General features: G+C 45.1%; 1 protein-coding gene across 1 annotated transcript; it reads right to left on the bottom strand.

Moving 5' to 3' along the window:
• Positions 1 to 62,872: 62,872 nt before the first annotated feature.
• LOC147729128 (BCL2/adenovirus E1B 19 kDa protein-interacting protein 2-like) lies at positions 62,873 to 119,485 on the bottom strand. Its single transcript, XM_086959798.1, has 6 exons — positions 119,196 to 119,485; positions 113,132 to 113,263; positions 93,784 to 93,870; positions 93,556 to 93,654; positions 77,360 to 77,395; positions 62,873 to 64,403 (listed from the first exon to the last, which is right to left on the bottom strand). Exons 1-6 carry the CDS (start codon positions 119,483 to 119,485, stop codon positions 64,349 to 64,351), a joined length of 699 nt encoding a protein of 232 aa, XP_086815924.1. The 3' UTR covers positions 62,873 to 64,348.
• Positions 119,486 to 144,179: the final 24,694 nt, after the last annotated feature.

The raw sequence follows: 144,179 nt of genomic DNA, 5'->3' as shown, positions 1-144,179 counted from the left end.
CGATGGAGCCGCCTTCGTCACCGAAGGGGTGAGAAAAAGGGCCATAGCCGGTTCTTCTAGGCCCGGCACCAGAGGCAGGAGAGGACGAGACAGGTGTTTTTGATGCAATGTCTCAAAAAATACTGAAGTTTTAGGAGTAGGCACCGTCAAGGATATGCCCAACTTCGCAGCGCCCCTTAAAAGGACATCATAGAACGCCACCAGGTCATCAATCGGGGACACCCTCGTGTCCGGTGACTCCGACAAGGTTGGAGAATAGTCTCTGGTACCAGAGGACCTTGTGTGGGAGCGAGATTCGCGCCTCCTATGGCGGCGTCTCGACCTCGTGGACGATCTGTGTCACGATCTCTCCCTTCTCCCAGAGCGAGAGCGAGACCTGCCAGCCCGTGGCCGCTCCACCGGTTTCAGTGGTGGGGTCTTCCTTGGCTCCTCTCGGGGTTTCGGTTTAGGGGTCCCCTTAGGAGGTACAGGCAAAGATGGCAGCAAAGTGGACCTCGGCGGAGGAACCCTCGGCTGCGGGGCGGGCCCATGCGGAGGGACTGGTGGTGGGTCGCCTGACGGAAGTGGAGGATCCTCTTTAGGAACAGGAGGATGAGTTGGCGACCGAGGCCGAGATGGCGTGTACACCTCTGAGTACACCGAGCCCTGTGACCCCTTAGGCGAAGGGGGCTGAGATCCAGCCCCTTCAGCAGGTGATAGCTTCCTCTTGCGCCCTCCACTAGAAGCATTCTGACTTCTGGGACCAGAATCCTTCTTGCGCCGTTTTGGAGAGGCAGAACGACTCCCAGACGCCGACCTCTTTCTTCTCGACGCCGAGCGTCGCTTTTCTGGCGTGGAACGTCGCCTCCGCGACTCCGGCGTCGAACGCCGCCTCCGCGACGTCGACCTCCTCTTCCTCGATGTCGAACACCGACCCCTCGACGTCGACCTCTTCCTCCGTGACGTCGTACGCCGCCTCCGCGACGTCGAACGTTCCTTCCTCATCGATGAGCGTCGATTCCTCCGTCTAGACGCTCTCGACGTCGAGGAGCCCCTCGACGTCGACGGCGGTGTCGCCTCGACGGCGAGCGCCGATGCTTGTCACTTCGTCTCCGACGTCGATAGGAAGACCTCGACGTCGACGATGACGTCGACGGTGGCTTCGACGGCGACCTCTCTAGGCCCTTCGACATCGAGCCGTCACGCCGTCTCGACCCGGAGCCCCGGGGAGAAGGGGAGCACACCGCCGTCATCCCTCTCGACGTCGTCGTCGATGCAATTGACGTCGATGGAGACCGGGACCGTTTGCTGGACTTCCTGCCTCTGGGGAGCCCCCCAGAGGCCTCAGCAGAGGCAGAGGGAACCTTCCCAGCCTGCCCAGACCCACCTGCAGCCTGCAGACGTCTCTCCTCAAGGCCAGAAAGCCTGATCTTCATCCTGTCCCTCAGAGTCCGAGCAGTAAACTGCTTGCAGATGACACAGTCCTCAGGGACATGATCTTCAGGTAGGCAGACGATGCAGACATCGTGGGGATCACTCTTGGCCTTCTTCCTCCCACATGCTGGACACTTATCAAAAAGGCCAGGCATTTTAGAGCCCTAAAACGCCTGAATCAGCACACAAAAGAGAAAGAGAACACCAAGAAAGTAAACTGAAACACTTTAAAAACACAAAAGTGCCAAAATATTCAATAAACCCTTGAAACAAGGGAGAGCTCAATGCCAGGGTCCTGTAAGCAGGAGCCGGAAAAAAGAACTGAAAGTAGAGGGACCTGCTATGCATTCTGGGATACTGGGAGAAGTTCTGGAAAGTTCTCTTAAAGGCACAGTATCCTATTTAAGCCACTTAATGGCAGCCTATGGGGCTTGTCTGTCCCTACCTTCCTCTCTATCATTCCAGAGTCTTTTACTGGGGGAGGCAAGTTTCTCTATGGTAGAAACTGGGCAGGCTGGATTATGTGTGGTGTTTTTTGGTGGAATTTCTAGTTGAAGTACTGGACAGTGTAGCCTGTGGATATAGGCTGCATTATTTGTCTTTAAATTCTCTCTTAAGTGTCTTTGCAGTTTCTGCATTATTTTGACAACTTAAGAGATTATTTTTGATTGCCGGGGTCCACGCACATGGGCGGGACTATTCACTAGATTATGACTATACACAGAGATCCCCTACTACAGAATCTCCCCTTTCCAATGATAACTCCCCTGTCATTCGACTGAGATAGCCCCCTAAGCACGTAGAAAGAGAAACTGAAATGAGCCTATCGGTTCATTACAGTTCACGATGTGCACGCTGATTGTCATTTCAGGGAAACCAACTAAACAGCCTCGGGAGCTGGGGAAAGGGAATTCCCCTGACAAACCTCTGGCACTACCCTTGCAAATCCTTTCCTAGTAGATCACTAAAGTAGTGGCAGGAATGCTAAACTGAGCTTTCCTGAGCGTTTTATCTTTTAACTCGCAGCCAACATTAACCCCTTAGGTGCTGCGCACGTTAAGCTGCAGACGGCACCACTACCTCCGTAGTGCTGCCGTCGGCCGTTGAACGTTCGAACCTCACCTGTGCAATGGAACGTCCAGCACTGGAGCTGGACGTTCCATAGCAGCTATGAGGTTAACATGTTGCCAGCAGTAAAAAAAAAAACATTCAACTACACTGGCCTGAAACAGAATATTACCATTTGTGGCCCTTGGTACATGGGCTGAGCTACTTTGGCAGCGTGCATCTCCAGCAAGAACCTAGCACAGTGATAAACAGAAAATAACAAAACTTTGCAACATAATTTACTGTTGCTGAATGAGAAGGCCGGCAAAAGACGCCTCCAAGTCTCTTGCTGTTTCTGGACATGTCAAAAAAGAGAGGCAGTACAGTAGAGAGAAAAGAAGTGTTAAGAGAGGAACGAGGGACCAGAGGGAAAGCAGTAGACGCAACTGATAGGTGAAATTCAGAAGCAAATGCGTGTGTGAGAAAGAATAATAAAGAAAACTGTGAGAGATGGAAAGATAAAGAGATATATGTTGAGAAATAGAGACTGAAAAGTGTGAGAGAAGAAAGAAGTTTAAGACACGGGGAAAAAAGAGACAGCTGACAGAGGGAAAGACATGTGACCAAAAGATGAGAAAATACTATAGAGGCGAAGAGATATGTTTGAGAGAGAGAGAGGGGTAAGAGGAAGAGAGAGGGGTAAGAGGAAGAGAGACAAGAGAGAAGTTTAAAGACAGAGTGGCAAAAGAGAGACAGCTGACAGACAATGGGAAAAACAAAGATGTGACAGGCATGTAAATGAGAAAGGCGCTATAGAGAGGAGACAAGTAAGAAAAGGGCTAAAAAAAAGAGACGGGCCAGAATAATACTGCAGAGAAGGTACATGGTGAAAAAGAGGCATCTAAGAGATAGGTGAGTAGGATGCAGTTTAAAGAGATGGAGAGTAAGAGACGGGTGTAAGAGAGGTGATCTAGAAAGACTTGTTGCAGAGCTCAGAGAGAAAAAGATGGTACAGGTGAAAAAGAATAGAAACTACTAAGCGGAGAGGTAATATACAGGTGAGAAATAATTCATAAAGAGACTACTGAGAGGGGGAAATAATCTAGAGATGTGATAGATGGGCAACAGACATATCTGAGAGAGGTGGGTAAAGGGACTGGTGCAGGGTAGATGATATAGAGAGGCGAGAGAGATGGGAGAGGGGGTATGAGGTGGAAGAAAGGCAGACGAATCAATAAGGGGTCAAGTGAAAGACAGCTGAAAAAGACAATTCAGACAAGTGATGAAAGGGGAGAGACAGGTGGGTAAGAAGTTGTTAAGAGAGATAGTATGAGATAGGTGAAATGGAACAAAGAAACCAATGAATACCTTGGAGAGAGGCATGTGAGAGGGAGGGTGAATAAAGAGATAGCAGCGTAGTTACAGCTAGCGGAGAGGGATAGGGAGGATTGACAGGTGAGACAGACAGCTGGAAGAGAGGGGAGAGCAGAAACAGAAATGGAAAAAATTTAGGGCGAGTTGAGGGCAAGACATGGGTGCCTTGATAAAGAGGCAGGTGGGTGAGAAATAAACAGCTGGGTAAGAGGGAGATTATTAAGACATTTTCTAACTTCTTTATCAGCTTTGCGCTTATTGCATGATTTATAACTGCAATGATGTCCCGTCTCATGGTGTCATCAGAGTAAAATGTCATGTGACATCACTTACTAGGATAATGTTGGGTGGCAGTTAGCATGATGTCACTTCCTGTGATGTAACTGGGGTGCTCAAAGGGCAAGTCCTGTCACATCCACTACCTCTGGGATTTTGATGAATTTAATTACAGGACGAAAACACATTTATTAAATGCCTGCTGTGTGCCCCACCGTCGGCTTCAACTAAAATAATACACCAGGAAGTGGGTTTAAAATAGATTTCAGTCCTGGCAGGACTTCGTCCCCTCTTATTATGGCGCTTTATTTGGCCAAAACCCGAAACTGCATTTACACAAACTATAATAAAAGATTGTCTTAAGCTCGACCACAACTCACGTATCCCGTGGCTGAGCTATATTCAACATTGGTACAGTCTTTTATTTAACTGTGACATCTTTACCGAACCGGAGTATGCAGCTTCAATCGCTAAAAAAAGATCTTAAAGGAGCATTTTTGGCCCATAAAAACGAGACAAGAGGAAATTTAATTGAGTCTCAGCCTACTGTTGTGTTTTACAAAGAATTAAATCTTACAACAGACTTTTAGCCATATATGGACGAAGTAACTATATCTTCCCATCGCTTTGTTTTAACACGCTTACGGTTAGGGATCGCACACCATCTAGTGGCTTTCCCGGTTATGAAGAGAAGTACAAGCTTAGTATGTCCATGTGACAATACATCCATGCAAAGTTCCTGTCATTTTTTATTGTTCTGCAAATTTTATTATTTTGAAGGAAATATCATCTGTAGCCATTGTTCTTAAAATATAATGTTCTATCCACTAAAAACGCTTTAACGTTGTTATTCCTATTGGAAAGTTCTGATGTCTGCTTCTTTGTGGCATCCTACATTCTAATAAGTATTGCCGCTAGGAAATCGATTGTATTTTAAAAGTTATATATTTGGGAAGATAACTTGCACTTTATTTGGACTAAAGGAAATTAAGAGAATATATGGCAATTAGTAATGTACCTGGTATATTTATATATATTAAGCCACCAATTGCAATCATAAACTGTATGCACTATCCACTTTATACATGACACTTAAGCAGATTTTATACGTTTCATAATCTAATAATCGCTACCCGTGGTTTACCAACTTGACACTTTATAATAACCAAATGTTTTATTCTGTCAGTTGGATATTTTTGACAAGGACCAATTATCTGTATATATGATTGTCATAGACTAGGCATATTGTATGTTGTACACACAAGTCACTTTATTGCGTAACCTGCACATATTGAAATTGTCATCTTGCAATTTTATTTGTTTTAGCTGCTCCGCCCACTCTATTATACAATATGTAATGGAAGTTGCAATTCATGTTTTTATGTATGCTTATATGGTTGTTATTATACACCGAATAGAGCTTTGAAATTGAATTGAATGAACCAAGGACACATCCTGTCTTTTCCACCCACTCAAGCTAGTAAGCTGGTTCAAACCCATGCTTACCTAATTGCAAAGGAAAATCTACAGGGCTGTATTTGCAGGTGGATCTGTAAATCCCCACTGCTGGAACACTAGCCTTATCTATACCTTAGAGCTGGCAGCTTTAGCGTTCAGACAATTTTCCATGGTAAAGATAGGCTGGATGAGATGGTCATCTATGGTGCAGTCTGTCTAAATACCTGCCTTATCCTATGTTTTCAAGACACTGCATTATGTAGGAAAGCAACCCCATTTGATGAATGTTTTTTGTCACAAAGTTTCACCCAGGGAGGTTGGACCTGCCTTGTTAGACTCCAATGCATATTTTAATAAAATGGAAGACTTTTTTGTGGGAACACCGCAACTATTCGCAAAACAAATCTAATATTCTTCAAGATACTGAAGGGAGGCCTCTTCCGGGAAGCAGTTGTACACCATGACAATCTCGGACAGGAAAAATACTCGGAGGCCTCCCACAGGCTGTCCAAAAATTCCCCAGTGTGTCAGGGACATACATTTTTCTTCCCCGAAGACAGAACCTTGAAGGGCAGACAGACTCCCTGCTACTCCGTGGCAAAGCAGAGTGGCTGTTTACATTCACTTTTTTCACCAAAGTGGCTTCCATCAACACTTACCTGCAATGGAAAACACACACACACACAATAGCTAGAATATCTTTATATAGCAGGTCAACTACAGCTGTACACAACCATTTGCTGATTGGCCTGCCATGCTTTAGAGAAGGCAGTCAGGGTGGGAACCGCTTTCCAGCAAAAGACTGCATTCTACTTTGACTTGCCCTGAATTTTGAACGCCATAGGGTTCTCCTAGCCCCCAGAAGGTTCTTCACCCACTTGGGCATTTTGAGCAGAGGTCGACATTACTGGGCTGGCAAAAATAAGTGAGTTTCCTAACTTTGGCCTAGAATGCTGTGATGCCGGTCTGTATACGCTGAATGGAAGAATGCATGTGGTGAACCTCGTTACCAGAGGGGCAGCTGGATGCTTAACAGTTTTTTCACCTGCTCAAATCTACACCAATGTTATGATTACACTGAGGGAAAATGAGCAGGCAGTTGAGGGTGGCAGGGCTATAGGGAGAGGACTATGGGATTAATTAAACTGGCTTGCCCATTCAGAAATCTGGTCTCTGTGTTGGTCATAGGAGATAGTTTAGTTTATAGCACAGAATTATAAACAAAAGAACTCTGTAAACAGAAATGTACTCCTTACGGCACATATCTGAACTCGGTGTAGAATTTAATTGTATTTATTTCTAAAGTTTTGTATAGCACGAACATGAGCCTTGTGGGTATCGGCGCGCTTTACATCACACATGTAGGGTATCGATTAGACTGGTAAACAAAAGACGTGTGAATGACACACATATAAAAGTACATGGTGTAAAAAATAAATAAAAACTTATTCTCAATTATAATTGGTAATAAGATGATCAATCGTCATAGGGAAGTTAGAATGGTTTCACTTCCATGGGAAGAGATATATTGTCTTAGTGTAAAAACTTAGTCAGCAGTGACCTGTAATTATCTTTCCCACTATTCGTTCATCTGATGACCCAGCTATTTAGGTCAAGAATATCACAGTGCAAGTTGTCTGTGTGCGAAGGTGTATTTGCCATGCCACTACACCTGAAGGCCCATATATCTGCTCCCTGGACTACTACAGAAGACTAAATGGCTAAATCCTCTGGAAAGTAAATTAGGCGTTGGCAAGCATTTCTTTTTACTTTTCGACACATTCTTTTTTTAAATTCTGTTTTTTTTTGTCAGCAAAATGCATTGCACAAAGAAACCATGGCAATTATAAAGATTGAAAACATTGAATTTAGTGTTATGTTTTGAGATACCATAAGATATGTTTGGTTCTTTTTAGAATACTTTACAAACACTCGCTAAGCCAACAGTTCATTTCTTCCATCAAAAAGGTGTGACTTTTCCAGTGCTTGTTAGTGAAGTCTCAACTGTAACATTAATTTAGGCTTCAGAATGTTGATTTCATCTGCATGCTTGAACATATGTAAATTTATAGAATGCATGAGTGCACACAAACTCACACCCGACATTATGGCACTTCAAGTTTGTGACCAAGAACTCCACTGAGTATGTGCTTAAAACTAGGGCCATGGAAAAGAGATTTATTCCTAGATAATAGAAGTCAGAATGGTCCATGATATTTTGAAGCAAAACAGGTTCTTCCTTCTAAAAGACGTGATGGAGAATCCATGCAACAAAGTAGATTTGCTGCTTGACTGGGAGCCAGTGCAATGAAAACCTAGCAGCTGAAATATGCTCATATTTCTTCAAATTAGAAGCTGGTGAAAGAATACTATTTTGTAGACATCAGGTCTTGACAGAAAAAAAATCAAGTTGTCTATAGGGACTAGGTTTAGCAAAGAGCCCATCGCATCAGGACAGACATTTAGTGTCCAATAGGTTTATTACCTCTGTAGTCCTTAACCAGAACCTCCATATTGTCAGCATTCATTTTTAATAAGTTCAAACAGATCCAGTCTAGCATAGACCTTGGACAGTCTTTAACTTGCCTAATGGAGGTGGATGAATGCAGATTAACTCTAATACGCAGCCTTTAATTGTCAAAGCGTAAGAGTGACTGAAAGTTCTAAGAGGGGTGTACCAATGGTTTCAGATACATATTGAAAAGAGACACACAATCCCTGATGGAGACTGCAAGGAACCTAATATGTGGAAAAAAGGAAGAACCATCCCCCAAGATTGTTTACCTAAGTTTGTTTGGTTCAAGAATGAGATGCCAGCCATCAAGATATGGCTGACTAAAATAGAATGATGGATTTTATCGCAAACAGAAGAGATCGAGGTGCATCTGAACATGCTGCCAATAGTCAGCAATCATATGAAGTTCATCAAAGCTTCTACAAAAATGATCTTGATCCTACGCAAAAGATGGAAACCGACCTGGGACTAGTCCAAAAGCTTTATTGGTTTCCAAATAGCTAAATGTAACATCCCAAAAAGATGTTTCCCATAATCTTGGTTACAGTGGGTAAAAGAGTTATGGCTGATGATTAGGTGTACCAGATAGATCCAGGCAAGTTTTATTGAGAAAGGGCTTGCTCATACTTTTTTTGGGATGGAAAAGTCACCTTGCATAGTAAAGGATGTGAGCCTGTGCAGTAAGTAACCAAACTGCAAGAGTATCTGGTGTACCAACTGTATTTTGGCCTGGCATAGAGTAGCACTGGGTGAAGTGTAGTGTTGTAGAGTGGCATGGAGTATAGTGGTGTTCCACTGAGTGGCTTAGAACAGAGTGGCATAGGGTGGAGCAGAGTGGCAAAAAGTGGAATTGCTTTTAGTGGTACAGTTATGAGTGTAAGTAACTAAGCCACAGAGATAGCAGATAGGGTGAAAGTAGTATAAATAAGAAGCTGTATGCCCATATTAAAAGTAGAAAGAACATTGCTTGTCTAGGAACAATAACGAAATGCATATAAAAAGTTGTGTGCTGCAAAAAGACTAGCAAAAACACATGAATTTGGTCCATGCTCCAGAGAGGTGCTAAAACAAGAAAGAGAGGGAATCCTATGGGAGCTAAGCAATCGAAAGATTGCAAATAAGCATGAAAGTGAACAAATATTGGTAGGCTGTGGGCGGCTTGTAAGCCCGCTAAACTGTAAGCAATACATCTCGCAGCACAGCAAGCAAGACATACAAATGTATACAGGCTAATTTATTTCAGACCGCACCAATTAACGTGTGTGGTTTGTCAACGACATTTCCAACTAGTTTCGAATTCCAGACATCTGGAAAAACAGGAGTTATGAGGCCACAAAGCCCACGATGGTCTCAGGGGAACCAGTCCCTCATAGAGGACGCCACTGTAAGGAAGGAATAACAAGATTTACTCACTCGGATGGAAGAGTACCTTCCAAGCTGTATTTAAGGTGCATTTGTCATGTTCCACATCTATAGATAGAATCAATCCTCCTGTATTGGTCCAGAGTGCAATTTCAATATGGCAGGTACTGTTTGTGCCTGTACCAGCTCCCTGGAGTGGAACAAGAAACCAGTGCACATTTGCGGCTCTTGCCAGCCGCAACAGTCCTGCGCTCAGTATAGCCAGTCAGTGCTCGCAGTATAGGATGTGCAGCATATGGTCACTGTCTGCCCGCACAGATCCTCGAGCTAACTCTAGAGGCTGCCAGCAACGGTTTGTGGCACAGTACACCTCACCAGAGAGGTGTAGTGCAGCGGCCATGGCAGCTGACTTCGAAGCACAGGGCTCAGGGTTCGCTCCCCAGCTCTGGTGGCAGCTCAGCTCAGTACCATGTGTCTCTGGGCAATAGCTCACTTAATTTCCACAATGGCCCCCAGCGCCTTGAGACCCGTGAGGGCGAGTAGTTCACACTTTACAAATACGGATTAACATGTTTTTACATTTACCATCTATACTACGTGCAGCTGCAGCTGGCAGGTTGGTTCTTAGGGGTAGACAAGTGAATAGTGTTCCAATTTGATAAGCACAAAGCTCCATTGTAGAAAGGCAGAACTAACTTTTAATAATAACATCCTTTGAATTAGGATGCACTTTGAAAACGTAACCTTACCTTGATACAACTGGTAAATGTATAGGACATTCCTAGCAAATTGTGACTAAATAGTAATATTTTGACTTGATACCAGGTAGTTATTGCCCGGGGGGTTGGGGGCGGGGAATCCTCCCAATCCAAAGAGAGCAACTACTTCACCCCAAGTCAATAACTACAGTGCTCCACAGAGATCCTAGCAGTTCGGGCTGACTGTTCCTTTTAGTGGTGGGCCAGGGGTGATTTGCATACAGCTGCCTCCTGTGTGATGCGGCATTTTGGGCAAAAAAGCAATGAATCGGATTGTGATCCAGAGTACTTATCAGTGGATAAAGAAAACAGTGGAGTTGATGAACAAGTTACTTACCTTCGGGAACACCTTATCTGGGAGAGACTATGTAGCCACAAATTATTTAACTTATAATTATCCCCAGGCGTCGGACTGGATCAAGAAATGTTTTGTGAGCAGTACACCTGCGCTCCAGTGGGTCCCTAAAAATACGTCCGCAGAACAGGGAGGATAGGTGGGTCAGTAAGGAATCTGCAGCTAGATAGAGTCTCTACCAGATAAGAAGCTACTGAAGGTAAATAACTTGTTCATCTGATAGAGACTTCTAGCCACAGATTCCTTACCCTAGAATAGATACCCAAGCTATACCTCCATGGCGATGGGTCTGCAAACCAGTTCCACAAGAGAAAGTCCTGCTGGACCGAACAAACAAAGTGACTATCCCTATAGACCGGACTGTCCAGGTATTAATGTTTGGTAAATGTATCCAAGGAAGCACATGTTGTTGGAATGACTTTTAGTAGTATTCTAGGACTGGAACTCCGTGAACCAACACAGTGGTTGCAGCTTTAGCTCTAGTTGAATGAAGAAGCAAACCCTCAGGGGGGTCGTTTCTTAGCCAATGAGTAGCATCTAGAGATGGTCTGCTTCTGTACGGCCCCTCCCTTCTTTGCTCAGACATACCCACGAAGAGTTGGTCTTCCACTCAAAGCTCTTTTGTGCGGTCGAGTTAAAACAACAATGCTCTTTTTGGGTCCAGTCAATGGAGTTTAAACTAGGCAGTGATGGATTAACCTACGTGAAATGTAGTGACCACTTTTGGAAGAAAATAAGCTCTTGTATGAAGCACCAGTTTTTCTAGGCAGATGTTAAGATTAAGGCTAGGAGGAGAAGGCCTGAAGCTCACTTACCCTCCAGGCAGATATCATTGCCACAAGAATTGCCATCTTGATGGTAAGGCGTCTGAGAGGACAGTTACACAAGGGCTCAAATGGAGCACATATCAGGAATGGCAGGACCAGATTAGGAGCCCAATGAGGCATAATGAAAGGAGAGAGAAGAACCATATATTGCAAACCCTTCAAAAACCTATTTACAATAGGGGATTGAAAAAGCGAAGGTTGGTCAGGCAACCGAAGAAAAGCAGAAAGATGTCCCTTATCAGTGCCCATAGCAGAGCCCTGCTGGGCAAGGGAAAGGATTAACAGGAGATCCTGAGAAATGGTGGGGAGGCGGGCAGATAGGGGGGTCAATCAACGTGTCTTTCTGTACACCATGCCACAAATTTTGCCCAACGGCAGGCGTACACCATCTTGGTGGAGGGATGCCTGGCTGTCAAGATAACGTTAGACTTCGGAAGGAAGGTCAAAAGCGGTCACAAGAAGGTGGATCGTTGACTCGATCAGGTGGAGAACTCTTCCCCACTCCTACAACAGAAGATCCTTCTGAAGGGGTCGCCCGATGGGAGGACCGATGGCTATGCTCAACAGCTTAGGATACCAGACTCTCCGTGCCTAATCCGAAGCCACAAGGATGGCTTGGGCCCATTCGTTCCTGATCTTCCTGAGTACTGGGCCAGTGTGGTATGGTTGGAAAGGCATACAGGAAGCCTGAGCAACACTTGAGATGAAATGAGTCTCTGAGCGAGAGCCACCTTGGAGACTCCAGGACGCGGAACTGCGGACACTGCATGCTCTCATCAGTTGTGAACAGATCTGACCAATGCTGTCCTCACTGCTAAAAGAGACATTGCACCACTTCTGGATGAAGAAGCCATTGTGATCCGAGAGCATTCTGCAGCTGAGCTTGTCCGCTCTGGCAATTAGAGAACCCGCCAGGTGTTGAACCACCAGGGATATGCCCTGCTGTTCCAGCCATGTCCAGAGATGTAGGGCCTCTAAACAAAGTGTCCACGACCCCACCCTGCCATTTTTTTTATTTCTTTTTATTTTAAAGAACATGATACAGCAATACTGTGAAAAACAGCAATACACCAGAGTAACAGATACGTCAGCAGGTATTACAGCACACATATGAGAAGAAACAGTCTGCACCTCGCACATTTTATAACAGGTTGACAGGGTTGTCACGCCCCACAATCCAACATTGGCAGCTAGAAGTTACTCACTCATAGAAGATTGATCAAGGTCATACTTTGTCATTGGACAAGGGGGCCCCAAATGTCCTTTGGTCTGGAAGTAACAGGTAGCTCCTCAGCATACGTAGCTAGAGTCTCCTTACAGTAGACCAGATCCTTCACCCAGCAATCTACTTTTGGAGACGCCCCACTGTCCCAAGTGAAAAGCACACGGCACTTAGCCAACAACAGCGCAATTCTGACAAACCTGCCGTTCACCCCCTTGACTTGTGGAGTGTAGTGCGACAGATCAGAGGTGTGCAAGGAAGCTGCAGATCCGTCATGGTGGTCAATCGACCCAATACATCCTTCCAGTATTGATGAACCAAACAGCAGCTCCAGGCCAGATGTAGGAAATCTGCACAGGGAAGTTTACAGCGCTTGCAGCTATCAGTATCCCTGAGACACATCTTATATAACTTTGCGGGGCTGTGATAGGTCTGGTGCAAAAATTTGAAATGAATGATCCCCAAGTTACCGTTGGGGGTGAGGCGGCCCGTCAGTGAACATATCTTCTCCCACTCCTCCCCAGTAATATGCGGATCGAGGATAGTATTCCATTTATGCAAACTATTGTCTGTCCCCCTACACGTCTCTTCCTGCATGGCCTATAAAATTTAGTGATTAGTTTCTTTCTGGTGGGCAGTAGTGAGACCAGCTGCAGGGCTTGGAGTGGCCCGCTTAAGGCAGAAACAAGTGAATTGAAAACAGAGGAAATGGACTCTGTATATAGTCTAAGTCGCTATCCGTAATGTACTGGCCTGTGGGATATATATCCCCCATCTGGGCAAGTCCTGCCTCCCCCCGAGAGCGCAAAGGTCCCGTCTCTTGCATAACTGACAACGCTGCGTGATGAGCCAAGGGAAGTGCCGGAGCGTATAAGGGCAGCTTATTAGCCCTCCTGCCAATCGCCTGCCATGCTGCAATTGTGGTGTCAAATGTGTTGATTTCTCCTTTGGGGGTATGTCTATTCGCGTGCGTTAATACACTCCCCAGAGGGGTGGGATGTGCATCCCCATCCTCCATCCGTCGCCGCAAAGCCCCCCTTGTCATATGGGAGAGTCATTGTCAACCAGTCAACTCTAGGTGGACCCGAACCCCACACCAGACGTAACAGCGACCTCAGTGTTTTAAAATAATGTTGAGTCAGTTTAATGGGAATATTAGCAAACAAATAGAGGAAGCGGGGGAGCACTACCATCTTGATCACTGTGAATCGATCGGCCAGGGAAAGAGGCAACCATGTCCATCTGTCCACTTGTTACTCCATAATATCGTGTGCACGACCATAGTTTTTCCGGACCACAATTTCAGGGTCACTGTGTACCCAAACTCCCAAATACTTGACCGGTTCGGACGACCACTCTAGCGGATATTCCAGTGACGAACGGGACGTGACCGATGTAAGCGGTATGATAACCGACTTATCCCAATTAATCGTAAGGCCGGAAAAAAGGCCAAACTTTATATATTCACGCAGAATGGGGGACAAGTGTTGGTGGGGCTCCCTAACAAACAGCACCATATCGTCTACGTATAGCGATATGCCCACTGGTCGTTGCTTAAAATTGAGGGCTGCTGCTCTATGGGTCTGGCGGATCTTACAAGCTAGCGGCTCGAGGACCAGGGCAAAAAGAAGGGGGGATAGGGGACAACCCTGCCGAGTGCCCCTTTGGATCTGTAATGGCTCAGAGGTGTGTCCACCAACTCGCACCCTAGCAGTCGTGTCCGCGTATAAGCTCTTGATCCACTGCAATATAACACTGGGAAATCCCATCTTCCGCAGTACATGAAACATATATCCACACTCAATGGAATCAAATGCCTTGGCCGCGTCCAGAAGGACAGCGACGGCTGGCAGATCGGGGTTAAGTACATGAAACATGGAAAAAATGGTGCGCAAGTTGTGGGAGGTGGATCGGTCGGGTATGAAACCGGCCTGATCCGGGAGCACAAGAAGAGGCATCAAAGGTTGTAATTTAGTAGCAAGTATTTTCGCCAATATTTTTGCATCTATGTTAATCAACGAAAGGGGGCGATACGACTCGACCAATGTGGGAGGTTTGTCCTTCTTGAGAAGTGTGACAATCAAGCCTGTCGTAGGGAGGGTGGGAAGACACCCAGTTTCATGCGCTTCCGCATACATTTCTAATATATGGGGTACAAGAATGTCAGCATATGCTTTAAAAAATTACGCCGTTAGATCATCAGGTCCAGGGGCCTTGCCGTTAGGGAGGGAGAGAATGGCATCTTTGATATTGGTTTCGTCTATGGGGAGGGACAGGTACTTTCTGTGTACAGGCGATGTCTGATAAATACTCCGTCATGACGTCATCCTCCGCGCACCCCCGCTCGGCATATAATGCTGCATAAAATTTTCTAAACTGCTCAGTCACCTCTTGTGGGGAAAAGTGCTCCGTGCCATCATTATCTACGATTTTTTCTACATGTTGATGTTGCTCCCGGAACAGCAGCTTGGCAGCGAGGACCCTCCCCGGTCTACCGGCGAGGGTCCTCATATGCTCTAGCCACGTGCCTCCTACCCCTATAACGCGCCTCTGACTTAGCCAATTCCTCGTATTCTTTAAGCCTTTCCCTGATATTGGCCAGGAGCGCGTCAGATGGCGCCGCACAATACTCCTTTTCAAGCTTCCCTAGTTCTGCTTCCTTTTTGTCGATTTGCCCCCTTATGTCTTTTAGTGTACCCGCTGAGGTGCCCATGATTGTCACCTTAAACGCCTCCCAGAGGGTTCCCTGGCTATCGACTGACCCCGTGTTCTCACTAAAGTAATTCACAATGGCATTCCTGACTGTGTCTGCGAAAATGGGATCTAGCAGAGCCCCCGCCCGGAAGCGCCACGTGAAAGGGTGGTGGAAATTAGTGGGGATGTGCAGCCGCACCACCACAGGATTAAGATCCAACAATGTGCTAGGAAGTACATGTATATTCGTGACCCAGCCATGCGCACCCTGATCTAGTAAACAATAATCCAATCTGGACCAACTGTTGTGAGCAGGAGTGATCTGTGTACCCTCCAGAGCGTGTTCATTCCGCAGCCTCCAGACATCCACCAACCCCATTTCTGACATGGCCTCACGTATACATTGGGCGACCTTGAGTGTGCGAGCCCCCGCCGGATTGGACTTGTCCACCAGTGTGTTAAGGTGCGTGTTCAAGTCCCCACCCCAGATACCCACCGCTTCCGGCCATGAGCGTAAAATTGTGAGAATTTGTATGAAAGGAGTAGGATCATCCACCACCGGCCCGTATATGTTAATGATAATGAGGTCCGACAACCCCAGCTTGCCCCGCACCATCGCGCATCTCCCCTCAGCATCTGTATGTGTGTGAGTGGGACTGAAATTGACGCCCTTCTTAAGTAGAATGAGCACCCCACGTGCATAGGACGAGTAGGATGATGTAAGCCTAAAGCCCGACCACCTGCTTGCAACCTTGGTGTCCATGTATTTGGTCAAGTGAGTCTCCTGAAATAATGCTATCTGTATCTTCTGTCTATCTAGATACGACAACACCTGTCTGATCTTTTTCGGCATGTTGAGGCCGCGCACATTCCATGTCATGCACTGATGCTCCTCACCCATTATCCAGCTTGAAACAGACACCCATAGAATGATTATGCAACCTGTAACACCCCACGCCTCGTAGCATCCTGTGCAACTGTGTGTTTCAAGCCGCTGCATCTCCTGACATACTCCGCACCCCAGACCCTCCCCCCACCCACTCCAGTAACCCAATCTTGCCGAAACCAATACCCCTAAACATCCCAAAAGTGAAGCACAACACAGTAACAGTGGGGAACACCCAAGTAGGGGACGCAGAGGCGCTCTACACTCCTCCCGGCTAGCCAGAGGGAGGGGCCGCCTCAGGCGATATATCGGCCCCGCATATCCACCCAACACAACCTTGCATTCAGAATACAAATAGACAAATATCTTGAAAACTCGTGCAATAACTAGCAACTGATCACTAATCCCAGACGTTGTGCGCATGCACTACCACTTACCTTGTGGGAACCCCATGGAGCAGCCCCACACAATTCACCTGCGTGTATAGCTGAACTCTGCAAAAAGTGGGGAGATAGGGTCTGCGGCATCTCCAGGGCCCAGCCACCCGCAATTATCACACAAGCAGTGATGATGATGTCCCCATCCCAGACAACTCACAAGCAAAGAACACATTAAACTGAGGCACCCTCGCCCTACAGGTTAAAGATGGCACAGTAAGTAGATATGGCAGTCAGAGATGATACCCTCATATGGCAGAGCCGGACGCTGCCCTATTATTCGTCTACATCCGAAGTGCGTTGTGCTGCCCGCTTCTTTCTACATAGTTGCTTGGCAGGATTCGTGAAGATTTTTGCATCTCGGTCCACTCCTATGCGGAGCCGTGCGGGATACAGCATGGCGTACGGAACCTGCTCTTTCATAAGGAGTTGTTTGACTCCCTGTAACTCCTTCCTAGCCGCCTGCACTGTTGCAGTGAAATCGGGAAAGAAGGGTAATGGAGCCCTTCTGGCGGGTGACACGCAAGACAGTGTCACGGTCCCTAAAATTCAGCAGCCTTGCGATGATGGGCCGGGGCGGAGCCCCCGGTTTTGGACGAGGTGCTAGAGACCTGTGCGCACGTTCAGTGGCAAACATGAGAGAAAAGCATTCAGACTCACATATTTCCTTAAGCAGTGTCTCCACGAAGTCTTCCAGATGACCCACATTTGTAGATTCCCACAAGCCTAAAATGCGCACATTATTGCGTCTCGAGCGAGCTTCGATGTCATCGTTCTTGGCCTGTATGACCACCAATAACTGCGTTATATCGTTGGTTTTAGACGCCACCTGTTGCAGACCATCCTCTGTGTCCGAAATTCTTTGTTACGCTTCGCCAAGCCTCGCCGCATGTTTGTCCAACTTAGCGGACATGTGATCCATACGGCCACTCAGAGCTTCTATCTTTCCATCAATGGACTGTAGGCTGGCCTGCATGGCTGAGAGCGACTTCTCTAAAGCAGATGGGCTGAGGAAGCAGACTCCACCTCAAAGTCCGAAGAGTTCTGCTGCGTCCTACCTCCCTTCCGCAGCTCGAACGTGAGCTTTGACTGGTTCCTCTCCGGCTTTCCCATGATTGCACGTGATGCACCTCCAAGGATCTGAGCGAAGGCACACCGTGCGCCCTAATCTAGGGCAAGTGTTCTGAACGGACCCAAGCTAATTGACAATATGTACCTCCTCCCCGGCAAGCGGGGTAGGAACCCAGAGTGTAGCGTCTGTCCACGTGGGGATCCAGTAGTGTAGCAGTGTCCCAATAGCGCTGGTCTAATGATGTGGGTCTCCCATAAGCGTCAGAGTGCGGCCCTGCAATGTATGTGCGCTAAGATGGCCGCCGCTTGGGGTGAGATCAACAGTCGGGCGTAATGGCAGCGTAACAAGCCCGGGCCCTCAGCACCTGATATCCGCCCTGCGCGGCCTGTGCCCCTGGATTGTCCCTAGCGCCAGTGAGAGCGCGAAACAGGCTTCCTTCCTCCCCTTCTGCCAAGCCCACCATCAACAATAGGCCATGCTCAGCTCACCCAGTCCAGAAGCCTGCAGCCATCGGGAGGATCTGCCAGACAGCAATGTAAGGCCACTCAATATCCAACGCTCGAGGCCGGGAAGAGGGGGCCCCTATTCCGTTAAGGCGCCCCGCCGACTGCAGAGCAGCAGACACAGGTCCACTTGTCAGGGGAGGCCGCTGGCCACGCTCGCGGTAGGCCACTCTCGCGGTAGGCCCCGCTCCAACCGCCGAGGCGCCTCCTCGCAGCAGCGGCCCGGCACTGATGCCGCCGCTCTCGCCGTCCACACCACTCTCTGCAGGGCACTTTGAGGCACGCGAGCGGGAGCGCAGCTAAGGGTCTCGGCGGGTCTCTCTTACCGGCCCGCTGCGCAGAACCGTCCCCTTCGATGCAGTGGCGCCGGCAGCCGTCCCCGGGTCACAGGAGCTCCCTCGCCCAGCGCCGACAGCAAATTCCGGCTGCGCCCAGGTCTGGCAGATATCGCCTGAGAGTATTCAGGTCGTCGAGCCCACGGGGCTCAGGATAGTTTAAAGGATGTTTGAGGCGGCCAGCAGAGCAGCACAGTTATGCGGCCATCTTGCCTCGCGCCAGGCCACGCCCCCCCCACCGTGCCATTTTTATTGCAGTACCACATGGCAGTGGTGGTATCCATGAGCACCTGCACCAGTTTTCCCTGGATGCAGGGTAGTAAAACTTTCAATGCCAACCGGATTGCTTGGAGCTCCAGCAGATTGATGTGGAGCCCGGATTCTGCCAAAGGCCAGAGTCCTCTGATCGCCACCTCTCCCAGATGAAAGCCTAGTCCCGACTCATCTGTCACTGCTGTGAGATCTGGTTGGGTAAGGGAGAGGGGTCTGCCTATGACCCAATCGCAGTTTGTTAAACACCACTGCAGATCTTTTGAAGTTCCCGCTGAGATCTGGACCATGTTGGAGAGATTCCCCTGATGCTGCACCCACTGGAACTTTAGGTCCCAATGAAGAGCCGGCATATGCCACCGGGCGTAAGTCACCAGCAAGATGCAGGAGACCATGACGCCCAGCAGCCTCAGAGTCTGTCTCACCAAAATTCAGGATAAAGGCTGAAATATTGTTATTATAGACTCAGCTTTCAGGAGGATAGGCCATAACTGTACTGTGTCCAGAAGTAGTCCGAAGAAAGGGAGCGTCTGAGAAGGAGTCAGGTGGGACTTTGGCATGTGGCTATAGAACCCCAGCAAATGCCAGCCATAGTCTGGAGGTGGTAGAAGACAGGCTGGGGCGAGCCTGCCTTCAACACCCAGCTGTTGAGATAGGGGAAGACTGCCACCACTGATCTCTGCAGATGAGCTGCAACCACCGCCTTCACCTTGGTGAACCCACTAGGGGAGCTTGTGAAGCCAGTGAGGAGCACAGTGAACTGAAAGTGCTCTTGGCCCACCGTGAACCGTAAGTAACACCTGTGAACAGACAGTACTGGAATGTGGAAATAAGCATCCCACAAGTCCAACGCTATCATGCTGGTCTCTTGGGTCTAGGGTATAAAGGACCTGAGCAAGAGTGAGCGTTTTGAATTTCTCCTTGAGGAAGAAGTTGAGAGCGCGCAGGTAGAGGATAGGACAAAGGCCACTGTCCTTCTTGAGCACCAGAATGTAGCTGGAATAACAACCATGACCACTTCTGGTACAGACACTCTCTCTATGGCTCCTTGGGACAAAGAGCAATCACTTCCTGGTGGATACGAAATAGGTGGTCCTCCATCACCCTGTCGTAAGTAGGAGGCATGGAGGGCGGGGTAGTCTAAAAGGGGAGTGAGTAGCCCCTTCAGACATTCTGCAAAATCCACCTGTCAGATGTTATGGACTGCCAGTGGAGTAGGTGGTGGAGACTCCTGCCGCCCACTGGGTTCTCATGATGGTAAAGAGGCAGACTAGGGGGGGTTGGGAGGTGGACTGACCTGACCGCTGGCCTTCGGACCACAGGGCCAGTAGAAACTGTGTCGATAGCTACGCAAAGGCTGGAAAGCTTGTGCGCCGCAGTGGCTGGGTAAGGACACAGCTGTACGCCCCTTCCATGGCCGCGAAAGGCAGATTGAGAGGGACGATGCCCGATAGAAAGGCCCAAGGACCTTTCTGTAGCCCTACTGTCCTTAAAGGGTTCTCCAGTGCCGAATCCGCCTAATCTCCGAAGTGACAAGAGCCATCACAGAGCATGTCCCTGAGTGATGCCAGGACATCCCCAGAAAAAAACAGTACTCCTCAACCAGGCATGGCGACGCAGGGCCACTGTCATTGAAACTGCTCTGCCTAGTGAGTTGATGGTTTCTAGTCCAGATCTAATGGGGAACTTAGCCACATCCCTTCCGTCGGCAAAAGCCTGTGAGAGTACGGCCCAAGCATCCTCCGGGACTGTTGGCAGCACCTGTGCAACCCTATCACACAGGATGTGAAAATTGCAGCCCAAAAGGCAAGTGGTGTTCACTGACCGCAATGCCAGGCTCGTGGTAGACACATTTTCTTGCCTAAATTGTACAGCCTCTTGGATTCCAGATACGCTAGGATTTACATGAAAATTCTAGGGCTGGGCCACAAACTCTCCCGGGAAGGGTTTTTCGTGAGGAATTAGGGGTCCACAGGAGTGGGGCAATGGTGGCAGGCAATCGTCCTGTTCACTGGAGAACCTGTGCTGGGCTTGGACCAGGTCCAAGCAGGACATTAGTAAGTGCTTTATTAAATGGGAGAAGCGGTTAGGATGGGGACACTCCCAGCTGAAGCACTTCTGTCAATACATTAGTCTTGGCTGCCAATGAGGGCAAGCAAAGGTCCAGGATTTCTGCCGCCCTCTGCACCAGCATGGCAAATGATGCATCCTCATCCGTAGCCACTATATGGGGAGAAAGCATGCCAGTATCTGGAGAAGTATCCAGTTTGCTGGCTTCACCCAGATCCTCACACCAGTTTAAGGAGTCATAAGGCTGGTATTCTTCACGGTCCTACGGCCACTCCCAATCTTCCCTGCTCTGGCTTGGAAGGCATGACTACAGTCAGCGCTGGAGCTGGCGTCAGACCATGCCCCTCCTGCTCAGTGTCAGAGTCATGGATGAGAATGAGATTTTCTCTGCCGGTGGTTGCAGTGCCACAGAACAGTCATATTTTCTATGAGTACCAAAAACAGCCTCATTTTGATAGATGACAGGAAGGACTTCAGAGCCAGACTAATTGCCCACAGCAACAGCACATTGATGCGGAGTTCGTCCTCCGATGGAGACCAAATATCTTGAATACTCATCTCCCACATATCACCTCTCTAGCCCACCAGTGCTGTATCTGTCACCACTGTATCCTCTGGGTGGGGAAGGTAGAGGGTGCTGCTGGACCAAATGTGTTCAATCAACGACCACTGTAGATCTCAAGTTGTCATCCACATACAGTTCCTTTGACGCTGGGCAGACTGGTACTTTAAGTTCCATTGCAGGACACTCAAGTGCCACTTGGATTAGCTGGAAATAAGGACGGATGAATCCAAGTGGCTCAGAGCCACTCTCACTGTGATTGAGGACCAATCTGGGAACATCGGGATACAAGCCCGAATGTCCTTGACTTACTGCTACGTTCGAAAAGCCTTAACTCCGTTGTGTCTAGAATAACCACAATGAATGAATGGCTTTGTGAGGGAATGAGGTAGAACTTTGGCTTGTTTACAGTGAACCCCAACATTGTTAACAGTTCTGCCATCATCTAGATGAGGTCCAAGACTGACTTCAGCGAGCCAGACTTCAGCAGACAATCGTAGAGATATGGGAATAAACGGACTCCTATTGCTATCACTTTCGTGAACACTTGAGCTCTGTTGAGGCTGAAGAGGAGCTTTACACTCTGAAAATGTTCGTGGCCCACATTGAACCACTTATAAAGTCTGTAGGATGGAATATGAAAATCCGCCTGCTGAAAGTCCAATCATGCTATCCAATCACCTGGCCCAACATGATCTTTTTGAATTTGTCTTTCCGCAAGAAGGAATTCAAAGGTTGAAGTTCCAGGCCTGCGGCTCCCGTTCTTTTTTGAGACCAGAAAATGGAGAGAACAACAACCCTCAACATTTTCCAGATCTGGTACCCTCTTGATAGCAACACTGTAGGGCAAAAAACATATTTCTTCTATCAGTATGAACCGATGCTCCTCTCAACTTCGTTCTGGTGTGGGAAAGATAGTAGGTGGGAAGGAGAGAAAAGGCCCATCTGTAAAACATGATGGATCATAATCCTTGGAGGGAAAGATTGCCTTTACTGGTTGACCAAGTGCCACAAAAGGTAAACTAAAGTAGTTTGTTGGTCATTGTAGTCCTCATCGAGGCACGTCTATAAAGAACAACATTGTACCAACTGCCTTCCCAAGCAATCTGTGTTATCAAGACACGTAGATAACATATTTTGAAATGTACTGGCCATCATGTATTGTCTAGGCTAAAGAGGCCCCAAGGTCATCCGGGATCACCAGCAAGATCTCACTGACCATGTCCAAGCGGCTTCGAAGCAGAATGTGTTTAAAAATCCCAGTGCAATGCTGGTGTAAGAAAACATGAGTTTGTCAGAAGCTTCAATCTTCTTGGGAGCTTGGTGAGAAAATCCAGGTCACTGGTCTATGACGTCTGGTCACCTGCCTTTTCGCAGGCATGCATGAAACATGGTTTAGACCAAGTAACCATCATAGTATTTGTAAGGGCATCATTAAGTGGAAGTAGGGGCTCCAATGTTGCTGGCAAACTGTAAAATTTTTGTCAATAAATTCGTTTTGGTCTCAATGAAGGCCAGCTGCAATTCTAGTGCCTACGCTACCCAGAACTCAGTTCCAGTGGTGGCCCATAAGAGGAGACAAGCTCAGGCTTAGAAAACATGTGAAGATCACTAGCATTCTGCCAATCAGGGTATAAGGCTGTTGCAGGTATTTTGCTTAGGAACAGAACTATGCTTTGGATCATAAACCATAGGCATGTAGAGACTGAGTCCTCATACCACCTCAGTGTATCTCTGAGCCGGAGTCAGACTATCTATAGTGCTGACTTGCCCTCCTGACCGGACCCTACAACCTTAAAAAAGTGGGAAAGACCGGCCGTACTACAGGCATTAAAGATTTGGTGCACTAATCCTCCAAAATGCAAGGGGAGATTTGTATTCAATCAACCAATCAATCAATCATTTGTAGAACGCACTACTCACCCATGAGGGTTTCAAGCCGCTGAGGAGGAGGGGGCGGGGGGGGGGGGGGGGAAGGGGGAAGGAGCTGCTACTGCTCGAACAACCAGGTTTCGAAAAGTCTACTGAAGGTCAGCAGGCCCTGGGTCTGTCGCAGCTGGATGGGGAGGGTGTTCCATGTCTTGGCGGCAAGGGGGGAGAAGGATCTGCCACCGGAGGTCATTCGGTGAATGCATGGAATGGTGGCGAGGTCAGCGGAGCGAAGCTGGCAGTTGGGAGTGTAGAAGGTGGGTCATTTGTTGAGGTAGGCTTGTCTGGCGTCATGGAGTGCCTTGTGAGCGTGGGTGAGGAGCTTGAAGGTGATCCTCTTGTTGACGGGGAGCCAGTGCAGGTCCCTCAGGTAGGCAGTGATGTGGCGGTGGACATCGAGGGTGAGGCGTGCAGAGGCGTTTTGTATGTGTTGGAGTCTCTTCTGAAGTTTGGCCTTGGTTCCAGCGTTGAGGGCATTGCCGTAGTCCAGCCTGCTGGTGACAAGTGCCTGGGTGACCGTCCTTCTGGTACCGGTGGTGATCCATCTGTAGATCTTGCTAAGCAGGCGGAGGAGGAGGAGGAGACGGCGTTGACTTGCGGGGTCATTGACAGTGATGAGTCCAAGATAAACCCCAGGTTGCATGCGTGGTATTGAACAATGACTATCTCACTAGAAATTCTAGCCACCTGCAACTGGATGGTCTCGCAAGCAGATGTGAGAGCTACTTCTTGTTGGAACAATAATGCTTCGAATCTGCTTAGCTTGTTGAAATCTGCCTTCAAAGTTGGAATGGAAGGCCACAACAAGCTATCTGTATTCAACAAAAAGGAATATCTGGGTCACTAGATGAGAATGTGTAGGTATGTCTCAAGACAGAGCGACTGGCAAACTAAGAATTCAGGAGAAGCTAACCTGAGAGAATAATCAGTGGGTGAGAGATTCTCATCAGACCACCCAAGGTGGCGGAGTGTCCTCATGTGAGATGGGATGTGGATCCAGGCAACATCCTGACCATCATATGACGGTATAGTTCCGGATACCAATAATTTTCTCCATCCAAAACTTATTCTCAATAGGTTGCTGATAAGGTGCAGTGTGAGTGAAAAGGAAGTGAGTTAAAATTGATTACCAGAACAAAAAATATGTTTATTGAGTATTGATCTGGTATCAACCATAAAAAATTACGCCTAGTAGTCTGACAATATGACTAATGAGTAAGGCTGTGCAAGACGGTCGACATGTTTCAGCCAAAGGAATTTTATCCGGCTTTCTTCAGGACCATAAATAAGATGAAAAAAAACTACTGCGCAGGGAGTTACATGTGAAAAAAAGTGTTAATATGTAACAAGAAACAATAACATCCTACCCGGACCTTGGAGCCCCAATATTTCGCAGGAATGTTAGGATGATGCGATTCTTACCTATTAAGAAACATAGTAGAGAACCACATGCAAATTATAATCAAAAGGAATCTCTATGTTTGCCAAACAACACTTATCCAGAACATACAAAGAGTGATACTAACTCTTTAATAAACCCCCAGGAAGAATCCTTGATTGTGGGGTGTATATAAAAATGTTTGCTAACCCATTTGCTTAAGTGAGCTAGCAGTTCATAAAGTGGAAAGAATTTTTTTGAAAGTTTCATAGATAATACTTACCCAACTATGTGTGGGTAGTAAATCTCACCTCGCCCGGCGTCCTGCTCGGGAAAATTGAGGCACCGCTCTATTGTGCAAAATTAAAAATGCAAAGAATGGGCAATGAGAGATGTTGTCCCCACTTGGTTATCAGTTCTGAATATTGCACAATATGTATAAAACCTGACTGTTAAATAGTGAGAAAAATAACTGTACCAAAACAAGGGGCTGAAAAACTAAGGACTGACACTGAAAACGAGCTATATATTTTTAACAAAAGGGTGTTAAAGTTGTTAAATAACACCTTGAAAGGGTTTCAGAGTAAGGTTCTACCCATACCTAAACCAGAAGAGGAGCTGAGAGACCTGCGACCTACCTCTCCGTCGGTTACCCCTCTCTGGCGTCCGAGAGGAAGTGGAGGTAAGACGGAGGGCGGCCGCAGGCGATTTATACCCTCTTAAATTGGATAATTGGCTTGTTTCCTATTCGATTTAAGCCTGTTGTGATCGGGTATGAGGAGACACTGCTCCTCCGCACACGCGCGTCTACTGCACTGTTCTTAAAGCGCGCATTCGCTTGATGAATGCCACTACTCAGCCCCGGCTTGTGTAACTAAGCCGAGCATGCGCACTACTGAGAGGCGGCTGCAGCGCGCTACAGTGTAAACAAATGCGCGGTGCGGCATGTTTAAGTGGATTGTTTAGATGTTCAGTGTAGTCTTTTAGCGGACATACTCACTACGCATGCGCAATACACAGCTTTACCGTGTACATACACGAAAAGTTGTGTTTTGATGTTCTTTGTATACTCTAATTTTAGCCTGATGTCGCAGGAAGCATTTTAAGTATTCACTAAGTACTTAGGACACATTATCTAGTTGGATATATAGAACCCTGATAGTTCTAAGGTGTTCTTATACAGAATCCTAAAAATAAAGGAACCTTGTGCCCAAGTGATGGTGTATCAAAAATAGTGATGTGTCAAAAAATATAGTGTGTCATGTGATGTTTGCTTACTGTTATTAATCAATCTAATTCATTGAATAAGGCTATGCTGTATTGGGGGTCACAGGAGCCTATTCTATCTTGGGAATCACAGGAGCTTTAAAGGGATGTCCATGGAATGTCATCGTTTAATCCCTGTACATCACTTTTGACTCTAAAAATCCATTTTTGCTCTTTGAGAAAGAGAAATCTTGATACATCACTGATATGTGGGGGGATGGAAGGATGTTCAAGTATCACCCATCTCAATTCATCAGCTTTGTGTTTAAGGTTCAAGAAATGTGTGGTCAAGCGAGTTGATTGTTTCTGGCACCGAATCGTGCTTTTATGTTCGCTGATTCTTGTCTTAATTTTTCGGGTAGTGTGTCCAATGTACCGCAGTGAACATGGACAGGTAATCATGTAGATGACCTGCTCGGTGTTACAGTTGGTATGCTTTCTTAAAGCCCATGGTTTGCCTGTGCCTATGTCGACGCTGTTGGTTTTGTAGGTTTGAGGACAGACGCTACATGTGCCACAGGGGAAATGGCCCTGTACTGCTGGTAGGTCCCATAGGGTGTTAGTTGTGACTGCTAATAATGTTTTGGGTTTCGTATGTACGAGACTGTCCCTAATGGATGGTGCCCTCTTGAAAGAAAATAGAGGGGGTGGAACAGAAGTTTGTGCAATATTCAAGATCTGCCAGTGTCTACACACTATTTTTTGAACTTGATTCGAAAGCACACTAAATGTGCTAACAAACGTGAGTCTGTCCAGTGGTGCCTTGTCTACTCGGGGTTCTAATAGTGCCTCCCGATTGTTGTTGGAGGCACGTTTCCAGGCACGCCTGACCAAGTACCCTGGGTATTGTCTTCTCTTTAACTGGGTAGCCAAAATCCTAGCATGTTTGCCAAACGTGGGTTTTGACGAGCAATTCCTTCGAACCCGAAGGAATTGTCCCACTGGAAGATTATTGCGTAGAGATCGTGGGTGATGGCTCTTGTAGACCAACAGAGAGTTTCTTGACATGGGCTTCTTGTATAATTCACATTCAAGTTTGCCGTCTTTGGGGTAAATAGAAATGTCAAGGAATGAAAGTCGTTCTTTAATTGTTTCCATAGTGAATTTGAGAAACTGATTTTGTAGATTGAGCCATTCATGACATTTTTCTACCTCTGATAGAGTACCTCGCCAGATCATAAGGATGTCGTCTATGTACCGTTTCCATAGCAACACCTTATCAAAGAAAGGGTTGCCATGGTCAAGTACACAGTTCTGTTCAAACCGGTGAACATAGAGGTTCGCGAGGCTGGGGGCAAAGACACTCCCCATCGATGTTCCGGAGGTCTGGAGATATATTTGATCCTCGAATTTAAAGAAGTTCTGCATCATGGCAAGTCTGGCACATTCCATGATGAAATTCACAGGAGTGCAGCTGTTTAATTCTCTACTGGAAAGTAGTAGTCTTATCGCCTCAAGGGTCTCCTCCTGAGGGATACAAGTGTAAAGAGACTCTATATCAAAGCTCACCAGAAGGTCAGAAGAGACATTGAATTCTATTGTAGGTAGCAGTCTAAGTACATCTGCAGTGTCTTTCAGAAAAGTGGGCATTTCTTTCACCATTGGGCGTAAGAAAAAGTCCACAAAAGTGGATAAAGGTTCAAGTAATGAACCTATACCGGAAATGATTGGTCGTCCTGGGGCGGCCTTGTTGTCTTATGGATTTTAGGTAGACAATAAAATCCGGGCATCATAGGTTTAGTGATGACTAGAAATTTCGCCTCCTTTGTAGTGATCCATCCTTCGGCTAGACCTTCGTCAACCATTGTTTTTATTTCAATGATTAGGCGATTAGTCGGGTCACCAGAGAGTGGCTGGTATGCATTTCTGTTGTTTAGCTGTCTTAGGCATTCTTCTCGGTAACTTGATGAATCAAGAATGACTGTTGCTCCCCCTTTATCCGCTGGTTTGATGGTTATGGATTGATCTTTGGAGAGAGTGATCAATGCTTGTTTTTCTTCTTTACGAAGATTTTGAAAACTGTGATGTTTAGTATCATGTAGGGACATAACATCGTACGTTACTGCCTTTTCGAAAGTCGCTACCTGGGTTGGAACCTGGTTAGAAAGGGGGGTAAATGTAGATTTAACCCTTAGACCGGTGTTGTCCAAACGATCTTTTTCAAGGTTGGGTTCTTCTGATTTATCTTTAAAAAAGAAGTGCAACCTAACCTTTCTGAAAAACTTCTCAAGCTCACATCTAGTTTCGAAAGGGTTCCCTTCATAGGTAGGGACAAAACCCAATCCTTTTTCAAGGACTTTTTCTTCGATGTCTGTAAGATGGCGGGAGCTTAGGTTTACTGTTCGTTGTTGGTCGTTCCTGAGCTCGTTGATGGCTGAGCTGCTTTCCTGCTCAGAGTATTGGGGAAAGTCGGGTCTGATTCCCAATGTACTGTCTGTTGTCCTCTTCTCCTGGCGTTTCCACGGCCTCGACCTCTTCCTAAAAAAGACGGGTCAGAGAAAAAGTGCGGTTGGGGAGGGAACATAGATTGTCCATATGGTAGTTGATGGTATCCCCATGGACCGGGAGGCCACCACTGGCCTTGATTTTGGTATTGTCCTTGTGTACCCCTTCTTCTGTTAGATCTGCGTGAAGGCCCAGTTCCTCTTTGTGGAATTGGAGCCCCCCCGGCATCGCTGGAGTCTGATCCTGAGCTTGAAAAATTGGATCCATACCGTCTCCCTTTGGAGTTGAATTCAGGCGCTACCCAGTTGTCAGCAGTGTATGGGTAAATTTTGACCAGGGAAAATTTCTCAAAATCTTTTTTAAATTTGTCTATTTTAGTCATTAAGATGTTTTCTCTATAATCTTTGTTGGTTTTGTTATTTTCTTCTAGCTGTTTTTTATAGACTGTGTTGGTAATGGTAGTTTTAATCTGGCCTTCTAGGACCTGGATCTCTATCAACAGGGCGTCGGCTATCCTCTTAGCAGTGGTTATAATGAGAATGATCCAATCTCGCGTGCATCGCCATGCGATAAGGGACCCGTCTCTGAGGAAATTTTTGTCAGTTAAGAACAATCTGGGGGTGGTAGTAACAATCAATCCACTGGGAGCACACTTCCCTCTTAGATATTCCGCCATAATGAGACCATGTATGGACGTGCGTGAGTGGGCTTTTTTAAGATTAAGTAGATTTATCCAATCATCTTTATTCAACAGTTGAAATTTAGGCCTTTTGGAATATCAGGGTCGGTAAACCTAGGCCTTTTGACCCTCTTCACTTGTGGTATTTGGAGCAACTTCGGTTGCGGGTCACTCTCTAAGGACAATCCTTGAGTTGTCCTTTTTCGCTCACCTTGCTGATTTCTTAGGTGTGGAAACTCTGTGACCAAGCATGGCTGACTTTGCGGGACTGGCATTTGATGATGAGCTTTTGAATACTATTTTGGCTGACAATCCTAGCATTCTAGAATCATTACCCAAAGTAACAACTACAACAAAAAAAGATGATTGGATAAATCTACTTAATCTTAAAAAAGCCCACTCACGCACGTCCATACATGGAAAACATCTTAATGACTAAAATAGACAAATTTAAAAAAGGATTTAGAGAAATTTTCCCTGGTCAAAATTTACCCATACACTGCTGACAACTGGGTAGCGCCTGAATTCAACTCCAAAGGGAGACGGTATGGATCCAATTTTTCAAGCTCAGGATCAGACTCCAGCGATGCCGGGGGGGCTCCAACTCCACAAAGAGGAACTGGGCCTTCACGCAAATCTAACAGAAGAAGGGGTACACAAGGACAATACCAAAATCAAGGACAGTGGTGGCCTCCCGGTCCATGGGGATACCATCAACTACCATATGGACAATCTATGTTCCCTCCCCAACCGCACTTTTTCTCTGACCCGTCTTTTTTAGGAAGAGGTCGAGGCCGTGGAAACGCCAGGAGAAGAGGACAACAGACAGTACATTGGGAATCAGACCTGACTTTCCCCAATACTCGGAGCAGGAAAGCAGCTCAGCCATCAACGAGCTCAGGAACGACCAACAACTAACAGTAAACCTAAGCTCCCGCCATCTTACAGACATCGAAGAAAAAGTCCTTGAAAAAGGATTGGGTTTTGTCCCTACCTATGAAGGGAACCCTTTCGAAACTAGATGTGAGCTTGAAAAGTTTTTCAGAAAGGTTAGGTTGCACTTCTTTTTTAAAGATAAATCAGAAGAACCCAACCTTGAAAAAGATCGTTTGGACAACACCGGTCTAAGGGTTAAATCTACATTTACCCCCTTTTCTAACCAGGTTCCAACCCAGGTAGCGACTTTCGAAAAGGCAGTAACGTACGATGTTATGTCCCTACATGATACTAAACATCACAGTTTTCAAAATCTTCGTAAAGAAGAAAAACAAGCATTGATCACGCTCTCCAAAGATCAATCCATAACCATGAAACCAGCGGATAAAGGGGGAGCAACAGTCATTCTTGATTCATCAAGTTACAGAGAAGAATGCCTAAGACAGCTAAACAACAGAAATGCATACCAGCCACTCTCTGGTGACCGACTAATCGCCTAGTCATTGAAACAAAAACAATGGTTGACGAAGGTCTAGCCGAAGGATGGATCACTACAGAGGAGGCGAAATTTCTAGTCATCACTAATCCTGTGATGCCCGGATTTTATTGTCTACCTAAAATCCATAAGACAACAAGGCCGCCCCCAGGACGACCAATCATTTCCGGTATAGGTTCATTACTTGAACCTTTATCCACTTTTGTGGACTTTTTCTTACGCCCAAAGGTGAAAGAAATGCCCACTTTTCTGAAAGACACTGCAGATGTACTTAGACTGCTACCTACAATAGAATTCAATGTCTCTTCCGACCTTCTGGTGAGCTTTGATATAGAGTCTCTTTACACTTGTATCCCTCAGGAGGAGACCCTTGAGGCGATAAGACTACTACTTTCCAGTAGAGAATTAAACAGCTGCACTCCTGTGAATTTCATCATGGAATGTGCCAGACTTGCCATGATGCAGAACTTCTTTAAATTCGAGGATCAAATATATCTCCAGACCTCCGGAACATCGATGGGGAGTGTCTTTGCCCCCAGCCTCGCGAACCTCTATGTTCACCGGTTTGAACAGAACTGTGTACTTGACCATGGCAACCCTTTCTTTGATAAGGTGTTGCTATGGAAACGGTACATAGACAACATCCTTATGATCTGGCGAGGTACTCTATCAGAGGTAGAAAAATGTCATGAATGGCTCAATCTACAAAATCAGTTTCTCAAATTCACTATGGAAACAAGTAAAGAACGACTTTCATTCCTTGACATTTCTATTTACCCCTAAGACGGCAAACTTGAATGTGAATTATACAAGAAGCCCATGTCAAGAAACTCTCTGTTGGTCTACAATAGCCATCACCCACGATCTCTACGCAATAATCTTCCAGTGGGACACTTCTTTCGGGTTCGAAGGAATTGCTCGTCAAAACCCACGTTTGACAAACATGCTAGGATTTTGGCTACCCAGTTAAAGAGAAGACAATACCCAGGGTACTTGGTCAGGCGTGCCTGGAAACGTGCCTCCAACAACAATCGGGAGGCACTATTAGAACCCCGAGTAGACAAGGCACCACTGGACAGACTCACGTTTGTTAGCACATTTAGTGTGCTGTCGAATCAAGTTCAAAAAATAGTGCGTAGACACTGGCAGATCTTGAATATTGCACAAACTTCTGTTCCACCCCCTCTATTTTCCTTTCAAGAGGGCACCATCCATTAGGGACAGTCTCGTACATACGAGACCCAAAACATTATTAACAGTCACAACTAACACCCTATGGGACCTACCAGCAGTACAGGGCCATTTCCCCAGTGGCACATGTAGCGTCTGTCCTCAGACCTACAAAACCGACAGCGTCGACATAGGCACAGGCAAACCATGGGCTTTAAGAAAGCATACCAACTGTAACACCGAGCAGGTCATCTACATGATTACCTGTCCATGTTCACTGCGTTACATTGGACACACTACCCGAAAAATTAAGACAAGAATCAGCGAACATAAAAGCACGATTCGGTGCCAGAAACAATCAACTCACTTGACCACACATTTCTTGAACCTTAAACACAAAGCTGATGAATTGAGATGGGTGATACTTGAACATCCTTTCATCCCCCCACATATCAGTGATGTATCAAGATTTCTCTTTATCAAAGAGCAAAAATGGATTTTTAGAGTCAAAAGTGATGTACAGGGATTAAACGATGACATTCCATGGACATCCCTTTAAAGCTCCTGTGATTCCCAAGATAGAATAGGCTCCTGTGACCCCCAATACAGCATAGCCTTATTCAATGAATTAGATTGATTAATAACAGTAAGCAAACATCACATGACACACTATATTTTTTGACACATCACTATTTTTGATACACCATCACTTGGGCACAAGGTTCCTTTATTTTTAGGATTCTGTATAAGAACACCTTAGAACTATCAGGGTTCTATATATCCAACTAGATAATGTGTCCTAAGTACTTAGTGAATACTTAACATGCTTCCTGCGACATCAAGCTAAAATTAGAGTATACAAAGAACATCAAAACACAACTTTTCGTGTATGTACACGGTAAAGCTGTGTATTGCGCATGCGTAGTGAGTATGTCCGCTAAAAGAATACACTGAACATCTAAACAATCCACTTAAACATGCCGCACCGCGCATTTGTTTACACTGTAGCGCGATGCAGCCGCCTCTCACTAGTGCGCATGCTCGGCTTAGTTACACAAGCCGGGGCTGAGTAGTGGCATTCATCAAGCGCATGCGCGCTTTAAGAACAGTGCAGTAGACGCGCGTGCGCGGAGGAGCAGTGTCTCCTCATACGCGATCACAACAGGCTTAAATCGAATAGGAAACAAGCCAATTATCCAATTTAAGAGGGTATAAATAGCCTGCGGCCGCCCTCCGTCTTACCTCCACTTCCTCTCGGACGCCAGAGAGGGGTAACCGACGGAGAGGTAGGTCGCAGGTCTCTCAGCTCCTCTTCTGGTTTAGGTATGGGTAGAACCTTACTCTGAAACCCTTTCAAGGTGTTATTTAACAACTTTAACACCCTTTTGTTAAAAATATATAGCTCGTTTTCAGTGCCAGTCCATAGTTTTTTCTGCCCCTTGTTTTGGTACACAGTTATTTTTCTCACTATTTAACAGTCAGGTTTTATACATATTGTGCAATATTCAGAACTGATAACCAAGTGGGGACAACATCTCTCATTGCCCTTTCTTTGCATTTTTAATTTTGCACAATAGAGCGGTGCCCCAATTTTCCCGAGCAGGACGCCGGGCGAGGTGAGGTTTACTACCCACACATAGTTGGGTAAGTATTATCTATGAAACTTTCAAAAAAATTCTTTCCACTTTATGAACTGCTAGCTCACTTAACGAAATGGGTTAGCAAACATTTTTATATACACCCCAAAATCAAGGATTCTTCCTGGGGGTTTATTAAAGAGTTAGTATCACTCTTTGTATGTTCTGGATAAGTGTTGTTTGGCAAACATAGAGATTCCTTTTGATTATAATTTGCATGTGGTTCTCTACTATGTTTCTTTATAGGTAGGAATCGCATCATCCTAACATCCCTGGAAATATTGGGGCTCCAAGGTCCGGGTAGGATGTTATTGTTTCTTGTTACATATTAACACTTTTATTCACATGTAACTCCCTGTGCAGTAGTTTTTTTCATCTTATTTATGGTCCTGAAGAAAGCGGATAAAATTCCTTTGGCTGAAACATGCGGACCGTCTTGCACAGCCTTACTCAGTAGTCATATTGTCAGACTACTAGGCGTAATTTTTTATGGTTGATACCAGATCAATACTCAATAAACATATTTTTTGTTCTGGTAATCAATTTTAACTCACATCCTTTTCACTCACACTGCACCTTATCAGCAACCTATTGAGAATAAGTTTTGGATGGAGAAAATTATTGGTATCCGCAACTATACCGTCATATGATGGTCAGGATGTTGCCTGGATCCACATCCCATCTCACATGAGGACACTCCGCCACTTTGGGTGGTCTGATGAGAATCTCTCACCCACTGATTATTCTCTCAGGTTAGCTTCTCCTGAATTCTTAGTTTGCCAGTCGCTCTGTCTTGAGACATACCTACACATTCTCATCTAGTGACCCAGATATTCCTTTTTGTTGAATACAGTTGAAATGTAGGCCTTTTGGAATATCAGGGTTGGTAAACATAGGCCTTTTGACCCTCTTCACTTTGTATTTTGTGGTCACAACAAGCTATCTACAATCCCATGCAGTGGGGAGAACAAGACATTACTGCAAAAAGTGACTAACTAGGAAATGGACAAAATATACAGGAGTCCAGTCCACATTCCTCAACAGTTGTATTCAATGAGTATTAGATAACTCCTGTCAGAGAGAACTACAATGGGATTCGTTCTACAAACGCCAAGCTCTCCCAGGACGCCGCCAACCCCTTACAGGAAGCCTGCTCCAGCCGCTACACCTCGCCGGACCCGCTCCGCAGGTCCCGCTTTACGGTTTTAGCAGCGGACCTAAGCCGAGATAAGGGGGGCAAACTTGGACTGACCGGCAGGGCTGCGAGCGATTGCGGAGGACTCCGAGGACCAGGAGTCCCCGCGCGCCCTTGACCAGCTGGGCTGCTCTCCCTGCCGGCCCCGCCCACATCATCGCAGCGCCAAAAAGCGCTGTTTCCAGGGATTCTGCGGATTCGTTCTACAAACGCCAAGCTCTCCCAGGACGCCGCCAACCCCTTACAGGAAGCCTGCTCCAGCCGCTACACCTCGCCGGACCCGCTCTGCGGGTCCCGCTTTACAGTTTTAGCAGCGGCCCTAAGCCGAGATAAGGGGGGCAAACTTGGACTGACCGGCAGGGCTGCGAGCGATTGCGGAGGACTCCGAGGACCAGGAGTCCCCGCGCGCCCTTGACCAGCTGGGCTGCTCTCCCTGCCCGCCCCGCCCTCACGGTGCCCAATTGGACAGCTACATAGAGGAAGCACCGTTCCCGCTGCGCGGGAGAGCGCCGGGAGAAGCCCGGGACAAGGGCGGGACAGTCTGTGGCCATCCGGGGCCGAAGGAGGCCGGGCTGGGCCAGGTCACTGACATTTGCATTTATTTACTGTCCACTGTTTACAGGTTTGCAGTATTGTACTAAGAGTGTTATCCGTGCCAGCTAGTACATTTTGCCTAGTTTAGTTATGAGCCATTCCCCCCTCCCAGGTGTGGGTGTTTCAGTACTTGGCCCTCTTGATAGATTTTTTAAGAAAACTACCAAGGAAGTAGATATGGAACTTCTCCTTGCTGAGAAAAGAGCTGAGCGCCGACGCTCAATTGAGCATCTAAAGAAAATCCCGCTGCCTACCCTATTAGGTTCAAACTACACCCAAGAAACGGCTGCCCAAGGGCTGAGTTCTATTGAAGATGATGTAACTGACATTGATCAAATCCCTAGTATATTCAGGTTCCCAATTATTTCCCCTCCATGTGCCAATGTTATCAGCGAAGGCCACATTGATTGTCCCCCTATTGATCACTCTAGCCTCATTGATTTAAACACCCCTGTTGTCCAGATTTTGGAATCTAATTCTCATCCAACGCCGACCAACCGGTCATTAGACTGTGCAGATCCTGGCGAGAATCTGTCACCAACCAGTTTCTGTGACGCTGGAGTTAAGTCTGCTAAGGCCAAGAGGGTTGTGCGTTCCCCACCCAGGAAAAAAAGGAGAAAGGGAGGGGTAAAAAGGAAAGGCCCAAGTCGACAATCACCTCTCCCGTCCCTACCTAATCCAAACACTGAGTTACCGGTTGCACCCAATGCTGAGACACCGTTGGTTGATTTACACGATTTGGTTACCCCTGAGACTGTTATTGAAGGGTTTAGTGAGGTGTCTTATGCCATCCTAGAGAAGCTTATTAAATCATATATGTTACCATTGTTGGAACGTGTAAGGATAATGGGCGACAAAATGGATCGCCTACTGGCGTCTGTTGAACCAACACATCCCCCTAGCTCAAATAAGGAATCTGGACCACCCATCAAACCACATGGTACAACCCTTGTTGCTGGCAATACAAATACTATCTCTAGCCAACAACCTAAAAATACAAATAATACAGGTATTACCTCAGCTAAAACATCGGCTTTGGCTGCTAAACCCCCCCGAGCAGTTAGCTCTGCCAAAGCGAACCCCGCGGTGGTTACCAACAAACCACATACTAAGGGAGTAATGCCACAGGTAAAGAATGGGGTGGGTAAATCCGTTAACATTAATAACAACAAATCCCTACCACGTAGGAACAATGTGGACTTGCCACCGGATTCAATGAACTATGTAATAGTAATGACGGGTGTGCCACCAATTTCAGAGGGGGATCGGGAAAATAATGAAAGCTTAAAAAACAAAGTCATCTTCTGGCTGAAAACTAATAGACCCCTTCCTGTTCATCTTAATGGGGATATTGTTACGGTCAGAAGATGTAAGTGGGTGGGGGTACGCCCCAAGGATATTGAGGGGGATATAGTGATCATCAACTTGAGGGACCATAGAGTAGTATCCCATCTCTCAGATTGGTATGTGGGAAGCAACGAGGGAGGGATCTCCACGAGGAACCTCAGTTATTTTTATCCTGAGACCCTGATTAATCCAACTGATCAACCTCCTTCCAAAAATATCAAAAGCTCCCTTAAATGGTCCAACTTTACTCCTAGTTTCTATGGACCACAATTCAACCCAGAGGCACGGTATCGCTCCTACACACAATCTAGCTATAATAGTTCCTTACGAACACCGGGTTGGGCCAAGGTTAAGCCTCTGCCTCTTGGTCCCTCAGCCTTATTGGATCTTCCACTCCCTAACAAGCCCCTGTTCCATCTGGCTCCCCCCACTCCAGCTTTTCTACATTTTCAACAGCCCCCAAGTTACTACCCAGCTTGTAATTATCCAAATAAGTTCACTCAGCCTAACGAGTATTGGAATATACCGCTGAGGAACCTCTATGACCCTCTATCAGGGCTGGCGTCTAATGATTGACCAGCTTTTCCAACAATGGTCAATGAGTGTAACTCTGATTGTATGGGTGTCGGAGATGCCCTGGGTAATTCACTGTGTATAGTCAAAGGTTTTGAGGACCAGTTGGATCATTGTGTGAAAGGGTGCAAGGTCTACTCAAGAGAGCCAGTTGTATTGGCTATGGTACCCACCTCAGCGTCCCCTAAGGACTACACCACTGAAAGTGTTAATTTTGAGCCAATCATTCAGGTTGGGTCAATGTGTATGGCTACGAATACTGTTGTCCCTGTACTTGAAGAATCCTTTCCCCAGCCCATCGAATCCCACCCTCCAGACATAACTAAATCATGCGACCGAGCATGTACAAAGGATACCATCTTGGGATGTTGGAATATAGCGGAATTGAATCACGCATGTGCATACCTGATTGGACTGATTTTATCTGCCGAGGCGACGTTTGGTCTTTTCAGGAAACATGGGCAACCTCACCACTGTTTCTATCAGGTTTCTTGAATTTTAACAAACCAGCCATCAGAAGTCCTAGAGGTCGAGCTATGGGTGGCTTAACAATCTGGGTTCGCCAATTTGAAGGTGTGTCTGTCAAGGAACTTTTCATTGACTGTCCAGATATATTGATAGTTAGTATCAAATCAAAAAGAGGGTTGGATATACTGCTGATCAATGTTTATGCTAGAGGTACCCTGGGTGGCAGAGTCTCAACCACCCTTCTCTGTTTGGATGATTTCTTAAGTACTACCTCAGTAGCTGGTCATGTGGTTGTTATGGGAGACCTAAATACTTGTTTTGAACCTTTGAGTACAGACGATGGTTTATTAACAGAGGCAGAGGATCTGGTTTGGGGGGTTCCTCAGCTAGTCATAGCCCCGATTAATAAGTGGCCCCAAGCAGCTACATTTATTAAAGGTCTTTGTTTGAACCAGGAGTTACGCGCCCTTAACGAACAAGCAAGCTCAGATAGGATGGGTAAACATACATTCTCCAATGGTAGACATAGCAGTCGTATTGACTACATCCTAGTAGATATTAAACTGTGACCTGTGGTATCGGACATGGAAGTTAAGCCACGTCCGGAAAGTGACCATGAACCTTTAGTAGCGGAACTAAAGGATTTTAGTTTTGTAGGGCCGGTGGAACGTCAGCTAAATTCTGTACAGGAGGCTGTCGTACTTACAAATGACATGAGGAGGGTTAGCTGGCCAAAGGTTTCTGTGGATGTGAAAGCACGTAAAAAAATCAGAGCCCTGGTTTCCAACTCACTGGTAGAAATTGATAAGTGTGAAAACCAGGAAATGATCAGCAAAAACATTACAGACATCCACGCTAGTTTATTTTTGTCTCTTAAATCATTGTTTATTAAGTACGTTGCCAACAAAGGTAGAAGGAAGGTTAGGAAACCCGCCAATTGGTTCAACGACGTCTGCCGACAGACCCATGCGGATCTGTTTAAAGCTTTAAAACTAAAGATCCCAGCCCTAATTAAAGCAAGTAGGAAGGCTTTCAATGATGCTAAACACTCTGCTAAAGCCGCTTGGGATGACGAACGTTGGACATCATTGGCTGAGGCTTGTGGCTCTAGGAACCTACAGCAGTTCTGGCACCTCCTCAAATGGGGTTTGCCACAGGACGATCGTCCAAGCTCGACATCTGTCGAACAACAGAAATGGGTGTGCCATTTTGAGGAACAATTTAGATGCCGTAGCAACATGCAGGATTCCATTAGTTGGCCACTATCGTTAGATTCACTTGTGTTCACGGCCAGAGAAGTCGAAGTAGTCTTGAAAGCTATCCCTAGGGGAAAAGCGCCTGGTCCCGACTGCATACCAGCGGACATTTTCCAACAGGATCATGATCTTTGGGTACCATACATAGTGCAGTTGGTAAATGCACTGGCCAGGGGTGCTAGGATACCTGACTCCTGGGCAGGCGCAGAAATCTTGCCTATTTTTAAGAAGGGTAATCGGTCGGTTCCATCCAACTACCGGCCGATCAGTCTCATTGACGCGGTACAGAAGATCATAACCTGTCTCGTTCTTACCAGGATTCAGGTATGGATAGAGGAGCATAATATCCTTACCCCTCTTCAAGCTGGGTTTAGACCTCACGTGAGTGCCGTAGATCAGGCATTCCGTTTCATGCTTTTGTATTGGAAGACGGTCACCTTGGGGAAAGGCAACCTATACGCGGCCTTCGTGGATTTAAGGTCAGCATTTGACCTAGTCCCGAGGGCCGGGTTGTGGAAATGCTTATTAGATATGGGCATGCCCCCCACCTTAGTACGACTTATAGTGAATCTACATGCACATACCTTTGCTTTTGTTTGCTGGGGCAAACCGAGTGAGGTGACGGAGAAATTTTCAGTGGCAAAAGGTGTCAGGCAAGGATGCGTGCTGGCACCCACCCTGTTTTCTCTATATATAAATAGAGTTACCAAGTATTATGATAATTATCCCACGGATGCCCCAAGTCTGGCTGGAATGAAAATCCCCTTGCTCATGTTCGCCGGCGATACACTTCTGACCTCTCAAACCAGACAGGGTTTGCAGAAAGCTCTGTCGAGGTTTGAGTGTTTCTGCAGCGAACATGAGCTATAGGTGAACGTGTCTAAAACCAAATTTATGGTTTTAAGAGGGCACAAACAAATTAATGCCAGGGTCACTATGGGGGGAAACCCCCCTGGAGCAGACAAAGCATTTCACCTACTTGGGAGTTACCTTTAGTGAGACATTGAGTTGGTCCCATCAGGTTGAGCTTATGGCCGACTAAAGTGTTGGAGGCCCATGTCAACAAAGCTCTTTCGGCTCACCTTATCCATGCTAACATCTTGGATCCCACCCAGAATGGGTTCCGTGCTGGACACAGCACGGAGACCGCCCTCCTCTCCATGGCTGAACACCTTCGCACGGTGATGGATGCGGGCCAGACAGCAGCGCTCGTCTTATTGGACTTGAGCGCTGCGTTTGATACTGTCTCGCATCCTATCCTGTTGCATCGCCTGGAGGAGATTGGGCTGGGTGGACCTGCCCTCCAGTGGTTCCGGTCTTTTCTAGACGATCGTTTCTTTAGCGTTGCTGTCCCACCGTTCCAGTCCCAATTCCATCCTTTGAAACAGGGGGTGCCGCAAGGATCCTCGCTGAGTCCCACGTTGTTTAATATCTACGTGAGACCGCTGGCTGAGGTCGTCAAGCAATGGGGCATGACTATGGTCTCATATGCTGACGACACTCAGCTAGCGGTTACGATCAGCGGGGATGCGGACCGGGATGCCCCCAGGTTTCAGAGCGGACTTAGGGCGGTGGCGAGCTGGATGAAGAACAACTGTCTCCAGCTCAACGCTAAGAAAACAGAGATCATGATCGTAGGCAAGAGATCGGAGCTTTGGGGGGGACAGATGGTGGCCCACGGAGCTGGGGCCGGCCCCCCTCCCGGTCACGGAATTAAAGAACTTAGGAGTATGGATGGATCCTTCCCTCAGCTACGTTGGCCATACGAAGAAAATTGCGGCCTGTTGCTTTGGTATCATACGGTCGCTTCGCCCGGTTTTGAAGTTCTTTGACCATCGCACCAGGCAGCTGATAGTCCAGGCTACTGTGTTATCCCGCCTGGACTATGCCAGCTCTCTTCTGGTAGGGTCCAACGTGGCTGAGGTTACCCGCCTCCAACGCGTTCAGAACGCTGGGGCGAGAGCCATTGTTGGCCTTCCCCGTACTTGCTCTGCCTCCAGCACTTTGAGATCACTGCACTGGTTGCCTATCAAGGCCAGAATTCAGTTTAAAGTGCTGTGTATGGCGTTCAAGATTTTGAAGGGAGCAGGTCCCCCCATTCTTGCGGACCTTCTGTCATGGTATGTGCCTACTCGGCCCCTGAGATCCTTGGGTCATGCACTTACTGTGGTTCCCCGATACAGGCTGTGTCGGGTTGGCGGCCGTTCCTTCCGGGTCAGAGCAGCCGAGCTCTGGAACTCCCTTCCTGTAGAGTTGCGACTGTTAGATGATCTGCTAGTCTTTCGTAAAGCCTTGAAAACCGTTTTGTTTTAATAAATTCACTTTTCTCCCTTTTGTTCTGTTTCCTGTGGTGTTGCATTTTTACCTGCCATGCGCCTGGACGCCCCTTAGCTGGGGCAGCAGTGCGCATTACAAATGTATGTAACATGTAACATGTCCTTGAAGCACCAGCAGCTGGGTGGGGCACTGATTAAAGAACATAAAGGCTCCTTTACCAGGCCAATGTCTCCGCTTATTAAGATATATGGCGGTAAGGTATTACCAGCAGTCCTATATGGGGCAGAACTATGGGGTGGTAGCAACCTGGACCCTTTAAGATATGCCCAAAATAAATTCTTAAGAATGGCAACAGGTCTGCCTCAGTCATCACCATTGATTCCCCTTTTCTATGATCTAGGGTGCCAACCGGTGGAGGACCAAGCAAGACTTCGCCCCCTAACATTCTGGCGTCGTCTATGGACAATGCCGGAACTTCATTACTATGCAAAAGCCTGCCTGGAGGTTAAAAATTGCTTCGGTGCCACCAATATAGGCTGGTTTAGAGACGTTAAGGCTACCCTAATAGCTCTGGGGTATGGAGACCTGTGGTCCTCCCCCGAGACAGCCAACTTTCCATCTAAAAAGGATTTAAAAGGGTGCTATTGGGATTGGGTGACTCACAATAGGCATTCGAAACTGTGCTCTAGTAGCCTTACTGGTCTGTTGATTGTTTATAAGGATACGTCCATGTTGGAAAGGTATTGGGACATTATAACAAAGCCCATGGACCGCAAATTATTCCACCAATTCAGATGTGGTTCACTTCCTCTTAGGGATTTTTCTAAAAAGTGGGGAGCTGATAGGTCGGGGCACTGTCCCAAGTGCCAAGGAGTAGGGGAAAGCTTGAATCACTTTTTGTATGTGTGCCCATTATATACTGCCCCTAGAGCCAAATGGCTTAGGCCGGTATGTAGAAACCTAGGCACTAGATCGCTGGTGAAGCAAGCAGAATATTAAAAACCAACCTGGCCCCTGCAATTGTTGTGGGGGTTGCTAAATTTTTGGGGTGGGCCTGGCTGCTTAGAATTAGGTTTATTAAAAACAAACAAATGGGGACTTAAAAGTAGTGATTGCTTACCAATTAGGCCCTGTTCTCTGACGAAACATCCTTGTATACGAGTGCTATTGTAAATTCTGTAAATATGCAACAAGAAGCTGATTAGTCTGCTAATGATTTAATACTTGTTTTAGATGTTTTATATGTATAAACTGTATTTTATGGCTTTTATGATGAACTAATCGAATAAAGACTTCTTGACTTGACTGAGAACTACAAAGAAAGGGAGAAATGCCAGAACCGGAATTCCTTTCAAATAACTAGCTAAATTAAGCGCTGAAGTATTACATGCGCCGTGAATTTTAACCTGTTTACTAACAAGTGAATGTCCAACAGCAGAGTTGCATTCTTCTCTGGTAATAAAAACATCCTTTTTAATACAATCACAATGATATGTAAAGGGACGTGATCATAAATCATGAATGAAGCTGCTTCCAAGTGGTTCATATCGACCTACAGGTAAATGTTTCATGCAAGCTGTGGATAAAAATCGAGATAGGCAGTGAAATAACACCATGCTTTAACCAAACCACAGAAGGCGTTTCAGACATGGTAAATTGGAATTGTTCTACTTCTTTCAAATGCAGCATTATGTAGGTGGCCTCTTTCATGGCCATCAGTTATTTGTTTGTTTTTTTCCTCATTTGCCTCAGACCTCAGTTGACGCAAGAGTAGGATGTCTACAGCCGCTTCTCGTTTTTTTGGGAGACGTAGGCTTCAAGATCGAATCGGGGGAAGGCATCCGCCTACCGTCTACCGACAAACCCACATGAGATCACTGTATCCCCATTTGGGAAAGGGGAATGGTCCCGCTCTTTTCTGATAACTTCTGACCGGAGACTGTTTATGTTGGCCAGATAGAAAAGGCCCAACACAGTCAAAGAGCACCCATGAGGCTTAACCCTTTTAGCGCGTCGAACATTCCGCCCCAGTGCGGACGCTCGATCGCGCTAACGGGATTCGAACGTCCAACGGTCGTGCGCAGCACCAGCGAGGTAGTGCACGCGACGACCATTGGACGTTCGCAGCACGGAAAGGGTTAATCATAGGATTCATAAGGTTGTTATAGAAGGAGGTAAACATTTATTGTGTCTACAAAACATTCCCATATCACAATTTTTTTTGTTACTTTGTAGTCTAGCCAAATCGGTCTTTAATATTTTATATAGAGAAGACAATCATTCTGCGTGGGTGGGGGGGGGGCGCAACCTCTACCTATATCTTACAAAGCACGGGGTGGGGAGCATGAGGGGGGAAAAAAAAGAAAATAATAATCCTCATTTGTTATATGGTCTGATTAACCTATATTTATTATGTAGGATGGACTGGCTGTTTCTATCGTGGGAGCAGAGTGGCAAGAGATGTATTATCCTAAAACGTCTAGCATTTAAACCATTATGAAGAACATACAATTTTTATCCCGGAGTGTAAATGGTTTGAGAGTAAAATCCAGAAGGGCAAAAATGCTACAATATTTGAAAGATTCCCCTGCTGAAATTATTATTCTGCAGGAAACCCACCTTTTCAAGCAAGAACTGCTAGAAATTTTAAAAAAAGTTAAATGGATTGAACATCTCATCTGTTCAGATCAGAGCGCCAATATTAGAGGTGTAGCCATTTTAATAAAGAATCAAGCTAAGACTAGAGTGTTGAAATTTCTGACAGACCCAGGTGGCAGGTAGGTTATTGTCAGACTATCTATTCAGGGCTTTTTGACGACAGTAGCGGGCTATTATGGCCGAGCCATGATGACCCCTCTGCATTAAAAGCTATTTTTTCACATCTTTTAGAATTTCCTAAATCTTGGCGGGCGGGCGATTTCAATATCGTTCAAAATTATTACTAGATAAATCCCCAAGCAGCAGAGCAAATACATCATCAAAATCCCTACTTACAAACAATGATGGCACAGGTGGGATTATGTGATGTGTGGAGGGAGAGATCGGGCGTTCAGCTAGGTGCTTCTTTCTACAATAATAAGTACCATCACAAATCAAGATTAGATTACATATTAGTTAGCCATGATCTGAGGAGTAAAATCAAGGACATAGACATCTGACTCCTCATCTGTTTGATCATGATGTTGTATATATGGGTTTAGTTTTAGAAGAGAGTGAATGCCCAAGGAGTGACCCCTCCGCTAGAATTTTAGTCAATGGTAAACTGACAAACCCTTTTAAGATCACTTAGCCCTCTCTGCGCTTCTTTTTGATTGATATATCAAACCTTTTGCTCAACGTTTGAGAGATGGTACAGGCATTCCACCTTTTAGATTCATAGATTGGGAGAGAAAGATAGCTCTTTATGCGGACAGTGTTTTAATTCTTTCACCTGATCTAGAGACATCTTTTCCCCAGATGATTAAGTTGGCACAAGATTTCGGACAGGTTTCTGGCTATGATGTCAATGCGGCAAAAACAGACATCATGGCCTGGAACCTTCTAGACTGTCAGCTACTGATTAAGCGTGAAATAAGATATTTGGGGGTTAAGATTGTTCAGAAGATTGACAAGATAGCAGAGACTAATTTAGTTAACGTATCTAAAGAATGCCAGAAGCCTATGAAGTCTTGGGCTCATCTTCCACCGTCCATTATAGGAAGGATAAATTTAATTAGGACGGTTATACTTCCCAAAATATTATTATTATTATATTTTTTTTACACCATTCCCCTGCACTTTGATAAAAGAGAGTTCGGCAAACTCCAGCAAGCAATTAACTCATTTGCATGGGCCTATAGTGCTTCAAAAATAGCTTGGAAAAAACTCAGGCTTAGGAGGGAGAAGGGAGATCGAACACTACCAGACCTGCAGTATTATGCCTGGGATTTTCAGATGTCAAATTCAAGAATGCTATAATAAACACCAGACCGGACAGGGGTAATGTTCTCTGCTATGTTAAAAGGAGGGGACCTACCTCAGGAGGGATTGATGTTCAAATTTGGGGATCAAAAATTCTTCAAGAAGATCAGGCTGAAAGTCCTATTGGGGATGGCTCGTATTTAGGCTAGAATCAAACAATGAACAGACCTAATTACTTTTCGAGTTTGGCTCCTCTTTGGGACTCTCCAGGGGCTCTGGGCTGCCTAAAAGATAAATTAGCTAAACCATTAAAGAATGCAGCAATGAAAATATGGAGGTACCTGACCTTAAATGGTTCTCTCAAACCATGGCTACTACTACATAACACACTAGAGGGGGGCCTGTCTAGATTCAAATATCTTTAGCTTCAGAGTTGGTCCCAGGGTTTCAAAAAGTAAACAGGCATAGGAAATACCTAGAAGAACAACTCGTCTCCAGGCCATCAGGAAGGAAGTTTCTTTTTTCATTGGGCTATAGAAAGGTCTATAGATGGAGACTTTAAATTAGCCAAAAGACAATGGGGATTCCATATGCCAAATATACAACTGGAAGATCTGTGGCAAACTTCTTTCAACACCCTGTATAAGACTGTGAAACTAGCATGGCTTAAGAGAAACCATTATTTTACTACCCACAGGGCTTATCTATCCCCAGCACAATTATCGAAAATAGCCAGGGGTCCTGAGGTTTGCTGCAAAAAATGTGGATTGATGAATGCTTCAGACATCTACATGTTCAAGGACAGCCCAACGATAAATGAATTTTGGGGGAAAGTGGGTGATACTAGAACAGATATTCTAGGATTCCCTGTTCAAATCTCCCTCCCTTAGGTTATTTTTGATATAGATAGTGAAATAACAGGGCCCGTTAGGGATTTTCTATTCTATGGGCAGGAGGGAAATTTGTATATCCATCAGTTGTTGTTTACATGTTAAATTAAAAGGCAGAAACAAATAGCTGCAATTCAAGTAATGCAATGGAACGCGCTTTTTTTGTGTTTGAAGCTAAACTGCATAATAGATCTAAGCTGACTTTGCCCATGATACAACATTGACATGTCACTCTGCACAATATCAGTAACAGCTTCACAGTATTGTTTAAATTGTAAATACAAGATGACAACGTATTAATACTATTATCAAGGACAGCAAGCACTTTATCCAAATTATCTTGGTCAATTTGTCTTAAGCGCACAGCAGCTTCTATCTGGGACATGTTATTATAAGTAGCATATATAAATATTTTAGAACTTGGGGATTTGGGACCTAAAAGAAAATCTGATAAATTAATATCTTCAGACAGGAGAGAAAGATGGTGTTTAAATGTTCCAACCATGGTTTTAAAAAATATATATTTTTATTGGCATGCTCCAACCATTGTTGACATAACTTTTCCACCAAATAGGTGGAAAGAATACCAAAATGTGCTGACCGAGTATCAGGGATCAGGTCTGCTTGATTTAATTCCAGGTGTGGAATTCAGAAAACAATCATGACAATGATTTGTGTCCACTGGTCACAAACACCGCCCTCCAGGACTAGTAAATGAAGATTTGAATGTACCAATAAGTGAAGTGGGCAATCGAAGGAACAGTCTCGGCTTTCATTTCTTAAATTTTGGCCAATCCCAGACAAGCAGTCTTTTGGATCGTTTCATTTAAGAAAATCATGTGTGTGGGAATTAAACAGACTCAAAATAAGATTTGTGTCCTGAAACTTCCAGCACTTTCTACTGCACATCGATGTGGTCCCTCCAGTAATCATGACCTAAATGATTGACAAACAAAACTGTATATATGTGCTTCGTCTGAGTAAGTATATGTTTTTGATGGGGTTGGAACTAATTTGAAATAATATGATATGGTGTCTGAAGTGTCATATCCAGTAAAGTACAGAAACTTGTCTTTGTCCAACTTTCCCACAAGGGAGTTGCAAAATGTTCCCATTGTGCATAGTTAAAATGGGGATGCTGTCCATTGGCTCCATGCAGAAACTGATGTCCATAATGCTAACAGAACAGATCAGCAGAATTAAGATATAGAATCTCCGATTCAAAAACAGTATATTTTAGTTCAGAAAGCATAGAATTTACAGTGTCAGCATCCCAATCATCTGAAGGTAACCCGGTACTATTACATCACCCATAACACTTTAAACACATATGGTATTTGCAGGGTGTCCGTAGGGCTAAATATGTCGAACTGAACCATATCCCAGGCAATTCCATAAGTCCGTGGAACAGCTGAAATGTCGACGAGGGACAAGTCTTTTTTCTAGTTTATGCGATAAAGAATGGGGAGCCAACACCCATCAACCAGTTCTGTAGCAGAACTTTCCAGGAGGTAATGGCAATTGATTACCAAGAAAAAAACTGTCACAAACCCAATCCACATGAACAGAAAGACCAAGGAAAGTATGATCCAGGTCTAAATCTAAGGTGGGACTAGATAAGTGTGTTTCAACCATGCTGGAGGTGGATGAAACACAAGAATTTTCTGAAGAAAAATCATCTTCATCCAGAGAAACTGGAGGCTGTGACTCAGCAGCAGAGCTTGAAAAAGCTAATTCAGAAGGATTTGCCAATGGTTGGAACCATATAAATGACATCCGTTGTAGAAGACATAATAGCAGAAACAGGAATTGTGTTGGTTAAATTGTCAGCGGAGGTCTCTGCCTCCCCCTCCCCAGCTGGGGAGAGTCCGCATTGGTGGTGCCCATGGGATGTAAAGGAAAGTCTTGTGAAACGGTATGCACACTTTGTGGTATACTTTGGAGAATCGGCCACATGGTGTAGTTTGACATGTTCGATGGAGACAAAGTGTTTGTCTTTGTATTCTGAAAGTGGTGGCAGAATCAGAGTTTGGTAATTTGTGCGCCAAGGACTGGAATAGGAGAATGGTACGTAAGGCCAAATTCCTTTTTGATTGCCACCTTTTCTCGAACGAGATCTCCAACTTTTAGAAGCCAGCCGGACAGAGGAAATTGATCTCCAGTACCCGAAGAGAGAGGTGCAGGCAAGTATATATGAGATAGAGTGTTCCGGAATTCTCATTTTCTTTTGGTAAACTCACGGGCAGGTCTGGCATCCTGGTCAGAGCTAGGCTTCCCAAGTGGCAGTACCGCAGGTCAGGTTCCCAAACTATTATGCCCTAACAACATATATATATTAGCAATGAAAGACAATTTGCGTTCACTGTGGCAAGTCGCTGGAGTATAGCCAAAGACGCTGCTTCACCTTTAACATTAGAAAGAATAATTTCGGAGACAACCGGAAAATACGCACAAGTTTCAACTCCAAATCTAGGGTAGGACCTGCCCCATGTTCATTCCGTATTTGTTTGAGGACGTTCTATAGACAGAGTGTAAACGGTGGCAAAAATAGTCCCCCAGGTATTGCAGTCCGCTGGAGTGGGAACCTGTCCAGTGGGAAAGCACATGGTGAGAATTCAGTGCTTGTCTTGTTGTCCCGTAAGGGGAAACACAGCTACAAGTTGTTCAATTATTTTGGGCTATCCAAAAAGGTATTTCCTCACAATTTGTGGGTAGTATGTCCATTATGGAATGAACAATTACAGGACTAATCACAGTGGCTGCAGGCAAATGGACTTTCCCTTGCAGGTCAAGTCTTGCTGGACCACCCAGTAAAGTATGTGAAATATACGGAGTAAGACGTCTTTTTAGGAAAATAAGAACATCATACAAAGCGAGAGTTTGTAACAAAGTTAAATTACCTAAATCTGGATACGGGGTATACCCCACTCACGCTAGCCATGTAGCCCTTTTGTTACTAAAGGGGCTGATTCAAACTGTCTGAGGCATATGGGGATGGGCACCATTAAACCAAGTCTAGTGTTCCCAGACGGTAAGAGGAATTTCAACCAGGTGTTGTGTATTCATGAAAAGTATTATCATTAGCTTTCACAGCTGGAAATGACACCCAGGAATAAAACACTGCATCTGCTTCTACAACAAAAGTCACAGGAGCTTCTGCTGCAGGGACTTGAGGTTGTTACAATGTTGAGTTACCGCAGGGTGGCAGTTAACAGCAATAGCAGTGGGTTGCGCCATAAGTAATTTATAAAGGATTCAGAGTAGCACAACAGGGCATAAACTTTTTAATATTCAACCTTGTAAAACAAACAGAATTAGGCGTTCCTTAACAACTGTGGAGGACAAATCCCAACACCACGGACGCCTCTGATAAAAGGTGCGAGGGTATTGTGGACAAGCACAACAACTACTCAGGGTTCCCGCAAGTACCTGACCAAAACGTTGGGGGCACCATTTTCTGGGATTCAGCTCAGGAACAGAAATATGCTTGGGATCACGGACCATCAGCATGTAGGGACCGAGTCATCATGCCACCTAAGTATCTAGAGTCTGACTAGCTATAGTGCCTCACTTGCCCTCCTACTCTTACCAGAGAAACAAGTGAATTGGCATTCCAGAACACAAGACTCTCAATCGTCTCAGGGATCGAGGTAATAGGACACACCACTTCGCTCTCTCACTCTTACTTGTTCACAATAAACAAGCGACTGGAAGGAAGTTTAGAATATTTATTCAAACGATCACGTCCTAAAAATGCAGCATTCGTGTCACAATTAGAAAAAAATGCATACTAAAAATACTGTTAGCATGGCCAATAAACCATAGATCATAAAAATGCACTCATGTTATAAGGCAGAATATCCTATACCCTCTCCCTTCTACTGAAGCTAGATGATTATATATCAAAAGATCTCTAGGATTAGTGGCAGACCCCGTACCTTAGCATACACAGATGGACGTTTACTTCTCAGCTGAGGAAGCAACTCACTCCATCTGTCTACTTGCACTCCTGTGCTCTGTTATATGATGAGACTTGTGCTCTTAAATAGCTGCTGCATTATCGTGTTTTGTCTGGTTTCTAGTGCCTGACCAGAGAGAACAAGGGGAATTATTTTTTTTACCTTGTCTATGGTATTCACACTAAATCCCAGGAAAATAGAAAACAAAAAAATATGCAGGTTCTGTGTGAAAATACAATGTGGCACAAAAGCAAGCATGTTTATATAGTTTTGTGTGCAGCCTACAACACGCACAATTAGACTAACATAGGGAAAACTACAATGGGCCATGCAGTAAACACATTAAGGGGGAGGAACGTTGCAGTGGAAATAAATGATGAATAAAATTATAACTTTAAGTGATCATTTATTTTTCTTGCTGCTGTGTCTCAGCGGGCAGGCTGTTCTGCACTGCTCGGAGAGCAGGGGAAGGAGTGGTGGGCACTATGTAAGCACCCATGAACGTTTTACCGGCCCGCTGGGACCGGCCAAACATTCATGCTCACTTTACATGTTCTTCACGCAGGCTTCATTACAGCCTGCATTGAGAATATGCCCAGCCTCCCATTCCCTAGCTGAGCGCCGAACCACATTACTCAGACAATGCAGCATTATGATTAGCTATCGGATGGCTGGGAGCCAGGTGCTTCCTGCTTTTTTTGCAGCGAAGAAGCCACGAAGTGGACACAGGAGGTAGCAGGCAAGTATTTTTTGCTGTGTTTTTTTTTTTAACTCTCCACTTCTCCCCTCAACAATGCTGCTTCTCGGAAGCAGCCTCATCTAAGTAACCACACAACAGGGTATCATAAATATGAGGAGCGAGTGAGACAACCCCTTTACCATCATAATCAACATATTGGGGTACACCCTGTCCTGGAAAAGGCTTAGAGCCAAAAAAAAAAAAAAAAAAAAATGGAGCCTCTGCTGGTGGTAGAGGGACAGTCTCCAATGCGAGACACAAGAGTGGGGCGCGGGAGTGAGGGAAGCATGTAGGCAGAGGCGACTTTAAAGACATGCTGCACAACAAACACACAAGCAGGCAAGACAACACATAAGTAAACGTATTCTGCTAAATAAGTACCATAGTAGTATGTTCTCCTGTCCAGGGCTGAGACTGGAGTCCTCGCAGCAGCGTAGAGCTCGGGTGGGCTCTGTTATGGGGGGGGGGGGTTCACAGCACTGCTGCTCGGGGTACAGTTGTGAAGACAGGAGGAAAGGCAATGCTGAGAGCTCTCTCCTCCCTCCCTCTCTCACCAGAACTGCATCAGAAGCCGCATGACGGACAATAGTGACCTTCAGCCCCCCTACTCTCTACCCCTCCCGGGAGACACGTCCTCCACTCCCCAGAGGGAAGCCCTGTGCTGTGCTAATTCCATTCCTACCTCACTGCCAGCTTCATGCACAGGTCTTGGCTCCGGAGCTCGGCTTTCTTCGGGTCCCCACTTCTATGGATAGGGAGGCTGGTGTTTGAAAGTGTAGAACCCAGGCTGCAGCCACTGCGGGGTTGTCCAAAGCTGCAAGTCCTGCCTGAGACTCCCTCCACTTCCTCCCTCTGCCCAGCATGGCGCTGTTGTCATCACCCAGGTGTGGGCGAGTGGAGGGAGGGAGCTGACGGATGTGTGCAAAGCAAACCTTAGTCCCCAGGAGAAAGCAAGCTATGGGCACTGTGGGTACACGGGGGCAGGACCATGCGCAGTCAGCCAACTGGTGATGGTGCAGAGTCCTGGCATTTTAGTAGGCCTGTAGTTGTTATTTATTTCAGGTAAATGTGGTGCCTCTGTTTGGTACACCAGACAGGCAACAGAACGTTAAGGTTTGTGAACGTCTTTTAGATAAACATGCACTGCCCAAAGGTTGTTTGCTCAGCAGTCTGTACACAAAAGTGTTCACTTTCTCTCGTTAGTATTCAGTCAGGAGAATGGCGGTGCTTGTTCGTATTGACATTTTTCCCCTGCTGCAAATTCTAGTCTGAGCCAACAGGGTGCCGGTGCCCACTTTTCACATTGCAGCTTGGTAAAGGATGCTTTGTCCACGAGTACACACATACATGTCTGCCTGCTCTGGTAGCATTTGCCACACTGATGCCTGGACACACAACCACAATACCACTCCACACCATCAACCATAGCCGATTCGATTCCGGAAGGAGGGGGCAGGGACTTACAGGCAAATGAGCATTTTTTACATGCAGGCGCGGTATTATTTATTAAACCGGACTCGGCGAGCGGGAGCGAGTGCAGATAGTTCCCAGCAAGAGGGTGCTTGCCCGGCTGACAGGCTGCCACAGGTGGCAGCCGCTGGGGGATGATGCCGCCAGGTCAGAGCAGGAGACAGAAAGGGAGGTGCCTTTGAGGGAGCAGCTGTCCACCTCCTCTCCCCGGTCCCGCTTGCCTCTGCCGCTGCTCCACACCTCTCTACCCTGAGCCAGCCCACCACAGCGGGACGCGTTTTCAGCCTGAAGGATGGAGACGGGGAGAAGCTGCCACTGTACTCGGGAGGGAAACGCATGCTTTTCCGCACCTGGAAGATATCTCAGGCAGCCTCGGCGAGGCCTGGAGGATGAGAGGGACTCCGGGACGGGCAAGGGGCGAACAGAGGACCGTGGACTAGGACATGCCTGCAGCCGCTGGAAGGGGCATCACAGCTGGGCATAGCCAACGCGCATTGATCACATCCCAGGCTGCTCCGGGGAAAGCAGATATCTGTAAGTAATTGCTGAGTGCCTGCTTCCTTTGAGTCATGCATATTTTAGCGATGTGTAGATTCCCATAGGAAATGTACCTATATCTTCATTTGAAGATTACAGGGGATGTGTTGTGCGTTTTATTCGTTGTACCACAAGAAAAGCAACAAGCACTCCGCCATGACACCGAGTTTTCAGTTTTTCTGCCGTCCCACTTGGACGGGCTCGTCCGGACTTCCTGCTGGTGTAAAAGGTTTATTATCTTTTTTATGGGGCCATCTGTTTGGACCCATAAAGTAGATAAGAAACCTTTTACGCCAGCAGTAAGTCAGGGCAACCAGTCCAAGTGAGACGGCTCTAAAAGAGAAAACAGTAAGTCACTGTAAGCGCTTTTTCAATGGCTGGTCACTGTTTACCCCAAACAGTGACGTGTGCCAATGGAAAAGAGGGGCGGGGTTTATAGCCTGCTAGTGAATCTCACCTGATATCACTAAATCTCGCCAGCGAGACTGCGCATGTACGCAGTCTTACTCTGGGCTTCGACCTAAACATTTCACATGGTTGCTTCCTTTTTATTTTCATCCATGTGTCCTCTATAAAATTTCACACACTACCACTTTCCAGCTCATACCTTAAATATATCTTCTGATATTTGGGCACTTGCCTTAAACTCACGTGCTCTTGAGGGCCATGCCTCCTTTTAATATTGCTATGTACCTTCTTGTTTTTAAAATTCATTCATTCAGCTTCCACTATTTGCCATTTGATCATGTGCCAACAAGCAGTACGTTAAAAGCTAGGACCAGAAATCTTTGCATGAGGCTTTAAATCAAGTTCTTTCTGTACCTCCATAAAAGTAATTTTCAAATCACTTTTTCTTTGAATGAAATTGACTTTGAATGCCATCACTCATATCTGTAATATATCATAGATAAAATGCTATTCCTGTTTAAAAGAAGAACTGCCTCCCTTCATAGGTAGAATTATTCATGAAAAACAGAGCTACAAGCTTGTTTCTGCCATTTGGCACGATTACCTTCTTTTTCAGGTTTTATGCATTTAGTAGAAGGTTTTCCTAAGGGAAGAGCATTTTTTTCTGGCTACTTCACAGGACACATATATCAGACAGTACAAACCGAGGCTAAGATTCACAAAAGTAATTGGATGAGATCAGAGATGCCTTGAGTCTCTCCCTCCAGGTACACTTTTGGTTGTGTGATGGAACCGGGCACATTCTTACCACGCATGCCGGCTCCACGCGGTCACAACCACATAAGTTTAATACATGCATAAGCCTTTACCACGCATGCCTTTACCACGAAATATGCGTCGTTGAGGCATGTATGGCAAAGACGTATCTGTGGTTATGACTTGACGGGTAAGTCTTACCCCCCCTCCATGCCGGAGTCCTAAAACTACCCCCATTTCTCCTGAGAGCCAGACCACTTGCCTCTAGGCCCTAAAAACGTTCCAGCCCACAGTCCTAAAACTAGAATGCCCTCCCCCAAGTCCTAAAAAAAGAACCTGATCCCTGCCCTGAGTGCTAAAATGGCCCACAAGCCCCTGCCCCGACACTTAAAACTACCCCCTCCACCCTAACCCCCCCTCCTCCAGCCCTGAAAACTACCTCAAACCCCAGGCCCTGAAAACTACCCCGACCCCCTCAGCCCTGAAAACTACCCCAAAAACCATACAAACTACCCCCCAAAATCCCAGCCCTACTTACCTAACCTAGTTCTTTGGCTCTACCGATCCTTTCTGCTTCCGCCCAGCAGCAGCTGGACCGCACACGGCCATTACCACACATATGCGTGGTTAAGACAAGCGTAGTAGAGCTTGTGTTGTCGGAACCGGAGTGGCTGAGCCCGCGTTGTTCCGACTATTTCCCGAACATTTGGAAGATAGTCTTGGACGTTGTCCTTAGTCCTTATAATATTCAGCACTTTCATGAACCAGAATGTCTTCAACTCTTTTTTGAAGACTAAGACTGAATTGAGTTTCAGACAGGGTTTGTTCCAGATTCTAAATCCCAGAACTTTTATGTTTCTTCCCTCAATTTTTATTTGAAGTTCTCTTGTTAGGGCATATCCATAGATGTAGTGTGGGAACAGTTTTTGCAGATAAACTATTTTAATTCAGCAAACTCACTGTTTGTTTCTTGCAACATACCCAATATCTATAGACAATGATGAACCTACATCCATTTCCTGCTCATTAGAAATCACCTAACACATATTAAGTCTACTTATTAGGTTTTGTTTTCTTTTAATATCGCCTTTCTGAAAATCCAAAGATATTACTCCCAACAAGGCAGATCAACTTTCATTCTTTCTCTTCGCTTCTCTTTCAAGCTTCGCTTCTCTTTCAAGCATTACAACATGGCAACCACTCTCAAACAACCACTTACCATTTTTGTTATCTTGCAATTACTTAAGTGTAGATGCTTTTTGATTTACCCTCCAGTGATGGCGGTTTGCTGTTGGCGTGTTTTCCTACGCTGATGTCGAAGGGGCTACTGTGTTGAGTTTCTGTGTTTGGGACGTGCTGAAGGCAGTCTGAGAGGCGGCTGAAGGTTCCGCTCCGGTGTGCTTGCTGATTCCATGTCCGCGCTCGCTCCTACGCTGCTGGTGTTCACACCGAGATTAGAGGTTTTCGCTTCGGTTCCCCATGCCTCGGGGAGTGATAGCTTTCCAGGTGAGAGGGGCAGGAGCCCCGTGAACGTTGTGTGAAGGGAGAGCGCGGCTGCAAGGCTTGAAAGACAGAGGAAAGAGGCTCAAAAAAAAGGGGCACAAGCACAACACAGTCTAGCTATTGAACCGGCGAAAAACAAAGGGAAAAGAAAACATAAGAGCAGCATAGGAGCTGCACTGGAACTGAGCCTGTAAAATCACTTGCGTTTCTTCTTAATTGGGGAAAAAAAGAGAAGGTAAACACATATAAAAGGTAGAAACGTAAGGGCGACCTTTCTCCTCATAGCTGGGCGCATCTGGAGTATTGTGGTGCGTTGACTGGGCGAGGAGGGAGCCTGCATCGCCCTGCCGACTCGGCCAAGAGTCCAAATATCAACAGAATCATTACGGGGGACTCACCTTTTGCTCCGCCACCGCCAAGAGACAAAGACGCCACTAACAGCGCCGTCGCGCCCCGGGACTACCATTCCCGGCGTGCTCTGTCGATGTGGACAGCAGCGCCAGGAGGCGCATATAGGCCCCACAAGCCATCCGCGTCACGGGACGAGCCGGGTGAAACCCGGGCCCGTCTGAGACTGGAGAAGCTGGGCCAGGACTCTTGGTCCCTAACCTTTTTCAATTTGATTTAATCGAAGGAAGACTGAAGACTGTCTGGCGGGTAAGGAGTACTTGAACTATACCCGGCGGGACTGGACTGGTTTAGGGTCTACATACAGCACACATTTTTTCTTTTCTTTTTTTAAAATTTTAACTTTATCTAACATCTATAGTATTGTACTGTGTACAATTATACTATATATACTGGTTCATTTCATTGGCCTTTTCTTTTTTAAAAGGTATAACATTCTATTGTCATAATGTTGCGGCGTAAGGGATGTAAAACACCAGTCAAGCATGCCAGCTCTACCCTTGATAACTATCTCGTGAGAGCGGTGAGCGTGATCAATGACCAAATAGTTAGAGCAGAGCAGCGACTCTCGCTTGATCTGGGTAGTCCAACAGTATTACTGGCAGCCCTCCCAGTATCATCTGATAAAAGCAGGGGGATGTCAGCATAGACACCACTTCACAAGTTAGTTTAGCTGAGCTACACACAGAGCCTGCTGCTACCCCTAATCAATCACCTGATCCGAGAACCAGAATGGGCTTTAGGAAAGCTCAAACCAAGCGAGGTCCAATTAATTTGAACGAGGGTACAAAAAAAACCAGTAGAGTATGCATCCTCTGTAGATGATTATCTGGGTAATACTAATTCAGTGGTATTATCCGATGCACAGGTTGAGCGACTTATGAACATCTTTGTTGCCAAAATTGAAGGATCTATTAAACCCCTATCCGATAGATTGGACAACTTAACTAACTAGTTCAAGAGGGTGGGAGATGAGATTACCCTTCAAACCGAATTGTTAAAAACCCAAGTGAAAGCCCTGGATAATTGTCAGGTTAGCATGGTAAGATGAGAAACGGTCAATCTCGAAGCCCCAAATAGAAATGGGAGGGCACATGCCCATGCACCTATAGAAGAATTAAATAGGCAAATTCCTGGTATTCAAAAGAGTAAAACAGTCCCAGAATCCATTTTGGGGGGGGGGGGGGGTGGGGGGGGGGAATAACTCACAATGCCAAGCGTAGTAAGAGTATAAACCTACCCCCTGATTGTGCCCCATATGTGGCTGTCTTAACCAATTTTTATTTATTTATTTATTTAAACTTTTACCGCGCACAGCTACCCACAGTGGGTTTCCCGGCGCTAGGGACAGACTGGAGAAGAAGATATCAGATAGCCAGCATACAGGAACCAACTACTTATGTGAACAACAGCGTTTTCAGTGCTCTGCGAAAACGAAGAAGACTGGTCTCTAATTTAAGGGCAGTAGGCAGGGCATTCCAATATTTGGGACCAAGATAGGAGAAGGAACGTCCCCCCATCCTTGCCAGCTTAAATCTTGGTATAGAGAAATTGCCAATTTCCGAGGATCGTAAGGTACGTTTGGGCCTGTAAAGTTGCACCAGTTTTTGCAAGTAAGTAGGTGCAATGCCTTGCTTGATCCTAAACATGTAGCATAATGCCTTAAACTTTATGCGGCTGGAGATCTTCAACCAATGAAGATCATGCAAGGCAGATAATGCAGAAGTTCTTCTAGGGACATTCTTCAAGAGTCGCGCGGCTGCATTTTGTACAACCTGCAATACTTTAACAGTGGCTACAACAGCACCCAAATATAGTATGTTGCCATAGTCCAGGCGAGATGTTATCAATGCCTGGACAACCGTTCTACGGGAAGGAATGGGAAGCATCCATAAGATCTTTTGTAGCCACCTGAGAGTAGAAAAACAGGTTGCTGCGACCTTAGTGGGCTGCTGCTTCATCGTTAACTTGTCGTCAATTTGAACGCCCAAGTTACGTACAGCATGTGTGGGTACAGGAAGTGCACCCATCTCATTTGGCCAATGCTGAGGGCCTCAGAGGTTCTTATTTTTTCCCAGAATGACCACCTGTCTTCTCCCCATTCAGTTTGAGACAGTTCCTCTGCATCCAGTCCGCCACAAGAATGAGGCCCGACTTTAGTGCAGCCAATGTTCCATCAGTAAATGAAAATTTGCCCCCAAACCAGATGGAAACCCATGAATCTCTCAAAAACAAAACTGTCTTATGGCTTAACCAATGTGGATTCCCGGTGGCTTTATCTGACCAGATCCTAACTACGAGAAGGGTCAACTAGATTGGTAAATCGACTAAAAATATCAAGGGAGACTGTTATAATAAATTTTAGAAATTCATGCCCACCCCTTGATATACCCAGTATGTTCCAGGTGCCTGTATCTAATCGATATCAATCCCGGAGCACCTTAGATGCAAATGATTGACTCAAACAGGATCATACTATCAGGGCTGTGGTGGTCGGCCCCAATAGCGTTGAAACGGAGAGGGGTAATACAAGGGAGTCAGGGGCCATATATGTGGCCGAATCTAGTAATGATATCCAGGATAGGGTTAGCTTGACTATTATGCAAATGGAGGGGGATGAGCGGTCCGGAGCCCCCGATCCGGAGCAGACTGTAGTCCCGCAGAACAAAGATAATCATCTCTTCCATTGCTCTATAGCTAGTTGGAACATTGCCGGATTAGCCTCAACGGGGGACACATTGGGTTGGTCAGATTTTATTAATTCTTATGACATCATTTGTTTCCAGGAAACTTGGTGTCAGGATCTGGTTAGCTATGATGGTTACGCCTCCTATAATTCACCAGCGGTGGAATCTGTTTTTGGCAGAGCCAAAGGAGGCCTTTTGACACTGGTATCAGTTAATCTCCCCATTACTGTGAAGAGGTACATGAAGGTTGGGGCACACTCACAGGTTCTATGGCTGTTAGAAAAACAAGCCCGCAATGTTCTTCTAATTAATTTTTATAATAATGTTTTTAACAACACACGGCACCAAGTTGTGAAGGATTTAGAGATTGCTCTAGGTGAATTGATTGCAGGGGAAAATTTTATTTTTGATTTTATCTGGGTGGGTGATTTTAATATACCTACTTGTCCACTGTCCACCCTAGGGGTGTGTGGGGTAAAAGGCAATTTAGAGGAGGATGACTTGCATTTCCCTCATAATTCGTATGGTGAGCCACTAAACAAAATAATGGCGGACCATGACTTGGAACTTCTGGCTTACGGTAAGAACGGCCATGGTGATATTATCCCCACATATACGGGTCGTAATGCAAACACGGTTATTGACCATGTATGTGTATCATCTAATATCACTTCGCTATGTAAGGTTCCAAAGATTGTAGAAACCTTGTTGAGTGACCACGACTGTATTATTTTAGAAATTAACAACTGGGAAGGCAGACCATCACCCATTTCGCGTATTGTGATGAATATCGAACCCCACAGACCCAACGGTGTGCGATTAAGATGGAAGGGAGAAAAATCCGAAGAGGTTTTAAAATCTATTGTAAATGGGTGCACTGGAGATATTAATGTCATTCTTAATACTGACTCGGACTCTGTTTGCATCCTAAGGAATTTTATGTTTATTAACAAAGTTATCGACACTATGTTCACGAAAACCGGCTCGGGGAAAATTACACATAATAAGGGGTGGCTTGACCACACCTGTACTGCATTGCAAACTACATTAAAGCAGGCCCTAGCAGTCAGGCCGAGAGATAATATAGCGGTAAGCCAACTGATATTTGATTATAAAGCAGCCCTCAAGCGTAGGAAGGTAGAGCTACAACAAGAGGCCTGGGGGGAAACTAACAGAGGCCACAGAAACCACGAATAGCTCGTTATTCTGGGCAACAGCTAACTCTCCTTTTCTAAGAAACGACTTGGCCCCTGAACTTACATCCAATGTTACCAGTGAGACATGGGTAGTTCACTTTTCTACTATATTTAGGTCTGACAACCCCCACTGTGTTAATAGTTCTTGGCCTGTAGTCCCTCTGGATTTCACTATTGCTGAGGTGGAATAAGGCATTAATGCCAGCAAAGGGGGGGGGAAGGCCCAGGGGCCAGATGGGGTTCCCATTGACATATATAAAACTGCCCCGAAGTTGTGGAGCCCCGTGTTAACTATTGTATTTAATGCCGCTGTGACTAATGGAGTTCCACCGAGTTGGGGGGGGGGGGGAATACATCATAATTCCGATCTATAAAAAGGGGGATAGGGGGAGGCCCAAAATTACCGCCCTATTTCCCTGTTCGATTCCTCCGTCAAAATCATGAACAGGATACTGCTGGTAGTTGGAAGAATGGGCTGAGGAGAAAGGGATCATGGCCAGCTCCCAATATGACTTTAGGAAAGGGCGAGGAACATTAGATCAGTGTTTAAACCTAGATTTGCTTATTGGGAAGTATACCCAGGCCAAACAGGGCTCCCTATGCCTCTGCATTGTAGATTTAAGCAGCACCATCGACCTGGTGGATCACTCCCTTCTTTGGGGGAAGCTGCTTGAACTTGGGGCCCCGGAAGGTATTATTTTCTTTTTAGCACAGTTGTATGATAACCTCCAAACTAGTGTCCGTTACATCGTAAAGGGGGAATGCACTCCTACATTTAAGGTTAGGTGCGGTATTAGACAAGGATGTGTCCTTGCTCCCTTGCTTTTTACCCTTTTTATTAATGAGGTAGATATAGTTTTAAAAACAGTTAGTGCCGATGCTCCACAGGTCAATGGCCTTGACGTGCCGGTAATGTTATATGCGGACGATCCCGTATTACTGTCTAGGACTCCCATCGGCCTTCAAAGTTTGATTGACAGGTTCTAAGGGATAGGAAACTACTTCTAAATAAAACTAAAACTTACACTATGATTTATGGGGGTGGACGCAGGAGATCCCATAACTTTTTTATTGATAGACAGAGAGTGCTGCAAGTTGACAAAAATGTTGTTACTTGGGAATCGCCTTTGCTAGAGACCGAACTTGGGCGCAAGAATTTACCAACGTGCGGACCAAAATGGCCAAAAGTACCCACAGGGTTTTTAGATTCGTGGCCAAGATAGTCAATAGACGCATCAGGGATATGCTGCAGATCTATCAATCACGATGTGTATCAATTGCTTTATACGGGGCCGGGATCTGGGGAAACTGTTCTAGCGGCTGCCTGCAAATTGAGGAAAACGTTTCTCTCAAGAAACTCGTGTCTACCAAATTCCGCCCCTAACGATTTAACCCATAGAGAACTAGGGATTAATCACTTGTCAGACTTAATATCTTTGAGACCGCTAATGTTATGGCGCTTGATCTGGCAAAAGGAGGAGACAGCAATGAATAGATCTGTAATTAACGACTACCTCTCTCTGGATAATCACTCCAAGATCCCTTGGCTAAAATATATAATAGTTAGTTTCCAGGAAATTTTTGATATAAATATTTTGGCCGACCCGTATGCTGCTGCAGCAATGTCAAAACATAAGCTGAAGAACATATTCATGAATTACAAGGCAGAGAGGCGGGTGAGCAACAATGGTTTACAACCCACCTGTATGTTTTATAATAAATTTGTGGGTAATGAGGGATTTCAATTATATTTAAGCAAGGTGACCAGACCCTCGCATAGATTTGTTCTCACGAGGTTGAGGCTTGGGTTAGTACATCATCTGGTGACTTCCCGCCCCCGAAAAAACATCCGGAGGGTCCATGTCGCTGTGATGGCCAATTTAAGCAATGCACTTTGCACTTTCTTTTGTTATGTAACCTCTATATGAATTACCGCATTGTTTACCTAAAACCCATCTTTGTAAAATACGGAGTCCGTACTGTTAATGAGGCTATGAATTTGCTTTTTAATATGCACAACCTGGATGTATGCTTTTTTACTCCTACCTTTTTAAACAAATCTATCCATGCAAGGAAAAGTATGATGCGATAACCAAATGAATGAAAAATGATTTATATTTTCTTCAGATATGCATCTATTCTCTAATTTGCTAGGGAACGCCCACTTCAGTCATGTAGCACTGCAATGCATACTACATGCAAAACAGGTCTAACTGCATGAATACATGTCTGCATTTAATATTTTAGACAACATGCAATAGGCATAGGCCATGGAAATGCAGACTGTCTGAATAGTAATGTATGCTCAATTGCCATGTTTTTCAGTTTACAAGCTCAATCTTTCCAAACTAACAAGGCAGGTGAAAACTTTCCACTTCTCCGATACACAATTGTTTATAAAAATCATGATCATTCTGATACACGATTTGTATATAAATACTGCAATTATTTTGATTTTTTTAAATTGTACACTAATGAAATACTAACCATTTTGAATGCAGAAGAGTGGGGCTTCATTTATCACCTGCAGATGAAGAGATTCTCGAATAGGTTTGTATGACAACAGACACTTCCAGACTAAAAGACTAACTCACAAAAGAGGGAAGTCAGAGACACGTATCACTTCTTTTCTTAGAAATGTGTGCATTTCCTTTCTGGCATAAAGGGAGGTAACTGATGTAGCCCCATCTGAGATATACCTCCTCATGGCATCTCCTATTGTACTTAGGATTTAATGATTTGTGGGACGTTTCTCACTTACCCCAAAAGGCACAGCAATGTACACCTTAAGAACCACAAAAATCCCTATATTTAGTACTTCACTCTAACTCCTAATAGTTGTTTATCTTAGGGCTGCCCTGGAGTTGCATTTTCTGTACAATCCACATTACCTACAGACTTTAAAGATTAGGTTCTCTATATACATCTGAATTCATAACTGCAAATGTCGATAGCCTGGTGCCAGAGCTCTACACTTACTTCTTCAGTTCCTAAACTGTTCTTACCTTTTAAAACATAAATGTCTTAAAATATTGCATCCTCCCCCCAAATTTAGAGGCCTTTTTACAGTGTATTTCACAAAGTTCTCCCAAAAATGACAATGCAAAAGTAAGGCATCTATGATAATGAGAAAAGTTGTTAAAGGATCAGCAAAGTGCACTGGTCACACTTTCAATAGGCGACTAGTCTGGCCGCACATCTGGCCACACACTATTGCAAATAGTTCAATACTGTTAAAGGCCGCTCCGCTGCTGAACTGAGTTTTAAGTCACATCTTGTGAAAATCAAAATTAAATAGATGCTGTTTTCTTACGAACAACTCTGATAGCAGCCTGTATGTAGGTGGAGGCATTGCCTATACGAGATGACCTTTTTATTGAAACACACGCATTTCAATATAAAAACAATAGTCTGTTTTGACTGGTATCACCACAATCTACATATATTTAGTTACATGTACAATTACGGATAGGTTTCACATTACTAATATAAGCATTATACTATATTTGAGAACATTAACTTCTACAACACAAATGTTCAACATGTGATTTGCACAAAAGTGACTCTGCAGTTTATTATGGCCTTGTTTGTCTTCAAAGACTAGTCCTCTGGCAGAGCACAACATAACAAAATATTGCTCCGAAAAGTTCATAAAAATATATATATTATCTCTGTCCTTTACCTTTTTATGAATATAAATAGTTTACTGAAGAACATGCATCATTCAGATAAGCAACTGCAACTGGACCTATAAAATGAGGTTCTTTGACATTCAGCATTATAAAATATAAAATTGATTATAATACAATATTAGGTCGCTATCAAGGTAACAGTTAAAAGAAGATTCAGCTGCTATGAAGCCAGTGCGTCTAAAGTGAAGACTGGTGGTATGCGCCACTTTATATGCCAAAACTGTTCCTTTAATGTTTCCATGAGTTTACCATCGCCAATGAATTTCTCAAGCTGGCCGAAAACTATTTAAAAATGTGGAGTGTCTAGATACAACTCTTTGCTGCCCACTATTCATGACAACCATCTGAGTATTGTTTGCCTTTTCCATTACTGTCAGGCTTCTATGTCTTAACCGCATCGCTGCTGCGGTGATTTTTGCGCTGTGCGGCATTTTTTCAATTACCGCGATACATGACGAGCTCAGCTCGTCATCAGCACACGCCACCCGTGGGTGATGACGAGCTGAGCTCGTCATCAGCATCGAAGGGGTTAAACAAATTTAACCTGACCACTTGGTGCATGATGAATGCATTTTTCCATAGTGTGACTCGGTCTTGGTTTAGTCCCAGGCAAACAACCTTTTTGGGAGAATTACAAAAATTCTTTAGTCCAAGTATCCCGGGGTAAGTGGGAAGGAAAAGGTTCACTCTTTCCATGTAGCGTGGCTTCACCAAGGAGACTCCTGAAGATGTGATCTGTTTGTGTGACACATGCATCATATTTCACTGCCTTGCATATATATTCAGGACGGTATGTGGAAACCTTAAACGGGTAGCTTTAAGAATATTTACTACAGCAACATTTTAGCAGACGTGATGACTATTGTTCATAATGTAGATTTACAAAGAATTATTTTGTAAAAACAGTGAGAGGCTTTGTCTTTTTAAGGTTAATTGACGTTAGGCTAACCATTACAGTAGTGATGAGTTCCTTGTACGCTAGTCTATGGGAAAGTATCAAGGCACCTTTTGCAATAGACAATATTTGAAGTAAACAGCCAAACAACATTGCAATGAAAGTAAAAACACAAGTGGCTCTCCATCTGCGCATTCTTCAGTCTTTCTTGTCTTGCACTTTCCACTTACAGACCAGTCAGCCTTTCTTCTTGCTTACTATTCAGTTCTTTGTCAACACTGCTTGATTAAAAAAAAAAAAAAACATTTGATCAAGAATATAATTGACAGTAAAAACGCTTTTATTTCAGCTATATTTTGAAAAACTAAACAATTATTATGCAATATCAGCTCATTTACGTTCAGAAAGTAATTTCTTACAAACTGTGGATAAAATTCAATTCCAAGTAGATTTGCAGTACTCAAGAGGAATAAAACAAGACACTACTAAATTGTGTTCTCATAGAATAAACATTAAGACATCCAGCTGCATCACTTGCACTGTAAAAAGGCTAGAAGAAAAGGCCACTTATATAAATATCAAATTGATGCTAGATAGCTCTATATTAATATAAAACATAATGCAAAGTAGGAACCTGGCAGGGTCTTGTAGAAATCCTGAATAATACAATGTAGAAAGGTTTAGGAATGGAATAACATGCAAATAACCACCAATAAAATTAATTATATTTAAATCTTCCTCATGCAAATTCATTGTGGATATCCTAAAAACCTGAATGGATTTAACCATTCACTGGGTGGACAACCCCGATACCTAGAAATAATAATCCTTGCATGGGAATAATGCATCCTAAGTGTTAATATTAAAAAAAAGATTAAAACAGAAAAAAAACAATCTTAAGATAATAAGATAAGTACATCAAGAATTTAGTTTAAGAGGGTTATTACTGGAGTAAGGGCAAACAAAAGACTTAAATGGAAGAACTAAAATGCTTGAATGCGATGTGATATATACTGCATGTGCGAGAGTTGCATTATAAGACAGGAGTAGAGAGTGAGGCTCTTAGAGTGAACTTAAAACACACAGTTCTAGCCAGCCTGGCCTCAAAATTCAAATAGGTTACTACGCTATACAATTCAATTCAATTATTATTCTACTGAACTGGACAACAGAAGAGTTGCCTTAAGACTTTTTAAGACTTTTTGATGCTACTCACACAACTTATATCACTACAATTATTATTTAATAGTATTTAAATTTGTGTAGAGTGCTGCTGCAATCTTTAATAGTGGCTGTGAGGAACACAAAGCGATACGTTATTAATAAGTAAAACATTTTCTGTATAGGACTGTCACAAAATATTAATTTTAGTTTAGTGCAAAACACCTTGCGCAACACTAATGCACTTCAGGTATTGAATCTCGTGGCAATCCTATGCAGGAATTTTGTCAGATTCATGAGCAAATATAATCACACAGAGAGGACACACACAACCTAAAGTGTCCAGTCTAAACGAGCTAATGGGTGTCACGTGCTACTGGGGCTTCACTTTCTGTTCCTTAAAGTGTTGTCCAAATACCAAGCTGATGCAACTCCTGCATAGGAGTTGTCCCCCTGTGCACAGCGCAGAGGACTAAAGGTTTGGTTCAATCTTGTTGTAGAAAAAGTAAGAGTGATACTCTAACCAAGGAAGTTTATTAATTGAGTTTAATGACCACAATCCTTTTCAAGGTTCTCTCCATTCAATGAATTCATCATTATTCAAAAGTTCATTATGATCTCATATAAGAGTTCGAAGCTTTACATCAGTGTTCATCCCCGTTTACGATTAATCCCAGTGCATTTCGGGCATGAGTTCTGCCCTTCGTCAGGGGAGCATTCTGCAAATAAAAGTGACATATATGTTCGGTCTTAGACAGAAGTACCGCACATAGTCTCAAGAAAACGTATTGAATTTGATGAAAAACAATAGTGAGTATATATAGATAATAGCGTGTGATTGTGGAACAGACCAATGTGTATGCTGAACAGTATTTGACAGACAACAGTGCCAGCCTTAGGCCGCACTCTAGAGCTACCCGGTGGACTCACACATCTGGATGAGTTGAAGAAATTCTTGGGGTTAACTTTTTTTGATAGTCTTGCTATGGAAGCCATCAATGTCTTGATATTGGTCTACTAGTCCCTTGATGGCAACAGCTATATTTCTGGTACTCATGAGCTGTGATAGGTATTTGCTTCTGCTTCGGATGCTGCATTTTGTCAATAATGGTTTAGCATTGCCACAAAATCACCCTGATTGTGATGGTCTTTTCAAGATTCGGCCTGTCATTGATCACTTTGTAGATCGATTTTCTGAGATCTATGCTCCAGGGAAAGAAATAGCAATGGATGAGTCTTTGTCTTGTTCAAGGGCTGCTTGGTTTTTAGGTAATACATTCCTAACAAGAGGGCACGCTATGGAATTAAGATGTATATGCTGTGTGACAGTAGGTCTGGATATGTCTCCAATTTCAGGGTGTACACCGGGAGGGATTCCAGGATTGACCTCCCTCGTTGTCCGTCAACTTTTGGAGTGAATGAGAAAATTGTGTGGGAACTTGGTAGCGTACTTTTTAACAAAGGTCACCATTTATATGTAGATAACTTGTCCAGGGAATTGGCCAAAGAGGACACTGTTGCTTGTGGCACAATCCTCTTCAACTGTAAAGGTTTCCCAAAAGAACTAGTTTGTCAAAAGCTTGTGCTGGGACAGTGTACTGCGTAGCAAGAACTTCTAGCTGTGAAGTTTTAAGACACAAGAGATGTCTAATTGCAGACTACCATCCAAAATGGAAATACTTCACCTGCGACTGTTTGGGGTCAGGTTGCTGAAGTGCGCAAACCTGTATGCATTTTAAACTACAATAGGCACATGGGTGGTTTTGATAGAGAGTAGATCAGGGGCTGGAACCTTACACTGCTCTTCGTAAGGCTTACATATGGTATAAGAAGTTGGCTATCCATCTTTTCCACTTGGCAACCTTTAAAGCTTTTGGTGTATTCAAGGATTGTTGTCCTGAGTCAAAGATGACTTTTGCTAAGGTTCAGGAGTCTGTAATAGGCAGCCTTGTTGTAGTGGACCAGGTAAGTGTTCCAAGAGTTGGAGCGGTGGAGGATGTGGCTAGATTGAAAGATCGAGTTATCACAAGCACAGAGGCTTGAATTTGTTGCACACACTTCACCAGGTGTTATAACACCACAATGTAAACAAACAGTTTTAGCAGTATATTACAATATTTGCCACCGAGGAAAAGTGTTTACTTTCTTTTCTTTTACAAAGTTTGAGGTTTGCAAGGGATTCTGGGTAACAGAACCTGGTGAGAGCCAGACAAGTCTCCCATCCTGGATTCCCCTGGGTGTCTAGTTTTCAAAAATGCATAGGTTTGCTAGGTTTCCCTAGGCGCCAGCAGAGCTAGGGCTCAAAAACTACAGCTTGGCACTTTGCAAAAGAAGGGTCAGTTTTCACAGTGAAAATGTGGTGTGTCCACGTTTCGATTTGGGCCGTTTCCGGTCGTGGGCACTAGGCCTACCCACACAAGTGAGGTACCATTATTCTCTGAAGACTTTGGGGAATGCGGGTTGGGTGGAACTTAGTGGATCCATGCAGATTCCAGAACTTTCCACCAAAGAAATGTCGGAAAATTGTTTTTTACATTTTTTTTGCAAAGTTTGACGATTGCAAGGGATTCGAGATAACAGAACCTGGTGAGAGCGTCACCCCATCCTGGATTCCCCTGGGTGTCTAGTTTTCAACAAGCATTGGAAATGCAATAGGGCTCGCATTAGGAAAGTTTGAGCTATTGGTCTTATAAATGTTTTTTTTTAATTTATGTGTTATTTTTTCAAATAGTTAAATTAATAGCTTTGTCATTTACAATGCCAATAGTTATAACCTTCGCAAATGTGACACCTATAGCATTTGTAATGCAACATGTTTTGTATTTACGTGACTTAGATGTATTGATATTACAAATAATGATTATTTTTTTTAAATAATTAATACTTAAATAATTTATTTAATTTTTAATGGCAATAGCTTACATTTTTGTAAATAACTTTTGTGAAGATTATGTTCAGTGTTTTTTATTGTGACAAAAATCCAAGAACAGAAGTGAAATATTAACATTTTTTTGTGATTTGTAATAAAGCGTGAAAGCTTGAAAACAGCTAGAAACATTGAAAGAACATATTTGAACCAGTGATGCGGGGGTGGCGCCGAGTGATGCGGGGGTGGCGCCGAGTGATGCGGGGGTGGCGCCGAGTGATGCGGGGGTGGCGCCGGGTGATGCGGGGGTGGCGCCGGGTGATGCGGGGGTGGCGCCGGGTGATGCGGGGGTGGCGCCGGGTGATGCGGGGGTGGCGCCGGGTGATGCGGGGGTGGCGCCGGGTGATGCGGGGGTGGCGCCGGGTGATGCGGGGGTGGCGCCGGGTGATGCGGGGGTGGCGCCGGGTGATGCGGGGGTGGCGCCGGGTGATGCGGGGGTGGCGCCGGGTGATGCGGGGGTGGCGCCGGGTGATGCGGGGGTGGCGCCGGGTGATGCGGGGGTGGCGCCGGGTGATGCGGGGGTGGCGCCGGGTGATGCTGGGCTGGCGCCGAGTGATGCTGGGCTGGCGCCGAGTGATGCTGGGCTGGCGCCGAGTGATGCTGGGCTGGCGCCGAGTGATGCTGGGCTGGCGCCGAGTGATGCTGGGCTGGCGCCGAGTGATGCTGGGGTGGCGCCGAGTGATGCTGGGGTGGCGCCGAGTGATAATGTGGTGGTGCTGAGTGATAATGCGGTGGTGCTGAGTGATGCTGGGGTAGCGCTGAGTGATGCTGGGGTAGCGCTGAGTGATGCTGGGGTAGCGCTGAGTGGTGCTGTGGTGGTGCTGGGGTGATGCTGGGGTGATGCTGGGGTGATGCTGGGGTGATGCTGGGGTGATGGTGAGAGGTGCTTGCTGAGTGATGCTGTGGTGTTGCTGAGTGATGCTGTGGTGGTGCTGAGTGATGCTGTGGTGGTGCTGAGTGGTGCTGAGTGATGCTGTGGTGGTGCTGAGTGGTGCCGAGTGGTGCTGTGGTGGTGCTGAGTGGGAGATGGAGAAAAAGTCGAGGGGGGAGAGGGTAAAGAGAGGGAGAGAGGAGAGAGAGGAGGGGAGAGAGGAGGGGAGAGGGAGACGGGGAGAGGGAAGAGAGGAAAATGGAGAGAGGGAGAGGGAAGTGAGGGAAAGGGAGAGAGGGAGAGAGGGTAGAGGGAGAGAGGGGGAGGACGAGAGCGAAGGACGGAGGGGAGAGAGAGGGGATAGAGAGGGGGAGATGGGGAGAGGGAGAAAAAGGAGAGAAGGGGGAAGGTAAAGAGAGAGGGGAGAGAGAAGAGAGAGGGTGAGAGAGTAGAGAGGAGTGAGGAGAGAGAGAGGGAAGTGAGGGAAAGGGAGAGAGTGAGAGAGAGTGAGGGGAGGGAGAGAGAGGGAGGACGAGAGGGAAGGAGGGAGGACGGGAGGGAAGGAGGGAGAGGAGAGGGAGTGGAGTGAGAGAGGGAGAGAGAGGAGAGCAATAGAGAATAAATGGAGGCAAAAATCAATGCAGGCAACATTAACAGTCAAGGATGATGATGTACGATTAAATATGATTCAGGTTGAAAAACACAAACACTTGAAAATAAAACTTTGAAAAGATTCACCCAAGAATGAGGCTTTTATTGCTAAATCAATAAGATAGTGAAGCAATAAGTAAGCACAAGATTGCCTTAAATGTATTCTCAAATGTGCACCAACAGGTACCTTAAAGTACTTTTAACCTACAGTTAACCCATTTGTAGACTATTGTGCAAGGGATCCTAACTGATCGATGCACTCGTGGTTTGTTTTCTAAACTCCAAAAAAATAATCCCTTTTCTCATATGTATTCAATCAATCAACAAAGAAACATCACTTAATGCTGCTTGAAGGCAGGTATTACAGGCAATACAATAAATTCAATCCCAAACGCCAATGGCAACATCTGCTGTCAAACATTTTAGCATAAATATAGTATAGGGTAAAACAGTAACTTTACAGAGAGTCTGAGTGTTGCAGAGAAATTCCATGTATTCCCAGTATGTCAGCGCCGTTGGTATTTAGGACGAGCAGGTGGCCATAAAAAGAGGCCCACTCAGAATTGCATTTACACCAAAAATAACCCAGCCAAGTTGACGGCTTTCCGATAAAGGTTTTCTGCTGTGTTTCCGCGGGCTTAAGAGTTTTAGTTTCCTTGAAACCCCGTATTTGTGACGCTAGTGAGGAATTGACTGTGTGCCTAGAAGTTACCAGTATTTCTTCACCTTATGCTGAGTGCCAACAACACCACGATCACTATGCAATAAGTGCCCGCATTGCTGAAATAATCACAGAGAACGTGGTTTGCAATAAAAAGCAGGATATAATGTAGAGCTTTGTTCTGCATCTCTGAAAATGTGTAAATACCTTATATACACAATGAATTGCAACTACAGAATTTAATGACAACCACTTAACAGGCCTCTGAAGATGAAAGTCTGAGTTGGCCTTACTGGGATTAGAACTCATGTCCCATAGATCAAAGTTACCTCACTGAGCCATCCTTCGAGGCAAATTAGCTACTTTTTGGCAGCCATGTCAATGCAGATTCCTCTACACTCTTCTGTTGATTTACCCGGCTCTCGTTCTGCTCGGAAATTCAGCTAACTCACAGCCAATTAGTTTTACATTCCAGCAAAGCAAGTCCATTGCAATGATGTAAGAAGAACCCTAACTCGTGGAGCCGGCAGGAATGATTTGTGTACACCGCTGGAGTTTGTTTTGTTGAATATTTCTCACAGATGCAGATTATTTGAATTAAAAAAGGCTGCTACATCAACTGACTACTAGGGCACGCTTGATGAATTTCTTTATTTACCCGAGGTCAGGCGAAGCTTAGATACAGAGCACTCTGGAAGGAGCCGTGAAACTGAAAATACATTAGAGAGAGAATAGGGCGCGTGCTGGAGAAGGAGGGGGTGGCCTGCCTGGTTAGTGCGCAGATGGAGAGAGAGCAAATAGGGGGGAGGAGAAGTGAGGCCAGCGCGAGTCTGATAGCTTTGATGTGCGGATGGCTTTGTGGAGTTTGTTTTGTTGAATATTTCTCACAGATCCAGATTATTTGAATTAAAAAAGGCTGCTACATCAACTGACTACTAGGGCACGCTTGATAAATGTCTTTATTTACCCGAGGTCAGGCGAAGCTTAGATACAGAGCACTTTGGAAGGAGCCGTGAAACTGAAAATACCCAAAAAAAATAAAAAATGAAGGATTGGCGAATGCGGACCGTTCTTGTGTGAGCGACAAATGACAGGGGGAGGGGTAACCCTGCTAACTTTAGTTCAATTCATATGTAAGAAAAATGGAGAGTGAAGGAATGAGCACTGTAGTGTTTTGCTTGAATGTGAGTTGACTACATTAATGAAGGAGATGAAATGAGGGCTGCAGTGAAAATATAGTCAAGGGGAAACCTGAGCCTAATAAAAGGGAAAAGTAGAGGCAAGCATAACGCGGCAATAAGTGGCAGGCACTGAAACGGAAGAGAAGAGCAGAAGAACCGTGCTGGAAGCCGTGAATCAAGTTAAAACAAGCAATGTCCTGAGCAAATGGTGGGGGCCTGAAGCAGTGGAGTGGGAGAGGTGAGGGGGGAGTCACGGGGAGATTAAGGGACAGAAGGCAAGCAGATGAAGCGACAGGGGCACGGCCTGGCGGCCGTGAAGTGCAGGCGGGGAGCAGAGCCTTTGAAGAGCCAAAGTCACGGCCTGCGGCCGTGAATAAGTGAAGTGAATAATTAGGGGAGGAGAACTAGCAGGCTGATAGGCAGAAGGCTCAGGCAAGCTCGTGCACGAGGCGTGCACTTCCCAAAATCCGCTATTGGGGAGAGCCCTTGGCCTTAAGTAAAGGTTTAGCTGCATTAGGTCTCTTTTTCCTATTCCTGCGGAATAGGAAAGGCGAGCCCTAAAAATGTATAGGTTTGCTATGTTTTCTTTAGGTGCCGGCAGAACTAAGGTTCAAAATCTACAGCTAGGCACTTTACAAAAAAAGGATCAGTTTTCACTGTGAAAATGTGGTGTGTGCAGCATGCGTTTTGGGCCGTTTCCTGTCGTGGGCACTACACCGAGCCTCACAAGTGAGGTACCATTTTTATCGGGAGACTTAGGGGAACATAGAATTGTAGAGCAACTTTTATTACCTATTGACTTTCAGTGCATTTCTGCCTTCCAAATGTAAGACAATGTGTAAAAAAGAAGTCACTTAGAAAAATGTCCTATGTTCACATGCTGGTATGGGTCCCCACAATTTTGGAGATGTGCAAATAGCTACTGTTTCACATTTTGTTCCCATTTCATAAAAACATAGGTGCCTTTAATACAGATTTTTCCGTGTTTATATTTTCCAAAATGAATTGCTATATACCCTGTTCACAATCAAAAAGACAATTGCAAGACGCTGCTCAGTTATTGGTTCTGGGTTCCACGGGTTCTTGGCGAACCAACAAGTCCTATATATCCCCAGCTACTAGTCTACTGCAGTTTTTAGAATAGGTGAATAATATGTGATGCATGGTGCTGGCTGCTGGAATTCCATTGTGGGAGGCGGAAATTGTTTTGAGGGTTCATAAGTAGGTTTGATAGGTTCCATGGGGGGGAAATAATCAACATCAATAAAGACTGTAGATGACAAAGACTCAGGAATAAAATCAGGTGAAATGTAACCAACTGGAAAATAATAGATCAGCTGAAGCAGCAGAAGCATTTGAAGATGTTTGGTATGTTAGTCTTGTAATGTCCAAGTCTGAGATGGAGTAGAAATATATTCAGAGAGAGTTAAGAATTATTTTTTTCAATTGAACAATGTCCTAGAAAGTGGTTGATAGTAGTGAGGGCTTTGCCAATCTACATCTCCCCGATTCTGTTGCTACCCACTACCCTACATTATTTTACATTTATTTATGTACAGTTCCTGGCACAAACCCATAAAGTGGTGCTGTTTTTGAAGCAATCCTGTATCAAAGACTAGGCGTGATTCAAATGAAGGGTATATCGCTTAAGTAGCACATATGTAACTGTTAATTCTTGTATATCTTTTTTTTTACGAAGTTATGCAATTACATTGTTTTTTACTAGCATTTTATTACATATTTATATTTGGGGTTTCATAGATTCTTACTTTGATGACGCCCTACTGATTTCTACTCAATTAATAAAATGCTTGGCTAATTTGTGTCCACCTTTGATAAATATGAACAAATCTTGCATACCAACATCATCTGTACCACACTACACTGCTAGAATGCATTTTTGTGGTCTGTCTTGGGAAGACCCCGACATCAAAAATATATAATGATAGAGAATGTTATTTAATGCAGAACTAGCAAAGACTTTACAGGGATTGCCAATTAATGTCAGCACATTTGAAATATTTTTTACACCTATAAATAGAGCAAAGGCATTTTAATTATTGAATCGATAATCTTATTTTTGATTACCAGTTGATATATTTTGCCCAGTAATATGTATACTCCTTTTATCAACAGCTAACGCTACTTCTTAGAAGACAGCCATTGATTTCTTCAAAAATGCCAAAATACTTGTTGTTTTGTAGTTTTGCAAGTTTCTGATTATGCGAATCGAAAAGAGAGTTGTTGTTTACTAAGCAAAATATCATGATGAAGTTTCCATTAACAAATTGGACAACCAAGTTACAAACTAAAGATCACTCATATATTTAACAACTTAATGACATATTAAAAAAGTTAGTAACTGAAGATTATATACAATTCAAAACCTGTTCAAAAAAATGCTTAAGGACTTTCTGCAAGTAATTCCCTTTTATTGTATAATAATAACGACCATGCATAGTAGGAATGCTCCTGTTGCAGACATGGTGTTGAACATGGATACCCATAATGAAGATGCTGCATATAAATAAACAAAGTATACACATTACAATACATGCACAAACAGAACAAGCATTTACAAACCCAATAGGTCTGGCCTGTGCTGATGCAATGCTTTTTTTTTTAAAATGCAAGTCCATGCCACAAATAGTATGGAAAAAACATGCAACCACATAAACGTGACTGCCATATTCTTGTAATAAAAAATGCATTATTTAAAAAACATTCTCTGAGGTGGTTAATGTACTGCTCATGATTTTATAAATAACAAACCTTTCAATTGTACCATGCATTTTATTATTTCTCAAAGAGCCAAGAAAAAACTATTCCCAACCAAGCACTCAAATTGTAGGAAGCCACAATCTTGCGTCACTTATTTACAGCGACTGTAAAAAGGAGTTAGAAAACGCCATCTAACTGGGCATCCAAAGTGCTGACAGAATATTTTTTTAGTTAATATAATGAACACATTTTGAACGAGCCCTGCCATAGAAAAGTGAGGAATTATTTTTAGTCTGATGTGGACAAGGTGCACAGACTTTGTGCAGTTACTCAAAGTGAAGGAAACAAATGGATAAAGATGGCTGACCCACCATCCCTTTGAATATGGTGCAGGACGGCAGTAGCAAAGCGTGAAAGACAATTTAACAAACATATGGATAAAAAAAAAATAGTCTGGCATGACAAAGCTGTCTCAAAGGCCAGACGTACAAATGCACAATATAAACCTTAATGGAATATATGCTTGTATTACCTCAGGTAGCAGTGCAGATTAAAAAAAATCTCAGACACGGTGTACATTAACACCGAAATGGGAACAATGTTGCACGGTCTCAAGAAATCCAACAAATGCAATTTCAAGAAAAATAAAGTAAAACGCCTTACATGTATGAAACATCAGAAGCCATTTATTTTAAACATGGTAATATAATTTAGAATATAATGAGAATACATTTTTCAATTTGATTTGAAGGAATTACTAATATTTTGCATTGTAAGCGTGGAGTACACTGAAAATTAACAGATTTAGAAAGGATTTACAATTTTTTTTTGCATTTACCCAATGAACATTTGTTCCGTAACACTGGAGTAGGATACAAGTGTTTGCTCCACATCTGCTCTGCATAATATTAGTACCACTTTTGTTATTGATCAGAAATATTAGAAACTCAATTTAAAATTCAACCATGGTCAAAGCAGAAGTAATTTAGAATCAATTTAGAATGGCAAGCAGGTGATCGGATAGTAAACTTGTTAAAAGCATGGAGGCAGAGTGTGACTGTGGGATGGTTTCACGTGTTTATTTGGTGAAAGAATTATTTACAGGTAGGCAAGCAGGCTAATTAGGTTGAATAAGCATTCAGCAACATCTGAGGTACTAGCTAGCGGGCACCCTAGAATTCTCAAAATAGTATTTTAACTCCATTTATAAATTTGTGCTCTTCAGTAAAACAATCTAAATCGCTAAGGCATAGAAATACAATAACCCTATATTTTGTTAAAATGCTTTTCAGCTCTCTGGCATGCTTCCCTATTTGATTTCATGTATTTGCTACATTCTTACCTCACCAGTGAGACCACCACCTTATTTATGGAAGTGAAGCAGCCCCACTGCCATACCACATGTGGGGCACGAAGGTCAAAAACGAGTCACAGCAGGTGACCTAGAAAAATTATGCCATGCATGTACAGTTATTTTTGGGATGTAAACAATGCTAGCCTACTTGAGTTTGGATTCAGTTGTCCCTTAAAGAAAGAAAAGCTTGCTGTTCTAGGTTAACAAGTTATATGAGGCAAACGCCTATTGAAAAGTTGCATCACACATTACTGTGAACACTAAAGACGTTGCCACGTTAGACCAGCTGGAAGTGAGTTGGGAACTAGTTTACCTCATGAGTAACCACTTTTCCGCCTATGGGTCAGTCCGCATGCCATCATTTATTGTAAACTTGCTTATAGCATAAAATGTGCTGAAAGACTTAGAAGGTTCTAGTTATAAAGCTTTTTAATGAGTAGGTGTATTACTCCTGGAAATTCAGGAGCAGGTCAAACTCACTTAAAGAAAAAACATCTTTGTGAATCAGACCAAGAATGATTTCTGAAGCAGTTACAAAGCACTCAATGTGCAAACAAAAATTTACTCTGCGTGCTCAATGTAAATGGTAACCTCTGACAAAGCGAACAACAGCGAGAGTCAGTGAACAGATCTTTTAAAACAGATTTAAGGGAACTATGCAGCAGGCTAATGGGACGATATTCTTATGGCATGGGAGACCAACTAATCATAAGAGCCTCGCTCAAGTAAACTTCAGCCACACATGAGAATCATGAAAGAATACTAATACAGTTTACTTTCTTTAGATGAACAAGGCTTCTCTTTATATCCCACTCACAACCGATGGTGGCCTTTTAAAAAAAAAAAAATATTTCTTGGAGGCAATTGATAATGTTGCAAGGGGCAGGACTGCAGGGTAATTCGTTACAACTTGATATTTTGAGTAGTTAAACTAAATTACAGTGTTTCTACTTTGCAAACAAATCAACAGTATAACACGTTTTCACAATGTTTGTATCTGTTGATAAAAATACGTTTCCTCATTGAGACAAAATTTGGCTAAACTCCACTGATTCTTTAAAGAGACCTTATTGTCACTTAAATTCAATATTAAGTTCTGGATTGAAAAAAACATGCAAAAGTTCCAGCCGAGCGGAGCACATATTGGGTGAACGAATTTGCAAATTAGAACCAATATCAAAGCGTTAAACACAATACAGCTACTGTGACTATGCTGGAAATGATTTCCTATGAGATCATATATTTGCACATGGTGATATTAGAGTACAAGTTATGCATTAAAAGGTAAGGAAAGGTCCCAAAATATCCCCTAAATGTAACTTCTTACATTCAGCCTGATATTTCAACAGTTACGGGTGAATGTCTTTTGTTATTTAGTTTGCTCCCACTACCGAATCATAAATAGGGATTTTGTAGTAAAAACAAAGTAGCAAGCAGCTTTCAATATGCACACAACCTGAGCGTAACAATTGCTGCAATGCTTTGAGAGAGATATATCAGTCATTATTCAGTTGAAAGTAAACTATTTGAAGGGCATCCATCCCAAATGTAAGTACATATGGGAAGACTAGTCTACAGCTTACCATATGGAAGTTTAACAAAGATAGAGTTAAGTTGTATGTACAAGCCAAACAATACAAACAAAGTTAGTTTGTGCAGTGCAATGAGTATAATATGGATGCAACCTCAGTACAGATGTGTATAAATATACCTTTTGCGTTTCTTTTTTAATTTTTCTTCTTCATACCTTAGTAGGGAAAAGTTGGAATTCAGAAATATTAACCAATGGGTATAACAAAAAAAATACACCACATTTCTATACAATCCATTTGAAAAAGGTAAGAAACATTAGACAATAAATAATAAAACCTTTAAAATACGTTCTCCAGGGGGTTGACTAACTTTGCAGGTTAAAAATCCCACACAGAAATATTATTTCTGATTGGTCATTTTAAAAGTAATTTGAACATTGTTTTTTTTTTTGGTGACCTGTAGTGTTTTAAAACCTTCTGTTCTACCTGAGCTTCTCTATTATCGTCTATATCCATGCAGCTGACTTTATTAAAGTTGTGGGTGAAGGTCTATGTGGCTGCCATGAAAACGTCATTTAGAGATAGGTTTGCTATAAAGGCTACTGTGGCTCCTTTTTTAATAGTAGAATGTGCACTTGGTTTGCTGTGCAGCACTTTTCACACTAAGTAATAGCATGTTGGTTATGGTCCGTGTTATCCTTCTTGCGAAAGATCCTTTTGTGACCAGTGAGGCTTTATTTAGTGGTGTAAATACGACAAAGAATTGGCTCACCAGGCTACACTGATTTGTTTCTTATAGGCAATACACAATAGACTTCCTAACATGTTGTATGTGAACGGTTCTTTGTGTTTGGGGGTGGGGGGGGAGGTGGGGGCGGGCGGGAAGGGTAAGACTGGTAACTGTATAAATAGGTTAACATGGAAGTGAGATATTATCTTAGAATGACGGTGGATTGTTCTCATGACTTCCTTGCCTGTATACAATTTCAGCTATGGTTCTTGCACAGTCCAAAAAGTTGCTTAATTTTCTGAAATGTTTGTCCAGTCTTCTGCACAAGCTCAAATGGAGCCTATATTAGTTGGGTTACCACCAGGGTGAGATTCCACATAAGAGTGGGTGCAGGACTTGGTGATGCAATCCTCTTTAGCCCTTCCAGAAATCCCTTTACGAAGGATATGCCAAAAAAGCTTCTGTCTTATTTGCCTCATCTGTATACTACTATTGCCAGTAGTTGTACTTTAACTGATTGTAATTATAGTGTCTCCTTTTGCATGTGCATAAGGCACCCGATAGTACCGATATATTGGGAATCAAGTTTTGAGTTCTGCACTAGTATATAAATCTTTCCTATTTTGGTGTGTTGCATTTCCATCTTCTTGCTTCCCTCAACACCTCCATACATCTGTATTGTAACCCTAAGTGGCCGAAATCTAAGTTCTCAGTAGCAATGGTGCTAGACTGGATGTAGCTGGATCTGGGTGGCAGATCTGTCTCCCATTCAATATTTGCTGATTTTGTAAGATTAGTAACCATATTATCCCACCATGTGCCATTTCCATCTTGTCTGAATATAAGGTTTGTTAGGCCCTTAGTGGTGCTATGGGTAGGACTACGAGTAGTGCTGTTGTGGTTGTCTGTCTGTACTTGTTTATCACTAGACTAGCAGCCCGTTCAGGCGTTGAATGGTTCGAGTAGGTAATAATAATTTATTTTAAAAGCTTAACACGCTCCAGCCGCGAACGTGTTTGTCTGCTGTAGCCGACGCCACTGCAATATGTACCTTAACACGCTCCAGCCGCGAACGTGTTTGTCCGCTCCAGAAGCCACTACAATATGCGAAGGTGTGTGTTCGCTCCATCCCCGAACGAGTTTGTCCGCTCCAGCCTACGCCACTTAGACGCACAACATCACGTCAACGTCCAACGCCCACAACAATGCTAAAGGACACGCCCACTCGTATTGGAACGCTAGTCTAACACAGAACGCTTCTCGCAAGTGGTATAATTCTGCATGCTTTTGCCGAAAGCCGCGGCCATCGCTTTACAGCACAACGCACACGCCCACAACAGACTACTTTGTACAAAAATTTCTTTTCCCCATCTAATGTATATGTTGGGCTCCTGTATAGCCTATGCCCATCTGCTGATACTGTGTTTTGCAATGCTGTATTGGGTGTCCCGATTGGCGCTGTAGTTCCTGAGCTTATCCGCCTCAAAGGTTTGGGCTCTCTCTTTATAATATTAGTATGGATAACTAGATCACTAGACTACTGACAGCAAAAACAACAATGTGATGGACGGAATGCTTGGATCAATCTCAGCCACTGGCAATTGCTCTGGGTCACATCCCAATTTTCGTTTTCCCCCATCATGCAACCTCAGTTTCGACCCAGCCATATGCAATCAGCCTTGGGCCTGCTCTTCATGGGAAGAGTACAGCCTGCACTGCCAGGCCCTCCCTTAACCGGAGCACAAGCAACGCAGGACCTGTTCCACAATTATTAGGACTCTTCAGCCAGATATAGCATGGTTCAAGTGGCACAGTGAACCCGGGACCCCCGTCTGGCGGCCCCAATGGATTACCAGTGGCTGAGATCACTTCCAGCATTCCATCCATCACTGTTTTGTATACTTATTGTGTTTCCCTAAGAGGGTATGCGTAGATGTGGCACTCATGCACACTTTGTCAATGGAACCTGGCTGATGAGCCCATAACTAAGGCGAAATTTGCCCTGGGTTGCTTGTGTTCCGGTTTAGGGAGGACCTAGCTCTGCAGTTCTGGCAGGACTGGACTGGATTGGTACAGGGTCAAGGCTGAATTGCATATGGCTGGATTCAAACTGAGGTGGCATGGTGTCCGAAATAACAATGGATTGGTATGCACCCGAGTGATTACCAGTGGCGGAGATTAATTCAAGCATTCCATCCATCACTGTTTTATACACTTATTGTATTCTATCCACAGGACATTCTCTTGGGATAGATGGCGTGCATACCTGGAAGAGATGTCTTGGTATTTTTAAGATTGTGTGTGTTGTCATCAGGTCTGTTTTGTGGTGTCCACAATACTTGGAATATTCTTCCTACTCTCTCTTGTTTGAATTTCCGTTTGTGCAAGATACCTAATTTCCTTAAATCCTCACAATTCTCTGGATATGCAGGTGAACCGACCCACTCTATTCCCTCCCTCCAGAGAACCCCCGATTTCCTCGGCCACGTCAGCGACCAAGATTAGTCAGGAAAATGCACTTTTAGTGAAACCTTTAGAATCAATTAGCACCAGCACCACTACGGATCCCAAATCTTTTACAGCCCTTTATTTGAACACCAAATCGATCCCTAAACACGCTCTTGAGCTATGGAGCCTTTTGGAGAATGACAAACCTGACATCTGTTTCTTTACAGAAACTTGGCTCCATAGCCAAGCCTCACCTGACCATCGCTTTTCCCCAGGAATATCATTTGATCAGGCAGGACAGAGTAGGAAAGCGAGGAAACGGCATTGCAGTGGCAGCCAAGGCCCCCATTGATATCACCTTGCTAGAGTCCTTCTCAAACCCAATGCTTGAAATCTTGGTAATTAACATGAAGCTTAATAAGACCTCCTTTGTGAGAGCAGCCCTAGTATATAGACCCCCAGGAGAAAAATCCAAATTTGCCAACTATCTTTTAGAAACGATAGCTTTGCATGTGTTAGCAACAGAACATTTCATCTTGCTAGGAGATTTTAATCACCATGCAGAACTAACCTTAGACCCTGATTCTAGCCATTTGATTACCACCATTGAAACCCTGGGCCTAACGCAAAGGGTACTATGTCCTACTTACCAGGCAGGACACACATTAGACCTAATTTTCACCAACTTATGAAATCTAACATGTGAACCCCCTATGCCCATGATTTGGACTGATCATTTTCTTGTAAAATTCAGCTTTCCTAAACCTATAGGGTCTAATCCGAGAACCCACAAAAAAACAGCATTAATGCGACCCTGGCACAAATTGACTCCGGAGGCATTTTTGACTCACTTCAAACCTCCTAAAGAAATATGAAATAATATTGAACTAATGGCAACCCAGCTGTAAGTATTCATTAAAAACACACTCGATAAAATTATTCCTGAAACATATGTAAATGTAAAAACCATCGCAGCCCCTTGGTTTACGGATGACCTAAAAAAAGGAAAAATGGCCAGTAGATCAGCAGAACGATTGTGGAGAAAAACCAGAAGGCTGGAAAACCGTAAGAACTATAAATTGATGCACTCTAACTAAAAAATTATAAAAGCCACTAAAACGCCCTATCTCACCCAAAGAATAAATAAAGCGGTTCATTCCAGTAAAGAGCTTTACAAAATACTGAAAGAATTTACTACCCCTCATGTGGAACAATCCGTATTTAACTCCACCTTGGAGTGGGTCAACTCGCTGTCGTCTTATTTTGACAATAAAATAAACTGATCTACTCCACATTCCCAGCCACCAGTCAAGATGCATCCCATTATAGTGAGGTACCCCCTTCTTAATCTCACTATTACTGAAATCACAGGAACACCGCTTCTTACAGAATTTGAGCCCACAACGACTACTGACGTGCTAGAAGCTCTCAGGAAAATTAAATCCGGCTTCCCTACAGATTTGATATCCCCACGGAAGTGCAATGAGATGCTCTCTCTACTGGCCAGGTCTCTCACTAATATCTTTAATACCTCCTTTGAGCAAGCATCTATCCCCTGTAGTTGGAAGCAGGCTCAGGTCAAACTAATTCTCAAAAAGCCCACTAGTGACCCCACTATACTTTCCAACTACAGACCTATCTCCCTACTTTGGCAAGGTACTGGAACATTTAGTGAATAAACGCATTACCACCTTTATTGAAACACATGCGCTTCTGGACCCCTCTTAGTCGGGCTTCCGCGCTGCCCACGGAACCGAAACAGCAGTAATTAAGATAGTGGAAAATATCCGACTTACTCTAGATAAAGGAGAGTCCACAGTTCTGATCTTATTGGACCTATCGGTGGCCTTTGACACCATATCCCACAGCATTCTCAAACATCGGCTGTGGGAGATTGGTGTCAGAGGCAAGGCCATATCCTGGTTTGAGAACTATCTCACGGACCACCTTACTAACATCAAGGTCAACACTCTTGTATCCAGTAGTACACCTCTTACCGTGGGGGTTCCACAGGAGTCAATTCTCAGCCCCATGTTATTTAACCTATACCTCACTCCGCTGGCTATCATAAAATCACATGGCTTTACTACAGTGTCATAAGCCAACGACACTCAGGTGCTCATCACCTGCAGCTCTGACTTCCTTGAAACCAGTACCAGATTCAAACAGTGCATGATCAATATTAGCAATTGGATGTGTGACAATTAACTCCAACGGAATTACAGCAAAACAGAAATCATACTGTTTGGTAAGGCCAAGATAGTCTGGTCACAGGATTGGTGGCCACGAAAATTAGGACCTTGCCCCGAACCTAAAGAGGTGGTACGTGACCTGGAAATCATGATTGGCAGTGCCCTCTCCATGAAAACACACATCAATCAAGTATCAGGTGTCTGCTACGGGATCCTCCACAAATTGCGAAAAAAATGTAAATGGCTACCTCTTGAAACCAGAAAGCCTCTGGTTCAAGGCTTAATCATAAGCCGCTTAGATTACGGTAACGCCTTGTTTGTCGCCATCAATGAGTGTTTACTTACAAAACTACAAACTCTTCAGAATGTTGCCGCGAGACTGGTTTGGGACTGCCCCCTAGGTCAGCCACTATCCCCAGCCTCAAACAACTGCACTGGCTGTCTATCTGCCAGAGAAGCCAATTTAAAATTTTAAGTCTGACTCAAACTTCTCCATAGCAGGGGGCCCACATACCTAGCGAAAAAACTGTTCTGGTATCGCCCTTCCAGAGATTTAAGGTCCAGTTCCAAATCTCTTGTAGTTCAGCCACGGGCTCGGACCGAGCGAAATGGATGTCGGTCCTTTTCCTACATATTATTATTCTGAGTTTTATATAGCGCCTGGTTACCGAAAAGGCATCCCAGCGCTCAACCAGAGGATGGAACTACCAGAGTAATGAGGGGATTAAGCAGAGAACAAGAAAGTTTTTAAAAGTTTGCGGAACCGAAGAAGACTAGCTTCCGAACGTAGATGTAGGGGAAGAGAGTTACACAAAGAGGCTACATTTATCGAGAACCTTCTGCCACCAGTTCTTGCTTTCTTCACCCTCCCTACCTGCAAAAGATGTTGGTGGTCAGACTGGAGAGAACGGAGGGCCTTATAAGGCTGGACCATCTCCCCCAGAATAGGTGGACCTGTCCCCTGCAGGACTTTATGAGCGATACAAAGTGACTTGAACTTCACCCTGTCCCTCACAGGGAGCCAATGCAGCGCCTTCAGCGCAGGGCGAGCAGATTGATGTCTGGGGAGGCCCGTCAGGAGCCTGGCGGCCGCATTCTGCACTTGCTGCAGTTTGTTCATGGTAGATTCTGGAGCACCCAGGAACAACGCATTGCTGAAATCCAGCCGCGAAATGATGAGCCCCTGGATGAAAAGTCTCCTAGTGACCGCTGGAAGCAGCGGTAGAATCTTCCGAGCCGAGCGGAGCAGGCCAAAGCAAACGCCAGCAGTCTTTTTGGCATGGGTTTTAAACGACAGGTCCTGCTCAAGCCAGACCCCGAGGCTCTTAATCTCCTGCTTGGGGGTGGGTACAGGTCCAAGGCAGTCGGGCCAGCTGCTGGGGGACAAAGATGGAAAAGAATTTCCCAGCAGCATCAGCTCCGTCTTGGAGCCGTTGAGCTTTAGTGCTGAGCTGCACATCCATGTGTAGATCTTCTCCAAACACGAGTGCAGCCGGTCAGGATGGTGAGCCGACTGGGAGAGGCCTACCACCAGCTGAGTATCATCAGCATAACTGATGATTTTAATACCCAGCGGCAGTACCACGCTCTCCAGGGGGGCCATATAGACGTTAAATAAAGTAGGGCTCAATGAAGAGCCCTGTGGCACACCACACTGGAGAGGGATTGAAGATGATTTTTCATGGCCTTCCCACACCTCAAATGTACGGCCTTCCAAGAAGGAGGCAAACCACTTGAGGGCCGAACCGGTGATCCCCACACCAGCCAGCCGTTGGAGAAGCACCAGATGGTCCACGGTGTCGAAAGCAGCACTGAGGTCCAGGAGGATCACTGCCACTGATCCCCCCGAATCCAAAATGCTCCTAGCGTTCTCCACAACGGCCAGCAGGGCGGTGTCGGTCCCCTGACCGGGACGAAAACCCGTTTGGGAATCACCTAAGAGGGAGTTGGCCTCCAAGAAGTCCGACAAGCGGCTGTTCACCAACTTCTCAGCGACCTTACTGAGGCCCGGCAGCAGGGAGATAGGCCTAAAGTTGGCGAGGTCGGCGGGGTCCAGGTTAGGCTTCTTTAAAAGAGCCTTCACGACCACCCCTTTCCAACTGGGGGGTACTACCCCTTGAGTGAGGGACAGGTTTATAAGGTCCGTCACTGGGCCGCCGATGGTAGAGGCCACCTGTTTTAGGTATTTAATCGGTGCCGGGTCTTTCGGGGAGCCACTCTTCATGGTCCTCAAAATCGAGAGAACTTCCTCCGTAGTGACAGTACCAAAGGAGGCCAGCTCCACTGATCGCATCTCCAACTGAGAGCTGGGGTTGTCACCCGAGGAAGATACCTCACCTTGCCGGGGAAGGGAAGCCAGTATGTTGTCAATTTTTGTTTTAAAAAAGGAAGCCAGTTCTGTGCATTTTTTGCGTGGGTCCTCGTGGATGATCTGAGGTTCGGGGATGTTCAGTAGCGCCTTAATAACCCTGAATGACTCTTTAGAAGAGTTGGCCGCAGAGCCTATTCTCTCTTCAAAGAATCGAGATTTTGCCTCCCGAATGGCGGATTTGTAAGTACTCAGAGCCTCCCGATATTCCTTCCGCTTCGTTTCACTCCAGTCTTTCCTTCAGGACCGCTCTAGCCTCTTGCATCCCTTCCTTAAGGTTCTCAATTCGGACGTGTACCAGGGCACCGAACCCACTCTTTTCCCCTTCATAGCTCCATTACTTTGGAACAAACTGCCCCATCATCTTCTGTCCCTTTCCAATCACCAGGCATTTTGTAAAAATCTAAAAACCTGGCTCTTCCCTAATTAACATCGCCTCCTCAGTCCCCTACTTCGTCAAGGATGCTGTTTTTCACTACAAAGCGTCCTGAGACCTTTTTGGTGAATTGTGCGCTATACAAAAGCATTTCACTTTGACTACGTTTTTTTAAAATTGGGATATGGTCGCCATACAGTGCCTTCTTCCTTCTGCACTGGGATGACGTCCTATAGTGTAGCTATCTTGAATTTCTGAGTTAAGTGGCAAGTCCTGTTTCGATATTTGGAAATATACAGAGCGCCATCCTTGGTTGTGCTTTTTAATAGGTATTTTAGCTCCTGTTAAAAAAACTCAGTTTCTGCCCTTGGTAAACGCTTTTCCTTGGTTGACATTTAGAAATGTGACTACTAATTCTATGCAGTATCCCTAATGTATTATGTTGAGTACCCACTTGCCAGAGATTATTTCTTCCCACTCCTGGAGGAATTTTCACAACCAGCCCCCAACAGGTGTAGTAATGGACACAATTTGTCACGGAGTCATATTGGCTGCAATCAAGTGTGGTGGTAGCTTGCAGAACGTGTTCTTGTGGATAGGGATGAAAACCGCCTGTCCCCATCAACCTCCTGGCAGGTGTCATGTTTCTCTTGAATGTGCTCCTAAATTGAAGGGCTCCTGTAGTTTTGACATTAAGAGCGAGGAGGATGGGTGGGTCGGTAAAGAAACGGCGGCTAGCTATAGTCTACCAAATAAGGCGTGAGCGAAGGTAAGTAACGTGTCCACCTGATAGAGACTTCTAGCCGCAGATTCCTTACCTTAGAATAGAAACCCAAGCAATACCATCCAAGGAGGTGGCTCTGCGGACCAATTTCAAACAAGGAAGTCCTGCAGGACCAAATGGATAAAGTACCCATCCCTATGGACCCGACTATCCAGGCAGTAGCGTTTGGTGAACGTGTGCAGGGAAGCCCACGTTGCTGTCTGGCAGATATCCAGAACTGGAACACCCCGTACCAACGCAATGGTCGTCGCTTTACCTCTGGTGGAATGAGCATGCAAGCCCCCAGGAGGTTGCTTTGTGGCCAATGCGGAGCAGATTATAATGCAGAGCACGCCCCACAGGAGATAGACCTCTTCTGACCGGCTTGACCTTTCTTCACACCAACATACCCCACAAAGAGTTTGTCTTCCACCCAGAACTCGTGTGAAGTCAAGGCAGAACGACCACGCTCATTATGGGTCCAGATGGTGGAGTTGCTCCTCTTCCAGATGGATGTGGAGGAGCGTAAAAAGGAGGCAGTGTGATGGATTGACCTACGTGGAATGAAGTAACCACTATCTGCAGAAAAGAAGCCCTTGTGCGAAGCACCAGTTGGTCAGGATAGACGGAGAGGTAAGGAGGCTTGGATAACAAAGCCTGGAGCTCACTCAGTCTTCAGTAAGATGTAATCACTCACTCTCCGGTAAGTTGTTATGCCACGAGGGAAACAGTTTTAATTGTAAGAGTCTGAGGGGACAATTATGTAGAGGCTCTAAAGGAGCACACCTCCAGAGTGTTCAAACCAGATTAAGGTCCCATTGAGGCATGATAAATGTGAAGGAGGAAAGAGATGAACAAGACCTTTTAAAAACCTATGTACAATAGGGTACTTGAAAATTAAGTGCCGGCCAGTCAATTGTAAAAAGACAAAGGGCACGGAGAAAGCCCTTAAATGTGCCAAGAGCACAGCCCTGCATGAATGAAGAGAAGAGCAGGTCTTGACAAGACTGGGAGACATCTTTCTACAAATGGTGTGGGTCTTATATAACTCCACATCTGCCAGAATTAAGATAGGAAACCTAGTCACTACCCCAATACATGTAACTAGAGGCACGCAACAAGGGTGCCCTCTATCCCCGATACTATATGCGCAGATGGCGAAGACGTTGGCTTGTGCACTCCGAGAGTACCATAAACATAGGGGTATACGATTTCCGGATTATGAATTGATTGTATCTACATACGCAGACGATACGCTGCTTTATGTAAGAGATCCAGATCATAATCTGTCTCCAACATTGAGTGAGGGAACTAGTAAAGTTCGGCACTGTGTCGGGTCTAAAGGTTAATTGGAGAAAATCAATCATTTTTGCCCGTACTCATGCCACATTGCCCTTCACACCTGATTACCCGCTACAATGTACGACGGAACCAGGACCTAGGAATAAAAATATACACTGACTCAAAGGTGGCGTTCAGAGAGAATTACAGGGTTGCAATTAGCAAACTGGAGGATGAAATTGACAAATGGATTGTGCTGTCACTGTCTCTAGCAGGCAGGGTTTCTATTATGAAAATGGTAATACTACCCCCGTTTCCTGTTTTTCTTTGACAATATCCCTTGGTGGACTAGGTGCCCCAGACTTCAAATTATATTACATAGTGGCACAAAGGGCCCACGCCCATCACTGGATGCATGGTTTACCAGACACACCTCATATACAGACAGAGAAGGTAGTAGCGCGCCACTCCCATTACCGACACTGTTGTTTACTCCGTCGGACCGCAGAACTGGGATCCTAGATTCTATTAATGAGACTAAACATGCCTGGCAAAACCTACTGAAATTGAAAGCTGGGGCTGTATTATACTCCCCGTGGACTCCGTTAAAATGGTGCCATTGGGTGCCCTCGTGCAGAGAAAAGGGCGCAACACGGGCACTCAGATCTCTTAACGAGAAGACGATAGGGGATATGTTCACAGAGAGTGTTGCAAGGAAATGGGACGAGGTAGGGGTAACTGACCAAAATCAGACACTGCTTCACAGATTCCAGTTTCACAGAGCTAGACAAGCCCGGACTGGAATGTTAGGCAGTGATCTAGCAGAGCTACCAGAACTAGCTCCCCTCACATATGTAATAAAAGCGGACTCCCCAACTCAAATCGTGTCTAATATTTATAAATTGTCACTGGGTTATCGGGAAAACTACTACACTAAGGCTTGACTTGCCTGGCAAGCTGACTTGCGCAGAGATCTAGACAACACAACGTGGAAATACTGTTGTGAAAGCATGAAACATATTTCTCTAAATGGCAGGCACAGGTTGATTCATTTCAAATTCTTAAATAGGGTATACTATGCACCAGAGCGGTTATGCAGATATGGGCTGAGGGACACGGCGGAGTGTGAACGCTTCCAGGAACAAGGTGCAGATTTTTTTCATTTAGCCTGGATATGCCCAGGAATTGCCAATTTCTGGGCCTTGGTTTTTAAAGAGCTGGGAGACATTATAGACACAACACTCACACCAGATCCCATATTGGCTTTATTGGGTTTTTCCAAGGCCCTACCAGGAGCAATGAGGCGGCTGGTAGATATGGGTCTGTTAATAGCCAGACGCAGAGTAGTGATAAGTTGGTCTGGCCCCTAAAATCACTAGTTGGTCAAAGGGCATGATGTATTGCAGCAGACAAACTGAGAACTATAGCAAGCTTCTCCCCCCCACGCAGTCATCCCAAAAACTTTTGGGCACTGTACAAGACATACCTAGCGACTAAGGACAATGAGACTGTGAGATCGGACAGTTCAGCACACGGAGAAGAGGGTGAAGGAGAAAAAGGGTAGTAGTAATAGGGGAGTGTTACTTGAATAGAACATTGAGGTCAGGCTGATCGATAGTAAGGTACTGCTGAGATAGAAGGCTGAGGAGGCACAAATCAGACACCTGATATGGAAACAGCTGTAAACATTGTTGAAATGAATACAAAATAATGTTGTGAAATTGGTTTGTCATGATGAAAAGAAGACACTACAGGACATAAGCTGGCTTGACAGACTGTGATATTGTACTCTACACTTGATTTTTGTACGATACTGCAAATGTACTGAATGGATTTAGGTCTTTGTTACTAAGAAAATGTTAATAAAGGTTAAAAAAAAATGAACGAAAAGAAGAACTTCAGAAAGGAGAGCAGAAAGGGGATCAATGTATTTTTCTGCACACCATGCCACAAACATTTTCCAACGGAAGGCATATACTGGAGGGATACCTGGCTGCCAAGATGACTTTGCAGACCTCGGGTGGAATGTCGAAAGCCGCCAACTGCTGCAGCTCAATCTCCATGCAAGAAGGCAGAGACTAGACAGGTTCCGGTGGAGAACCCACACCTGCTGCTGTGACAGACGATCTTTCCAAATGGGAAGATGATTGGAGCATGGATGGCCATTCTCAGAAGCTTGGGATACCAGACTCTCAGTGGCCAGTCTGGGGACACAAGGATGAATTGGGCCAGGTCGTACTTTATCTTCTTGAGAACTTTGTGCTGGGGTGGTATGGACGGAAAGGTGTACAGGAGCGTCACCAAGTGATAGCCATCTTGGAAATGCAAATGCTACTTACCAGTATGCATCTGTTCTTGGCATGTAGGGCTGCTGACATTCATATCTGTGCATAGATCGCTGCCTAGTGTTGGGTCCGGATGACACAAAATTGCTGACATTGCACGTTGTCGGCAGAGGCAAACAGACCTAACCAAAGCTCTCCCCACTGTTGAAAGAGAACTTGCACCACCTCTGGTTGGAGACACCACTTGTGATCAGTTAGGCATCAACAGCTGAGTTAGTCTGCTCTGGCGTTCAGAGAGCATGTCAGATGTTGAACCACCAAGGATATGCCCTGGCATTTCAGCCATGTCCAGCGACGGAGGACCTCTTGACATAAGGTCCACAACCCCAGCCTGTTTGTTGCAGTACCACATGACAGTGGTGTTGTCCATGAACAACTGCACTAGCCTTCCCTTGATGGAGGGTAGAAAGGCCTTCAATGCCAGTCAGATCGCTCAGAGCTTCAACAGGTTGATATAGAATCCAGATTCCGCAGGAGGCCAGAGTCTTCTGCTCTCCACTACTCCCAGACGGCAGCATCTGTCACTACTTTCTAATCTGGTTGGGGAAGGGAGAGTGGTCTACCTCTGACCCCATAGCAATTTGCTAGCCACCACTGCAAATCTTTCGCAGCTCCCTCCGATGTCTAGACCATGTCAGAGAGATAACCTGGATGCTGTGCCCATTGGACCTTCAGTTCCCAAAGCAGCGTTTGCATACGCCATCAGCCATAAGTTACCTGCAAGATGCAGATGGCCATGAGTCCCAACAGGCTCTAGGTCTGTCTCAAAGAAATCCAGGATAGAGGATAAAACAGCGGTACAGCCTGAATATCCTGTACTCGCTGCCTAGGAGGATAAGTCCGAAACTAAACTGAGTCAAGAACAGCCCAGATGAAAGTGAGCATCTGAGAGGGAGTCAGGTGTGACGTCAGCAGGTTGACAGTGAACCCCAGGAAATACAGAGGGTCCGCTGTAGTCTGGAGGTTGTAAACGAGAGACTGGGGCGAGCCCGCCTTTAACTGCCAGTTGTCAAACTAGGAGAAGACTGGTACCCCCAATGTCCGCAGATGAGCTACAACAACCTTCATCGCCTTGGTGAACACCAGAGGGGCGTTAGTAATACAAAAAGGGAGACTACTAACTGAAAATACTTTTGGCCTACCGTGAACTGCAGGTAACGCTGGTGGGATGGCAGGACGGGAATATGGAAATATGCGTCCTGCAAATCCAATGCTGCCATCCAGTCTCCTGGGTCCAGAGCAGGCAGGACTTGAGCTAACGTGACCATTTTGAACTTTTCCTTCTTGAGGAAGTAGTTGAGGGGCCATAGGTCTAGGATAGGATAAGATGAAGGGCTCCGCCCTTTTTGGGCACCAGAAATTAACAGGAACAACCACCACAACCCACTTCGGGCATCGGCATCGGGTCTATGGAACCCTTGGCCAAGAGAGGGTTGACTTCCTGACAGAGAAGGAACGAATGATCCTCATTCAGCCAGACTTGAGATGGTTGCAAAAACAACAATTGATGGACGGAATGTTGCACAATGGCAAAACATTCACCCCCAGTCACAGATCTGGGTTTATTCCATCTTATTTTGCTCACCACACTGTCTTCCCTGGACCGGGATCAAGCATCCTAGGACCGGTTTCTGGTTTTCAGCCTTAATCAGCCAGGCTAGCTTGATTCTTGTGGCATGGAGAGCACGGGACTCACGTTTGAGCATTCCCATCCCACTCGGGGTGATAAATGCAAAAACAACAATTGATGGACATGGCTTGGCAGTTCGGGCTGGACTGTTCCCACGAGGCACAGGGTCAAGGCTGATTTGCATATGGCTGTGTCTGAACTGGGGTGGCGTGGTGAGCAAAGAAAACGATGGATTTAGGCCCAGATTACTGTACTGGGGTGAATGTATGACATTGTTCTGCATTATGTTCATCAACTGTTGTTTTTGCATTTGTCACCCCGAGTGGGACGGGTATGCTCAGACGTGAGTCCCGTGCTCTCCAAGCCACTGGAGTCAAGCTATCCTGGCTGAAGACGGCTGATAGGCAGAATCCGGTCCTAGGATGCTTAATTCCGGTCCAGGGAAGACATGGCTTGGCAGTTCAGGCTGGACTGTTCCCATGAGGCACAGGGTCAAGGCTGATTTTCATATGGCCATGTCTGAACTGGGGTGGTGTGGTGAGTAAAAAAACGATGGATTTAGGCCCAGATCTCTGTACTGGGGTGAATGTATGACATTGTTCTGCATTCTGTCCATCAACCGCTGTTTTTAGACTTGAGATGGTGGCATGGAAGGAGGGAGAGAGTAGCCCCTCCTGACAATTTGCAAAACCTACCTGTACGATGTTAAAGACTGCCAGTGAGGCAGGTGATGGCGAACCCTGCCGCCAACTGGGTGCCTACGTTGGTAAGAAGGCATATTAAGAGGGTCTAGAGGATGCAGCTTCTGGGGCGGTGGACTGACCTGACTGCTGGCTGTCTGACCCTCGAGGTCTGTGGGTATCGCGTCCGTGGCCACGCAGAGGCTGGGGAGCATGCGTGGCGCAGTGACTCAGAGTATTGGTGCAGCTGGAAGCCCCTACCATAGAGGGACATTTTATTCATTTCCTCTCACTGTATGTAGGTTTTAGGTTATTTTGAATAGAGTACAGCATAAATTTCAGTCAGGTGCTGCAATATTGCCCTGAGCCTTGCTCTTGAGGTAAAATCTGACCTGGAGCTGAACATGGAGTTATACCAAATTAGGCACAGTATGGCGGTGTTTACTTCCATCTATAGATTCACTCTAAATATTTAGAAAAGAAAGTGTTTTGGAGCTCCTGCAAATGGGTAGGAATATTCTACATTTAGGACTATCAGTGAGGATCCCACTATGCAGAACTTGCTTTGAATGTTGGGACTATGGTGGACCAAAGTGAGCCTTAAAGGGATAGCATTATTTTCTATATGCTAGGCTGTGTGCTTATGATGGCAATTTCTTTTCTCCTCATTTAAAAAAAAAAAAAAGAGAAAATGTTCCAGAAAATCATAGCTGATCTACATTTTGTATATTTTGAGCCCATTATTAAGTTTATAATGTCTAAGTGCAAAAATGTAAAATAAAGTAGCCTATTCAGATTTATCTCGAGTTTGCTTTCCTGAGAGTTTTTCTCCCGGATTTTTAATTGCTCCAGAATTTAGCATGTGAGTGGGACAATTCACTGTTTATGCTAATCAATTAAGTTCACATGACAGCAAACTATAGACTCTTCCTAGCAGAAATCACCCTTTATTACTGAGTCAATCTCTCTGTGGTGAGGATCTGCATTATTCAATAGCTAAAATATTCAACACATTAAAAAAAATATATAATAATAAATAAAACCCTTTGGCATTTTGGCAGCAGAGGCAAGAGACTGCACTACGAAGGTCCCAAAGAACCATCCACTGGCAGCGGATCTTAATATAGAACCTGAATGGAAGCCAAGTCAAACACTAGAGAGCATGTTGTGCAATGACCTCATAAATTGGAAGTTAACCACATTTGAAGCAACTCGCACAAACAGGAACTTTATATGGAGGAGTTAAACTACTTAAAGAAAGGAATCAAATAGCTTTTTGATCCTCTACTACGAGGTATTTGCGCAGAAAAAGAAGCTTAATTAAAAAATAATAAACAATAAACTGGAATTACCTAGTTATTGTTGGTTTCAACTTTTTACAGAATGCAGGCCTGGACGTACCCCTCTTCAAATGGTAGACTGAAACAATGACAAACCTCTTCTTTTTCCTCAATCAGTTGCACAGTTTAAAAAAATACAACAAAGGCCTAATAAAACCATCAGTAAACTAATACTCTCTTATACAAGAGGAAACAAACTATTGCAAAACCACATGAACTTACTGTTTGATGCATTCTGGTATGCTCACATACTCCATCGGAATGAGGTCAGCTAGCTCAACCAAGCTAAAGACATACTTAATTTTTTGACTGAATTTTGAACTGGGGAAAAAAACAAAAAAACAAATTAATGGCTTTTATTTCAAGAACCATTAATTTCTTCATACCCATAATTTTGAAACAAAGTCATTATTGTCCTTGAAAGAAAAGAGCAAGTTCAAGCTTTATTACCTAATAAATGGTTTTGTAACTGCCAAAAGAGTTCTGATGAACCAGGAAGGATGAACTATAATTAATGCCTTCAGATTTTTCCGTAACCTTAAAAAATGAAAACACATTATCAAAAAAGGAAAAGTGCCTGTCGATGAAGTGATTAATAGTAATGAACAATATATTACTGTGCTTATTTCGTGAATAATGAACTACAAGGATATGTAGAGCATGTCAATCAAAAGTCAATGCAGACTGTATAAGAGGCAAAATTTGAGAGTTGTCTGTGCGTGGTTGTGTGTTATCTGTACATCATTTAGTTAGTACTCATTACATGCAACTTTCTCAATACAACACTTTTTTAGCTCGGGGATCAATGTAGCTACGTCCTAATGTGCACACTAGTAGTTTCTATTCTGTACCAATGGCCACTCATGAATATTAGATTTGCGAATAAGTTTCATAGATCAGAAACATGTACTACTTGTAGTTCTGGTTCTGTATCCTAAACACCTTCATTGAAATTAAAAACATTGAAATAATTCCCCACTGTGTATTGACCCAGAACACTTAGTAGCCAAACATATCAAAGAGAGTGAAGGGGGAGACTAGCATGTCCGTTACAGAGGAGCATCCTCCGAAGTCTACCAAAGGTAAGGTTGTCTGAATTTAAACACTATTTAACTAACCAACACCTTTCCAAAAACTACACTACAGCACTTATAACTAAAATGTGTTGCTTACCATACCGGACAAATAAAGAAAAATGCAGCCCGACATGATTTAATGCTAGAAGAACTAAACACCCTGTCAATTTATAGATCAAGGGGCTTCTATTTCTCATGATGCCCCACTTTCGATCTTTTGAGGGTTATGATGAGCTATAGGAGAGAACATTTTGTCTTTGATGGCAGAGAAAGAAAGCTCGGGAGAGTAGTTTAGGACTTCACGGAAGGATTCCTACAACGCAGAATCAGGAACAAAAGAATGTAATCATTTATTCTTAACAGTAGTAGCTTTAATGATAAGTCATAAATATTAGAATAGAGTACTAAGCAAATGTCTTATTTTCCACAAATCTTTGTAAGCTGTCACTAAAGGAATTTTATCCCTTATTGCAAAGACGGTCAACTGAAAAGATTTTTTCTGGGTGACTTCACCTACATTAGTCAGAGGATAATTAATGCAGAGCATTAGAAAAGTTTCAATAGGACTGAAAGAATTAATTAAATCATTGGAAAATACTACATTTAAAGGTTGAGAAAAATATAAAAAGTTAAATACCACCAGAGAAAAGAGCATGGATACCTTTTCTACCTGTCATGAAATGAACTTTTCATTAGTTGCTTATTTGCCTCAGCTCACTACTGCTTAATAAACAAATTGTTAAGTAACTGTAAACACTTCATTGCTTTTGGGATGGAGGGTGACAGCATTGTGAATCTTAAGGTGCAAAATTTTACACGGGTACAGTAATAAATTCAATTTCTTTCATTAAATGTACTAAATGGAGAAAGAAAGATCACAAGTTGCTTTCCCATTCTTACATTCAGCTATCATGAGCCACAATGTATATATGGTTATTTCAAAGCAGAAAGCTACCGAAAATAAATTTCGGAATGGATTTAGAAAAATCTGTTTCCAGTAGCCAACCGAGTGTTTGCCTTCTTGACTATACTTGATATTCTTTTCTGATTCTGACAGAACTCTAGGGGTCTGGGCCTGCTCCAGTGCGATTCCATCCTATGCCTCACCCAGCCCCTCAACACTAACCATCCCCATGACCACATCCAGACCACACAATAATACCGGAACCTTGCCCATGGCTGCGCTCCCTTTAATGAATGAACTTGGGACCCACACACACTGCGGCGCTCCGAGAGGCTGAAAGCGTGCACACATTATACAGGGAGGTACAAGTCTGTGACTGTGACCTTCCTGTACTGGCCATTTAACTAAAAGGCAACACTAGCAGCGTTCTAGCATGAAAGACCACAGGACTAGTACCATGCTGGTTTATGAATTGCCTTACTGAAAGTCATTACATTTCTAATCAGTGCCTCTAAAATCGGAAACCAGTTGTTGCTTAATTGCATGAAACTTTACTGCAACGGGCCTAAAATAAATATGGGCCACTTCGAAGATTTACTTCCATATTTTGAAATGTGTACTGCTAGAATTCTTCCCCATGTGCAGCTAATAATATTTAGCTTTTCTCCACAGCCTTTCATTTTGTGTGTTGCATACGTTTTATCCAGCTATTATTGGCTTAGTGCAAGGTCCTTTCAACTCAGGACGATTATTGTTCTTATTGTAATCCTAGTGGAATGCAGAGATCCACGTAAATCCGAGTTTGGTAGCTCAGTGGACTAATGCGTCTACTGCAGGGGCCTGTGTTCGACCTCATGGTCACAGGTTCAAATCCCGCCGGGTCCACTCAGCCTTTCATCCATCTGAGGTCGATAAAATGAGTAACATGGAGTTGGGTAACAACAAACATCTGTTATTCAGCGCCAAGATACCTCTGGGTGAACGTGAGCTTTATACACAAGTTATGTTATGTTAAATGTTGTAGGACTTCTGCATGCAACGCAGATATGCTGCAATGTTTTGGAATGGCCTGAATGGGGCTGTGCTCAGATGCAGCCAGACTGGAAGAGGAACATGCTGGAACATCTAGTCTTGTGGCGGAGCCAGCTTTGATCCGATCTACCCTTTAACAGAAAGATCATCAAAAATAGAACTAAGCACAACTGCAAGATCACTTTAACATCGACAGTCTCCTGATGACTACCAATCCAACATGTAAACAATCATCTTATGAAAAACAGACTCACCTTGCTGACAATAGGCAAAGAAGACCCAAGCTTCCGGATTCTAATGGTCCCATCAGCTGCCTTCAACACCATCGATAATTCATCACTCATCTACACACTAAATCTTGAAAGAGATTCACTGGCAATGTGTCCACTGGTTCTCCTCCTATCTATCCACCCGACATAAGTTCTGATAAATAGCCACCTACTGATCTCAAACGTTATCATTTACGGCGTCCCCAAAGGATCAGTCCTGCCCCTTCATCATCAGCCTCTCCAAAGAGTCCCTTGTGACTTTAATTATAAAGACAACCCCAGCAAACTTCACTACTAATATGCGAACATCCAATTTCACAGGAGACGCCTGTACTTTGAAACTTTCAATTCAGAAACGTCACCAGCATGGAGTGGTGACAGTCAGACTCCCTGCTCACCACAACATTAGACTAACATCATATTCACCCCTTAATGAGAGACATCCTGCCTGATGAAAGTCCACTGACTACCCTCACCACCTTCAAGACCAGCTGCATTCCTGACAACAGGATCGGCACCCCCAACTACATGTCTGACAAGCTTACCGTCTCCGGTAGTGCTCAATACATCTGCAGCCCGGACACTAGCAAACTGTAAACTACAAAAATGTAAACAAAAAGTAAAACAAAAACGAGCCCATCAGCCTTCTTCATCTAAGTACCCAGGATCTGGAACGACATTCCTGTAATCCAGCAGAAACAGTTCAGCGTTCCCTGAAATTAGTAAACAGCAGAAGGCATGCCTCTTTAAACCGCACTACGTGTAGATGCTATAGAAAAATATGGTGTAAAGTAGGCTGATAGCAATTTAAGTATTTTGACAGTAATTCACGGAAGGGTTTTAGTTGTACTAAACTGTATTTCTTCAAGAGTTGAGGGGCTCACCTTAACTGGCATGGATTCACAAATTGCTGTAACAGCGACACATCTTTCGTTGCTTCCCTAAATCTGAATTGTGCCAAGAGTAAATGCAGTGATGCGTTTTGTGTTTTTTAAGCTTTGAATGATGATAGATCTCGTCCCTGATTGTGGGGGACTTAAAGGACGCATGTACTCAGAGGGGAAATAAGACTTTACACCCCACTTCTAATAGAGCAATGGTAGAAGTATTGTATCAATTTTCTTTTCACTCCTTAGGTGCATAAGGGGATATCAAACGCTGTTGTACTGTAATCGATGCCAAGACACCATATATAAATTGCATACACTTCTGTACTCGAATAGGTCTTTTACAGCCATCATGGGGGTTTAAAACCTAAGGGTTTAGGTCTCCAAAAAGGTATTTTAAGTGGACAGTAACTTTGGAATAACAATACATAGTTCTGGATTTCAATAGACTAAGATGAAATCCGTTTTTTATACTTTTCTCGGATTTGCCTCCAGTTACTGCGTATATTAAGTGGGTTACATTAATAGCAAGGTGTGCATTTTAAATTGAAGGGAGGAGTAAAAAGCAATCAGATTAGAAGATACCTCAAAAATGCGTGGGGTTTATGACCCAAGAGTTGAGAGTATACAGACCATTAACAGATATGAGAAAGGGGGGCAGAAAAATAACTATGCTGTGTTAGAAGCATGGAGAGAACATAGGTAGGGTGAAACTGACAAAGTGGGCAAGCATAAGAAGGGCTCAACTAGACCTTCTGAAAGAAGAGAAGCAGATGGAGAAAGGTGGCCAAGGCAAGCACCCCGAGGGAAGGAAGGGAAGGACAGAACAATAATGTTATCCACGAGCTGAGGAATGACACTAGACAATTAATATGAGTGATCTCACACAAGTAATATGTAATGATCAAGAATGCTGCATAAACTAGGGTTGTGGTATAGTTCTACAAGATTTAAATATCCTGCACACGAGTGCCCAACCTTAGCCCAGTGCACCAACACTTGGGGAGGGAAAGTCCAGGTTACTGTAGCCCCACACATCCCAACCTGACATACTTGTTGGTGTGGAGTCTATGCTTTCTCAGTTACTAACAGACCCGTAAAGGGGTCAGGGACACAGTAGTAAACTCCAATTTTGTTCTTTAGAAATAGCACACGCAAGCAATGCACTAACAAGAGACAGTAAATGTTTAAAATTGCTTATTTCAACAAGCTCATCATGTTGTTTAGTACAGGAGTAATAACCACACAGAATACAATTACAACAGCACTAATGCATGTCACTAAAAACAAGATCATCATGAACATTTCTAACATGACTGGAATGTTTGTGGCAGCCTAAAACTCTAAACTACTTTTATATGCTACACTATAAGAGTATAGAACAGCTAACTTGCCTCTTGAGTTTCTTGGGGATCAGCATCCTGCACACCTGTTAACAGGCCAGCTGTGAGTATCAGTCTTCAGCAGGAAGGAAAGAGTGTTCCCTTGGAAGGGAAACACACATCAGCTTTCTCGGCTCTTCTCTTTATATCAGCTATCAGTATAGGAATGGATACTACAGCAGTCTGGCAGGATCTCTAGCGATAACCTGGAACAAAGACCTCTCTGCCTCAGTGGTCAATTCATGGGGTTTTTGTAGGATTGGCCACTGACTTTTAGCAAACATTAGGGGACTTTCCACTCAGTCCACGACTAACAGGTATAAGCCAGCATGATGAAAATAGGTCAACTCGAACTACACATTTATTTTATACATTCACTCTCAAACCTTGATATGTAGCTATCAGGGAACTTGTAGCAAAATTATGTCACCTTAGGGGTTAGCAAAGGCATTGTTGGGGTGAACGGAAATTACCATGAGGTCTGTGAAAGATCATGACATGCAGCATATGTGCAAAAGGCAGACAAGCTAATTTAACATGTTCAAAATGGAGTATGCCTTTAAGTTCTTTACGAAGAGATAACATTTAAATCTGTGTGTTTTCTAGTTTCTGCAGAAAATAAGCAGGGACTCTTACTGTATGTCATCCAGTAAGAAATTCTAAAGATATAGAGCTGCTCCAAAGGAGGACTGGATAGCTCCTGTGTTAATGCTTCTCAAATGTGCTAGAGTCACCAGAGATTTATAGTCATTTTATTTGTTCTAACTTTTTAGTACTGTCTATTACCTAGTAACATACGGAATGGGCTTTGAGTAAGCCTCTTCCTCGTAACCGTGTAAATTTACTGTCTTTCAGTTTAGTTCCCCAGATTCACTGGATTTCCTTCCTATTCTTGTTTTTTGGCCTGCGCCTGAAACACAGCTTCTCTTCCACCGTTCTGAATAGATAAGATGTATCCTTCCACTATTGACATTAGTGGTCTTGAACAACTTCAAGGTAGAACATACATGGCTTCCCTCTCTCTCTCTCTTCCCCTATCTGCTCACCACCATCTGACTTTTGAAATGTACTATGTGTATCATTTATTGACTGAGTGTATGCAACAAATGATTAACACTCCTCCTTGATAAGCCTTATGTAGCTTGACCACACTACCACAAAAGGAGCACCTTGGAATTGTTAAAGGAAGCCCTGTCCATTCATATGGGATACCTGGACTCTACATAATATACTGCTTTTTGGCTTATTATATAAAGAGCCAGCTTTCTATGGTTGCCTAATTTTTTTTTTGTAGAAGATAGTTCTAGACACTGAATCAGCGAATGGCGTACCAGGTAACGGACAGCCATAGTCAAAGATCTAACTTGCCCGCGACAATTCAAGCAGTGTGTGATTCTCTGAACTTTTAATGCTGGTTTGAGAATCGTGACAAGGTTTTGGCCTTTAAAGGTTCCAATTCAGGTTTGAAAATGATTTTTTTAAATCTAACAGCATAGACAGTGATAACATTAATCCTTTACAGCCGGTGTTCACTATATCTTTACTTTTTAAATAGTTCAAAGACTATTGTGCAGGTTTGCACCAAACCACAAAATTAAACTATTGGGCCAAGCCTTATTTCTATTCAAAGGAAAATGCAGCTTTTGGGTTCCACCTAAAACACGGACTCCTGAATAATTAAACAGAATTAAGGAGAAAGATTTCTGTGCACATTTGCTAAACATATCCAACGATAATTAAATGATTAATATCCTATAGAAGACCAACTTAATCATAACTAAATAGGATGTAGGGCTCCTCTCTAAAGCTTCTCGGGTCACACACCGATTTAAGTTGCAGAAAATAGCAGTACCATGAAAATGAAAACAAGTTACTTATCTGTAACTGTAGTTCTCCAGTATTGGAAGCTTTCATAGATTCACATGCCTGTATCATTCCCCGTCGTCGAGACGGGAGTCTCCGGTACATAAAAAAGCAATGCTTAGTATATAGCAAACTGAAAAGAGGCCTAGTCCCATTTCCCTTTTGCAACCCATAACCTTAGTTATGTAAAAGAGACCAAACTTCTCCCTGAACCAATCAGTGCTCCTCACCCTTTAGAACCCTCCTGAGAGAACCTTTTGCCCCTCAGATTTTCGCTCCCTTGTGCCATAAACACCTTTTGTGCTAAATCCGAGGTGAGCCTCTCAGGGGGGGAGGGTGGGTCGCATGTGAATCTATGAAAGCTTCCAATACTGGAGAACTACAGTTACAGGTAAGTAACTGGTTTTCTTACTCCAGTAGAGCTTTCATAGATTCACATGCCTGAAACAGAGTAGCGAGCAGTGGTATAAAGCACTTTTTTTTGGCAGATCTAGTATAATTCTTCATATTAGTATTGCAACCACTCCTACCAAACATAACAATAGAAAAATGTGCATTTGTAACCAAGAAAAAATAGGACGTAGGAATGTAAAAGAGGGCTCACCGTTACTGGATAATGTTTTTCAGCACCGCTTCTCCCACCGCCATATCTTTGTCCGTGGCTGCCTCCAAGCAGTAATGCGTGTGGAAGGTGTGTGTATTTCTCCAGGTCGCTGCCCTGCAGATATCCTGGATCGGCACTCCCGCAAACAAAGCAGTGGAGGTGGACACTGCCCTTGTCGAATGGGCACAAATTAGTGCATTCAGCGGCTTTTCAGCTGCCTGATAATATTCTATCGCACTGGAAATCCATTGGGCAATTCCACATTTTGACAAAGGGAAGCACTTCCTGGGTGTGCTGAAGGCGATCAGTTGTGAAGACTTGCGGAAGGGTCTAGTCTTTTGTAAATAGAATTTGAGACAGCCCTGGACATCCAGAGAATGGAGAACTCTTTCCGCCTCTGTTGTTTGTTAAGGAAAGAACCGTTTTAGAACTAGTGGCTCATTCAAATGAAAGTCAGTTGGTACTTTTGGAATAAACTTTGGATTAGTTCTGAGAATCATTCTGTCCTCCATAAATTGTAAGAAAGGGTATTGAATCGTGAGAGCCTGCAATTCCCCAACTCTCCTGGCCGAAGTGAGTGCGATGAGAAGCGCCACCTTCCACGATAGGAATTTGAGATCTGCCCTGTGTATTGGCTCGAAGGGCTGCTTCATTAATTGAGGAAGAACAATGTTCAAGTGCCCGAGAGGTGGTGGAGGTTTTACTGGAGGAAAAACCCTGAACAATCCCTTCATGAATTGTTTAATGATTCTTGCAGACCATAGGCACGGTCCTGAGGAAGTCCTCCTGTAGTGCGATATTGCAGCTAAATGTACCTTTATAGATACATGAGCCAAACCAGACTTAGCCAAAAGTAAAATGTATGGAATAATCTTATGCATTGCTGAATTCAGAGGATGAATGTAAAATTTTTGGCACCACAAACAGAATGTTTTCTATTTCATCCTGTAGGACTTGTTCGTACAATCTGCTCTGGCTTTTGATAAGATGTCTTTGAATTCCTCTGAGATCTTTAGATGTTGAAATTCACAGTGTTCAGGAGCCAGGCCGCTAAGTGCAATGGTCTCGGGTCCGGATGGAGCACTTGTCCCTGGGACATTGTCAGAAGCGACAGTATTGGTTGGAGGCGAAACGGATGGACCTCCGAAAGTAGCAGAAGCTCCGTGAACCAGTGTTGCCTGGGCCACCATGGGGCTATCAGGATTATCCTGCACGGCTCTTTCTTGAACTTCGTAAGAAATCGTGGCAGGAGTGTAATTGGAGAAAAGGCGTAGGCAAAGACGCCTGACCATGCCATCAAAAACGCATTCCTCCAAGATCCCCGTTGGGGAAGCCAGCTTGCAAAGAACTGGCAATTCTTGTTCTCTGCTGTTGCAAAGAGGTCTACTATCCGTTGCCCCCATTTTTGGAAGATGATGTTTCCAATCCCTTGGTAGATTTCCCACTCGTGGCAGGTGGATTTGAGCCTGCCGAGTGTATCTGCCTTGACGTTCTGGTCCCCTGGGAGATGTTCCGCTGTTATGGATATCTCGTGTTGCAGCGCCCATTCCCATATCTTCTGGCCCTCTCGAGATCGGGAGAGCGATCTTGTACCTCCCGGTTAGTTTTATTAGTGCATCACTGTTGTGTTGTCCGTTCTTATTAACACAGCTGACTCTCCTATCCTTGGTAGGAACGCTAGCAATGCCAAGCGGACGGCCCTGAGTTCCAATGAGTTGATGTGCATTTGTTGTTCGTGAAACTTCCAGCAGCCGCTGACTTGGAGGTCCTGAAGAAACGCCACCCATCCTTCTAGGGACGCATCTGTAGTAATCACCAGTGGGGCTGGCTCTGTAAGGTATGAAAGACCCAGTGAGACGTTCCGCCTTTGGGTCTACCATGTTGCCGCTTCGATCATGCTGACTTTCCTATCCTTGGTAGGAACGCTAGCAATGCCAAGCAGACGGTCCGGAGTTCCAATAAGTTGATGTGCATTTGTTGTTCGTGCAACTTCCAGGGGCCGTTGACTTGGAGGTCCTGAAGAAACGCTCCCCATCCTTCTAGGGACGCATCTGTAGTAATCACCAGTGGGGCTGGCTCTGTAAGGAATGAAAGACCCAGTGAGACGTTCCGCCTTTGGGTCCACCATGTTGCTGCTTGGATCATGATCGGCGTTACCTTGACTATGTCTTCAAAGGATCCCTCCGCTTGATGCCATTGTAGATCTAGTTGCTCTTGCAACAGACACATCCTTAACCTGCAGAAAGGTACGAGGGGAATGCAAGATGACATTGTTCCCAGTAATGACTTGTACTTGCGTACTAAAAGACACTTTCTTTTTGTAAAGTCTTTGAAAAGAGATATAATTCTCAGTTGCCTTTCTTTGGAGGAGAACGCCTTGTTTACCTCGGTGTCCAGTATTGTTCCCAAGAAGGTGATGTTTCTTGTCGGCTGAAGGGATAACATTTCCTTGTTTAAAGTCAGACCTAACCTGGCAAACAACTCCACGCAAGCCGCTGTTGACGATCGGGCCGATGCTGCTGATGGTTCCTTGATCAACCAGTCGTCGAGGTAAGGAATTACTTGGTGTTTGTTTTCTTAGAACAGCTGCCAATGGAGCCAGGCATTTCGTAAAAATCCTTGGGGCTGATTTCAGGTCGAACTGCAGTACCTTTAATTGGTAATGTTCTCCGGCTACCACGAACCGAAGGTACTGCTTGTGGGAAGGATGGATGGGGATGTGAAAGTACGCATCCTGTAGGTCTAATGTGATCATATGATCCCCTGGGTCTGAAAGTAGAAGGATGTCTTGCAGAGAAACCATCCTGAAAGATTGTTTTTTGAGATAGGTGTTTAGGGATCTGAGCTCTAGAATAGGACGCCATTGGAGAACGTTTTTCTTGACTAGGAAAAAACGGGAATAAAATCCCCTTCCCCTCTGGGAGTTCGGTACCGGTTCTATTGCTCCCTTTCGGAACATTGTCCAAAACTCCAGACGCATCTGATGTAAGTGCTTGACCACCTGATGTTTCGGCAGTGTACAAAAGGGCGTTTGTAGAAGTTCTAGAGTGTGTCCCAATTGTATTATGTTGAGAAACCATTGGTCTGTAGTTATTTCCTGCCAATTTTGGAGATAATAAGCAATCTTTCCACCCAGGAGAACATGTGCAGTAAGGAATAGGTGTAGCCGGATCCTGAAGGTTGTCATTGTCGTCGGGTGTTGTACTTCCCCGGACGACCTCCTCTACCTCTAGGAGTAAATTTTATGTAGCCTCTTGACTGACTTTGTGTATACTGCTGACGGTAGGGCTGAGATGAGGGGGAGTAAGAAGAATATCTTCCTTGTTGGTATCCTCCTCTGTAAGACGATTAGTCTCTACCTTTAGAGCCTTGAAAAGGAACCTTCCGATATTGCAGTGTTCCTAATGACTTTGCTGTATCAGTATCCTTTTTGATACTTTGCAGTGCCTCGTCTGTAGGTTTTCCAAATAAATCCTCTCCATTGAAAGGAATGTCCAAGATGTTATTTTAGACTTCCGGCCTAAATGCTGTTGCTCTTAGCCATCCTTGCCGGTGTAGGACTGCTGCTCCTCCCAAAGATCTCAAGGTCGTGGTCGCGATGTCTATCGCGCAATCAATGACTTCAGCCGAAGTTCTTTACCCTTCTTGGAGAATCTTCTTGGCCTCCTGTCTATCAGCTTCTGGAATGTGGTCAATGTAAGGCGAGAGGTCACACCACATCTGCCTATTGTACCTGCCCAGAATGGCCAGGGCATTAGCCGCTCTAACTAGAAGGGCAGATATGGAGGAAACACTCTTCCCCGCATTGTCCACTCTCCTACCCTCTCTGTCAGGAGGTGCCATAATAGGAGCTGATTGATTCCTTGATTGAGCCGCCTGGTTTATGACTGAGTCCGCTTGGGGTGGCCTAAAAGACAAGATGGAGCATCTAAAGGCGCTTTATATTTTTTGTCCAGTCTGGCAAGTACTGGAGTCACCGTTGCCGGTGTCTCCATGACCTTCAGGCCTTCTTCCCATAGATGACTGACAATCGGGAGAGACCGAACTGCCTTGAAGTAGTACAAGAAACATTCTGCTTTGTCAGATGACATGGTGAGTGCAAATCTGTTCATTAAATTATGAAACCCACTGATGTCCTCCGTTGGTGAATCGACAAGCTTCGGTGAAGAAGGTTGTGATAATCGCCCCACTCTCTGCTAGGGTCCGTTAGCTCTCCCTCCTCCTGATCATCATCCGTGGGCACTGGTTCTTGCTGAGACCTTGGTGGTGGAGATCTAGGCAAGGGTTCTGGTAAAATCTCTTGCCTTCGCACTGGTGTACTTGGTATAGAGCGCGGTTGAGGCGTATCCACCAGTAACTCTTGAGAGGTATGAGGTACAGGATGTCTCTTTATAATCCTCCAGCATGAGCTGCAGATCCTTTAGCAATGAAGATGTCACACTCACCATTTCCTCCTGATACTCCTGGCGGTAGTGTTGCTGGGGACGATCTTGATATTCCTCATATTCGTCCTCTGAGTCATCCACTTGGTACTTCACATGCAACTGCGACCAGCTACTAGAGAAGCCAAAATGACCACCATCATCCTCCCCTTCCTCTGACTCTTCCTCCAACAGGTGAGATGGTACCAGAGGTGTCACCTTACTTGGAGAAGTAAGTTCCTGGGTAATTGTCCTCTTCTTGGCAAAAACCAGTTTTTCTGGGGGGTTTTCTCTCGTCGACGAGCCCGCCGGCGAAACCGCCGACGATATTATCGTCGTCTATGCTACAGTCGACGTTGCAGTTACTGTCGTAGTCTACAACCCCGTTGTCCTCGTCGATCCAGTCGATGAAGCGATCATAGCCATAGTCGTCGTCGATGCAGTTGTCACATATCTCGGCGTCGACACAGTCGTCGACGGTGCCCCCGTCGACTGTGATAAAGCCTTAGAAGTAAGTTTTACCTCAGTTTTCGTCGATGACGACGTCATTTTCTTCATCAATGCTCCCATCGACAATGTAGATTTTTCCAATCTTCCCTCAGGAGGTGTAGAGTGCGGCTTCCTGACTGAATGCTTGACCTTAGGGGGTGATTTTGAGGGTTCTGAGCTGGCCTCTTGCAATGTTTTACACCTGAAGCATGACCCTTGCTCTCCTTTTCCTTGCTTGGAGGAGATTTAGAGGGACTGCGCCCAGAAGACCCTAGGGTGGTCTTTTTAAGGGCCTTCTCAGGTCTTACCTCTGAGGTATGAGCCTGAGGAGATCTGCTTCTTTTTTGAGATCTCCTAGAAGTTGAAGACGCCTCATCATTGTCACTAGACAAGACTTCTTTCCTGGCTTTTAGCTTTTGAAGCCATAGTAAAAGCCTTCCTTCTCGATCCCTCAAAGTTTTATTTGAAAAGTTACGACATACCTTACAATCCTTTGCGTGATGGTCTGGATAAAGGCAGTAGATGCAATCCTTATGAGGGTCGTCTGTATAGAGCCTTTTCCTCAAGCAGGTGGCACAGGCTCTAAATAAACCTCTTTTCTCCTAGTCAGCCATTCTAGGAGAAGGAGAAATAGTAGGTAGTAATCCAAATTATTAAATCAGAAGAAAAAACTCTCAAATCCAATCCAGATTGAGTAGAAACTGAAGAGTTTGAGCAGAGCTCAAAGGAGACTCCCTAGCACAACGTGCAGTAGAAAATCTGAGGCTCAAAAGGTTCTTTCAGGAGGGTTCTAGAGGGTGAGGAGCACCGATTGGTTCAGGGAGAAGTTTGATCTCTTTTACCTAACAAAGGTTATGGGTTGCAAAAGGGAAAGGAGCCTAGGCCTCTTTTCAGTTTGCTATACTACTAAGCATTGCTTTTTCATGTACAGGAGACTCCAGTCTCGACAAAGTGGAATGATTCAGGCATGTGAATCTATGAAAGCTCCAATACTAGAGTAAGTATGAAATATATTATTACTAAACAATTTTAGTTAAATGTAAGTAACTATATTTTCCAGCACTGCTTTTTCACAGTCACATGTTTTGAATGAATTAATATAAAGGTACAAACAGTTTTCAAAACTGCCTGACCTGGTTGGTGCATGCCCATATAAAGAGTGGCCCAGACAGAAAGGGATTGTCCCAAAATCTTTTTAAAGATCTGGAGTGGCTCAAAGAAACAACATGGGTTAGAATGAAGTAGGGAAGAGGATGTATAGGAAACAAAAAGCGGATCCAGAGGGATATAGATGCGTCTCTGCAGATAATGAATGATAGCAGGCAAAACACTAACGTAACATGATGGTGTAAAATTGTAATGTCCATCGATACAGAAAACAGCTTAATGTGTAGTTGCTCTGTGGCTTTGCAATACTTCTGTGCAGAGTAAACATCATGAAATGAATGTCTTGTAGTGTTATTAAGATCATGTAACAAAACCAAAAAAATAGATAGATACAAATAGATTTGAAATAAACACTGCCTGCTCCACTTGCCTTTTTCGCTCCTGCATTGAATAGTCCTGCTTTACAAAAGTAGTCCGTATTCTCCTTATCACAGAATTTACCAGTATCTGCAAAGACCTATTTATATCTACAGTACCTTCTGTGCCCACATTGCTCATGATTTGAGTGGTATTTTATTCTTGGTCACAAAGGTATTTTTGTTCTCTCATTACAGTGATTAAAGCGCTGCACAATCAAACAGTAGATGCTTTCTTTAAAACATGGATTACTCCCTAGCTAACCACACATATCGGACCACACTTCGCTAATTCCTTGGCTCTGCAAATATATCCATTCTTTAGTTCAAGATTCAGAACATACATTTGATTTGGTGGGAGACTCTGCTCACAAAAGGTCAGGGTATCAGAACTAGCTGGAGCATGACAAGGTTATTAATATAAAGTTGCAAAGTGGCATAGATGTACATGAATGGTAATGTCTGAGCCTTGCAAATAAAGGAGTCATTTAATAGGAGGGGAAAATTTAGCATTTATCGGTTTGAAAAAAGAATCAAAATCGCAAACCTCTTACCTACCAGAGACAAAGCTTTGTAATTTTGGATTAGATGCAAAGAGATCTGAGGTTGACTCATGCTATTTCTGAAATAACTTCTCTGGGAATGCATGGACTAGTTTCATTTAATGGCTACTTTAAACATATGAAACAAGAGCATCTGAAAATTCCTTTTTTTGTTGCTGGAACATAATGCAGAATAGCAAAGGTGTCCATTTGAAGGCCATTCGCAACATGAGGGATCTTACCCTGACATTTCAGTGGATAAAACAATATTGCATTGACTATCAAGACAAGCAGAGGTTGAGGTGAAGTTGATGTTGGATTAATATGTGGTGGCAGGGATGGTGAGATGAGGTTGAGCTCAGGAGACGGAGATACAATGAGCGGAGAGGTTAAGGTGGTTTGGAGGATGAAAAGGGAGCAGAGTTGACTGAATGGAGATTAGGTTGAGAACTGTTGAGGTTTAGGTGAGAGTACGGTAATTTAAGCTTGTGGTGGGGATGATGTTGAACCTCACCATTAAAAGAGGGTGAGGAAGAGTCACGCTGAGGCAGGGGAGATGATAAGAAAAGCAGGAGGGTGCAAGTCCCCAAGGTCTAACACCAGGTAGCTGTCCAGGCAGTGAATGCATCAGAAACAGGTGTGCAATGTCACTGAGCTTCATTGTACAGCAGCCTCTTTCCAGCAGTCTTCTTGTGACAAGTGTGCCAAGGGATTCACCTCAAAAGTCAGTATTTAACTGGGATAACTAGGAATGGGATACAGAATCAGAAAAGATTCGGAAAAATCTTTGTTCTATCCCTAGGGATAATACAAGAAAAACACGTATGCAAACAGTAAAATACATATATACATATACATTGTGCTACGTCATCACTTCATCATAGTAACGCTTGAGAGCAAGAAAATAGATATAATACATAAGCCCAAGCAGAAACAACCACTCTAGTCTGGGCAAGGGAGTTACACACCGAAGATAACCCCTGCTCACCCCCTTGGAAGATTGGCAGAGTGGTCAGGCTTATCCCAGAGGCTTATCCCACACTAGGTACACTAAAGAAACTCCACACAAGGTTATATCAAAAATAGCCTTCGTATTACTCATAAAACATATTAGGACTTATTCACATATATATACACTGTGCCACCTGGCACTTAGTGTGACTTCAGAAGGATTACATACACTGCAGGGCCAAACAGGCCACTATCATAACCATCACAATTCCCAGTTAGCAAAATCAACCAGTAACTACTGGTAAAAGGTACACTTAGCATAAGCACATTATGCATAAATCATAGGCAGCACTCAACATAGCACGTTAGGCACACCATCATCAGCAACCGTGCCCCAAAGTACCCACTTCTAGAGGGTACACATTAGGCAAAAGCATTAGGTGAATTCCAGAAATACATCAGGGTGAATCTCCCTGCATGGGCCAACAACTCCTTGGAGTCCAATTGCCCCCACCAAGGTCGGCGCTCAGCTGCCCGCGACCAAGCAGCACAGCTGCAACGATAAAAGCAAATGCAGAAGTCACTGTGGCCCCAGGCACATTTTACTCACAGCGTGTTGTATGCACCAGGTACGGGGGTGGGGCATACACCCACACGGTCTCTCCACTGACGAGCAGGTGAGGATGCAGCTGCCCGCGACCATGCGGCGCAGCTGGTAGTTTATGCCCGTAATGCATAATACGCCCGGTCATGGGCCTCCCACCTTGGCTCCTCAGACTGGGGCTGCCCGAAACTTTGCGGTGCAGCCGATCTGCCAGGAATTGGGAAAAACAGGCAGCAGGCCATGGAGGGAAGCCTCCTTCGACCCTGCCCACAACCAGCCATCCTTCGCCTGACTTCCTCTTCTGGTCAGCTCCTTTTGGCACGCCTTGCACCGCAACGGCCCTGTCCACCGCCTGCTTTGCTTCGGCCCTCCCATTCCTCTCGGACCCTCGTGGCAAGGCAGTGTTGCATGGACTGCTGGATTGCCGACAAGCCTTCCTTTTCGTGTTGCTCTAAACTCAGCCACCTTCCGGCCCCGCTGTGGGCGTACTGAAGAGCAACTCTGTACGCCATGTCCTCACGGTCTTCTGTGGGCATGCCGGGCAAGACAGCAAACTCTGGCCGGCCCTGCTAGTTGCCTAGCAATGCTTGTGACTCCTGGGGAGTTCGTCCAGCTAACGGGCAGAAGCTTTAAATTCCTGCAAATAGCTTTGGCCTCAGGCTCTTGAAGCCGCCGTGGAACAACCCCAACTGGTTCAGGGATACTGGCTGCAACCCAGGGCGCTTACCACACACTAACACACACAAGAGCACTTCTCCTCTGTCTGTCTGCCCCCAGGGACAAAGGGAACAACTCTCCCGTCAGAGAGCAGCGCTCCAAAAATAGCACGGATGGAGAGCACCGTGCTCACCCTGCGCTGAATTTCAAAGTCTCAAGGGACAGAGCCGGGCCCAAGCAGGCCAGCTCACAGGGCCCTCTAGCAGAGGGGAAGTATTTCGTGGCAGTTCCTCCTGGTGCCCAGCAGTCCTTCAGCTCCAAGTAAGCACCAGTTCAACTTTCATGGGGTCACAGCCCCAACATTTATATTACAACATGTCTGTCTTTGTTCTTCCCCCTTTGCACAGGGCTCTGTTCCCAGTCCAAACCAGTTCTGTGGGGTACTTACATACATCTTTTCACTTACACAAACACCTTTATTGTTTGTGTAAGTTCTGGCCCCAGACACACCACAGGGGAGTGGAGCCAGTATTGTGGAAGGCAGGTACAGTCCTATTCAGGATCAAGTGCTACTCCAAATGCAGATCGGCCTATTCAGCCTAGCACTGACTCAATCAGCCCCTCTGGAGCCACTGCACCTCCTTAGCCCCTGTCATCCAGAGCCAGACATGCAATACAAAACAGGCAGGCACAAAGACAAACAGCACACAGAAATGTCCACTTCTAAAAGTGGCATTTCGAAAACAGTGATAATACATCTGCGAACACCATTACGCAGTATTTATTGCCACTATTCCAAACATACCAAACCTGATCACACTACTCCTGTCATGTAAGGAATTACCACTGACCGACAGATCAGGGAATCCCCAATGCATTTCTATGAGAGGGCAGCCTCACAGTAGTGAGAAACCAAATAGGCTGTTTGTCACTACCAGGACAGGCACATGTCCTACCTTTTACCTAGAGCGCACCCTAAGCATAGGGCTAGCTAGGGCCTACCTTAGGGGTGACTGACATGCAGTAAAAGGGGAGTCACAGACGTGGCAACCACTTTGTACCACGTCACAGCGGCAGTAATCTGCATGCGCAGGCCCTGCAATGGCAGAGACTTGAGACAGGTTTGAAAGGCTACTTTGGTGCGTGGCTCAAGCAGCGCTGCAAGCCCACCAGTAGCATTTAATTTACTGGCCTTGGGTATATGAGATACCACTTTACAAGGGACTGATGGGTAAATTAAATACGACTAACCGGTGTAGACCAAACCTACAAAGTTTACCATACAGAGCACATGCACTTTAACACTGGACAGCAGTGATAAAGTGCCCAGAGTCCTAAAACCACCAAAACCAGGTAAAAAGGCAAAAAGTTCTGGATGACCCCGCAAAAAGAGCCAGTCCAACAATTGGTCCCTCTGTTTAAAAAAAGTTACAGATATAGAGGGAACACTGTTGTCTTGTCCATGTGATAACCACTCGGCGCAAACTCTTTTGCATTTAATTTTTTGTGCAAATTGCACAGCCCAATAAAAGAGCACTTTTTGAAGCAGTTGCTTTGCAAACTAGGTCTTTCTGAGTGCAGAGTAGCCCTGCTGTATGCACAGTTTTTTTTATTCGCCTGAGGTCCTTTTTTTATGTCTGCTTTTCTGAAACGGACTATTCAGCTAGAAAAGCAATGATAGATTAGACTATTTATTGAATCTCTTTGAGCATAAAAACTTGATGACGAATGGTAGTTTTTTTTTTAATTCACATTTTCAAGAATGTTGTTTCCATACATTTTTTTATGTATTGTATCTATTTTATCGATCGAGTGTTCTTATTACTATGATGAGTTAAGGTATGACATAGCACGAGACATATGTATATATGCATTTTATTGTTTGTATATGTGTTGTCATTTTATGATCTCTAAAGATCGAATAAATATTCTCAATGGGATACAGTATAATGCCCACAAAGTAAACAGTACTGCCTGAAAAAAGGTAGAGCTGGAGTTTGATAGCACAAATTTCCCAATGTTAAAAACCAAAGAACATATGAATTTGAATAAATCTGTTAATTGCAAATTACTCATGTTTTACACATTTTATATAATAAAATCATAGAATTCTGAATTATGTGCCTGTTCAACATGTGTGCAAGATCTTATACATTTATAGAAGACTGAGTAACAGCTTATTTACTAATTAGTTGTCAGATGCTTTCATTTGTAACAATGGCAACAGAACATGGGGTATGGATGGACTCAACCCATTCATTAAAAAAGCTGTGCATGCAATCAAATGGAAATGCTAAATTTTGGATATGTTACCCTGTGCAAGTATGGACCAGTTTTATATTATTCTCAAAAATATTTACATTGTAGCAAGTTCAACTGGTTGCAATCAAAGGCCTTCTTAGCACCACTGCTCCAGTCGTTATTGGGAAGGCAACAGTTAACACGAACATTTAGCGAAAATGCCACAAAACATTCTATATACTCCGCTTTTACATCGCAGCATAAAATTCACAGTAAAGTACGCATCACCAGTTAAGGTTGGAAAGTCGTAAGAATATAGTGCAGACAGTGCTTTCCATGATCCTTAACTTTACCGTCTATCAATCTGCTGATAGCATTTCCGGAGCCAGCTTAAACTTGGCATTTTCCGCCGCGTAGTGGCACCATTTAAATACACTATCATGTAGTTCTCTGCTACCAGCATTTCCAAAGTGCCAATGACATATCTGTCAAAACAAAAACAAGGTATCAGCGTTCTCCAAAAATACCTGCCTAAAATATATTGAATATTAATTATTTACCAATGTCAGAGGTTTGCCGATTGTTCCAGCCTACATATTTACATGTGATGAGGTGCATTTTTGTGAAGACAGCAACCCAAGAGACAATGTACGGGATTTCACTGTACACTGAGCTTAGCAATATGTAGGTCAGGGCAAGTACATGGTCTCAATACGCAATGCTCAAAAGTCCACTGACATTCATTATGGACTTTAGGAACTGTAACTAAAGCATGGCGATCCATTACAAGTCACAAAGGAAAGCACCCGGCCTAGGGATGATCCATCCTGCTTGCAAATTGCAATAGAATGCACAAATACTTAGTGACCATTTTTGGTTCTCCATAGCTTTGAAACTTTAGCGACCGTTGAAGGCATGTAGAAACTATTCACAAAACATAAGCTGTCAAAATGTAATAGTGTACATTCAGCATATCTAAACAGACACAGGTACACTGCAGCTGCTAGGTTCGAGGCCTGCTGTCTGATGCAGTCCCCATCTCAGCATCTGCTAATTTTCCCAAGGGTTTGCAATTGGACTCCTTCATTCAATCTTCATGAAGTGGTCAGATGGTGACAGTTTGTGGCACAACAATTTTCAGCAAAAAAGGCTTTGATGGCCCTTCGCAAATCAAAGGGTGTGGTCATATTGTAATACAAAAGTTATGCTGTGTCCTGCCTCTTTTGTGCATGTGGCCTAGATATTTAATTGTTTTCCGAATATGGTTAAGTCTTGAACATAAATTTAAAGACTTCAGATTTTTGGACCTCTGTGTTACATTACTTATAATTACATGCAAATCAATTACATTTTTTATTTCCCCTTCCTACAGACTTTGGCATTTCAGTACATGGGAAACTACCCAGTGAATGATGGAAATTTTGAAAACCTGCAGCCTGGATGAGGGTCACCTTCTCAGTGGAAGTTGTGGAGGCCTTAGTGCAACCTAAATAAAATGTGATGCCAGGCTGTAGGTGTTCTCATTGCATTCCATGTTAAATATCGAAAAAAGGGATACAATCTCATGATTTTTAAAACTGGAGTGGGAAAAGAAGATAAAGATGGGTGAGTTTGAGGACAAATGGTTGCCTAGAAACACATCAAAGCGATGAGATGTTACATTGCTTAGTCTCCTAGTAACACTAATGAATAAGCTTTACCTGCCTCTAGTTTCATATCACTGGTAGCCATTGGTTCATGTTCACAGCAGAACACTAAAATACCAAACTGTATGTGCTTCATACAGGGAGAATTTAGAACCAAGACGTTTGTCTTACCTGAAATTAAAATAAGTTACTTACCTGTAAACTGTGATTCTCCAGTATTGGTATCTTTCATAGATTCACATGCTTGAATAATTTCCTGTTGTCGAAGTGGGAGTCCCACGGTACATAAAAGCAGTAAGTAATTACTTTAACATTAAAGTTAATAGAGGAAAACCATTCACTTTGATATCTCGTCCTAGTCATTAGGTGTGGTCCAAAGTCCAGCCAATCAGGCGACAGCGCCCTCTAGAACCCTCTCCACAGAGGCTCCAGGCTCTCAGATTTTTGGGCACAAGTGTAGTATAAGCGTACAATAAAACAGGAGAACCTTTATGGGGAGGAGGGTGGTTTGTATGTGAATCTATGAAGGATACCACAGTTTACAGATAAGTAACTTATTTTCTTTTCCAGTATTGGGGTACCGTTCATAGATTCACATGCTTGAATGAGAGTAGATAGCAGTTATCACATAGGTATGAATGTTCATACAAAAAAGAATGTAGTACAGAGTACGAAAGAAAAACTGTACATCACCCAGTTTATATCACACTTACGTATCACTTAATTATATATTTATATATGCTTATAAGGTAATCTGATAATGCCTATGTACAGATTCATAGTGACCTTAAATACAGCAATATTTAAAAAAACTTAAAGGAAGGATAGATGCTCACCTTACAGAAAAACATTAGGTAGCACTGCCTGTCCCACAGCTGAATCTGCATTACTCGCAGCTTCCAGGCAGAAATGCTTGGTAAAAGTGTGCCTGCTAGACCAAGTTGCTGCTCTGCAAATTTGTTGAATAGGCACACTGGCGAAGAGAGATGTAGAAGAGGAGACTGCTCTCGTAGAATGCGTATTCACTGTTGAATGTAGAGGTTTGCCTGCTTGTTGATAGCACAGGCGATCCAACTTGTTATTGTCTGTTTAGTCACTGGATACCTGTTTCTGATCTTTCCATAGGCCACAAAAAGCTGATGAGCCTTACGGATACAGGCTGCTTTCTGTAAATAAAATTGTATACACGTCTTAACATCCAGTGAAATTAAGGCCCTTTCTGATAAGGTCCTTTCTGCTGGTGTCTGTGGATTAGGAAAAAGTATTTAGAATGACTGGTTCGTTTAAGTGAAAATCCGATGGGACCTTAGGAATAAAGGTAGCATTTGTTCAAAGTATAACAGAATTCTTAGTAAACTGGGGGAAAGCATGTTGAGTAGTGAAAGCATGTATGTCGTTTACTCGTCTAGCCGAAGTGAGAGCCAGTAGAAGTAATGTTTTCCATAATATGAATTTAAGATCAGCTCTATGAAAAGGCTCAAAGGGAGGATTCATGAGTTGCGCTAATATATGTTGAGATGCAAAGGCAGAGAAGGGCGCCTAATTGGAGCAAACATTCTAGACAATTCCTTAAGAAACTGTTTTTATTATTCTGGACAACCAAAGAGATTGCAAGGAATACCTTAATAGTAGAATGAGAAAGGCTAGATTTTGCCAGTTGGAGGAAAAAAGGCAGCAATTGGTCTGGTGAGGACTGAATAGAGAGCACTTCAGAAGCTGCACACCAATGAAAGAATCTCTTCCATTTCAGTGTATAAGTCTTGATAGTGGTGGGAGCTCTAGCATTAGCCAAGACCTCACAACAGTCAGCAGGTATATCTAAGTCAGCAAACTCATAGTATTCAGGAGTCAAGCTGCTAATCGCAGAGATGTTGGATCCGGATGGCAGACCTGGCCGCAGTTCATAGTCAGTAAGCTCTGTAATGGGCGCAACAGTCTGGGTTTGCACTCTGATAGTAGCAGAAGTTAAGTGAACCAGAATTGGAAAGGCCACCTGGGAGCTATGAGTTTTTGGCAGGGTTCTTTCCTCATCTTCCGAAGCACCGCTGGGACTAAATAAATCGGAGGAAAAACATAAGCGATCCCTGTTGGGGTAGCCAACTGGTGAAGAACTGGAATTTGCGGTTACGACTGGTTGCAAATAAGTCCAAACTCAGTTTGCCCCACAATCGAAAGATGTGATCCAACGTTGGTTGGTTGAAGTTCCCATTCGTGGTTGGTCTTAATTGACCTGCTCAATGAATCTGCTAGGTTGTTGGCCACTCCTGGAACATGCACTGCAGTCAGTGTTACCTGGTGTTGTATAGCCCAATCCCAGATTGGCTGTGCCTGAAGGGGTAGCACAGTTAATCTTGTCCCTCTTTGTTTGTTTAAATAATGCATGCTCGTTGTGTTTTCTGTTCGAATTAATGCTGAAGCTCTTGATATAATTGAGAGCAAAGATTTCAAAGCCAGGAATATTGCCTTCAATTCTCAAAGGTTTATGTGCAATGTTAGTTGTTGACTGTCCCATTTTCCCTTCACTGTCAGTCTTTCTAGATGTGCTCCCCACCCTGCAGGGGGTGCATCGGTTGTTCTTGTGAAACCTGGTGAGTCCACTATGAATGATAGGCCTGCCACTACGTTTGGGATTTGAGTCCACCATAGGAGCATTTCCTTCATTTGAGATGTTATTTTGAGAACATTGTCGAAGGACCCTGAGATCTGCAGCCACTGCTTGTCCAGCTCTTCTTGCAAAGGTCTCATTCGTAGATGACAGTTCGGGACTAGGGGAATGCTAGAGGGCAACATTCCCAGAAGCAATTTGTTACTGCGGGCTGAAAGGATGCTAATTTGTGAATCTTTTGTTGTGTTTCTGGTGAAACAAAGGCCTTTGCCTGATGAGTGTCCAGGGTTTCCCCTAAAAATGTTTTCACCTTCGAGGGGTTTAACTGAGACTTTGGTAGATTTATTGAGAGACCCAAGGATTGGAAAAGACAAAGACATCTCTGAGTGTGACTTCTTGCCGCTGTGAGAGATTTTGCCTTTATGAGGCAATCGTCCAGAAAAGGGAAGATTGGGACTCCGTCCTGACATAGATGGGTTGCCACCGGTGCTAGTACCTTGGCGCCAAATGAAGGCCAAACGGTAGGACTTTGAATTGTAAATCCCTGCCAGCCACTCTGAAGTGCAAGAATTTCCTGTGTCTGGGGAGGATAGGGATGAGAAAATAGGCAATCTGAAGGTCAAGGGTCGCAATGAAATCTTCCTGATTTATCAATTGAAGCACTTCCTGAAGAATCCTCCTGCCCTCCTGCAGAATCTTTAACCGCATGCGCGCTACGGGTTTTCCAGCTGTGCGCTGACATTTGAAAATCGCAAGGTTTGTGACAAAGCCAGCTCGTCATCCGCGTAGCGCAGGTAACGCCCATGACGAGCTGGCTTTGTCATCCGCAGCGAAGGGGTTAAAGCTTCAGCCTTGGGTTCATCCGGCAACAGCTCTATAAAAGGCAACATGTCCGACCACATTTGCCAGTCGTATCTGCTTAAGATAGCAAGAGAATTGCCCACTCTGACAGTTGTTGCTGCCAAGGTGGAAAAAGTTTTGCCGATGGAATCGAGACGTCTTCCATCTCTATCAGGAGGGGCCATTAATGGAGATCAGGGATTTCTGGCAAGGCGTTGTGCTGCCTGTGATATGTCAGGTTTAGTTTGCCTGATAAGGTTGGCAGGAAAATTATCCGGAGCCTTGTATTTCTTTTCTAATTTGTGCAAAACTGCCGGAATTGAGGGGGGCGTCTTCATGACCTTTAAGCCCTCCTGCCATATGAACTCTACAATAGGGATAGATCAGACTGGTCTCTTAGTTTGTTCCTTGAAATCATATAAGAAACAATCAGCCGGTTTAGTGACCATATGGAGCTGAAACCTCCTTGCAGCTCTTTCATAAGGGTATGGAAACCCCAAAAAACCTCAGGTGGCGAATCTATAGTACGTAGAGTGGAAGACAATGGTGTCTTGATCTGTAATCATTCCATTCGTTGGGAAACAATATCTCGTCTAACTCTCCCTCTTCTCTTTATCAGTAGTATGAACCTCTTGGTCCAGATGTTGCGTTACTGTAGGTATAGGAGAAACCAGAGGGGGTGGGCAGGGGGGTAGGGGGGGGGGGGGGGGGGTCTGACCTGTAAGGAAGGCTGCGGAATTGGTGTCTGAGGAACTGAAGATGCTGGCTCCAAAGGAGAAAATCTGCGGTAGTAATCCTCTACCATGTATGCAAATTTGAGACAAGAGAAATAGGCATTTGGATTGTTTGTTCCATTTGTATTTCTTGATTAGTAACCTCAGGGTAAAATACATAGTCCGCATCTTCATCGTCCTGGCACTTCAAGAATTTCAGACGGACTGTGAGCTGCCCTAAACCTATCATCTGATCCCTCTTCATCTGCTGCATAATCTAAAATTTTTACTGGAGGACAAGTAGACACCTTACTTGGAGAGGTGTGTAAAGGCAATATTACCTCCTGAGAAGGCTTTCTCTTAGATAGTCCTGAATTGTCCTTAGAAGCGGACAGAACAGATGATGGAAGAAGCATCGACGAAGATGTCAGGCCTATCACAGATGAAGATGTTAAAGATGAAGGTTTCATCAATAGTTCTTCAGTCGACGGTCTGGACGTCGACTAAGTTCACCGACGAAGATCTGGATCCAAAGTCTTCGGCTCCGTCGATGAGGCAACCGTCAACGAGGCTACCATTGACAAAGGTACTGTCATTGACAAGGAAGATTTACCTTTGAGAGCCACCGACAGCCTCCGCAGAGAAGATGCTTCTGTCGACGAAGGTCCTGACAGGGGCAGCTTCTTTTTTATCGACGAAGACAATAAAGACAAACTTGTCATCAATGATGGTCTCACCTTCATGAATGCCAGTGTCGACTGAGAACATGCCAACGACAATCATTTTGGAGGAGAAGAGAAAGTCAATGTCAGCATCGTAGTCATGGAGACTGAAGTTCTCGTCAACGGAGCATCTTTTCTGTGAGGTAACATTGTCTCTGGAAGAGACTGACATCTGCTTCATTTTTTAAGAGGATTTAGAAGGTGTAGAGGGCACACATTAATCCGTAAGAGAGGCTTGTTCCTTTTTTGAAGATGAAGGCTGATCTTCATGTTTTGAGTTGTGATGTTTTTTCAACATATTAAAAGCCTTAGCAGATACCAGCTCCACCTCACTAGCTCTTTTCTTAGATGCTGTAGACTTTAAAGAGAAATCACTCTCCTCGTCAGAGAAAGGATTGTCCTTTGTTTTGAGCTTCTGTAGCCACAGAAGAAGGCGTCCTTCTCTATCTCTCAAGGTCTTTTAAGAAAATGTTCTACAAATTTTAGAGTCTCTGAAGGCAGTAAATACATTTCTTATGAGGATCATCTAAGTGAAGTCTTAGTTTCCCACAAGACTCACAATAGCTGAATAGACTCACAATAGCTGAATAGAGCAGTTTTTGAAGAAGACATGTTGAAAAGCAAGATCTGAAGAAATCAGAAGGCCAAGTAGAAGTACTGAGCAGAGCTCAGGGCGACTCTTCACACAACGTGCAGTAGAACATCTGAGAGCCTGGAGCCTCTGAAGAGGTTTCTAGAGGGTGATATAGCCTGATTGACTGGAGTTTGGACCATACCTAATGACTAGGATGAGATATTAAAGTGAATGTTTTTTCTCTATTAACTTTAATTATTTACTGCTTTTTATGTACCGTGGGACCCCCACTTCGATGACGGGGAACGATTCAAGCATGTGAATCCATGAAAGATACTCCAATACTGGAGAACTTAAAATTCCAAAACCCATTCGCAGTTAAGAGTGGATCTATATAACTTGACCTCAAATTAGACTTGATTAAATGTGAAACTAATGATGCAACAAGCACAAGAGGATTGATTTTCTTTTCTATGGTACAATGACAGAAAATAAATATACTCGTGCATTAGGCTTCCTAGAAATATTTCCACAACAAGTTCAAAGGAGGTAATAAAAGGTTGGAGCATATAATCAGAATAGCATACCCAGCAATCAATACTGCAATACGCCTTGAAGGAGCCAATGGTATTTTTCCTGGAGACTTTTAGAACACTAGTAACCAAAATAAATTAATGACCATTTAGTCACCACCACTGTCACAAGGCACCCTGTATAGATTGGAGCCTGAAAATCTTTAGAAAAGAAGTAGATTGGTGGTGTGTGTTATGGATTGCAGTCTTAACCATAACTTGCAAATTTAATTTGGGATTTTTTTATTAGAAACCAGAACCAGTTACTTACCTTCTATTCAATCGTAGATTCCTCACCTTTAAAATATCCCCTGGTGCGAGACTGGTTCTGGCAATGTTCTCAGCAGTGCCTGCACGTGCAGCTAGGTAGTATAGTGTGCCCCAGAAGTGATGGAGCAGAGCAGGATGTAAGTACCACATCTGCCCACCTATGTCAGTTTCTAATGGGTTTGCATGAAACAAAAAAAAAAAAAGTACGCTAAATATGGTAAATGTCTACATTTTCTTGTGCGCACCATTTTTGGATCTGCTCGAAACTGAAGATTTCTGCAATGGGCCTAATGTGCTAAGAGCCTGCCAAATTTCATGCAGATTCTACAGAACCCCAAAGATATCAGCCCATTGAAAAAACGTTTTGTACCTTTGAAATTTGCCCCCATTTGATGGAGATCTGCACAACAATTGTCATACCTTTAGATTAAACGGGCTAAATATCTGCCAAATTTCATGTGGATTTGTCAAGTGATGCCACTCTTATTACCGAATAAAATAATTTTCAATGGCCTTTTAAAAATGTCCACTTTGATGAATCTGATCAATGTAAAAATGCAGATACGTAAACATGTAAAGCATCTGCTAAATTTTGTACAATTTTGTCAAAGAACGTTAAAATTGAGGTCAAATTAAAAATATAGCTTTCCAACTGTCAACAGATCTCTAAAATGTGGTTGTGTGCACCTAAACAACGCCACACATGCCATTACAAGGAATTTCTTTGTAAAGGCATGATTGCTACATGGATAAATACGGTAAATTGCACACCTCAGCCACCTCGCGTTAACACCCAATACCCCACACTACAATCCACCCTGCCACAGCCCTTAAAACGATTCCAATTGCTTGCCCCAAGCCCTAACACTCGCCCCTTCCAAAAACAACCATGACCCCAGCGTAAGCCCTAAAACTGACCCTTAACTCTGAAAACTGCCCCTCCCTCCGTCATTAAAACCTGGCCCCAGCCCTTAAAACTACCCCGCCCCATCGCCTTAAAGCCCTGGCCCCTGCCAAAAAACTACTCTAAACCCCCCACCCTGAGCCCTAAGCCCCCCTGCCCCAAACCCAGCCCCACTTACCAGGTCTCATCCCAGAGCTGCCTCTCCCGATTCTTCCTGATCCTCTCCCCGAACATACGCACACCAAGTCTGTTGAATGCCTTAACCATGAATATGCGTGGTTGAGGTATATGCGTAATTAAAACAGATGCACGGTTTAGGCAAGCATTGTTCTGATTGTGTGCAAATTGCACCTGTCCGTCACCCCGCATTGTAAAAGCACTTTCCCCTAAAATACAACCTCTTCATGGCCAAAATGAGTAACTCTTTTAACACCAACTTCACGAAAACTACTGAATGGATTTACAACAAACCAACACAGGCATAAATCTCGAGTAAAGTGTTAACTTTGTGGCAAGTTTGGTGTAATTCCATTGAGCCTTTTTTTTGTATCAAAGAACCCTATGCAAATTAAATTGGGAAATAGTACTTCGGGAATCTCCCTCCTTCTTGCTCCGCCGTTTCCAAGGATTGAAAGTAGGGGAAAGAAGCAAAGATAGACATTTCACAGCCAGCAATCATGGTAGTGCATTTCGGATTAAGTTGCACAGTTCACTGAAAGGAAAATGCTACTTACCAGTATGCATCGTTCTTGGCATGTAGAGCTGCAGATTCACACACTATGCATAGATCGCCATCTGGTGTTGGGCCCGGATGTTTGCAGTTTGTTATTGTCTTGGAACAAGTCTTTGGAAGTCACAAGATAGGTGACTCCTCCTTTGGACAATAGTGCGCATGGGCATCAACTCCATCTTCAGTTTGTTTTTTCACCAAGAAGGGAAATGGAGTTTTGTGAGAAACAAAGAGATGTCCATGTATGTTGTATCTAATTAAGAGAATACTGGAACAGATACAGGCAGCCGGGGAGGTGGGTGGGCGTGTGTGAATCTGCAGCTCTACGTGCCAAGAAGAGATGCGTACTGGTAAGAAGCATTTTCCGTTCGAGGCATATGAGCTGCAGATCACACACTATGCATAGATTGCATAGCAGTACTGTCTCTTTGCTGCGACCACCAGTATCTGTTGCAGTAGTCTGAAATAGTGTTGTGAGTACAGCCTGGCCCTCACTAGATTGTTGTTTTGCTTGCACATCTACACAATAGTTTTTTGTGAACGAGTGTGGTGTAGACCATGTAGCTGCTTTGCAGATATCATCGAAGGGAAAGTTCCCTAAAAAAGCCATGGAGGCCCATATCTTGCGGGTAGAATGGGCTTTAGGGGGAACAGAAAGTGTACGTTTTGCATTGTGATAGCAAATTTGTATAAATTTGACAATCCACCTTGCAATTCCAGCCTTTGATATGGGATTACCTTTATGTGGTGGTGAGGAGGATACAAAAATAAGTTTTGTTTTGCGAAAAGGTTTTGTTCTGTCAATATAGTAAAGAAGTGCTCTTTTTACATCTAGTGTATGAAGAGCTCTTTCTGCTACTGTTTGTGGTTGCGAGAAGAACACTGGCAACTCTACAGATTGGTTGATATGGAAGGGAGAAATAACTTTAGGAAGGAATTTGTTCTGAGAACCACTTTGTTATGATGGAGTTGTAAAAATGGTTCTTGAATGGTTAGTGCCTGTAGCTCACTGACTCTTCTGAGAGATGTGATGACCACAAGTAAAGTGACTTTCCATGTAAGAAATTTTAGCTCGCATTTATGTAGAGGTTCGAATGGAGGACCCATTAATCTAGTGAGGACGATGTCTAGATTCCACAATGGAGAGGGTGGTACTCTGGGAGGAATTATTCTTTTGAGGCCTTCCATAAATGCTTTAATTGTAGGTACCTTGAACAATGACAAATGTTGTCTATTTTGCAGGTAAGCAACTACGGCAGCGAGATGTAATCGGATTGATGTGTATGCTAGATTACATCAATGAAGATGCAGCAGGTAACATATGATGTGTTGAATGGACGCATCTAGAGGATTGATTGTGTTATTGGAGCAGTATATCACATATCTTTTCCACTTGGCTGCATAGCAGGCTCTGGTGGTGGGGCACCTAGCCTCTTTGATAACGTTCATACAATCAGGTGGAAGATTGAGGTAACCAAATTCAAGGACTTCAAAAGCCAGATCGCTAGGTTGAGCTGTGCTGGATCTGAATGTCTGATCTCTCCACGGTTCTGTGTTAAGAGTTGTGGGGAGAGCAATATAACATGGGGCGGATAATCCCGGGCTTGCGGGGAAGTATCGCCTTCTGGAACACCCTTAGACTTTTCTTGATGGGGAAGGTTGCACTCATCAAGATGGTGGTCATCCCGCGCTGTCTGTAAACTATGCAGGGGTCCTTTGTATAAGCTGCCACACCTGGCTTTCCGGGAGTTGGATTCCCTCCTGGTCCTTCTACTATGGAACGGGAAAAGATGCAGAGTGAGTCTGGAAGTCCTGAAGCGTAGGTGGGACGCAGGAGGATTGGAAGTACTCTACCTGGAGCTATATTACTTCGCATCACAACTACAAAATCCAATTGCATGGTTGGATACAGACCCCTCCTGTGAGCGGTCCTTACTGGCAGGGACTTATGGGAGTGAGCAACTGGGAGCGCTGCTGTGGCTGGGGGGGGGGTGACGTGATCACGTGCCCCCACTGATACGACTGGCGGCCGCCATCTGGGATAGAGTGGTGAGGCGACACATCGGTAGCAAGCCGTTCGCCCCCGACTTAGATCTGTGGCTGATGCCACCCTTTGCACAGATTGCACGCGTAATGTCCACAGACAAATGGATGGAGAGAGGCTGCCTTATGCTGGCTGATCTATATCTCGCCGATAAATTTATCTCTTATCAGGAGGCGGTCACCGCCTTCGGGCTTGGACCAGGGCAATTCCTCCAATACGCCAAAGTAGCGGCGACCGCACGACAGCTACGGCCCACATTTCCGGAGACCCCGGCAAACACCCACACCTTGGTCACTATGTTGGCAATGGCGGGGGGGCGGATATTTGTGACTCATCTATATAGGGCACTGAGGGAGGACAAAAGGCTCCGGCCATTCGTGATAGAGGATAAATGACAGCGGGCGTGTCCGCAGGAGATCACTCCCCGTGAATGGGAAAAGATACACGAAAGTGTGCGGAAGGTGTCCGTGAGCAATCGATTTAAACTAATTCAGTACAATATGACACATATGACCTACCTTTCCCCTAAACGTCTTCAGGTTATCGACGCTACCAGAGATTCCCATTGCCCGCGTTGCCGTAGTCCCCTGGCAGACTTTGTGCATATGGTGTGGACGTGCCCCATCCTTCAATTATACTGGGTGTCGGTGCTAGAGGTTTTAACAAAGGTGTCGGGATGGGTAATAGATTTAGACCCACGCCCCTGCCTCCTGGGCTTGATCCTCCGAGACCCTAAACGAAAGGTGACAGACTGTTCCTGATGCTAGGCCTGGTTACAGCTCAACAGCGTATTGCAATTCACTGGTTGTCCCCACAGGGCCCGACGCTGCCGAAATGGAGGGCAGACGTGAGGGAATGGGCACTGGCGGAAGAAGAACACATGAGGCACACGAGGAGGGATGGAAAGCTACCTGAGGTCCTACAGGCTTGGGGGGTAATGTTTCAGGAGTTGGTGAGTCAGGATGCCCAGCTGACGCAAAACAGTTTGGACTTGGTCACCTTGGGGCAAGGGGAAGCCCAGACCCAGGATGATGAGACACTTGATGACCTGTCATAGAGGACGGATGACTTAGACTCTTATTTTTTATTCTTTTCTAGACCCGGCAGCAGGGGTAGGTTGGGGGGTGGGGGCGTGTGTGTGTGGGGGGGGGGGGTTGGGGGGGAGTTCCTATATAGATCAGTAAGATTTTCAAGGACAATGCACATATATAAAGGGCAACCGTGAGCCCCCCATTATCCTCGCCACTGCACTGTAACTGACCTGCTTGTTGGAACTGATGTGAGGATCTATCTGTATCGGGCTGCAGAGAGATGTGTGTTTGACCTTACTAGATTTAATGTAATAGAGATATAAATTGAAAATGACAAATAAAGTTTAAAAAAAAAAAAAAAAGAGTTGTGGGGAGAGGTGTAGTTTTTGGTGCGGGACTGATAGTTCCAGCAATGTTGTGTACCATGCCGGTCTGGCCCATGTTGGAGCATCTAGGATCAGTGTTAGTGACTGTTGTTGCAGCTTGCATACCACTAGTGGAATGAGTGGGAGAGGCAGAAAAGCGTTCACAAATCTGCCTGACCAATTCATCCATATTGCATTGCCTTTGGACAATGGGTATAGATATCTGGGGTGAAGCTTGGGCATTTTGTGTTTGAATGTGTGGCGAAGAGGTCTATGTCTGGATACCCCCACATTTGGAAATTGGTTGAAGAACTTGTGAATGAAGTTCCCACTTGTGAATCTGTTGTGTCTGACGACTTAACAGATCTGCCATCTGATTCTGTATTCCTAGAAGGTGTTGGGCTAAAATGACTGTTTTGAGGAGCAGCCCACCCCCATATGCTCTGTGCTAGTTGAGAGCTGCATAGAGTGCGTCCCCACCTGTTTCTGTAAATAATACATCACTGTTCTATTGTTCGTCCGGACTAAGACCGCTTTGCCCGATACGCGTTTCTGGAATGATTTTAATGCCAGAAATATTGCCAGTAGCTCCAAATGATTAATGTGGAGTAGCTTTTGGTGAGGTGTCCATGTGCCCTGTATGGTGTGATGTAGCAGATGAGCACCCCAGCCAGTAAGCGATGAGTCTGCTGTTCCCATGATTTGTGGAACTGGCTCTAGGAACGCCCTGTGGAAAGGTTTTGGGTGTTCCACCACTGTAGAGAGCGATGTGAGCGGCCATCCACCAATAACAGATCTGTTAGCTGACCTTGAGCTTGGTTCCATTGACGTGCTAAGCATTCCTGTAAAGGACGCATCTGAAGTCTTGCTTGAGGTACTATGAATATACAATGTAACACTCTAGCTGGAAGTGAGTTCAGCGGTTGGAATTTTGTTATAAGGGCCTGCATGCTTGCTATCCTTGTTGGATTGGGGTATGCAAGACCTTTGGAGGTGTCTATTGTGGCACCTAGATATTGTTGTATGTGGGACGGTTGGAGGTGAGACTTTGGGAGGATTATTGTAAACCCTAAGCCGTGAAGTAGTTGGATTGTGGTGTGTATGTGATTTACACACTGGGTATACGACTTGGCTTTTATGAGCGAGTCGTCCAAGTATGGGAAGACGTGAATTTGCTGTCTTCTTAAGTGGGCTGCTACTACTGCTAGACATTTTATGAAGACTCTAGATGCTGTGGTGACTCCGAATGGGAGAACGTTGAACTTGTAATGCTGACCGTCCACTACAAATCGAAGATAATTTCCTGTGAGCAGGGTGAATGGAAATGTGGAAGTAGGCATCCTTGAGATCTAAGGTGGCAAGGAAAGCGCCTTGTTTAAGTAGAGGAAGGACCTGTTGAAGAGTGACCATATGAAAATGGTCTGATTGTATGTTTAGGTTTAATGGTCTGAGGTCTAATATGGGCCTCAGGGTTCCATCCTTCTTTGGAATGAGAAAATATAGATAGTAAACCCCTGTGTTTTGATAATGCAGGGGAACTGGTTCTATTGCATATTGTAGGATGGAAAGCACCTCTTGTTTTAGAGGCGTTAAATGCTCTGTTGACATTGGGCACGGTTTGGGTGGTATGTTTGGAGGAGTTGACGTGAGATCCTGGCAATAACTAGATTGGATGATTTGTCTCACCCACCTATCAGTGGTAATGTTGTTCCAGACTGGTAGGAATTGAATCAATCTTCCCCCGACTGGAGTAGAATGGTCTCAGGGGAGTGACGGGAAGTCATTGTTTGGAGGTGAAGGCAGTGCGAGTATTGGTAGTTTGCCTCTACCTTTGTTGTTATTGCCCCTGTAGCCCCCTCTGTAATAACCTGTGGTAGAGGAGCTCTGTGTGGGACTTTTATAGGAGGTGGAGGAGTTATCAGTGTTAAAGCCTCTAGAGGCGCCCCTATAAGAGGAGCAACGAAAGGAACTTCTGGGAGCTTGTGATTGACAAGCCCCCATTGATTTGGCAGTATCTGTATCTTTTTTCATCTTCTCTAAAGAGGAGTGAACCATAGGGCCAAATAAATGTTTGTGGTCAAAGGGTTGGTTTAGTATGGTAGTTTGAACCTCAAGTTTGAACCCCGAAATCCGTGGCCAGGCATGTCTGCCCAAAAGAACACTGGTATTAATAGCTCGGGAAGCTGTGTCTGCAGCATCCAGGGCACATCGAATGGAGGCATTTGTTTTAAGTTTCCCTTCCTGGATAAGATCATTGGCCCTTGTTTTATATAGACCTGCAATATGCAGTAGGGTCTCTAGTTCATCATAGTGCGCCCTATCGTACCTAGCCAGTAAGGCCTGTGTGTTGGCAATTCTCCATATGTTGGCTGCTTGGGACGTTGTTCTTTTATCAGATGCGTCCAACAGTTTTAACTTATCAGGAGGGGGAGCATCGCCTGAGGTCTGGGAGTTAGCTCTTTTCCTGGCGTTGGAGACTACCAAGGAATCTAAGGGAAGCTGGCCTTTAATGTAAACAGGGTCAGTTGGGGCAGACTTCTATTTTTTTTCACTCAGGGATTAATGACTCTAGCCCTTACAGGATCTTTAAAGACTTCAGGAGCGTGTTTGATTACCCCTTTTAACATTGGGAGAATGGAAGTGGACCTTTGAGATGGTGCAAAAGTGTCCATGAGGAAATCTTCTTGTATAGGGTCTGTGTGTACATTTACTCTGTGGTATTCTACAGCTCTGTGTATAAGTTGAGTGACTCCTATTGTGTCCTCTGGAGGGGATGGTCTAAATGGGTAGACATCCTCTTGTGGTACATAAGGAACATCTGGTGTACCATGATTTTCCCATGGGTCATTTGGGATATAATGAGGACTAGGTTCCCCTAAAGGTTCATCATCTTCTTCCTCCCCAGAGGTGTCCTCATCATCCGGAGGTGGAGGAGATTGAGAGGTTACTGGAGATGGGATAGGAGAGATGTGTTGCGTAGGAGGAGGTGGAGAAGGAATCCATAAAGGAGAAGTGGCAATGTTCCTTTTCTTCAAAGAGAGTGGAGGTGGTGCAGGTTTGTACATTTTCCTTTCTTTGGAAGGACTAATTATAAGGTGACCTGTTTCTGGGTCTGGGATTTTTGAGTTGGATCAGGTCGAAAAAGCTCTTCCTCTGGAGTGTGCTGCTTCGGTGCAGATTTTTTCGTGTCCGAGTGTTTATGTGGCACAAGTTTTGGAGTTGTCTTATGTTCTTTACCTTTGGAATCAGGAGTTTTCTTGGGTTCCGAAGGTTTTTAGAACTGGTTGTTGGTTGGGTTCAGATTTTTTCGGATCTGAAGGTTCTGCACCAGTGGTTTTCGGAACCAGTTGTTTCTTTGTTTGATGCTTTTTTTGGATCCGAAGGTTCAGTGCCAGTGATCTTTGGAATCGGTTATTTCCTTGGTTCCGTCGATTTTTTTCAGATCCGAAGGTGCAGTGTTAGTGGATTTCGGTGCAGAGTGCGCCGATGTGGACGAAGACAGTGGTTTCTCTTTGGGTTTCTCTTTTGTTGTTGGTGCCAAGGATAGGGTTTTGGTACCGACGGTAGGTTGGTTCGATGCAGAGTGGTCTGAAGGCTTATGTGTTGACTTGTTTGCCAGGCTCGAAAGCGGAACGTTGGAAATTTTGTCCCAGTGTGCACCTAGGCCCGAAGGTGAAGGTGTTACCGAAGCCTTTATATGGATGATTTGGGAGGGGGTCGACGTCAGTACTGACCCGGTGCCCTGGAGTGATGTCTTCGACGTCGGAGTCGCAGCTTCGGAGGCGCTAATATTGCCCTCTTCGAACTGCTCCTGCTCCGGTATATTGATGCCTTCTTGGAAAGTATCGTCCGGTATGGATGTTAATCATCGAGCCATGCTTCTTCGAGCCCGGCGGTCCCGTATTGTTTTCTTGGAAGCGGAAAGAGGCACAAGCAGGACAGTCTTTGGCCTTGTGCTCTGGTGAAAGGCAGAGGTTACACACCTCATGAAGATCAGCGTGTGGAAACTTGGATACACATTGAGGACACTTTATGAAAGGATAAAATAATACACTGGTAACCAGGTATAGGACGGGCGCTCAACAATAGTAAAGGGATCCAAGTAGTAAATCACCAAATTCTGATAGGCGCTACAAAGGGAGAAAAAGGGTGGTTACCAGACAACACCTGGGTATGGGCGTTACATAAGCAAAAAATGGGATCCTCCCTGAGCACCACAATATCAAATATCAAATATTATATATATATATATATATATATATATATATATATATATATATATATATATATATATATATATATATATATATATATATATATATATATATATATATATATATTCACAGAAAAAACCATAGGTTTTAGGCCATATATAGTTAGGAATTTGCATTTACAAAACCTTGAAAATTCACTGAAAAAACCATTGGTTATAGACCATATATAGTTAGGGATTAGCCTTTTCAAAACCTTATTTTACTCACACAAAACCATTGAAATTTTATATAGTTAGTTCCATTAACTATATATCGCGCACCCGCAATCCACTGCTGATGATGTCACATATTACATCATTCATGACATGGTTAGTGACATCACTGATGACATCACTGATGACATCTCAAATGACATCACTGATGACATCTCAAATGACATCACTAATGACATCTCAAATGACATCACTGATAAAATCACTGATAACATCTCATTTGACATGACTGATCACATCACTGATGATATCATTCATGTGATAATACCATGAACCTCTTCAGACTCTAATATAACCTTAGATACAACTGTCCTGCAAGTAAAATATATTCCTTTTTCGAGAAAAAGGGCGTTTCTTCGTTCCATGATGGAGCCGTTGAGTAAAAGAGACTCGGCCTGCTGTCTTAGTCGCCGATACGCCTGATTATCAGATTCTTATCGATCACTTTATGTTGCAGGAGTGGAAAACACAACTGCCCTTGACCATTTATCTTTACTGCGTTCCTACATATTATACCTTTTATCCGTCATGTAATTGGACTGCTTTATTTCACTTGCCTTTTACGGATTCGAAAACAGTGACTAAAAGTAAAAACTTTACCAATGTAAATACTACTACCATGTTTTGTTTTAAAAACCTTTATTGTGAAAATGTCAGTATACAAATACGGGCCTATAACCACGTGGGCCGGCCACGGAGCAAACTGAAATCGTATATGATGAGGAGACATTTACATTATAGCACAAGTTACTACTTGTGTAACGATATATCTGTAAGAGACATTAGTTAGTGATAGATTCCTTACCTTAGAATATCCCCAGGCGTCAGACTGGATCCGGAAATTTTTGCGTAGCAATACCCCTGCGCGCTGGTAGGCGTCGTCTGCGGCTCCGCGTCCGTCGTCGGCGTCGTGAGCGCCGGGATGACGTCATCGGAGTATATAGACGGCGCCCATGCGCGCTGACGTCAGTTCTGATAACACAGCTTTTCCGCGCCAGATACGCAGAGCCATGATAGAACTAACACTGGTGCCATGAAACTAGGGCCCTGAAAGGGGATGACCTTAACCCTAAATATCGGTTCGCAGAACGGGGAGGATGGGAGGGCGGTAAGGAATCTATCACTAACTAATGTCTCTTACAGATATATCGTTACACAAGTAGTAACTTGTGCATCTGAAAGAGACACGCTAGTGATAGATTCCTTACCTTAGAATAGATACCCCAGCAATACCAACCCCGGTGGTGGGTCTGCGAACCAATATCACACCAGAAAGTCCTGGAGGACGGAACGGCCAAAGAAGCCATCCCTCCGGACTTGACTGTCCAGGCAGTAGTGTCTTGCGAACGTGTGCAGCGAGGCCCACGTGGCTGCCTGACAGATGTCCTGCAGGGGGACACCGCGGCCCAGGGCAGTTGTCGTTGCCGTGGCCCGAGTGGAATGAGCCCGCAATCCAGCCGGGGGCTCCTTCCTCGCCATGGAGTAACATGCTTGGATGCACAAGATGATCCACCTGGAGATGGTCCTCTTGTGTACAGCCTTTCCCTTCTTCGCGCCCACGTAACCAACGAAGAGTTGGTCATCCACCCGGAATTGGCGAGTGCGGTCCAGGTAGTAGGAGAGCGCACGTTTTGGATCCAGACGGTGGAGCCTCTCCTCCTCTTTCGAGGGGTGCGGAGGCGGAAAGAAGGTGGGCAAGGTGATGGACTGCCCGATGTGGAAGGCCGTGACAACCTTGGGCAGAAAGGAAGGACGTGTACGTAACACCACCTTATCAGGATGAACAGACAGGAAAGGTGGAGAAGAAGAAAGAGCCTGGAGCTCACTCACCCTCCTGGCAGAGGTGATGGCAACCAGGAAGGCCGTCTTTAGAGTAAGGAGACGAAGAGGGCAGTTATGAAGTGGCTCAAAGGGAGCACACATCAGATAGGTGAGAACCAGATTCAAGTCCCACTGGGGCATCACGAAGGGGACAGGAGGGAACATGTGTGTGATGCCCTTCAGAAATCTACTCACAATAGGGGACTTGAACAAAGAAGGTTGATCTGGTAGCCTCAAGAAGGCTGATAGAGCAGAAAGGTACCCTTTAAGAGTGCCCAGAGCAGAGCCCTGCTGGGCAAGGGAAAGAAGAAAGAGCAGCACTTCCGAAAGGGGTGCAGAGAGAGGATCCACAGCCTTTGCTGTGCACCATGCCACAAATTTGTTCCACCGGCAGGCGTATACCGACTTTGTGGAGGGACGCCTGGCTGCCAGAATGATATCCCAGACTTCGGGAGGCAAGTCAAATGGCCTCAACTGTCGCCGCTCAATCTCCAAGCTTGTAGGTGGAGACTGGACAGGTTCGGGTGCAGGACCGTCCCCTGCTGCTGCGACAGAAGGTCCTCCCGAAGAGGCAGACGAATCGGGGGATCGACTGACATGCTGAGTAGCTCGGGATACCAGTACCTTCGTGCCCAGTCCGGAGCCACAAGGACGACCTGGGCCCGGTCGCGCCTGATCTTCTTCAGCACTCTGGGCAGAAGTGGTATAGGCGGAAAGGCGTACAACAGACCGCAGCTCCACTCGCGACGAAAAGCGTCTCAGAGCGAGTGCCGCCTTGGAAACTCCAACGCGCAGAACTGCTGACATTGCGCGTTCTCTTCTGTGGCGAATAGATCTAACCAAGGCTCTCCCCACTGTCGAAAGAGACCTTGCGCCACATCCGAGTTCAGACGCCATTCGTGATCCATCATGCACCGGCGGCTGAGTTTGTCCGCCCTGGCATTCAGAGAGCCTGCCAGGTGTTGAACCACCAGGGTCACGCCCTGATGTTCCAGCCACTGCCAGAGGCGCAGAGCCTCCTGGCAAAGGGTCCACGACCCCACACCGCCCTGTTTGTTGCAGTACCACATGGCGGTGGTGTTGTCGGTGAACACTTGCACTACGCTCCCTCGGACAGAGGGGAGGAATGCCTTCAGTGCTAGACGAATCGCCCGCAGCTCCAGAAAGTTGATATGGAGCCGGGACTCCGCCGGAGACCAGAGGCCTCTGATCTCCGCCTCTCCCATGTGGCCTCCCCAGCCTTGGAGGGACGCGTCCGTCACAACTACGTGCTCCGGCTGGGGTAGGGAGAGGGGCCTGCCACTGACCCAGTCGCGGTCCGTGAGCCACCACTGCAGTTGCTTCGCAGTGCCCTCCGAGATCAGGACATGATCGGACAGGTTGCCCTGATGCTGGGCCCACTGAAACTTCAGGTCCCACTGCAGAGCCCGCATCCGCCACCTGGCGTGACGCACCAGAAGGATGCAGGAGGCCATCAGTCCCAGAAGCCGCAGCGTCAACCTGACCGAGACCCGGGATAACGGCCGGAAGACAGGAATCAGAGCCTGAATATCCCGGACCCGCTGCTCGGGTGGGTAACCCCGAAACTGCGCCGAGTCGAGAACCGCTCCGATGAAGAGGAGCTTCTGAGAGGGACACAGGTGTGACTTCGGCACATTGATGGAGAACCCCAGCAAGTGCAGGAGGTCGGCCGTAGTCTGGAGGTGGCTGACGACTGTCTGGGGCGAGCCCGCCTTCAACAACCAGTCGTCGAGGTAGGGGAAGACTGACACCCCTTGCCTGCGCAGATGGGCTGCGACCACCGCCATCACCTTCGTGAACACCCGTGGGGCGCTGGTAAGGCCGAAGGGGAGCACGGTAAACTGAAAGTGCTCGTGGCCTACCGTGAACCGCAGGTAACGCCGGTGGGCCGGCAGGACGGGGATGTGGAAATAGGCGTCCTGCAAGTCCAACGCTACCATCCAGTCTCCTGGGTCCAGGGCAGCCAGGACCTGAGCCAAAGTGAGCATCTTGAACTTCTCCGTACGGAGGAAGCCGTTGACGTTCCGCAGATCCAAGATAGGGCGTAGGCCCCCTTTGCCCTTCTTGGGTACCAGAAAGTAGTGGGAGTAACAGCCACGTCCTACTTCTGGCCCAGGAACGCGCTCGATGGCCCTCTTGGCCAAGAGGGCCGAAACTTCCTCTTGCAGAAGTCGCAAGTGATCCCCCGACACACGGTGGCATTGAGGTGGCATGGATGGAGGGGAAGACTCGAAGGGGAGGGAGAAACCCCTTCGGACAATTTGCAGCACCCACCTGTCCGAAGTGACTGTATGCCAGTGGGAGAGGTGATGGCGAACCCTGCCTCCCACAGGCGTCACATGGGCCTGAAAACTCGGACTAGGAAGGTTTTGAGGCAGGGGCTGCTGAGGGAGGTGTGGACTGGGCTCGCCGCTGTCCCCGACCACCGCCACGGCGGTTCCCACGTCCGCCACCGCGTTGCTGTACATTCTGCGGCGCGTGGCTGACGGTACGTGGTGGGGCGCCCCTTCCGTGGCCACGAAAGGAGCGAAAGGCACCCGATTGCTGGCGTGGGGCCGTAAGGCCCAAGGACTTGGCCGTGGCCCTGGAGTCCTTGAAACGCTCCAGCGCATGGTCTGCCTTGTCGCCGAAGAGGCGACTACCATCAAACGGCATGTCCAGGAGGGTGGCCTGGACATCGGCCGAGAAGTTGGCGGACCTCAACCAGGCGTGGCGTCGAACCGCCACCGTCGTTGCCATCGCCCTGCCCAGTGAGTCCGTGGTATCCAGCCCACACCGGATAGAAAAACGTGCTGCATCTCGGCCGTCCGCAAGGGTTTGGCTGAGTTTAGCCCTGACCTCCTCAGGGCATTGTGGCAGCACCTCCGCAACCGTGTCCCACAGAGTGTGGGTGTAGCGGCCCAAGAGACAGTTGGTGTTTACTGACCGTAGCCCCAGGCTCACAGACGAGAAGACCTTCTTCCCGAACTGCTCATATCTCTTGGATTCCCTGTCGGGCGGGGCCGACGGGAATGCGGTCTGGGAGTTGGAGGCCTGGATGACCAGACTCTCGGGGGTGGGGTGGGTGGACAAAAAGCAAGGGTCGCCCGGTGCCGGGCGGTAGCGTCTGGCCACGTTCCTGTCCACAGGGGGGCCTGTGGCGGGCTTGGACCAAGTGCCCAGAAGAACGTCACACAAGGCCTCGTTGAACGGCAGGAGGGGCTCCGCGGAGCCGGACTGCTGTTTGAGGACCTCAGTGAGGAGATTAGTCCTCACGGCCGCGACGGGGAGCTGAAGGTTTAAGGCCTTAGCGGCCTTCGTCAACACTACACTGTAAGCAGAACCCGCCTCCGAAGCCACAGTCGGGGGCGAGGTAAATCCAGTGTCTGGCGAGGTGTCAATACCACTGGCCTCCCCAAGCTCATATGTCCAGTCCTGATGTGACTGGCAATCACGTGCCAGAGGGTCCTCGGACCCCTCCCATTGCTCCTCGTCACCCGGCTCCTGAAGACCAGGATTAACAGCCAGGGCCTCCTCGTGGAGATAGAACTCTCCGAAGGCCGACGGAATCGGCGCCCAGCGGCGCCCCTCCGACTCCTGAGCAGGACCGTAGGAAGCATTGGGGTCGGCAACCACATCGGTCGCCGGGGACGACACCTGAAGGGACGGCGCCGGCGAGGTCGTAAGGTCGACCGGCGGGGTCCCGGATCCGGGGCCGGATCCAGCGAGGTCGCGCGGCGCCGGGACCGAAGTCGCCAGCGGCGCCGGGCCCGAAGCACCCGACGTCGTCGGGGCCGAAGCGCCCGACCCGGAAGGACCTCCAGACGGAGCCGATCGGCCCGAAGGCGCCACGGGAACCGACTGAGGAGGGAGGGCCCTCATGGCCATGAGGTACCTCTCGACCTCCTCCTGCGACGCGCCGTGCCCAGGGACCCGAAGGTGTGGGGCAGGCGGCGACGCTTGCGACTCCCGCGGAGCCGCGTGGGCGGTGTCGCCCGAGTCCCCGGTCGCATCGTGCGAGCGACGGGGCGGGTCGGAGGATCGATGGTGTCGCTCTGACCTCTCATGCCTCTTACCTGAGGACTTGGAACCAGACGATCGGTGTCCACTCCCGGAACGTCGATGACTCCGACCTCGCGACCTGTCCCTCGACCTCCCGTGGGACCGGGACCGGGACCTGGAGCGGCGCGGGGCCGACTGCCTCAGCTCGAGACGCTTGCGGGACCGCTCCCGCCTAGCCTTCGACGTCAGGGCCCGGCAGTCGGAGCAGGTTCGATCGTCGTGGTCGAGGCCTAAGCACTTCAGGCACCGGCGATGGGGGTCCGTGACCGACATGAGTCGGCCGCACTTCGAGCAAGGCTTGAACCCGGGCATCCCTGGCACCGATAGTCGAGGATCGACTAAGTAGAGGATCAAAAAGATCGAAAAAGTTTTCAGTCAAAAAGTGACTGGGGGTAGAGCTTCTTCCGGATCTGCGCTAGCTGGCGCGGAAAAAAGAAGAACTGACGTCAGCGCGCATGGGCGCCGTCTATATACTCCGATGACGTCATCCCGGCGCTCACGACGCCGACGACGGACGCGGAGCCGCAGACGACGCCTACCAGCGCGCAGGGGTATTGCTACGCAAAAATTTCCAGATCCAGTCTGACGCCTGGGGATATTCTAAGGTAAGGAATCTATCACTAACGTGTCTCTTTCAGATGAGGAACGTAACGAGCGGGCCATTAGGTTGCAAGAACTAAGGTGTCTAACAGTTGCGGAATCGGTGGACGTACATTTTGTAATTAAATTACGACAGGGCCACTTACAAAAAAATTATCTAGATATACATTTGCGGGCAAGTACCATGCGTGACGTTAATTCGAACTTTCAATACTACAGTAATCAATAACACATCAGAACTTAATATCAATAGGGATGTCAAAATATTCAATCAATTCTCGTCCCCGCCCGCCATGTGCTTCAAAACTGCATACGTATCTCGTGATATCAAGGTTGTTCAACCAGTACACAACAAGGAGTTACAAGTCCCATTTATACCGGCTCCATTTTGGGCGAGGCCGGGCAGGTCCAAGATATAGTCAAAATATCTCCACCAACCATCGGCCAGACCAGAACCCATTTCGGCCCTTTATGCTACAAGATGGTGTCTTCCATTCAGAAAATATTGTTGGCAGCATTTTGAAAGGAAAGATAAACAGCCGTTCTCCTAGTGAGTCTCACATTGTTACATTTAGGAAGAATGTTGAAGAGTAGTATGTGGAAAATCTGAAGCCATTTTTCTACAAACTCTCAATCAGCCTTGGATGGAAAAAAAAATCCTGAAGAATGTACAAACTGAAAACCAATTTTTGTCTGTATAGCATCAACAGCAACGCTTGAGTCAGCTTTGTGTCAAGCCGCCATTTTGATTCAATCAATAACGTCCCCCTGCACACATTCAGGGACCTGGTCGTGTCTTCAGGTGAAACGGATTGTGGGACAAGAAGCAAAAAGGAAAAGGAAAAAAGTTCCGCCGGACCTCGGGAGCCGGCCGCCTATGTCATGTGCGATCTTTAGCCACACCAGGGCAATAGTGAAGCTGCAGCAGGTGCAAATAAGCTTCTGACAATCTTACAAGCACTGCTCAGAACTCTCAACTATGGCACTCAACATCCAGGACTTGCCATTCGGATCTTGGCGCCTTGTGCTGGTTCCGACCTATTCACACATCGGTCCACTACTGACATCACCTCATAAGCCAACGGGGCACCCCACGCCGACTTTCGGCGCAGCATTGTAGGATGGCCACACCAGTGCGGCAATTTGCTGGACACCACCTCAGTGCCATCCGGATCTCGGCGCGTTCGAGTCACTGTACCGCAAGAGTGACCGCAACTCAGCTGGACACGCCGTCTTTCGGCGCAGCATTGTAGGATGGCCACACCAGTGCGGCAACTTGCTGGACACCACCTCGGTGCCATCCGGATCTCGGCGCGTTGTGCTGCCTTCGGCCTACTGTAGCCGCAAGTGCGGACGCAACTCAGTTGGACGGCGAGTGAAACGCTAAGGGGCGCTCCACTGCAGCCGAGGAGCCTCCATCTTGGGGGAGACGCACAGCCCCCACTGACTGACGCGACCTCACAGGCCAATGGGGCGCCCCAAGCCGACTTTCGGCGCAGCATTGTAGGATAGCCACACCAGTGCAGCAACTTGCTGGACACTAACTCAGTGCCATCCGGAACTCGGCGCGTTGTGCTGCCTTCGGCCTATTCGCACATCGGTCCGCTACTGACGCCGCCTCACGTGCCAACAGATTTTCTACGCTTTTTGTAGCCCTATGCCGCATAACAGGCCATGTGACTTGTTTATAAAACTTTTCATTGGTTCATTTTACTTTTGGTTTCCTAAAGATGGAAGGCTTGATCATATGACCTAAAAATAACACTTTTCATTGGTTTAGAACATTTTTTTTTCCCCAAACGATGAAAGCCCCACCTTGTTTCTGGATGATTCAGACTGAAGCTGGCGTCAGCATGAGAGCACCACCATCTCGTGGCTCCTTCGTGGTCATTCCGCGAGCAATCATGGCAGCCGCTCCCCACCGGAAGCCTGCAGGAGTCGAGGGCCCCCAAGACTTTTGTAGAATCTTCACGGCTGAGGGGACGCTTTCGAGAATGGAGCTCAAGCCCTAGCAGGCAAGCGTCCGAGTTCCAAGGTGTCCCAGGGCCATTTTAGTGGACCAGGCCCAAAACCGAAGAGCCGTCCGCCATTTTAAGAGTCCTGTGGCAGCCGCCTATCGCTGCACTGCAAGAGTGGGCGGAAGTCAACTACATGGTGAGCGAGACGCTGTAGCCGCAAGAGCGGGCGCAACTCAGCTGGATGGCCGCCACCTGGGGAGGCCCGTTCACGCCGCCTCCCCCACGCCGCCCCACGCCAATTTTCGGAGCAGCATTGTAGGATACCAAAACCAGTGCGGCAGTTTACTGGACATCACCTGGGTGCCATCCACAACTCAGCGCGTTCTGCTGCCTTCGGACTATTCGCACAACAGACCGCTACTGACGAGGCCTCCCCCCGCACCACCCGGGACGCCCCACGCTGTTTTTCTGAGCTGCATTGTAGGAAACCAAAAACCAGTGCGGCACCCAGGTGACATCACCTGGGTGCCGTCCAGAACTCAGCACGTTGTGCTGCCTTGGGACTATTCGCACAAAAGACAGCTTCTGACCATTGTTGCTTTTTTTTTGTCAAAAATGTTTAAATGTTTTTACAGTTTTTGTTGCGTTTGTTATATTTAAAAGTTAATAAAGTTTTATAATCCTACTTTTTTGGAGTGCTATATATTTTTAAAAAATCGGGTGAATGGGGCCTTGAATCGGGTTATTGTCATGTGTGGGCTTTGCAAGTGTACTGCTACAGGATCGGACATTTCAAACTCAAATGCACGTTCTTTTTCTTACCTTTCCGAAGCATGGAGCGCAATAGCAGGCAGAGAAAGGGTGATGCAAGTGTTGAACACTGCCTGGCCTGGCAAATTGCTGGCAGTGCCCCCCCCCCCCCCGCCCGCTCCTGAAAGAGGACACACACACACCGCCGCCCCGAGTACTTCACAGATCTTTAAAAGACCATGCGCTTGTTCATGAGGCTTAAATGGTTTATCACCCCTTCTAGAACCCCTGCATCGACCCTCTGACGTTTCCTGGAAGAATTACCACGTACCACAATACCAAGCCCTGTCAGCTGAAACCCCCGAGGAATCGTGGGGCATATTATCAAGGGGGTTTATCTCCGCTTTTTTGGCTTTAAAAGCCAAGAAAGCGGAGATAAAATTATCTTCCTATTACCAAGCTGTCGCTAACACCAGTTAGTGACAGCTAAAAGGAGATAGCGACCATCTTGGGCCCCGCTTTGCATGTCAGTGATATTTATCACTAATGACATGCAAAGTGGGCGTGCCAAGATGTTAGAGACTGGAAACAGTCCCTAACATCGCTATCTCCTATTACCAACTTTTGGAGATATTCGCGCTAAGCGCGAATATCTCCAAAAGCTAACACCTGCCCTGAGCAGTTCTTAGCCATGTTATCCAATGGGAGGTGGATAACATGGCTAAGAGCATTTGCTCGATAATGCATGAATATCGCTGACTTTTCAGCGATATTCATGCATTGCGGCCGTTTTTTATCGCATTTGCGATAAACCTTGCTAATAGCAAGGTTTATCTGCGATAAAAATCGCCGATGTGCGGCGATAATTTTTGTCTCTAAACAAGTTAGAGACAAAAATTATCGCTAGTTGTTGGTAATATGCCCCCGGGTTTTTGCTTGCAGAAATCGGGAGGCGGGAGACTAGCACTGAAATCAGTAGTCTCACGCCTGAATCGGGAGGGTTGGCATGTCTGGATTCTCTACAGCTGGGGCCATAAACTACATCCGCAGGGCTAGGTGATAGCCTGGGACCGGCCTGGCATCTAAAATGGCTGCCGTGCACGACAAAATTGTGGCATTGGAAAAAAGGCAAGATGGCGCAGACAATGTTTATCAATAAGGATTCATTTATAACAAAATATTTTATCGCAGTGACAAATTGGCGGTCAACACTTCCTGATTTCCATCGAATCGAACGTTAACAGACGTCACGCAGCAAAAAAAAAAAAAAAACGCTCACGCACAGCCGCTGGAAGACATGTATCAACATATATGAGCCTCCTCAGCCACCCTCAGAAAACATAAGGGATCAGGATACGTCTCCCGCACCCCCTTATACCTAGTAATTTAATTAAAACGAAACACAAAATGGCGAATTCCCGTTTCGCTACCAGTTTGCGGCCCGGGAAGCGCTTCTACCGTGAAAAATCAATTTTTTTTCCCCCACGGGACCCTTTAATAACCCCAACATCATTCCTAGGGGGTCAAGAGGGGAATACCTTGCCCCCTTTCATTAAATTCCCCCTTCGTTTTTCACCTCTTCTTCTCTCTCGATCCTACCGAGAGACAAGATGGCGCACGCACAGCCGCTGGAAGACATATATCAACATATATGAGCCTCCTCAGCCACCCTCAGAAAACATAAGGGATTAGGATACGTCTCCCGCACCCCCTTATACCTAGTAATTTAATTAAAACGAAGCACAAAATGGCGAATTCCCGTTTCGCTACCAGTTTGCGGCCCAGTTCGCGGCCCGGGAAGCGCTTCTACCGTGAAAAATAATTTTTTTTTTACTTTCCCCACGGGACCCTTTAATAACCCCAACAACATTCCTAGGGGGTCAAGAGGGGTATACCTTGCCCCCTTTCATTAAATTCCCCCTTCGTTTTTCACCTCTTCTTCTCTCTCGATCCTACCGAGAGTTAAGATAGCGGCCGCTCCAGACTGTTTAGAATGTTAACAGACACCGGAGAGCCAATCAGCTTCGCATCGCAAAGTTCCGTTTAGCGAAAAGTAAGCGGACCGGAGCGCAGCCCGGAGCGCTGTTACAGATATATATCTTGTTTTGAACGTTAATTTCTCAAAATCCACTGGAGCACATATATTGAGACCTAGCAAAGGCACATCGGGCTACCAGTCCCTACAAATGGATAATTAAATGGTCCTCAGATTTAGATATAGCTAGAGAAAGATATTTTCTCTGAATCACTTGAGATGGGATGTAAATTACTATGCTCAGCGTCTCTGCAGGCCCAGCACTACAAGAGCCTGTATCACCTGTATTATACGCCATGGAAAATTGCTCAATGGGGGGCTGTGTCGGGCATCTCGTGTTTTAGATGTGGCAGTATGGAGGCCAATTTGTTACATATTTTCTCTACTTGTCCACACTTAGATAAGATAAAACAAGATATCGGGAATTTTTTCCGGAATGCCTTAGACACAACAATAGAGTTGGACTCAGCAACTATTTTGTTGGGAATATCCCCCAACGGACAAATTAATTGTAAATATTTTCTGTTTGTAGCAATGTCGATTTTTAGACTGCTTGTGGCCTCAACTTGGTTAGATCCAAATCCTCCCACGTATCATCAATGGCTAGGAAAAACTTTGTCAATACAAAAATTGGAAATAGCTATTTACTCTAGGAAAGGGAGAAAGGGTAAAAAGCTGGGTATACAAACCTGGGGTCCTTTGATTCAATGGAAGGCTGGAACTGAATAAGGTATTTTGAGGAATGTATGTATTATGGAATGTTAACATATATTATTTGTATCCGTATATATTATGATAGGATCTGTATGTAGTATGTATATTGTAATATTTCACTTTCCCTTTTTCTTTTTAATATGTAGTTGAGTATGTGGCTGCCTTATGAAACTTATTGTGCCTTGTCCATGTAATGGGGGAGGGGGGGGAAATAAAATGTGGGGAAAAAATGTATCAATAAAAATATTTAAAAAAAAAAATGGAGCACATATATTGAGACCCAGTAAAGGCACATCGGGCTAACAGTCCCTACAATTTTGCCAAGTTTCGTGAAAATCCATTCAGCCGTTCGAGCTAAAAGTGAGGCCAACCGCCCTTTGGAAATTAACATGGGGAAAACGCGTTTTGGGACCCCCCTTTTCTCTCGGCCCCCCCTTGTCGAAACCCCCCCAAATTTTCAGGGGCTGCTCAGAAACAAAATGTGCCATTTTCCTGAAAATTTCAGCCGATTCCGTCCACAAACGCCAAAGTTATTAGACATAGAATTTTCAAAAGTTCCATAGACAAAAAATCCTAACTATATATACCTACTGGCGACACGCCAGTAGGATATATATATATATATATATATATAGATATATATATATATATATATATATATATATATATATATATAGATATATATATATATATATATATATATATATATATATCTTATATTCACTGAAAAAAACATAGGTTATAGACCATATATAGTTAGGAATTAGCATTTAAAAAACCTTGAAAATTCACTGAAAAAACCATAGGTTATAGACCATATATAGTTAGGGATTAGCATTTACAAAACCTTATTTTACTCACACAAAACCATTGAAATTCGCATATATAGTTAGTTGCACTAACTATATATCGCGCACCCGCAATCCACTGCTGATGATGATGTCACATATTACATCATTCATGACATGGTCAGTGACATCACTGATGACATCACTGATGACATCATCCAGTGACTGTATGTTTCTGTAAAGTTAAAATATGTCTTACATATTGAAGAATGAGTGGATGTATAAGTGTCTGGATGAAGGATTTAGTAGGTGCATGACTGACTGTATGAGAGAGTGATTAAATGTGTCTCACTGAGAGCATGGGTTAGTGACTAAACTGTCTTCATTTGTGCATCATTATATCTGTTGTTCTGTAAACTGCTGCATGTGTTGATCAGTAGCTATATGATTAACTATATGGGTTATTGATTGGTTGCCCAAGTATTTGTATGGGAGAGTGAGTGTGTGTGTGGATGGCTGGGAGGTGTGTGACTCTGTGCATAGATGTGTGAACAGTTGATTCACTAGATGTATGGGTTCAAAACTGCATGTGGAAACAGCTGTGTGGGTGGTTGATTGTGTGCATGAGTGTATTGGTGAGTGAATGGATATCTCAGTCCTACATGTCAAAGTAAGTACATATGTAAAACACAGTACATGTGAGAGTTGACATATATAAATTACTGTGTATAAGAGCCAGTGAATGTGTGAGTGGCTGCATGGATCATTGAAAACTTGTATCAGTGATTGTATAATAGAGTAAATATGTGTTAGAATATGTTTGAATAAGTAAGGTGTGTATAACTGTATAGTTGAGGAAATGGAGGTGTGATTGATTCTTTGCATGAGTGACAGTCTGGGAGTGTCTGTTTACACTGAGTGTATCTAAGGTTATATTAGAGTCTGAAGAGGTTCATCGTATTATCACATGAATGATGTCATCAGTGATGTTGTCAGTGATGTCATTTGAGTTGTCATTTGAGTTTTCATCAGTGATGTCATCAGTGATGTAACTGACCATGTCATGAATGATTTAATATGTGACATCATCAGCAGTGGATTGCGGGTGCGCGATATATAGTTAGTGCAACTAACTATATATGCGAATTTCAATGGTTTTGTGTGAGTAAAA

The sequence above is a fragment of the Lissotriton vulgaris genome, chromosome 2_2 (assembly GCF_964263255.1).
Source record: "Lissotriton vulgaris chromosome 2_2, aLisVul1.2, whole genome shotgun sequence".
Lineage (NCBI taxonomy): Eukaryota > Metazoa > Chordata > Amphibia > Caudata > Salamandridae > Lissotriton > Lissotriton vulgaris.
The sequence above is the reverse complement of the archived record's forward strand: the minus strand, read 5'-3'. Positions and strand labels throughout refer to the sequence as shown.

What these genes read in the sequence shown, in the direction of transcription:
- LOC147729128 (XM_086959798.1), bottom strand. Translation starts at nt 119,485, where the DNA reads ATGAAGCAGATGTCAGTCTCTTCCAGAGACAATGTTACCTCACAGAAA. An exon ending in TATCAGCAGATTGATAGACG is followed by an intron (nt 93,871 to 113,131) that starts GTAAAGTTAAGG and finishes TCATTTTTTAAG; the next exon opens with GTTACGGAAAAATCTGAAGG. An exon ending in GTTACAAAACCATTTATTAG is followed by an intron (nt 93,655 to 93,783) that starts GTAATAAAGCTT and finishes TTTTTTCCCCAG; the next exon opens with TTCAAAATTCAGTCAAAAAA.